Raw genomic sequence first — 144179 nt, 5'->3', positions numbered from 1 at the left:
TCTCATTTACAACAGCAATGTTCTGTTAATGTGTGTACTAACCCAAAGAAATACTATTATTAGAACATGTTACCATTTTGTCACAAGGAAGGAATTATTTTTGATCCAAGAGCTATAATGGTTATCCCTGAATTAATTAAAATTTTGGTGATTAACACAAACTGAATTCAGTATCATTCATCTGTGAAAGATAATTTTAATCCAGAAAGTTATGCAAATGCAGCGAAAGGTTTCATGTACTTTTTAGTTATTCTATCTAGCCTTCAGCAGTATAACACTATTTAAGCAAGGTTTCCTGTACTTGGAATGTGTTTATTGTTTATGGATTCATCGCCTCAACAAACTCATTGCACTAGTATGAAGACAACTCCATAATTTCATTTGTATAGGTATCTAGCCCCCATTTGTAATTTTAGTTTCCCTAAATTTGCCTGATGAACTTATAATTGACTTAACAGTAACTCTTACAGGCATATCTTGTATATGAAGAATAGAAATCTTTACAAAATCGTATTGAAGTTTTGGGCAACCTGTTTTTCTAGTTGGAAAAGAAGTTGCTCACAAAATGCTTTTTTTAATATGCACTCCTCTCATACTTAGTTGTATGGGTAGCCAGATTTTATGTTTAGTGCATAATTAGGAAGCTTTTCATCATTATTAGGGATTCTACAGTTGCCCAGTGAAAAGCTAACCACACTATGTAACATTACTGACCTGGTTATATTGCTGATATTCTTTCATAATGCTAAACTTTTGAAGTCTCATTCTCCGAAATTGGTTGAAGATGCAGTCTAGTTCAGTGATGGACATGACATCACTGATTTAAACTTGAGATTACTTCACATTTCTTAGTGCCAAAACACACAATGATGAAGATTAAGTTCTGCAATAACTATTTTTATAGTTCAAGTAGACCAAGTCAGCTACTACACTTGATGAACTCTTAAACAGTGGCAGGTTCTTTCCATGGCGAAATCATCATCCAAGTCTACAAAAAAGCAAATCTTCAGAAAATAGCATTTGAAAGAACTCAGTCACTGAAGCTTTACTAACACTTTAACACAGAGAAGTTATGTAGTTGACTACAGACACATTTTCCAAACAAGTTCATTAAATAATTACACTGAATGACTGTAATGGTAAGATCTGCTCATATTAGTGACTTTGACATTAAAATGTGGAATGGATGAGTGCACTCTATGGTTTTTTACATTGAGATATTAAGATGAAAATATCTAATCATGACTCTGCTGTGGAGAAGTTACTGTAACAATTACTGGGACCTAAATTCCTATTTGCTATATAAAGAGAACAATTTTGAAATTAGGGGCAATGACATTATGGGGAAGCAACTAATAACTTGGTTTATCTATGTGATAGATGATTAGGAAATAAAAAAGTTGGGTGGATTATTTTATTCATACCATGCACACTGCCGTGGGAATTTACCAAGCCTCTTGCAAATTTAACAGGATAGTAGTTGTCTCCATTTCTTAATTGTCAAATTACTCTGATAACCAAAGCTATTTTCTAGTTCAGAAAAACTACCGCAAGAAAATTATAACTCGTTTATGATTTTATAAACATACTTAAAGGTCCAAATAATAATATTACTTTCTGGACATGGAAACTTTAACAATGAATACCATTTTAGTTAATGACTTTTCATAAATAAAAAATGCTTACTGATAGAGTGAAATGAGGGCTTTCAAATAATTTATGTCATTCTGGAAATAAACAATTGCAAGCTCACAATATGTTCCTGAGCATATGGCTTCTGAATAAAGCAAATTACATATTTCTCTTAAAAGAACACATACAGTGTTGGCATTAGCAGAACTCAGTTGAACTGATAGATAATGCGTTTTACTGAAACATCACCTAACTAGGAATTTTGGTGCTTTATGTAAATGTGGTACATCTACCACCAGCAAAATATAAAAATGAAATAAGAAAGTTATCTAAGGAGTAGACCTATAGCAAATGGAGTTACTCCAACTTGCTAAGTTTCAAGTTCCTTATCTGTACAATAGAAGTATGTATTCTACAGTCCCCACCTTAAAAAAGTGAGTGTACACTTCTCAAATCCAAAATGGCGCATGTCAATCAGTGTTTATGAAGCTACTGTTGATTGCTTTAGCACTGCAGATAATGTAGCTGGATTACAAAAACCTATCAAATTTGGGATATCTTTAACCCAGCACACAGCTGCAAGTTTCTGAGGGGAACATGGTATTAAAAAAAAATAAAATGCTCTAAAGTAATAATAGAGCACTTGTGTACATAGTACACAGATCTACAAAAGCAAACTTAAGAGAGTGGCATACAACGGCAGTCAAATTAATATGAAAAAGGTGCAAAAAAGTAAGTAAACTATTCATTAATACTGAGGTACTTGTCATAGTTGTTAACACATTTATTCCACTGTAATTGCCTTAAAATGGTCAAGGCCTTTGTGGAAAAATGTTGCCAGGCACACACCTCTTTATCTGAAGGAAAGGGACAGCCACGAATGTCTTTCTTCAGTGCTTTAAAAATATGGAAATCACATGGGGAGAGATTGGGACTTTATCGAGAATATGTTTCCCAGCAACATACTCTATACAGCCTTGGCAGGCATTTTATTGGCAGGTTGCTTAAACTATGTTGCAGAGTTTTGTCTGGGAAGCCTCACACAACCTCCATACAGTCCCAATCTCTCCTCACGTGATTTCCATATTTCTAGAGCCCTAAAGAAACATTCTTGGCCATTCATTTGGTTCACACCAAGAGGCACACACATGGGTACAATCATGGTTTTGTAGAACACCGCAAACATTTTTCCATGAAGTGATTGACCATCTTGTCTCACAGGGGTATAAATGTATTCACAGCTACGGTGATTACTTTTGAAATACTAAACAGTTAACCATTAGTCTTGTTTTCATGGAGCTTTCATCTTGTGTACTCTTTCCGAAGTTTTGCATCAGTGTAACCAAATATATTACAACAAGGTTCAGATCCCATGCAGAGCTAATCACAAAATACTTTGATTTGATTCATCATTTTCAAATTATTTTTTAATTCTGCTATGTTGGCTCAATGATAAATCTACAATGGCAGATCCATGATTAGGTTGGGATTTCTTAATTAACACATACTAAGATAGATTTTTCCATGCGAGCAGTGCAAACCTTCCCCTCTGCCTCCCCCCCCTCCCCCCCCCCCCCCCCCCCCCCCCACACACACACACACAAATTCATAAGGCCAATTTTGTTTATCAGTTTCTTTGGGTGGCAATGGCAGTGTGCGTAAACACAACTCAAACACACATACCTCACCATAGGCCAAGGCCAGAATGTTAGCAGCGGTGCAAGATGCTTAAAGTCTTGCCTTGGCAGCCAGAGACTGTGGCCAAGTCTGCACATGTTGTGTTTGTGTGTTGTGTTGTGTGCTGTCTAAATCTGATGAAGACCTGTTTAGCCAAAAGCTGTGTTTGACAGTCTTTTTGTTGTGGCTATCTGCGAATTAGTGACTCCACTATATGGTGGGTAGCAACTATCCTTTTCATAATAATGCCAAACATAAATATTCCTTTTTCATTGCTGTGAGAAGACATGGCAATCCAGGTACAGTTACTGGCATCACTATTTTAAACCAAACAACTGCTTTTGTTGTTATAACCAGTGCTCACTTTGTGATGGTATGCCATACCGATACCTCTGACAAGTCACAGTACTGGTACCTCCTCCTTTTTATAAATCAACCACTGGTCATAACTGTTACTACTTCTACTTTTTTATTTCTTCAAGATCATGTCACATCCAAAAGGTCAAACCAAACTGAACATATCTAGAAGAAACTGTTGTAAATAAGTGTTCATTTTCATAGCCCATTATGTACTCTCACAGACTGATCAATCTGAAGTTACAAGCAGAGGAGAGGTGATGTGGGGAAATAATAATAATAATAATAATAATAATAATAATAATAATAAAGAACTGAACACATGCCAAATAAGAAGCTGTGTATCACTGGCTGAATGTGCTACAATTGGCTCATTATACCTTATTCTAAACATATACACAGTGAATCTTTGATGAGGCTCAAGTTGCAGTCTGGCAGAAATTTTCAGATGTCACTAATATACATAATACAGCTGATGTCTTAATAGTTCACAGTAAGTGAACAAATTTTGAATAATTGAATATATTATAACAAAACATTCAACATTCCATGCAGAACCAATCACAAAATATTTTAATTTCATACTTTTCACAGTTTTACTTTTGAAGAAATGTAAGCAACTCTGCCAAAAAATATTATCCTTGGGCCTACAATCATTAAAGGATGGACCATTGAACTCTTCTCAAAAGTGGATGCTTCCCCCCACCCCCCCTTTTCCAAGACACACACGCACACATTACGCAAACATTCTTGAGTCCGTAATTACTTTCTCTGGGTGGGGACTGGAGCAGGGATTGTAAACAACACATATATAAAATGGGAAAATACAACATATGTAAAAGACATAACTCCTTTCGCAATAAACAAATTTATTTTACTGCAGTTTTTAACATGTCATACCAAAAAATCACATTCATTGCAACAGAAACTCCAACACAAGAGATACAAGTGTCATCCACGTCAATAAACATTTTATGACAGTGGGTTTTCACAGTGGAATGTAAATCATTTCATTTTCTTAATGTGTATCTATGATACTACTACAGACAGTGACATAACATTAATATATTACCAGACACATTAATTTGGCACAGGTGGTAAAATAAAAATAATGATCTTGGGTACTGGCTGTTGCCTATCCCTAGTAACCATCTCAGAAAATATAGGGTGGTGGCAGAGAACGCAATCTTGTAGTCAATCTGTTGTGGTACTGGATTTGCAATGTGCTTCTGAAAATAAATCAAAGATATATTGAATGAATTATTGAATTTTTTTGATAGAACCTAGCAGTAATGGAAAGAACAAACATAAGTAGAATAACATCACTAGATGTCAAATTAGAATAACATCATTACATGTCAAATAAGAAAAGAATTAAGTATGTACTGATCAGTAACATGAATTTTGTATGTAGAATACACCACTCTGTCACCAATGAGGTGCAAATCAATCTCAAATGAAGTACCTAGGAGTAAAAACTCCTACATTTGAGCACATATTAAGTTGTTAAATGGTGGAACATATAATCAGCTAATCTAATTATGTATTGCATTCACACTGCAACTTGGCAGCTGAAGATAGTGATGCTATGGATTTACAGACAGTCATTATGTAGGTGTGTGTTCAGGGCATTAAGCAATCTAATACCACCTTCACATTATACACATTTACTAACGTGGCTTGACATAAATAAACCATCACAATTTCAAAAGAATAGAAATTTATTCTACTCATTCATCATATTCTGTACATCCCACCAAGAAGGTGAACAAGAATGGAAATTTCTTCTACTCTACTACCAAGAAGGTGAACCAATAGGGAGCAAGTGAAGGTAAACATTAACAAAAGACAACCAAACATTGCTTAAGCTGTACACTATATTAACAAGAAACTTACTGCTTAATGCTAGTTCTGTTTATGCCAGTTAAATGTTTATAGTGAATTAGAAAGAAAGCTGCTGCTGCTTCAATTATATTAGGTAGCTGTAGGATGTCTTATAAGAAAATTAATATTTACTTCATTAATCAAGTATTTTTTCAAAGAAAACAGTAACCTAAATATGTAATTACATAGGACAGTTTACAACACACTACCTCCCATCCATCTAAAGGAGGAGTCAAATCCTTGCACTAAGATAATCAGCGGAAGGAGTCACTAATGATATATGTTTTAAATTTTCCTTTGAATTTGCTGAGATAACTAATTACTTGTTGTATGTTAGATGGGAGCTTCTCAAATATCTTCATGCCATAGTACGTAACTTTGTTAAATCCTACGTAAGGATGCAAAGTTTACACTAAAGTTATATTTCTGCCTTGTATTGATAGTGCAGATCAAATTTCAGCTTGAACTGATTTTTTCACGATCACACTACACCTTGATTAAAATAACTGTGATTGTGGCAGTGACTAAGAGTCAGCCAATGGCCGTTCTTTCTTGACACCTATGTGCCCGCTATAATGACTGAATTTTTAGGCACCACACAGCTTATTCAGCTGCAGTACGATGCATAGGAAGCCGAGAGCCAACTGTCGCCCTATCTACCATCCCCACTGATGTACTTCCCACTGCTGCTGGCAACGACAACAATAAAAGTAATCTGAATGTATGTTTTGCTCTATTTGCATTGTATGTGCAGCTCTTGCTTGTTCTAAGTATGTGAAATGATGTATACAGGGTGTTACAAAAAGGTCCAGCCAAACTTTCAGGAAACATTCCTCACACGCAAAGAAAGAAAATATGTTATGTGGACATGTGTCCGGAAACGCAAACTTTCCATGTTAAGAGCTCATTTTATTACTTCTCTTCAAATCACATTAATCATGGAATGGAAACACACAGCAACGGAACATACCAGTGTGACTTCAAACACTTTGTTACAGGAAATGTTCAAAATGTCCTCCGTTAGCGAGGATACATGCATCCACCCTCCGTCGCATGGAATCCCTGATGCGGTGATGCAGCCCTGGAGAATGGCGTATTGTATCACAGCCGTCCACAATACGAGCACAAGAGTCTCTACATTTGGTACCGGGGTTGCGTAGACAAGAGCTTTCAAATGCCCCCATAAATGAAAGTCAAGAGGGTTGAGGTCAGGAGAGCGTGGAGGCCATGGAATTGGTCCGCCTCTACCAATCCATCGGTCACCGAATCTGTTGTTGAGAAGCGTACGAACACTTCGACTGAAATGTGCAGGAGCTCCATCGTGCATGAACCACATGTTGTGTCGTACTTGTAAAGGCACATGTTCTAGCAGCACAGGTAGAGTTTCCCATATGAAATCATGGCGGTGAATCGAGGAAGAACAGTACATACTGACGAAACTAAAATTAGCTCTAGCATGGAAATTAAGCGTTTCCGGACACGTGTACACATAATATCTTTTCTTTATTTGTGTGAGAGGAATGTTTCCTGAAAGTCTGGCCGTAACTTTTTGTAACACCCTGTATAATGAACGACCCTGCGCCACCATAGCTGTGTCAACCAAGAGGTTATTTTAATCAAAATTTAGAAGAAAACATAATAACTGTTTATCACTAAGTCTGCCAAAGGTTCACAAAAGCGTTCAACAATAGCTACAAAAGCTTTTTATTACTGTTCCACAAATATAATCTGAGAGGTGGGAGGAAGGAGAAAAAACTTTCCAGAAATTACTGTCAGTCACATTTTGTATTATTTTTGAATTACTATCATCAGATGGTACATATTTATTGCATGTTTGCACCTTTGTTGGAGTTGTGCAGCTGTGGCCGGGTGTGAACTGTACATACTTCTAACCACATTCGGTGCGTATACGTTTTGTTCTCTAGCCATAACTACATAAGCCACAAGAATGCAATAAATATGTACCATCTGATGATAAATCGTTTGTTAATTTGAAACCAGTCATGGTAAATAGAAACTGAAGAATAAAACCAAAGGCAACTGGCTACGGTAAACCTTTACAAAACTTTAAATCTGAACTGAAAATGCTGCTTCTGACAACTTCTGCTCTAAAGATGGATATTTAACAAAAACCTCATGGTATAAAAAGACTACAATGATTGCTTGCGCTAGTTAAAAGTAGATGTAAACATTCTGTAACAGCAACATGAGCAGTGACAGAGACCAATATGTTCATATCATTACTTTTCAGCCATTAAGCAAGCTGGTAATCTGTAAATAGCCAGTATGTAGCCATAAACAAAGACACAGAGTGTAAACCGAAACTATTTTACACCATTTTGATAGAAACAGAGCATTATTTTTAACTAATCAAAACACACACAAACTATATCTGAAGAACAAAATCAGTTTATATAAAGTGATCTACTTCTCAATTACAAAAGGTGATTGGTGTAACGTCATGACTCCACCTGCCTGTTTTGACCAGTAATGCAATCAACATGGGGTACATTATTTCAAACATAATGACATCACTGCAAAACAAATATTCACCCAAAAATCAAGCAAACAAAATACTCAAAACTTAACAAAAAAATTACAAAAATGAAAACTATTGGTGTTCTAAATTTCACATGATCTATATATGTCAAATGAAGACCTCGATACCAGTAACCCATACAGAACTCAGAAACTCAACACAATTTTCACTTGAGCTACAAAGCTCCAACAAAGCCCTCAATACCAGGAACCAACCACTCTAAAACATGGTGCTGCAAATTTCACATCATCCACAAAGCTCAAGCAAAGCCCTAGATACAACACTTTCACTTACTCTATCTAAACCAAAGTTCTCAGTACAACAAACCAAACCATGTTCACATGACTAATATCAGAAATGTATCCTAAACAACGATGGTACATCAGTACCCAAGATACCTACCAATAACACTCCAACAATTACCAAACACTAACAAGGAAATCCCGAAAATTCATGAAAACTTTCACCACCACCAATCTCAATATACACAAACAACTTCACTCATTGCAACAAGAAATGAGCTACTCATAAATATCTACATCTTCTTCACCACAGAAGAAAAGGAAAATATTAAATCTCCGACCACAAGAAACACACCACACTAATATTTCCAGACAAAAAAATTAATCCATCAGCCAAAATATGCAGACTCAAAGTAACTCACCAGAGGGCCAGCACTAATTCTTTCAATACCAACATGAAACATTCAATCCATGTCAAACTACTCACTAACAAACATACAGCACAACACAGAGCCACCAAATACTACAACACACAATCTACAAACACAAAGACTCAAAAACATCAAGGCTCACCATGACATTACGGGTCAAAGCAGATTGGTGTAGCATCAGCACCTGACCTTGTGCAAATAACATCAAGTTAGCCTTAGGTAGGAAATAGTGATGAGGCAATGACTGCCAGTTGGCAAGAAAACAGGCCTAAATTATCAAGAATGAAACTTAATTACTGTTGGAACATTTGTTCAGAGTTTGCACGTTTTTGCTTCTATCCACGAACACCAGTACTGCCTACTTTGCACTTAAGTTATCACTGTACCGGCCCACAAACAGAATTCTTTTATTTAATCTGTTCTACAGCATTTTCTTTCTAAGCAGCGCAGGTAGATCTAAAAACTGTCCACTCTAACATTGAAATTCTAATACTTACATCCTAAACCATTTACTCCCTAGTGGTACTTATGATTAGTAATGAAGAGTGAATTTAATAGACACTGATTAGATTTGCGAATTTTCTGGATGTTAGACGAGACATTCATATGAATCCTTACCGGTTATTTCAGCATCTTGTTTTGCAAATGCGAATTTCCCACAGTATCTCCAGTTTTGCTGCATTTCTCTTCCTGTTTTAAGCGAGCCTCATCGCTGTATACTTCCATGACTAAAAATAAAGTTCAACAACTCCATTGCTTAATATCTCAACGTGTTTAAACGAGAGTTACCTTTGAAGAAGTCTTCCAACAGCCACTACAAAAGTACTAAGTTGCATACCACACAGCTATAGAGCTAAATCTGCCGTTTATAACGTTCATAAGCGCAACACTACACGTGCAGCTTGAGTACATACGTCTCTGCAATAAATAACTTCTACACATTTATATTCTATGGGAAAATACGATATTCTAAACACAATCATTTTAACCGATCAGCCTGTTTGCCTCCCAGAATGCGAATGTATATTACGTTTCCTGTCCAACAATTTTGTGATCTGCTTTTCGTCTCTTAGAAATCACAGTACCACAAAGCCTATTACCTTAGTTACTACAAAAGTTCCACACGGCATCTACCACCTCGACGAAAACAATAACAAGCAGTCAAACACAGATCTTTCTGCCAGCCAAAAATTTTGTCTTCAAAGATAATAATTGCAACTCTTTCAACTGGATATGGTAACTTCTGTGAACTACGTCACTTCCCATGTTTCGCTGTCGCTAGAGTCTAGTCTCTGTTACCACCACAGTCTAACATAACTGTGGTTACCACAAATGTCGCGGCGAGTTGTCTATTGCAGTGCGCGCTACCGTGCGTTTCACAAGTTCGTTTATTCATTAACAGCTGGGCTACGTGCAAGGCGAAGCGTTGTGTTCAAAGTATCGTCATCTCTAGATACGTAAAGTAAAATTCTTCCTTGTTAGATCCACTCACCTTATAGTTTACACATTTGACATACAGGGAAAAAATAAAATAAAAATGTTCCTTACCAGCTAACAACATAAATTCTGGAATGTGATTTTCCAGCATCCTAAATCTAATATTATTATACATATGTACAACTTATGGGGTATACATACCTTGATCTTATCTAATAAAGCATGTTTCGATCTAGCTCATGCCCCCACTCGCCTCCAAGGTCACAGGATGGGGGCCTACCATGGGGCCTACCGTGACTGGTTCAAGTGTTCTGGCATCTCGGTGGGATCGATCTCTGGGTTAGGCGTAACTTTCACTATGTTGACCATTAGTGGTTGGTTACGTCAATTAATTTCACAGGAGGCTCTCGACTGAAATTCTCTTTGCCTCTGCGCGTTATTCGGCATATATGTGTTACTTTTCTGGCCGAATTCCGCTGTCTGTGGATTATCCTGTTGTCTGTTACTGATTGGCGTTTGCCAAACGATCAGCTGATTATTACCGGTAGCTTGTGTCTGCACATATTGTACAGGCTGGCCATATCCTACTCATCCATTGTAATTGTTTTTGCTAAATCTTTGCCCATTTCTTTTATATCCATCTTTGTATTTACGGCTTTCTCCATTGCTGTTGTGATTACCATTTCCATAGGTCTGTGTGGGGTAAGGTGTGTATTAAGAAAGTGTTGTTTACTTATTGGTCCGCAAATCTATGTGTCGCTATCGGCATATTAACGGGCTTTGGTTGTACTGGTCTCTCTTTGTATATTAAATCTCCTGAGTCCAGTATAGATAGAAAGTATTCGGTGTCCTGTTCCAGGGAGGTAACGAGTTTTTCCCTAATGTGATCAGGAAGACGGCTCTTTAAAATTTTCAGCATGTCTACTTGAGATACTGGGTTCGTCCAGTATCTGGTTTTATTCAAATATTTTTCAAGATAGCCCTTAAGCTTCCCTACTTGCTATTAAACGGAGCTGGGTTGAATACTTCACGTCTGAGCCTCTGTTGTACGGCCTCAGACCAATACCTATCCAGAAACGCTCTCTCAAACTGTTCATAATAGTGGCAGCGTTCTGCCAAGTCTGTAGCCCTTAGCAGAACGTCGCCCTGTGTGTATTTAACAACAAACATAATTTTCTGGGCTTCACTTCAGGTACGAGGTAAAACATTTCGAAATTCTCTGGTAAAGACCACAGGGTGTGTTCTTTTCCTTGAGAAGTAAATATCGGAAATTGTTGATGCCTTAGTAATTCTTCATCTGCAAGTAATGTTGAGAAACACATCGAGCTGTCAGTGTTAGGCGTGTTTATGTTCGCTCTAGGGGTAGCACATGGCAACTGCACTTGATCGACAGGTGCAACTGTGGGCAAGTGTTGGTGCATTGTGCGACGTTCGCTATTTTCCTTCGACGGGCTAACCCCGTATTGTGGGTAACCTGTGAAGGCATCTAACTTCTCTAAAAGTGTACATTTGTTTTCTGTCACATGTTGCTTTGGAATGTCAGCAGTTTTGGCAACACTGAATCATAACCTTTCCTCTGCTTCCTCTAAAGCCGAGTCTATTTTAGCTAGAAGTTGACTTTCCTTCTCTTTAAGAGATGCGTCTACCGTATCTACATAAATTCTGCATTCTGACACTACCTTTTCAGCAAGGGTGCTGCCCTTATCCAGCATCCCAGCTTCAGCTTTTTCAGTTATTTCCTTTACATCTGTACATAACTTATTTTTCTGTCTTTTTGCAAATTCTGACTCTCAGTTTAACTGGTCTACTCTTAGACTCAACTTGTGAGTTTCTGTAGGTAGGTTTTTACATACGTCTTTCAGCTTGCTGACTGCGTTCGTGACTTTTTGCTGACACATCCACTTGAGATTGTGTCTCCTGAATTTCAGAATGTGCTTCACAAAGATTTTATAGCTCACCTGCAAGTTGTTCCTGTTTATAGTCTACGGATGTTACTTTTTCCGTTAATGTATTTATACTGTGAGACATGTCGGTAATTATTTCTTGTTGTAGTTTTTTACCGAGCTCTGTGAACTTACCGGATAATTCGTCATATAATTCAGTGTGTATAGTTTTGCTCACCTCAATGAACTGCTGACTAATACTATTCTTGAAATCGTTAAATGCCCGATTTTGCTGTGCAAACAGTTGTCCTATATTTTCCTGAAATTCCTGTTGTTTTGTAAGCTGTTGTGTTATTAGTTTCGTGGGTTGTGTCAAATTGTGAGTGTCACTAGTACTTACACTGCTTTTTTGAACCGTTTCCAGCTCTTGCATTCGCGACGTAGTGAGCAAATAGACTGAGGAAGTTTCGTTGTTGCACGCTTCAGTTTCACTATTTGGAAAAACGTTTCCCGGTGAGAACTGGGAAATTGTCTCATCGAGTGTCATGAAACTGACATCATGTTTAGTTATATCACCAGTGTCATAAATTCTTCATTGTGTGACGCCAACCTGGTTATTTTGGAAGCCATAGGACAGTTCACGATTTGGCATCTTACTTTCAACTCTTGCCAAGCTCGGATATCCGTCATCTTGGCATACTGCAATTTTTAATGAATTTTCAACAATGGCCATTTCCTTTGACTGCATTGTGAACAGTGTTCAACCCAATGTTACTCGCACGAAAAATTTGTGACAGTCACTCGCGTGGATGACAGGTGTCATCCACAAAGAAAGTGGTCTATTTGTATACTTTAAACGGTCTTTATGAGTGATTTTATAATTTTTTTAATTAAATCTAATACATTTAATATTCGTACACAGTATAGTACACCCTAACGTTTGAAACAGTTTGTGCAATAATTTAATAAGGTTACATTTCATAATAACCGATTTACATCTGTTTTCCATGTAAGCATTGAGAAGTGTGTAACAATGCAATTACTTACCAAAAGAACATGGAAATGTTTATTTTAAAACACCGACCAAACTAATAAGCGTATACAAACAGTAATTTAGTGACAAAGTGCAAACAAAATTGAAATACAGAATATGTTATTTGAAAACACAGTTTACATATATATCTTTCAGACGATCTACACATGTCCAATTGTTGCATGTACTGCACCGAGTATGAGTTGTTTTATTTCGTGCTCTTCCATATACATAACACCTTCCACATGATCCCGTTGATTTTACTGGTCGTTCTACAATTTCTTGAGTGCCTAACAATAATTTAGCCCTCCTCCGAATTTCACATGGAAGGCTTTCAATAAGGGAACGTCGCTCTATTTGAGGCTTTATTAGTTCCCAGCTGATTTTTTTCTATAAAATCAACCCTTTTACAACTTGATTTGAAGCCATGCGGTGGTATTTATATACGCATAAAGCTTTTATGGCTGCAATGTTTAAAATATTGTAAAACAGTACCATAGGCCACCTTCCTGTATTACGTACGTGACACATTGTTCTTCTGACAAAACTGATCTAAAAGACCTACCCCCACTTTTGACATGTTATAGAAAGTAATCATTACAGATTTATTTTGTTCCCCTGTTGAACGATCTATAGTGTCAACGAAATGCATGCTTGACAACACCAATACTGTTCTATTTTTCTTTGGACAGTATGACACCAATGTACAATCCTGCTGAAATTCAAACATAGATGATTTTGGCTCCCTTTCTCTTTTTGGTAGAAATTCTTTTGGCACTTCTCTCTTGTTTTTTTGTACTGTTCTGACGTATGTCAGTTTCTTCGCTTGAAGATTCTTGACTAAAGACAAACTGGTAAACCAGTTGTCACCAGTAGTATTTCTGCTTGTGCCTTGTACCAGTTCGACCATTCAGAGAACGATATCTTCAGCTGAATTACTGGCATCATATAGTCCCTCTGGTTGATTACCGATGTACGGTTCTAAATTCAAAGTGTAAGCTGTTTTTACATCAATCAAAGCAAACACTTTGAACCCATACTTTGCAGGTTTTCTATGAATATAATGCCTGAATGAACAGTTTCCTCTAAATTTCAAAAGCTGTTCATCAACAGTAAGATATTCACTAGGTGAAAAATATTTTTGGCAATTGTTTGTGAATAGTTCAAGTACCTCTCTGACAGCAACCAACTTGTCAATCTCTCTGCGAACACCTCTATCACAGATATCATCAAACCTCAGACGTCTCATCAGAAACCTGAATCGGTTTTCACTCATGCATAAATAACATGACTCAAGTCCGTTTCCCTTCGAGTTATCCCACAATTTCGATGTACTCTTTCCTAGAATATCTCAAAGATCCACACAGATATAACAGACCAATGGAAGCTCTGATCTCTATCGCATCTGTTTCTTTAGCATCCCTTTCCCTAGAGAAGTTACCATGAACTTCATTGATGTATATATTAGTGCATATTGCGATAATGCTTACTATGTTTTGCATATTTTCATCCAAGAACAAAATCAGAATTTCTATTTCTGTCTTTTTTATACGAGCTTGAGTTAATGGTCCAGGCAAATGCGTAATAATATTACAAGATCCGCTTCTAACATTGGTAGGCAATTTATTTTTCCTCCACTTAGTTATTCCATCTTTCCCTAAAAAAATACATCCTCTTGAGTTACGTCTTGTTCTGACTCATATTCATTATTTTCTGACACTTCCTGTTCTATTCCTGTATCATGACCGCTTTCATGAAGAGAATCCTCAGTCTCTGAGTCAGCGCTATTACTGTGAGCATCTTCATCACTCAGCTCATTGAACCATTCCAGCCATGCATTAGGATCTCTACAAAACTCTGCCCGAGGTTTTTTTGCCTTTGACATTTCTTCCACAATCTAAAAATAAAGAGAATACTAGGTAACACAGATGGCAACTGCAATCAGTTTCAGTACCGCTACATTTATGCACATAAGAGATGGAATGAATCTAGGAAAGCAATAAAGTAACATTAGACTTACTTTGTTTCAGATTGTGCCGCAGAGTTTGCGCAGATGACCAGTGTCCTCCAGACTATAATAATGTTTCATAAGCAATGTATATTTCCTAACTGAAAGCCAACAATGACTGTAGCAAACAGCCTGAGAGTTAACAGAAACTGAAAATGGCGCGAACTCAGTCCTGCCCTGCCAGACAAAACTGAGCGGGAAAGTCATGTGGATGACGAATGTCATCCGCGAGAGCAACGGAGGGTTAAGAAAATTATAAGAAAATGATTTTCAAAAACGAAATTTCGTTTGTATCGTTATTTTTCAATTAAAACAGATTTAGATGCATAGTCATTAATGATCCATTATCTGACAGTCTTATAGGATCTGAATGACTTATCTTGCACTTTAATGATGACTGTACAAATCTTCGTCTTTTCTGTAGAAATGCAATTTTCCATAAAGGATACTAATTGGAAGGAAAATAGATTATTTACTGTGAGGGAGACGGTGCGAAGCACATCATATAAGCATACAGCGTAGGAGCTTCCTACCTTAACCGCTGAAATCCGTATTCCCGAATTTAATTTTATATATCGTGGACATGTAACAATGCAACAAACGCATCATTAGTTTCTTGTAACGATAAAATAGATCATTTATCTAAAAAAAAAGTTTTATCTCAACAATTGAAAACTCTGTTCATATTCCGCTCGCCACAGTCCTTTGAATGGTCGCCATTGAACAGTGTTGGGGGGAATAAAAATGTATTATATAATGGAAACTGATTAAAATTACTCTTAAATAATTAAAAGCGAAATATTGAAAGAATAATTGAAAGAAATTGGAAGGTACACGTATCCTGAGTGAACTTGAACTGCCATTAATATCAACAGATCCTCAATATTCAATACATATATTCGGCATTTAACTTCACATACTTCTTTCTCTAGTTACCGCCATTATGCATAGAGCTTGGAATGACTGGTTCCGGATCGCCTCTCATCTGCTAACACATATTATTCTTATCTGGTTCGATCCTCTTCATGCAGGATTCTCGGTGCATCACGGAGAGATGAACAGACGGGTATGGCCATTGTGAATGTACAAATAAACTTTGCTATCTTGATAACTTTCTGTAAGATCTTTTAATGTACACTTGGAACAAACATTTTTTAACAATATTAACTCGATTTAACTCGTCATGTATCGACCCGCTACCACTTATAAGAGACAGACAACTTTTTTTTTTTAACAATATTAGCCTAGCGGAATTCGAAGTACGTTCGTCCGCTTTCACTTATAGAGAGGAACAACTTTTTTAACAATATTAACTCAGTGGAGCCCACAGTACGTCCGCCTGCTTTCACTTATAGAGACGAAAAGCTGAATGTATATCTTATACGTATAAAAAGAAAAGAACGAGAGGAAGAAAGAATAATAATAATAATATGATTCTTCACAATGTTTAGCTACGACTTCGTCCGGGAAAATCGGCCACCAGTTGTGTTAGTCTGTTGGTCATTGTTTTGGAATGACTATGCTGGGAGCCACCAGTTGTGTTAGTCTGTTGGTCATTGTTTTGGAATGACTATGCTGGGAGGAAGCCCAGCAGTTAACACAAAGAGTATGAATCTGTGTGAAATTTATGTAATGAGAGATAATTACTACTTGCAGTACTGGAATTAAAGCATGAATTCTTGTTGAAACAAAATTGGTGCCATGAATAGTCTTCCTCACAGAGTAAGAAAAATTACAATGCAACATACAAATACTGAAGTCACAAAAATGAATAATGTATTAAGAATACTGAAGTCACAAAAATGAATAATGTATTAAGAATAATTTTTCTTACCATGTCCATGGAGATTTTTAGGATGTCTGATTTTTCAGCAGACTTGGTGCTTAACAAAAAGTCAACTGTTCGATTATTACACATATATATTTAAAAGAAATCACTATTAGGTTGCACTGATATTAATTTACCTCTAATTTTCTGTGGTTGCCGGTCATACAGTCCATCCACTAAATCTTGATGATTAGCAAGTATATATAATAAGATGTCTCGCACGATGGAAGAAATTACTGCCTCTTCTTATGATTACAGGCAAAATTCATAATTATGAACGAATAATTATGTGTATTTTTCTTGCATTTTTATACGCACATAGCATTTACTACACACTTTGTTGATGCATGATTAAAAATTACACGTTTTTTATGTGAGCTCTTGAACATAAGTACTCCCAAGCGAGACTGAAACAAAAGTTGCAAAAAAATTGAATATTCTCTGGACGTTGCTCTTATGCTACAAAGATAATTTAAAAAGCCTATCTTTGCCGTCTCCTGCGGCAATGTACAGATTTCTTATTACTAATGAGGAAAAGAAAACATTCATAAAATTAATAACCAAAAAATAAAACTGTATGGCATTGGGAGCTAGTTGTTTAAGTAGTATGCAAACCCCAAAAGAATCTTGAGAGTGCCCAGAAAAGTAAGTTTAGCCTACTTCATCAGAATAACAGAGAATTGAGTAATAAGGTAGAAGAGCTTGTTGCTGTTGTAAAATTTCGAAATCTCTGGAAAGATAGACATCCTGTGTCTATTTGAGCACCTCATAACCACAGCAGTAGAGAAGTTACACATAAATGATATCTCCCTAGTGTTTTGCTCATGTAGAATTAATACGGGAAAAGGAGGATTTGTTACATATATTGAGACAGAACACCACTATAAAAACATTTAGACACAGCATTTTGTAGTGAACATGATGAGTTTCACTTCAGTAACTGCTTCACAGCCTGTGCCATCTCGACTGTTCCTACCAAAAGTAGCTTTTCTGAATCATGTGGGTGGGAACTACATAGCCTTCATTCTCGGAACCCCCCAGGGCTCAGCCTTCACCAGTCCCTGTCTGCCACCCTCTTGCCTGCTTCTACTCTAGCGTGACACATGTCTTCTATTCCATGAATGCGCCTACTAGTATTTTCCTCTTCTCTGCATCTCTCCTCTCTCATCTCCCTTTCCCTCTCTTCCAGCACAGCCTCCTGACTTTGCCTCAGCAGCCCTACCCTGTCCCCACCATGTCCTCGCTCACTTCCACGGCACCATAGCACCTTCTGCTACCCCTCCTGTGGTATCCCTCCCCCTCCCATCCTCTTGGCTCCTCCTTGTTGTTAATTGAGGCTCCACATTTTGTCATGATGATGTTTGCTGTTTCAGCTGTAGCTGCTTTATGTATAGGTTTGTTTCTACACTGTGTATCTTTGTCTCTGTCTTTTCCTATGGTTCATTCAACCAATCTAGGCCTGATCCCTTCAAAGCCAGTGTGCATACATATGTTTGCAGACAGCCACGAGAGAAATATTTCATGAGTGATGAGAGAAGAGCGTCTCCAAGACTTTACTTGTCCAATTTTGCCAAATGCTTGTTCCCATGATGTGTCAGCGAACTCTGAGATGGATGATCTTGGTCTTGACTATGTTACAGTGTTCTTGGCCAGTGCAAAAAAGTGTGGCTAGAAATAAAATGAGAAAACTTGCAATCTCTTAGTGCCTCTCCAGCATGACCAATGTAGTACTGTATCTATAAAGAAGTAAGGAAAGCAAATGAAGCTATGTTTAATACTTGTAAGAAATACAAATGAATTATTTTTGGACGTAATTAGATTAGACAGTAGATTCCACTCAGCACATGGACTTCATCTGAATATTTACACCTATGCAAGCCACTATTTAGTGCACAGTGCAGCGTACAGTGTACCACTAATAGGCGTTTCCATTCCTGTTTCCACTCATAAACAGAGTGAGGGAAAAGCGACTGACTGTCCATATGCCTCTGCACAAGCCCTAATTTCTCTTATCTTATTTTTGTGGTCCTGACATGAAATATACATTGGTGACAGTCCAGTCAATCTGCAGTTAGCTTTAAATGCTAGTGTTTCTCAATAGTGTTTTACGAAAAGAATTTTTTTTCCTTCCTGGAATTCCCATTGGAGGTCATCAAATATCTCTGTAATACTCACATGTTGATTGCACCTACTGGTAACAAATTTAACACTTTACCCTGAATTTCTTTGATGTCTTTCCTTCATCTGACCTGGTGAGGATCCAAAACACTCAATTAGTACTCAAGAATAGGTTACACTAGTGTTCTATGAGCAGTCTACTATATAGATGGGCTACACTTTTCTAAAAGTCTCCCAATAAACCAAAGTTGAGCGTTCACCTACCCAACTACGAATCTTATGTCATCATTGTGTTTCAAATCGTTTTGCAATTTTATGCCTAAATATTTAATAGATTGAGTCTGTCAGGCAACAAACTACCAATGCTGAATTCGAACATTTGGGATTGTTTTTCCTATGAATCTGCATTAACTTACATTTTTCTACATTTAGAGCAAGCTGCCATTCATAAATACCAACTAAAAATGTTGTTTACGGCATCTTGTATGCACCTACAATCACTCACTGACAATATCTGATCATAAACCAAAGCGTCATCAGCAGTCACATATTACTTCTTACCCTGTCCTTTAGCAGGTAATAAATCTGAGCTTAGTAACATTATGCATAATAATTTTGCAAAGATCATGTCACTTAACATTCAGGGCTTATTAGATGAATTGGTCACATCACACAGAAATGGGTAATGGTACTTGCGTCATCATCTGACGTCATGGTGGCCATCTTGGATTACATCACTGATGAGAGTGCCCTCTGGTGGTGGTTCTGTGTACTAGGCCAGTTGGAGTCCAGACCCCATGGTGACAACACTGTTACCCGTCATTTCCCCACACCACCTTGGATTATGTCACAGGAGGGATGACAGCACCCTCTGGCAGCAGTACTGTGTACTAGGCCAGTTAGAGTCCAGACCTTCTGGCGAATTCACTGGATGGTGGTACTGCCTGTAATTGTTTAAATAAAGACTGGTGTATGCAAAATAATAAAGACTTATGTAAAGCACAGGTTGAGTCCTATGCCCACCAATCCATAGGAGCAGGTGGCGGTCAGTTGACTTAGGTTAGTGGAATTGCCCTTTCTTCCCCATCATTTTCTTAGCTTAGTAGAAATAACAGTCGTGTATTGCATTATCCTGATGGAATTTGAACTTCCTGCCACTCCCTAGGATGAGGTGATGGTCGGAAGACTTAGGTTAGTGGAGCTAGTCCAAGTGGCCTATCTTTTGACCATTTTCATAGGTTAGTAGAGGTAACTGTGGTGTATTGCATTATCCTGATGGAATTTGAACTTCCCGCCATTTTCTGGGGGAGGGGGTTAGGTTAGTGGAGGTAGCCCAATCGACTGAGCTTCCCACCAAAATTCAAATGTCCCGCCAAAATCCGCTATCTCGAATGACGTCATAGCCGCCATCCTTGATGACATCATGCGCTGTTGCCAAGTCTACAAGTCACCATCTTCGATAACGTCATTGCTGCCAGCTTGGATACATCTGGCAACAATGGAATGTGGGGTGGTACCATCGTTGCCCCAATACTCATGGCTACTTTCCAAATTTTAGACGACGAGTACTTCAAATGCTACGAAAGTGTATAGTGTGACAGAAGGCAAAACATTCTAATTCTTATAAACATATTGTGCTTCACCTGATTTTATCTAAGTAACCTCTAGATTTAGTGTCTCTGGATGTGGCTAGCCACTATCCAAGAGTCAAGGCTGGAGTAAGATACATAGTAGCACTATATGATGTTTTTAGAAAGCATATTAAGATGTACGCTATACATAGCGCAACAGTGACTTCCATCAGGAAAAAGATCGAGGAAGGTTACTTGAGGAGGATATGAAAGCCATGATTAATACTTACTGATAATGACTCATATTTTATAGGTCAGAAATGGAAGCAATTTATGACATCACACGGTATAAAACACATCTTAGTATCAAGATTCCACACCATTACATCACCCATAGAAAGAATATTCAAGAGATTTAATCGGTTCATAAAAACACACATACCACAGAGACACACAAATGGGTAGAATATGTCACAACTTTCATGCTTGTCATTAACAATCTGACAAATTCTTCCACTGGTTTCACACCATTGAATTAATGCTTTACACCAGATAAAAGGACACCCCTAAACCTAGTGTCAACCCTACCAAAAACACCAGCATTGGAAATGATATATAGAGGAGAAAATTAAACATACAGCAATCACACTGGAAGACAGGACTGAATATAGGAAGGAAATCTATGATCAGAAACTGACATGTTTTACACAGTTCAGTGAATGCCGATGAGTTCTGTTACAAACCCATACTAAGTCAACAAAAATAGGAAAGTTAAACAAGATGTGGCAATTACTTTATACAGGACCGTATGTAATTTCCAAAATCCCATATGCTGGAGCTTATAGATTGATTTATGAGACGACTGGCCGAGACAAAGGTCTCTACTCCCACAAGGACTCTAAGGCAATTGTGGAATAAACATTTTTGACACAAAAATTACTGTACATATTGTACATAATAGTAATTTAATTTCAGTTTTCTTTTGAATTATAGTGTTAAGAAAACATGTTTCGAAATAAGAGATTTTACCTGTATTTTGGTATATAAAGTAGCAGGTAAGTGAAACAGAGAGATATTAAATGATACAATGGTTTTGCTTGACGTGAGAAGCAGTGAAGTAGATCAGAACTTACGACACACACTGTGGTGTAATCGCAAAGGTCAGCTACGTCAGCAGACGAGGAGAAACCGATGACTCATGACCATGCACATGTAAACATGGCCGCAGTAGGTTTAATTATTAGCTAGCTGATATGATCAACAACCACCAGCTAACGCAACTAAATGCAACTTGCCCACACACATATTTATAAGGGTTATATACACATAGGAAGAAAGAAGGAATAACTATATTATAACTATAAACTTAAGGTGGACTACATTATATATATATATAAACAAAGATGATGTGACTTACCATACGAAAGCGCTGGCAGGTCGATAGAAACACAAACAGACACATACAGACACACAAAATTCAAGCTTACGCAACAAACTGTTGCCTCATCAGGAAAGAGGGAAGGAGAGGGAAAGACGAAAGGAAGTGGGTTCACCTGGTCCTACTCCAAATCCCATGCCACTTTCCTTGACGTTGACCTCCACCTGTCCAATGGCCAGCTTCACACGTCCGTCCACATCAAATCCACCAACAAGCAACAGTACCTCCATTATGACAGCTGCCACCCATTCCATGTCAAACGGTCCCTTCCCTACAGCCTAGGTCTTCGTGGCAAACGAATCTGCTCCAGTCCGGAATCCCTGAACCATTACACCAACAACCTGACAACAGCTTTCGCATCCCGCAACTACCCTCCCGACCTGGTACAGAAGCAAATAACCAGAGCCACTTCCCCATCCCCTCAAACCCAAAATCCCCCACAGAAGAACCACAAAAGTGCCCCACTTGTGACAGGATACTTTCCGGGACTGGACCAGACTCTGAATGTGACTCTCCAGCAGGGATACGACTTCCTCAAATCCTGCCCTGAAATGAGATCCATCCTTCATGAAATCCTCCCCACTCCACCAAGAGTGTCTTTCCGCCGTCCACCTAACCTTCGTAACCTGTTAGTTCATCCCTATGAAATCCCCAAACCACCTTCCCTACCCTCTGGCTCCTATCCTTGTAACTGCCCCCGGTGTAAAACCTGTCCCATGCATCCTCCCACCACCACCTTGTCCAGTCCTGTAACCCGGAAGGTGTACACGATCAAAGGCAGAGCCACATGTGAAAGCACCCACGTGATTTACCAACTGACCTGCCTACACTGTGATGCATTCTATGTGGGAATGACCAGCAACAAACTGTCCATTCGCATGAATGGACACAGGCAGACAGTGTTTGTTGGTAATGAGGATCACCCTGTGGCTAAACATGCCTTGGTGCACGGCCAGCACATCTTGGCACAGTGTTACACCGTCAGAGTTATCTGGATACTTCCCACCAACACCAACCTATCCGAACTCCGGAGATGGGAACTTGCTCTTCAATATATCCTCTCTTCCTGTTACCCACCAGGCCTCAATCTCCGCTAATTTCAAGTTGCCGCCACTCATACCCCACCTGTCATTCAACATCATCTTTGCCTCTGCACTTCCGCCTCGACTGACATCTCTGCCCAAACTCTTCGTCTTTACAAATGTCTGCTTGTGTCTGTGTATGTGCGCATGGATATGTGTGTGTGTGCGAGTGTATACCTGTCCTTTTTCCCCCCCTAAGGTAAGTCTTTCCGCTCCCGGGATTGGAATGACTCCTTACTCTCTCCCTTAAAACCCACATCCTTTCGTCTTTCCCTCTCCTTCCCTCTTTCATGATGAAGCAACCATTTGTTGTGAAAACTTGAATTTTGTGTGTATGTTTGTGTTTGTTTGTGTGTCTATCGACCTGCCAGCACTTTTGTTTGGTAAGTCTCATCATCTTTGTTTATATAGAGTGTAACTACTCTGTAAGTGCCTCTCCGCTACTTTCCACCCTGCAGTCACGCCATATTGTCATGACGCACATCTGCAGGACACAGCTTACCCGCTGCAGACTGTATAATATTCTGACTGCTTGCACTGGAGCCCACATATATTCATACAAGAAAGCTTATATAGACAAATTGGCGATTGCACCCTAGCTGTGACACCTCAACTGTCCTCACCCATCTAGCCCCTTCTCTGCTCTCATTCCAGCACTTCACAGCCCTTTATTCCTCCAATGTACCCAAAGTCTTTTTACTTCTCTCCCTTTCTAGTAACAACCCTACCCCCCTTCACTCCGTCTAATCTCACGATTGCACCTATCTGTCCTATGCTCTCTCAACCTCATCCTTGTACGCTGCCGCAAGCAGCACTTAACCGTCCCCCACACCTACCCTGCTATCCCTCCCCTTCCCCCCACAGCCTCCACCTTACCCCCACCACATGGTTGCCTCTCCCATCATGCATTGCTGCTCACAGTCTGGCTTTAGCTACCAGAGACTGGGATTTTGTGTGTGTGTGTGTGTGTGTGTGTGTGTGTGTGTGTGTGTGTGTGTGTGTGTGTGTGTGTGTGTGTGTGAGAGAGAGAGAGAGAGAGAGAGAGAGAGAGAGAGAGAGAGAGAGAGAGAGAGAGAGAGAGAGAGAGAGAGAGTTGTGTTTATGTGAGTGTGTGTGTCTGCATGTTGTCTATTTTCGATGAAGGCCTTGTTGGCCGAAAGCTCACTTTCTGACAGTAATTTTGTTGTGCCTATCTGTGACTACAGGATGTGAAGGTACATTTAAGGATATGAACAATGACAGCTAAGATGAAAGCAAGATACAGTGATGAGGAGCATAAGTATCTCACACTTGATGGAATTTTGTAGATACTTCTCTTTAGAGGGTAAAAGTAAGTGAAGCTGGTGATGTACTGGACAGAACAGGTGAAAAAAAAACAAAAACGGCTGCATACTGATGTAAAGGAATGACTGAATCAGTGGCCACTGAGCCACTAAACATTTAGTTGTAAGTCAGTTTTAAGTTTTTTCTTTTCAGCGACCAGTGTGTCGAAACGGTGTGAAGAAGAAATGATAAGCATTGTACTATATAAGTTTAGTGGACCACACTTCAGGCAAATAGAATTTAGTTGTAAGAAACATTATATATATAAGTGATATGAATGAACGATTCGAAGTATACACAGTAGCAGTCTGCTAACTGACATTGTAATGATATAGATTTGAAGCTACCGAACACGTAAAGGACCGACTTAAACACAGGGTTCAGTCACTGCTTCAGAAACTCGCAACACCCATTTCTCTCTTTACAATGTGTATATGTATGTGAAAAGAAATAACTCCCACAATTTTTACATGTCAGATGACAATAACATTTATGGCAATTAAAACACATGTCATGAATACTTACACATTGTCTGGAGTAAATAATATCTACACTCCTGGAAATTGAAATAAGAACACCGTGAATTCATTGTCCCAGGAAGGGGAAACTTTATTGACACATTCCTGGGGTCAGATACATCACATGATCACACTGACAGAACCACAGGCACATAGACACAGGCAACAGAGCATGCACAATGTCGGCACTAGTACAGTGTATATCCACCTTTCGCAGCAATGCAGGCTGCTATTCTCCCATGGAGACGATCGTAGAGATGCTGGATGTAGTCCTGTGGAACGGCTTGCCATGCCATTTCCACCTGGCGCCTCAGTTGGACCAGCGTTCGTGCTGGACGTGCAGACTGCGTGAGACGACGCTTCATCCAGTCCCAAACATGCTCAATGGAGGACAGATCCGGAGATCTTGCTGGCCAGGGTAGTTGACTTACACCTTCTAGAGCACGTTGGGTGGCACAGGATACATGCGGACGTGCATTGTCCTGTTGGAACAGCAAGTTCCCTTGCCGGTCTAGGAATGGTAGAACGATGGGTTCGATGACGGTTTGGATGTACCGTGCACTATTCAGTGTCCCCTCGACAATCACCAGTGGTGTACGGCCAGTGTAGGAGATCGCTCCCCACACCATGATGCCGGGTGTTGGCCCTGTGTGCCTCGGTCGTATGCAGTCCTGATTGTGGCGTTCACCTGCACGGCGCCAAACACGCATAAGACCATCATTGGCACCAAGGCAGAAGCGACTCTCATCACTGAAGACGACACGTCTCCATTCGTCCCTCCATTCACGCCTGTCGCGACACCACTGGAGGCGGGCTGCACAATGTTGGGGCGTGAGCGGAAGACGGCCTAACGGTGTGTGGGACCGTAGCCCAGCTTCATGGAGACGGTTGCGAATGGTCCTCGCCGATACCCCAGGAGCAACAGCGTCCCTAATTTGCTGGGAAGTGGCGGTGCGGTCCCCTACGGCACTGCTAGGATCCTACGGTCTTGGCGTGCATCCGTGCGTCGCTGCGGTCCGGTCCCAGGTCGACGGGCACGTGCACCTTCCGCCGACCACTGGCGACAACATCGATGTACTGTGGAGACCTCACGCCCCACGTGTTGAGCAATTCGGCGGTACGTCCACCCGGCCTCCCGCATGCCCACTATATGCCCTTGCTCAAAGTCCGTCAACTGCACATACGGTTCACGTCCACGCTATCGCGGCATGCTACCAGTGTTAAAGACTGCGATGGAGCTCCGTATGCCATGGCAAACTGGCTGACACTGACGGCGGCGGTGCACAAATGCTGCGCAGCTAGCGCCATTCGACGGCCAACACCGCGGTTCCTGGTGTGTCCGCTGTGCCGTGCGTGTGATCATTGCTTGTACAGCCCTCTCGCAGTGTCCGGAGCAAGTATGGTGGGTCTGACACACCGGTGTCAATGTGTTCTTTTTTCCATTTCCAGGAGTGTATTTCATGTTATAGGAACATAACAAGAATCTACCTCAAACAATGCTAATTGAGAGTCTTCTTGTAACACAATATATGAGTTATATGACCTTTCCTTAACCATTAATAATAGTCAAATAGATTCATTTGTTCATTCCTAGAGGAGATGCTTAGCGTCGCTAGGCAAGTAGCACATATTGTATTTGAAGTGGATGCTGATGTTTCCCACCTGCTCAATGAATAAATAACAAGCTCCCATGAATAATATGAAAGGAATTATGTATAATGTTTCTTACATAAAGATTTTTGATACCCAAATATACAGATTGTATATCTACATAAGGATTATAACTTGCATTACGCATGTTTGTTCTATAATACAAGTGGAAACGAATCTATTATTTACAAACCAAACTGATATGATATGACTACTAACCACCAATAATACCAACACTTTGACAGCTGCCACACATTCCATACCAAGAAGTCCCTTCCATACAGCCTAGACAACTGTGGGCGCTGCATCTGCAGTGGTGAGTGGTCCCTCTTGAAATATACTGAGAGTCTCAATGAAACCTTCACAGAGCGTAATTATACTCACAACCTTGTACAAAAACAAATTTCCAGTCTCCCATCACCTCACAAAGTCCCTCTGTCCATCCACAGAGGACTATTCCCCTCATAACTCAGTACCATCCAGAACTGGAGCAACTGAATTACATTCTCCGCCAGAGTTTTGATTACCTCTTATCATGCCATGAAATGAGAAATGTCCTGATAACTATCTTTCCCACCACTCCCACAGTGGTATTCCACCGCCCACCGAACCTACACAATATATTTGTCCATCCCTACACAACCCCTGCTCCAACCCCTTATCCCATGGCTCATACTCCTGTAACAGACAAAGATGCAAGACCTGTCCTATACATCCTCCCTCCACCACCTACTCCAGTCGTCACAAACATCACCTATCCCAAAGGCAGGGCTACCTGTGAAACCAGTCGTATTATCTACAGGCTAAGCTGCAACCACTGTGCTGTATTCTATGTGGGCATGACAACCAATAAGCTGTCTGTCTGCATGAGTGTCCACCGACAAACTGTGGCCAAGAAACAAGTGGACCACCCTGTTGCTGAGCATGCTGCCAAATGTGACATCCTTCATTTCAATGACTGCTTCACAGCCTGCGCCATATGGATCCTTCCCACCAACACCAGCTTTTATTAAATGTCCAGGTGGGAACTTTCCCTGCAATATATACTACATTCCCGAACCCTCCTGACCTCAACCCTCGTTAGTCATTGCCGTCGCCCATCCAGCTACTTCTCTGTTCCCATTCCAGAACTACACAGCCCTCATTCCCCCATCGCATCCAGTCTTTTTAGTTCTCTCCTTTCCCGCTGCCCCCCCCCCCACCTCCCCTCCTCACCGCTCCCTCTTTCTAACTTCTCGACTGCACATAGTTGCCATACCCATATTCCACTTCCTCCCTTCACGCTCCCCAATGGTACGTCATGGTCCGGTATGCTTACCCTAATATCCCTCCCCCTCCCCACCCCAGCCTCCTCCTTACACCCACCCAGTCGCCACTCCCATCATGCACTGGTACTGCTACTCGCAAAGTGGCCTTATTTGCCTGAGACTGCAGTCATGTGACTGAGTTACATTTGCGTGAGTGTGTATGAGTGTGTTTGCCATCTAATTCTGATGATGGCCTTACTGGAACAAAGCTATTTTTTGTGGCAGTCTTTTTGTTGTGCCTACCTGCAAATCAGCATCTCCGCTATATGGTGAGTAATCACTTTCCTCTTCACGATATTGTTACATTTCATCCTGGATATCCCATTGCTTGATTTTTGCCAGACAGCTTTTCTTCGATCCTAGTCCAGTGCTGTTTTCCTTTGTTTCTATTTGCTAATGCATTACTATACTCAGTGTCTATTCCTCTTTCACTACTTTCCTGTGTTTCCTCCGCTGCACACTCTACTTATGAGCCACACTGTATCAACCATCTCGGCTGCTGTGAAAAAATCGATACCTCTCTCTCGCTCCACAGTTCTTACAACACTTCTGCCTATTGCATTCCGTTTCAAACAATACATTTAATAAAACTATTCGAAATATCATCAGAAAAAATCTAAGTCTTGACATGAGGAAAACAGCAAAGTAAACTTAGTCACACTTCATGTTCTACACTATATAACCAAATGAAAAATACTGTACACCATCAGCAATATATCTGTAAAAGAAAGGAAAAAAATCTATATATCGTTATTAGTCATGGCATCACACCATGTACTACAGACGGCTACGAGACCACGCTGATTGTTAGTGCTGCTTCTTATGACCCACATCACTTCCACTGATATCATTTATCCATACTGTATAGTTTATCACTCTCCCAGGTTCACCCTCCTGCATTTTTGCTTGTCATTTCCCACTCCTTTTCGGTGCCACACGATCGTGTATATCATCCTATGAACCCCTCCTTACCCTCCCTCTCTTCTATCCTTGTTCGTACCCACTAATTTGACCTCATCCAGTCACATCTGCCATCCCCCTTCTTCATACGTATCCATCCTGCTACCCACAGTAGCATAGATCTGTGTATTATTTATACTTTTCTTTGATCTCTTGTGACTTCTCGCCAATTCTAGTGATTTTTCACATTTCGCTATCGACGACTCCCACTGATTTCATCTTGTTTCTCCCTTTTGCCTCCGTTTTATCCTCCTCGTGAGTTTTCACACGTAATTGGGCGATTTTTGTGAATTTTTCGGACGTAATTCTACGTTATTCATGCAATTTTTCGCATTTTTTCCACCGTCATGGACCCTTGCCCCTTCCACCTGTGTCAGTTCAGAAAAGTTACCTTATCCCTAGCCAGAAGCCAATGCCACATACTGTTCCTGCGTCGTTACTTGGCTCATGCAACCCCCCAAAAGGCCATTCCATCAAATTACCCCTCTTCGGATGCCATTCATTCTTCTACAATGACCTACACCAGTTCAGATTTCGCTAATCCTTAGCCCTCACCAACGTATCCCTGAAAACCATATCAACCAGCCCAAACCTGCTTATGGTAACTTGTCTCCATCCGCAAAATTCTCTTGCTATGCAATCCCAAATTCCTGGAACTCATACCACACATCGTAACACTTGCCCTCCAGGAACAAGAGCATCAAGCACAGTGCCACCTCATAAAGCTCTCCACCCTGCTCACTTCCTACTCCCATCTTGGAGTACCACTGACCACCCCCTCTACAACAACCTCCAAACCTCCTCCACTTCCTCACCTGTATCAGTAGTGAAGAGTAGGGCCACCCTCCGAAACTCCCTCTGACCACCACACAGAACACAGAACCCAAACAGACCCGAAACAGTCATGAAACTTTCTTCCAGAAGCCTTAGCTGCACAGAAATATCAGTCTTTTCCAAAGGCCTAACTTTTTTCCCCACTCCCAAATTCAATCAAGCAGGACTTGTCAAAGACCTTTTCTCCTTCTCCCAGTCCCCACAGTGGAAACATTTTTTCGCCACCAATCCTTCCAATCAGACTCAACCAAAGACCAATTTTGAACCCTGCCTAACTCAGTTCACTTCTCCGTCCAACTGTGATCTAGCTCCACTGCCCCCAAGTCACCCCCTGTTAAGTTTCCAGAAATTTCTTAACCTCAAAGCTTGCCTCGCCAACATTCCCCAAATCCCTCACTATGCAAACTAACCTTACATCTGCATAAAGAAGTGCAGTCCACCATCTTAAAACTGATCCTGATCTGCTAATCCTACCTGTGGATTTATGTTCCACCACTGTTGCTTTGAACTGCAAGGATTACCTGACGGACTCCGTCAGCTGTCAGATACATCCACCTACAAACCTCGCCATAGTGACCCTATTCCAGAAATCCAGCAGGATCTCCAGTCACTCTTCAAATTGTTACGCCCTTCCCAGAACCTCTCCTCAGAGACCATCTCTCTACTCACCCCTACCACTCCCCGCACTCCGACCTTCTACATGCTTCCTAAAATCCATAAACCCAACCACCCAGGATGCCCCACTGTAGCCGGTTACCATGCTACCACTGAGAGAATCTCTGCTCTTGTAGACCAACACCTTCAACCTATTACCTGGAACCTAACCTCCTATACAAAAGATACCAACCATTTCCTCCACTGACTCACCACAGTTCCTGTCCCATTACCACAGGGTGCCCTAGTCTTCACTACTGATACAGCCTCCCTTTGTAATGCCGGAAATGCATACCCGTCTATTTCTATCTTTTGTACTATAGATTTTTCCTTATTTTGTTACCTGAAGATATGACATTTCTGTGTCTTTATATATTGTAATTGTTTTACTATATATATATATATATATATATATATATATATATATATATATCGATGTATAATTGGTTTGTTTTGTAAATACTATTTGTACTTTTACGCTGGGTCTTGCCTAGGGAAAATTATGCTATCGAACGAATACATCGGTAGGTCGTGTGGAGAACCAAAGTGTTTAGGATCTTTGGTAGTGTTAACTCTGCCGTGTGGAGCGCGGGCAGAGCAGAGAGAGTCTGGCTGGAGTAGGGTGGTGGAGCAGGTGTGTTGTGTGACGCTCCTGCGAGTTGCTGCACTTTTGGGGTTTGGCAGCATGTAATTGCGCTCGAGTTGCTATGATAGTTTCTGACACGGTGTCGCGGACGGGAAGCATTAGCTGGCGCACATCAAGAGCCCATTTTGCCTGGTGACCGTTTTGAGAAGAAGGCGCGCCAACATCCAGCTTCTGCAACAGCGATGGCCCACAATGAGTGACTGTCGCCATCTCCTCGATAGACGACTTCAAACCTTCAATCAACCAACAAGGAAGACTGGTAGCACGTAAAGTTTTAGAACTGTATGGCAGACCTCAGCTTTTCAAAGTGTTAAATTTTTCTCTTTAAATTACAGCAACGTAGCATGAACCTTTGTTGCTCATTGTCACAATTGCATTACCAAGCAGTGTCCCTTCCTTTTCCAGAATGAACCCGAGTGTCCTTGAAATTCAAACGCCAGCATTAAAGAAATATCATTCGATTTCACTGCTTTAATTTCAAAGTTCAATTAAGGTATTCATAGCTGGCTACAATATTTAGATTACACAAGGACAAATTAAGTGTGCAAGTTTTGTTACCATATTTTAGCTTACCTGTGACTGCAGCTCAGCTTGGTACGTACTAAATTTTACTATTGTTATTTGTTCAGAGTCATTTAAATCAGGTTCAAAGTTAAATCTCTTATTTCTAAATTGCGTAGATTCAAGTAGTTTTGAAATGATTGTTGAGGTAGCCCAAGACTAACTTTATTTTACTGAATTTCGTAGTGCTTCAGAAACAAAGCTTACTATTAATTCCAGTCACTAAATTAACTTTCAATTTTCTGGTTTTATTAATTCTTTTGCTAAATTAAGTCAGAGTGTAGTGAAATTTATTACTTCTGACAAACATTCAGTTTTCACACAGCACTTGTCAACCTTCAGTTGCCACGCTTTTAGTGCTAATTATATGTGCATTAATCTTTCATTTTCAGTTATTATAGTAGTTGTCCATAGGACTGGCGACCATAATTTTCCCCAAATCTCAAATATCTAATTAATGCCAATTAATTGTTAACGTAACGACCGCACATTTACTTTCTTTATTAATTTTACCCTTTTCTCAAAATTAATTTTCACCAATTTCATTTGCATTTTTCCTTTCATTTAGATGTAACCCTTTCCTCCCTCTTTACCGACAAATTAACTTCGGTGACGATTGCTTTTCCCAAATTTCCATTAGGTACACGCGGTTTAATTTTTCACTGTCATTGAGGTCGATAAGTGAGGGGGAGGTTACACCTTTACACTAACATCCCTAGAGCCCATGACCTTACCATTGTTGAACACTACCTTTCCCAATGCCTAACAGATTCCAAACCAACTACCTCCTTCCTAGTCACTGTGACCAACTATAGCCTCACCCACAATTACTTCGACTTTGAAGACATTACCTATAAACAAACTGCAGTACTTTGATGGGCACCCACAGGACACCATCCTATGGCAACCCATTCATGGGTCATTTAAAGGAATCCTTCCTAAACACCCAGAATCCTAAACCTCTCACCTGGTTCAGATTAATTGATGACATCTAAGTGATTTGGATCGAGAGTGAGGACCCCCTATCACATTCCTCCAGAACCTCAACAACTTCTCTTCCATGTGCTTCAACTGGTCCTACTCAACCAAACAAGGTACCTTCCTAGATGTGGACCTCCACCTCAAAGAATGCTCCATCAGTACCTCCATCCATACCAAGAAGTCCCTTCACACAGCCTAGCCACCTATGGGCTCTGCATCTGCAGTAATGAGCAGTCCCTCTCGAAATATACTGTCTCACTGAAGCCTTCACAAACTTTCCAACTTTGTACAAAAACAAATCTCCCATGCTTTATCTTTCCAGTCTCCCACCACCTCACAAAGTCCCTCTGTCCAGCCACAGAGGAGTATTCCCTTCATAACTTAGTACCACCCAGAACTGAGAAACTGAATTAAATTCTCTGTCAGGGTTTTGACTACCTCTCATCATGCCCTGAAATGAGAAATGTCCTGATAACTAGCCTTCCCACCACTCCCACAATGGTACTCCACTATCCACAGAACCTACACAATATACTAGTCCATCCCTACACAACCCCTGCTCCCATCCCTTACCCCATGGCTCATGGACTTGTAATAGACTTAGGTGAAAGACCTGTCCTATACATCCTCCCACCATCACCTACTCCAATCCAGTCACAAACATCACCTATCCCATCAAAGGCAGGGCTACCTGTGAAACCAGTCATGTGATCTACAAGCTAAGCTGTAACCACTGTGCTGTATTCTATGTGGGCTTGACAACCAACAAGCTATCTGTCTGCATGAATGTCACCAACAAACTGTGGCCAAGAAACAAGTGGACCATCCTGTTGCTTAGCATGCTGCCAAACGTGGCATCTTTCATTTCAGTGAATGCTTCACATCCTGTGCCATATGGATTATTTCCACCAACATTAATTTTTATGAACTGCACAGGTGGGAATTTTCCCTGCAATATATCCTAAGTACCCATAACCCTCCTGTCCTCAACCCTCATTAGTCATTGTCGTCTCCCATCCAGCTCCTTCTCTGTTCCCATTCCAGCACTACACAACCCTCATTCCCCCATTGCACCCAGTCTTTTTACTTTCCTCCTCTTCCACTATCCCCTCCCTCCCTACCATTATGCTCCCTCTTTTGAACTTCCCGACTGCACATAGCTGCCCTACCCTCTTTCCACCTTGTTCCTCCACGCTCCCCAACGGGACATCACTGTCTGCCACACCTATACTACTACTGCTCCCTCCCCCAACCCAGATTCTTTCTTACCCCCAAACAGTCGCCACCCCCTCATGCAATGGTGCTGCTGCTCACAGGGTGACCTCATTTGCCTGAGACTGCAGTCATGTGTGTGTGAGTTGCATTTGCGTGAGTGCGTATGAGTGTGTTTGCCATCTAATTCTGATGAAGGTCTTACTGGCCGAAAGCTATTATTTGTGACATTCTTTTTGTTGTGCCTATCTGCGTCTCACCATCTCTGCTATATGGTAAGTAGCAACTTTCCTTTTAAAATATTGTTTATGAAAATAATCATAGGTAATGTGGTGTTTTGAATATTCCCAAAATGAAACTCAATATGAAGTAAGTGTGAGTGGAATGTCAGCAATAATATGTGATACATGAATGTATTGAAATTGTAACTGTGCGGATAACGATTTTTTTTAAAGAATAATAGCATACAAAAGCAAACACTTTATGCAAAATTGATAGAATTGTATGGCAACAGGCAAGGAAATTGTGTAAAAGTGAGTTTTTTTTCGAAAGTGAAGTGTGTTGACATTTGGTATATGTGTACAAATCTACAAAATTTTCACTGAACCACACTCAACTCTTAATAAATGGAGAAGAGTTTCAAAAGGAACTTGATGTATCGGCGGTTGCTGATCGACAGATTTTCTCTCCACTGAATAACCACATTAAAATGGGTAAACAATGGCTCTGGGACCATAAAATTGGAGGTCTTCTGTCACAGCATCGAAATTACCACAAGCACCCACACCGTTGCTCAGAAATGAGCAAATATTTGAGGAGGAATCCACAGTGCAACACCAGACAAATTTGCTGTTTCACTCTGCGTGAAATGGACACGCATGAGTTAGAAGTATTCAATGAGGAAGCAACCTCTCAAATCCCATTGCCAGGCCAACTACCTGCCACATGCGTGGGCGCAGTAATGAAAGAGACTGAACTAAACCAAGTATTGTTGAATATGCACAGTATTTGATCCCTTTTTTTATAACTTGTTTTCGTTTTAATTATTTGCAGTGGTATATGTAGATATAATAAGGTAAAACTGATATCTCCACTTAGCATGATGTAAGATGGAGAAATAAAGGGCTTTGACTTTCCCCCACATCGGTAATAGATAGAAACCAATTAATCATATGATACTGCCTAACACTATACACCTCCATATGATGTAAGTGTACAGTGGGGGGGGGCAACTGTGTAATACCTACACAACTAGCTCCCAATATCATACCTTTTTATTTTTTTCATTATTAATTTGTATGAATGTTTTCTTTTCCTCATTAGTAATAAGAAATTTGTACATTGCCACTGAAGACAGCAAGGATAGGCTTTTAAAATTATCTTGGTAGCAGAAGAGCAATGTCTGGAGAATATTCAATTAAAAAAAAAAATAAGACTTTAATTTCAGTCTCGCTTGAGAGTACTATGTGTAAGAGCTCACATATAAAGGACATGTAATTTTTGCTACTGTATCAACAATGTGTAGTAAATGCTATGTGTGTATAAAATGCAAGAAAAAATATACATTAATTAGTTCATAAGCATGACTTCTGCCTGTAATCATAAGAAGAGGCAGTAATTTGTTCCATCCTGCAAGACATCTTATAATATATACTTGCTAATCATCAAGATTTAGTGGATGGACCGTATGACTGGCAACCTCAGAAAATTAGAGGTAAATTAATGATATCAGTGCAACCTAATAGTGATTATATATATGTATAATAATCAAACAATTGACTTTTTGTTAAGCACCAAGTCTGCTGCAAAATCAGAGATTCTAAAAATCTCCATGGACAGAGTAAGAAAAATTATCCTTTATACATTTTTTTTTGTGACTTCAGTATTTGTTCTTTGTAATTTTTCCTACACTATGGGGAAGACTGTTCATGGCACCAATTTAGTTTCAATAAGAGCCCATGTTTTAATTCCTGTACTGCAAGTTGTAATTATCTCTCATTACGTAAATTTCATGCCAATTCATAGGCCTACTCTTTGTGTTAGCTATTGGGCTGCCTCCTAGCACGGTTATTCCAAAAAATGATCAACAAACTAACATAGGTTCTTCTTTTATTATAATTTATTTCATAAGAGGTTTTCTGAATTCTGATCCCAGCCTAAAAAATGGTACCCCTCTAACACTGGTAACTACAGAGATTTTGCTTTGTGTAATGGTGGCCTTCAGTACAGTTCTTGCAGGAAGCTCAACCAAGCTATCTTCCCTCTGTTATTTGGGTGTAGGCTGTGTCTAGTATATTCCTATCTCCCAATTACAGCAACAGGCATTGCACTTATATGAGAATTTATTTCAGTAAGCAGCAGCCTGTGCAAGACAGAGTTCACATGGGTCACAGCACTTTTAACTAGGAGCTGCTAATTGTGCTGTAGGACCTACACAAAACTCAAACTTGTGTGTGTAGTTGCTACTGCTGTTTCATATGAGGTCACCACTACCACTGTACTTCCTGTCTTTAACCATGTTGCTCACTGCTCCACCTGCTATTAAAACCTGAGCCTATTTGTCAAAACCTTTACACAAATTCTCTGTCACCTGGCTAAGGATAGCACTTATATGACCTACAACTGGATGAGGTTCTTCCCCTTCTACTTCAGGTAACATGGAAAACTTAACAGATACTGTAAGCTCAAATGAAGATGAAGAAATTGAGGAGCTGCTCCCATTTCACCCCATCGCATTTTACCTTCAGCCAGTTCCCGTGATCTACCCCCCCCCCCCCCAACACCCCCTTCAATATATCTATTTCAAACTTCATGAAATTTAATTCAGCCTGAAGGGCACAAATCTTTGTCTCCTGTTCAGCGATTCTCTTGCCTTTCTTGCAGAGTCTACAGTTCCATTGAGTTCTCCAGTCAAATCCCCATTGCAGTTGCCCCTGTGGAATTCCAACCCACAATCTACGCATACCACTCTTTGTCTGACTAGGCTACAGCAAATGGTTCAAATGGCTCTGAGCACTATGCGACTTAACTTCTGAGGTCATCAGTCGCCTATAACTTAGAACTAATTAAACCTAACTAACCTAAGGACATCACACACATCCATGCCCGAGGCAGGATTCGAACCTGCGACCGTAGCGGTCGCTCGGTTCCAGACTGCAGCGCCTAGGCTACAGCAACATCTACATTTATCATGCATATAAACACAGATTATACACTTCAAAATAGAATTAAATCACTTAACAGCAATGCAGAAAAGCTGGTGATGGTAGGAAGAATCCAAATTGTGCAGGCTGTGAAGCTGTTGCTGAAGTGAAGCACACTGTGTTGGACAGCATGCTCGGCAACTGGGTGGTTCAGCTGTTTCTTGGGTACAGTTTCCTGGTGGTCATTCATATGGACAGACATCTTGTTAGTCTTCATGCCCATGTAGAAAGCAGCACAGTGGTTGCAGCTTAGTTTGTAGCTCACATGACTGTGTTCACAATTGCTTGACATTTTATGGTATATGAGATGTCTGTGACTGGACTGGAGAAGGTGGTGGTGGGATGTTGTGTGGTACAGGTCTTGCATTTAGGTCTATTATAGAGATATGAACACTGAGACAAGGGGTTTCAATCAGGCACGGAGCAGGGATAAACAAGGATATTATGTATATTTGGTGGGTGGCAGAATATCACTGTGGGAGGGATGGGAAGGATAGTGGGTAAGATATTCCTATTTAAGGGCATGATAAGTGGTAATTGAAATCCTTGCAGAGAAGGTGATTCAGTTGCATGGCTTCAACTACATGCCGTAATGCCCTAAAGTGAGGAATATCCTACCTACTATCCTCTCACCACTCCCACAGTGGTAAACTGTTGCCCACCAAACCTACATAATATCCTTGCTCATCTCTACTCCACACCCACTCCCAGCTCCCTGCCTCAAGGCTCATATTCCTGCAATAGACCAAAATATGAGACCTGTTCCTTACATCCACCTACTATCACCTACTCTTGTACCGAGCAAGGTGGCGCAGTGGTTAGACACTGGACTCGCATTCGGGAGGATGACGGCTCAATCCCGCGTCCGGCCATCCTGATTTGGGTTTTCCACGATTTCCCTAAATCGCTCCAGGCAAATGCCGGGATGGTTCCTTTCAAAGGACACAGCCGACTTCCTTCCCTAATCCGATGAGACCGATGACCTCGCTGTCTGGTCTCCTTCCCCAAAACAACCAACCAACCAACCTACTCTTGTCCTGTCACAGGCAACTCCTATTCTGTCAAAGGCTGGGCTACCTATGAAAGTAGCCAGGTGATTTACAACCAGGCTGCAACCACTATGCTGCTTTCTACATGGACATGACTACAAAACTAGAAGACTGTCCGCATGAATGGCCACTGTCAAACTGTGGCCAAGAGATAGATGGTGTGCTTCACTTTAGTGACTGCTTCACAGTCTGCACCATCTGGGTGTTTCCTACCAACACCAGCTTTTCTGAATTGTGCAGGTCGGAACTCTCTCTACAACACATCCTTTGGTCTTGTAATCCCCGGCCTCAGCCTTTGCTATTCCCTCTCCTCTACCCCTTTCCCCATTCTAACTCCAACACTATGCATGTGTCTATACCATCAATGCATCTACTAGTCTTTAGTCTTTTCCCCTTCTCAACATCTCTTCTCTTCTTCTGTCCACCCCCCCCCCCCCCACTGCCCAGTACTGCCTCCTCCGACTCTGCTCCTCTCAACCCAGTCCTGTCCCCTGTCCCCCGCCATGTCCCTGCTCAGTCTCGTGGGAATACAATGCCTTCCCACACCCTTGCCTTGATATGCCTCTCCCCCCGTTGCTCCATGTCTCCCCTTTACCCCATTAGCCACCAAATGTGTTTGTGTTTTCTGCTTCTGAACAAGGACTTTTTTACCCAAAAGATAAAAGCTTACCAGTGTTTTTGTTATATCTGTCTGTGACTCAACACCTCCTCCATGTGGTTAGTACAATCTATCATTTTATATTGTTGTTATTCAACCCTGGACTTTCCATTAGTTGAATAAACCTAGATTAAGGCAAAAATAAGCACAGAGCACAAACTGTAGCAAACCACATCAGTAGCAATTGTCACAAAAGCGAACGGATAGCACCAGATATTAAGAAGTCCTCCCAGACCCCCAAGTAGGGCAGTTCCATGTGAAATAATCATAATGTGACAGAATTCTTGCATTTTTAGCATAGGTGCAAAAAGATTTATAGGAAGGTGCCGATTTCTTAAAAAAAAGTCATTTTATGAGATAATATACAATGCACAGAATACATACAAAGTAGTTTGGGATGTCATCAACACAGAAACCAGGATATACAAACAAAGGCATAATAATATACTGATAAGGGAGGGAAGATAAAGTAATGAATGATTCATACTACTTAGCAAACAATCTGATGGAGCATTTTTCAAGTACGGTGGAGAAGTTACAACAAAAATTCCCAAAACAAATAAAACACCTGTAAATAATTATGCACTAAATACAATGATGTTACTACCAGCCACAGAGCATAAAGTAAGTAAAGCTGTAAAAAACCAAAAATTTCAAAATTAGTATGCCTAGATGAAGTATCAATGTGTCTACTGAAACAATACCTGGAAAATATGCAAGCTTCCTTAAGAAACATATAAATGGATCCTTTACAAAAGGAAAATTCCAGTGTATTTAAAAGAGGCAAGAGCAGTAGGCCTACCTGTGCTAAAGAAATTTAAAGCAGAATATATAGAAAATTACTGGCCCATTTCCCTAGTGTCACAATTCTAAGATGATAGTAACATCAATTATGAAAGTTACATTTACAAATTACTTGAATAAATACTACCATTTAAGGGAACCACATGTACAGGATGGCGGGTATGGGCAGGCGGTGGGCGTTGTGGAATAATAGGCTAATTTTTAGAGAAAGACTATTTATTGGCTAAAGCATGTTGAAAGGGGCTACATAGGCCTAGGGAGGTGAGGGTGAGCCAGAGCTTGCAATTTGGCGAACATTGTTCGCGAAGCTACCGAAAGTGGTTGTCTGCCAAAACTAAGTCCACAGTGCCGCAGCACCGGGAGAAGCGGGAGATGTTCAATGCTACAGGGCGCGCATCCGACTCGCGGGTGAGCAAGAATACAAGAGAGCGGGCCCGGCGACGGGCGGCCGGGTATATTCGACGCACCACGCGGCTTCCTCCACCCTGATTGGTCAGGACCGAGCAAACCGTGCGGGCGGCATGGAACTTTCCAGAGCGTTGCCTGCTAAGCGACGCCTGGGACGGCGTTACCTCGTCAGCACACGAGAGAGGCGCGTGAACAAGGTGCCCTTTCTCGGTGCTGACTTCCTGTTACTAGACCGTGGGACGAAAGAATTTACAGGCAGCTAACACTGCCGGCTGTGGCTTGGCCGTAATGGAAAAATGAAGTTACCGGTTGGAGGCTCATATAATAAAGTAAAATCCCTTATTGTCTGGCTCATCCTTTACACACAATTTGGTTTCTGAAGTTGTAGAAGTATGGAACCAACCATAGTAGAATTCCCAAAAGTTTTACTTGATGCTCTTGACAAAGATGAATGTGTCAGAGGCAGTTTTATCCATCTTTCTAAGGCTTTTAATACTATTGACCATGAGAGTCTACTAAATAAGCTTTAAGTATTAGGAACAGCTTGTGGTGCCGATGAGATCGACACCAGTATCGATCTGAGCATCATCTTTGAACCTAGCAAAACATTATCTTTGTGTTGTTCCGCCATCTAGTTCTCTGTAAGCCTTACTTGAAGAGGTAAATAAATGAACTCCTGATTATAAGGTGTTGTTTGGTGTATCTCACCTGAGCATTCACCTCACTGGTGACCCTGAGTTGTAACGTATTCCGTTTTCGCCATTTTGCTGTGTCCGCAGCTTCCGCGTTGGTTATTTTCACGTGTATTACATCAACACTACATTCGAACAATGGCTTCAGCCCAATGCCTGATGCCGGATTTTGTGATTGACATACATTGTGTTACAGTCAATGTACACCCACCAGGACTGCAACACAATGCCTCTCACTCTTCGATTAGGCCGATTTCGCCAGACGTTTTTGTGCCTGCAACAATAAGTGAGGTTAGGAGTGTGCATGACTCCGGCTATCAGACGCCTTTGTTCCCGCCACATGTGCCCTCCCTCATCGATGGTGCAGCTACCTCTTACTGCAAACTCTCCATTGGATAACCTACCACCCACCAGGACAACGGTTTGCCATGCTGCAATCCGTGCAGTACCATGCGGATTCCTGCCACATGGCCGGAACTGCTTTTTTTACAGATGAACCTCCTCAGCATCCCACCACTCCCGCGCCTGCCTCGGTTCAGCAACAGCACATGCCTTCCTGCTTCATTACCTTGGCTTGCAACAGGAACAATGGCTTGTTATCTGTGCCTGACCTCCATCTCCGTCCTACTGCTATGCCTAAGTGTTTTGTGCTATGACATTCACCTTTTCCGCACACCGTTTTTGAGTGAAGTGACTATGAACAGTGAACATTCACACATTTCACCCACCGTTCAACATCATTTTCCTCACTGTGCTTTTGGACAGCCCGCACCTCTGCAGCCTCCCTACAACACAAGTGGCTCTGACTCTGATCGCACATCACGTTTTCCACGGACTGGCACACGTTTTCAAACTTTGAAGTTTTTATCACCTGTCGCTCCCGCACCGGCTCCAGTCGAACTTCCGCAACTTCAGTTGACACATTACGGTGTCCCACCTACGTCTGCCTTTCGCGTAGCGATGGATCTACATCTACATCTACATCTACATTTACACTCCGTGTTCAACCACAATGTGTCACCTTCATGGTGCCACCCGACCAGCGATCGTTGCCACATACCCTGGAGACACACTCTCCAGGAATACTGCAGCAACAACAGCTCGTTTCAGGCAGTGCCCTGACGAATTCAACTCACCCTCTTCTTCCGAACGTTCTACAATGCTTACCGATGCTGCCGCCATTCAATCCCGACAGGGCAACAACCTGGTTCAAAATTGTGGACGAAGTGTTCGACCATTTCAAATGCGATGAATCAACCAGATTTCTGTGCCTTATCACCCAGCTGCATGACCAGGAGGACTTGATTGCTGACCTGGTCAACGCCCTGGACTCAGCTACCCGGTACACTCTAGCCAAAAAGACAGTTCTACGTCGGCTTGCGTGCTCAACTGAGACAGCAATACGGCAAGTGTTCCACATTGAGCAACAAGGCAACAACAACCCTTCACAACTTTGGAGATGGCTACAGGCCCTGGTCAGCGACGGTCTACACTCTGACACAGCTCTCCTCACCATCTGGACAGATAAACTACCTCCGCACATCCGCTTTGCTCTGGCTCAGACAATTGCTGACAAACTACATGAGGCATCACTGCTCTATTTCGCCAGCCACTGCCTACCTGGCAAGTCTCAGGTTCAGGCTCCTCGTCCTGCAGCCGGACGCAGCCGGGGCCACACTGTACCGACCGTTCTGCTCTTGCTACAGGACGCAGCATACAAGCAGCTGGGACGCCACCAGCTCTGCCCTCGGTCACGCCCCCTCCTGGAACCGAACTGGCTGTGGCCTCTGAACCTTGGCCACCGCCTCTGGCAACAAAATTTCTGCAGGAAATGCAGTTGCACTCCCCATACTGTTACCTCCACACATGGTTTGGTGAGGCGGCACGGAACTGCAGACCACCCTGCTGCTTCCCAAATGCAAATCGCAGGTAGGTCTGGGTGCCGCCTCCTGTGCACGACATGACAGGCACCTCCCAGTGCTCCATTCTCTCTGGGAACAATTGGGTAATTACGGACGACTTTATATTAAAGACATTTCGTCAGGATACTTTTTCCTAGTGGACACAGGCACCGATGTTTCGCTGCTGCTTACGTCCTCAGTGTTGTCGAACATCCGCCCTCATCATACTTCACTGCAAGCTATTAATTCTACTAAACTACAATACTCGAGTTCAATCTCCCACGTCATCTCACTCTCCGAAAACTGCAAACTCGAGTGGACTTGATTAGTGTGCAATATTGAAGAACGTATACTAGGCATTGACTTCTTGCAACACCACAAACTTTCACCAGACCCAGTGCGAAACACTGTGTTTCATCACCCCTCCAAAACTCAATTCTCCTGTGCTCCGTTGAACAAACGTCCCCGTGACACATCAGTCTGGGCTCATCTCATCTGTACATGCTCAGCTCTGTTGATGATGTTACAAGAAACAATGCACAAGTGCCTTGTCGAGCTTGAAAACATTGCTCACCTATGCAAGGAAAACTTCGAGCTCTCCCTCCAGCTCCACGAAACTCAGCTCCAGCTATCTGACGCAGCAAAGGAATTACAGACACTGCAGCAAGGACAAAGTAAGGTCAGTAAATGTGCCGAAGCTGCTTGTATTCCCAGCAATCGAGCATCCATGTGCTTACCTCCCACTACCCCTCGCAACTGTCCTAACAAGTCTACCATAACGTGTACTGAAGTTCCATAGGAACACGGGGCTAACACAGTGGCATTTGACACTCGGGTGGACACGAGTACGCATGCACGAAGGGCGTCACGTGTTCCCGTACTGACAGCTCCTACCCCTCCTCTCGTGGACAGCAACTTATACTATGCAACTTTGGCTCCTATGTGTCGCCGTACAACCACCACTGACAACACAAACAGTGCACTCGCACCTAGTGCTTTTTCGCGACCGTGCTGGCACAGGCCACACCCTCGAACAATGGACTCACTAACGCTTCTCGAGCTCTACCGAGCTCACCCGACCACGGTGCCACTGCATCGGGCCGGCGGCCATCTTGTCACGTTGACTCCTGGGACACTTCGCCGCCTCGGCTCCCGTCGGATCCAGTTAGTGGCTCCGAACACCACGACCTCGCCTCGCCTGCCCTGCCCGCCTCACATTGTAAACAAACTGCCTCCTGTGCCGCCGGCAACATTTCCGTCATCACCAAAGGCATGGTTCACAAGCTTCGCCTCACGCCAGGCCCCTGATCTCCAGTAAACCACATCGACTTTGTCCTGAGTGCCTCTCCAACCTTGAAAAGCAGATTTCTGAACTTCTAAGCTCTGGCATCATCGAACCCTCTGCCAGCAGCTGGTCTACACCCATTCATATGACTCCCAAGAAAGACGGGTCCTGGCGTATGTGTGGAGACTACCATCGATTAAACGCACGAACAATTATGGACACCTACCCCATTCCCAACATTGCTGACTTTACCAGTTCCCTCGCAGGTGTGACTACGTTCTCTGTCATTGATTGCAAATGGGCCTACCACCAGATCACCATGGCTCCTGTAGACATCGAGAAGACAGCAGTCACCACCCCAATTGGGTTATTTCAGTTTCGATTCATGCCCTTTGGGCTAAAAAACGCAACCCAGACCTGGCAACGCTTCATCAATGAAGTGCTATACGGCTTAAAATTCTGCTTTGCATATCTTGATGACTTTCTTGTGCTCAGCTCCTCCGTCGAGGACAACATTCGACATGTGCAAACTGTTATGGACACACTTGCGGCAGCTGGCATCGAGACCAACCAGAACAAATTGCAGCTACATCAACTCACTGTCACTTTTCTTGGTTTTCAGGTCTCTGCCGACGGCATTTCACTGCCCTCTGACAAAGTACAAACAATACTAAACCTACCCAGACCTTCGTCATTCAAAGAGCTCTGGCGCTTTCTGGGGACGGTTAATTATTATCGGCGTCATCTACCTCGGGCTGCGGAGATTCAGCCTCTACTGACGGACGCCTTGGCAGGCACCAAGACTACTGGATCTCAGCCCGTTCCATGGACCCCTGCTATGACTGACTCTTTCACTGCCCTCAAAAATCTTCTTGCCAAGGCCTGCACCATCACGCATCCTCATCCCAATGCGCAGCTTTTCATCACCACAGACGAGAGCGATACTGCCATTGGCGCTGTCCTTAGCCAGACAGTAGATGGCCAAACTTCGCCTCTGCTGTTCTTCTCGCGCAAGCTCACCAATGCACAACGGAAATTTCCGTGTTTGACAGGGAGTTGCTTGTGGTTTACGAAGCAATCAAGCGTTGAGAGACACCCTTTCTATGTTTTAACAGACCACAAACCCCTGGCTGCGGCAATTTCAAACCTGCCAACTGTCCCGCCTCCTCTTCAGATACATGGACTTCATATCTCAGTTCACCACCGATGTCAGATACATAAAGGGTGCTGACAACATAGTTGCTGATTTCCTTTCACGAATCGACACCGTTCATTTGCTGTTAGATCTCTCTGACCCGCCTAACCTCCAACCCGCTGACGAGGACACACAAAACCTGATTTCAGACTCTACCTCTTCACTACACTTCGTCTGCACCACCTTCCCTGGCATTTCTGGTGAAATCTGGTGCGACAACAGTATAGGCATGTTACAACTCATCCCAACCATGCTCTGTCGAGCTGTCTTCAACACACTGCATGATTTAGCCTACCCCGGTGTTTGTGCATGTGCCCGCCTTGTAGCGGAGCACTTTTGTGGAGAAATGTCAACAAGGACTGCCAGCAATGGGCACGCTGCTGCGTCGTGTGCCAACACTGCAAAGTACACAAGCACATTTCACCCCCCCTCGGCGCCTTTTTGATCCCTCCTGGGCGTTTCCAGCACATTCACATTGACATTGTCGGCCCTCCCCCCCCCCCCCCCCCCCCTTCTAATGGCTTTCGTTATGTTCTCTTGTCTATCGACCGAACAACTTGGTGGGTCAAGGCTGTCCCCCTCCCCAATATCAGGACAGAAACTGTTGCTCGAGCTTTCGACGAGTCATGGGTATCGCACTTCGGATGTCGAGCTATCATCATGACTGACCAGGGCAGACAATTTGAGTCGGCCCTGTTCAATGAGATTTGTAACATTTACGGCATCTGGCGCTTCCATACCACAGCATATCACCCACAAAGTAACGGGCTAGTTGAGTGCTGGCACCGCACTTTCAAGGCGGCTCTTCGATGCCACAACTCTCTTTGGACGGAGGCCCTTCCCCTTGTGCTACTCGGCATTCGTACAATCTATAGGGAAAACCTCAAAGGCACAATAGCCAAGTTCATGTACGGCCAGAACATTGTTCTCCCTGGCGAACATGTGAGCCCTTCCGCTTCTCTCCCTCAGTCTGACTTGCCTTCCTTCGTGGACCGCATCAGACGCCACTTCATCAACCTCCACATCCCTCCGCCCGCCAGCCATTCCCACCCTATGGTTCACATCCCGAAAACTCTGAACAATTACAAGTACGTCATGCTCCTAGATGACACTATCTGTGCTCCCCTCCAACCCCCATATACTGGCCCGTACCGAGTTCTCCTGTGCTCAGCCAACACCTGTGACATCCAAATAAGATTCAGCTGTTACAGTCTCTCCCAATAGACTTAAGCCTGCTCATGTAGAGCCCGCTTCTACCCCCATTCAGGCCACGACCACACCACTCACTGTTGTGTATCACAACGCTCTGACCACTCAATCCACGTCGGACTTACTCACTCAGTCGACGTCGGACTTACTCACTCAGTCGAGTGACTTCCAGCTCCAATCGTTGAGCTCTTCTCCGACCTCGCCCTCTACTCCGGTCTCACGTCCTCTGTCAAGGGATCACATGCTCCTCATGTCGAGCTTACCTACAATCACGTTCTCACCTCTGGGCCCTTCTCCGGTCCCTTCGACCAATTCCCCTTCTCCTGCCTCGCCCTGTCGAGGTTTCTCACACACCCCCATCTTGAATGTGCCCTCGCTCGAGGTGTTTGTGCCTGTCCCCCTGGACATAATCCACGACATCTCTATAATACTACGGGATGACACACTGTTCCTCATATGTTTCTCTTCATCCGGAGCTCATGACACAACCTCCACCATTCCCTGCCACCTGGTGAAATGTGTTCCCCTCTCGCCCAACGTCAACCTGGACATGTTTCGTGTGTTCGTCACACCCACCGGAGATATCGTCGTCATTGCTCCGTTCCTCCTGCAAACCGCTGGCCTACTTGTCGCCGCACAGCCAGCACGCCCAATACGACACCTGGCGCGCTGCAACGACTTCCAGGTTCGGTGGCCGGACCTTCCTTCATGTCATCTACCAACACAGCTCTCCGATGATGCTGTCGAGCTGACCGTGGTTTGGTTCCTGCGGACCACCCCTGCCGACGCCATAGTCACCCTCCTCTCCCGGCCTCTCTGTACTGCGGAGGGCGGAGGGGGGGGGGGGGGGGGCTAAGTGGCGCCAATGAGATCGACACCAGTATCCATCTGAGCATCGTCTTTGAACCTAGCAAAACATTATCTTTGTGTTGTTCTGCCATCCAGTTCTCTGTAAGCCTTATTTGTGTGAAGAGGTAAATAAATGAACTCCTGATTATAAGGTGTTGTTTGGTGTACCTCACCCGAGCATTCACCTCAAGCTAATGCCTGGTTTCAAGGATAATACATAATTCAAATAAATCTAAACTTTTAGTAAAACACTTATCAGATCAAAAATACATTAATATATTTGTTCATCTTGGTAACATTTCAAGACCAGTACTGTTCCTGACATATATCAATGACTTTCCCAATATTGTTAGCCATGGGGAAAAATTCCCTTTTTCTGATGACAGTAATTTATAGTCACTGGGAAAACAAGAGGACTCCTTGCAGAGAAAAGAAAATGAAGTCGTCAAGGGGGTTTGCAACTGATAAGTAAGTAATTAAAGTGACACTGAACATAGGGAAAACCAATGCCATAAATTTCAGTTTGAAGAGGGAAAATGACATTGTTGAATTAATTGTAGGTGGCGGCACCTCTATATATTGTGTAACAAATACAAAATTTCCAGAATGAATATTGGTTTTCAACTGAAGTGGTGTGAAAACACAAAGATACCCGCAAACAGAATGTCATTAGCATGTTACACCCTTAGAGTCCTGCCATCACTGTGTAAAGCTAGTGTCATTTAGTTTTATGCAACTCATATGTACGAGTACACTCAATTCTTAGCTATGGCATTCTTGTCTGACGACTTAATGTACAAAATATGAACCCAATTCTCAAATGGCAGTAAAGGGCAATAACAATAGCAACCAAAAAGAGTTTTTGAGTTGGTTGTGCATATCTGTTCAGAACACTGGTGATTTTAAGTGTACCATGTGGATGCATTTACCAATCTGTTGAATGTACCAATCTGTTGAGTTAATCAAAAATAACTGTTGCTAATTACTGCACAAACAGCTCTGTCCGTGACCACAGAACAAAACCTACACTGAAATTACATTTACCAAGAATGGCTAAACATAAAAATTAAAATACCAATTTCTACCAAGGAATAAACTCACAATATATTTCATACGAGATTAAAGAAATTGCTAAAATAGACTTATTTACAAAGTGAGTTAAGAAACATCTGGTAAACAATACATTTTGTACACCAAAGGATTACTCACATAACTCAGTCTGGGGGTCTGGTAAAAAGAAATGCAACACAAACAAATAACAATGATACTGTATGAGATAGCATTGTTGTAAAAACAATGGCCTTGTATTCGTGGGAGCGGAGACTCCAGTCTTCATCCAGCCATCCTGATTTAGTTTTTCTGTCGTTTCCATACATTACTTCCAGCAAATGCCAGGATGGTTCCCATTATAAGACCACGGCCTGTTCCTTCCTCTTTCATGACCTGTAAGTATGTAAATGTCTGTATATGTGAAATAAATCATTTTTGTTGTTTTTTAGTTGTAATACCAAGACATGACGAATATGCTTGTAAAAGAGATTACAGATGAACATAAACTACTACCACTAATGCCACTACTACTGTGCAGTGTAGAGGAAATCACAATGAACTATGTGTAATGTCACATGGAACTGAAACAAAGTAGCAGTCATTAAGGAAATGAGTTCATGTAAAAAAGTAAAATAGAAATTATTTGTAACAGTAAAATTGTGGAGGATAAAGGAATAAATATGAAAACTAAACTGACAGGAAGATGACTTACTAAAGGAGATGTATTTAAAACAACTTATTTATGGGTTAAAAAATGTATTATGCTTTCAGTGGTGAACAGCTGCATATATCAGATCATACTGTCATCAACTGGTGCAGCTTTTGTCTTATGAACTGTGTAAAAAATGGTGATAGATTGTGAAGTGTTGGTTTGATTGTCGAGACTGATGAATCTGTGTATGCCAAGAGAAAGTATGGATGAAGTAATAATCAGGTTTCTGGCAGATGGGTGTTTGACAGCATGGAGAGAGCCGCAGAAAGTGCTTGTCTGAAGCTGTTGAGAAAAGAGCAAAACTGTTCTTCTTGGTGTGATAAAAAAGTATTTATTTCCTGACATCTCGTAGAAATCGGGTTTTCTGCCGGATATCAGCGTCTTCCAAACACGATATTTCGACGTCATTACTTGACGTCTTCATCAGGTGTTCCCTGAGACTAAACACCTGATGAAGACGTCAAGTAATGACGTCGAAATATCGTGTTTGGAAGATGCTGATATCCGGCAGAAAACCCGATTTCCACATGTCATCAAATCGCAGGGAAAGTCTAGAAAATATTTTTTTCCTGGCACTACAATAATTTCCATTTTTACAAATGCATTTCTGGTGAAGGTTTCGTGTACTCAAGTGTGAACCATACAACTACTTTCAAAGATCCAGGCATAGGTGCACACAGGAATATGATAGAAGGGACATGGTTGGCAATTAAATGGTCTCTTCATGGAATAAAGCAATGCAGAAACATTTTCAAATCTTATTCATTTGAATATATGTGGAGGAGGAAGTGGAGTCATGTGACAGGTTTATTAATGATGTATCTGGAAGTTCTTTCCAGTTTCCCGGGTTTATTAATGATGTATGTGGAAGTTCTTTCCAGTTTATTTATCTGTTTACAGTCCTGCTTGTCAAAGCTACTTTCCCGTTTTTTATGAATATGTTTGACTTTCGAGTATGAGGCTAGTCAGGAACCCAAGAGTACGGCTTACATTGCTGCCGGTGAAACAAACAGCACCCATATTTACAGTCTTGCTTGTCAATACTACTTTCCTTTTTTTTTTACGTGTGCACTTTGATTTTTGAGGTTGTGGTTACATAGGAACCAAAGAGTACAGCTTAAACTGATGAAGCGGACAGCAATCATATTTACAGTCCTGTACGTCAAAATCCTTTCATGTTTTTTACAAGTGGGTCATGATTTTCGAGGAAGTGGGTACCGTATGCAGGAACCTAAGAATTCAGCTCCAGCTTGTCAAAATTATTTTCCTACAGGCTTTTTTACGAACATGTCTCGATTTTCAAGCATGTGATCGGGTAGTAACGTAAGAGTGTACATCAATATATATGTAAAAGTTCACTTGCAGTGTGGCGCATTATGATGACGCGAAAATGCTGTTCACAATGCAGTTGAATTTTTCAGCTACTCGTGTTTAGTCGGCTTCGTTTCTCGTATTCATCGCGTCGTTGCCAACAGCCCTATACCCGCTAGGTATCTTTCTCGACACAAATATTTCGGTACTTCCGATATTTTTATATACGTAACATACGACATTACGAACAATCAATTATTGGCTACCGACATCCGACTCATAATTGGTCGTATTCATTTCCCATCATTCACCATGCAGTTACTATAGTACACAATGGGTCCGTTTGAGCAGTTACCAGAATGCGCCAGACAACAGGCTGTAATGCGCATGCGCAGCTACGATGACGTAGGCAGCCCGTGCTTGGTGCTTGCTCTGCTCATACGCTTTTCGTCGTATTTCTGGTGGGGCATCACGTGACCATGTGTAGCCGTGCCGCCCGTGCGGCATGTTGTTGAGAGAATATACTGAATTGTTTTATCATATCCCACATAGATAAAGGATGCAAATAAGGAAGTAGTTCTTGGCTTTTGAGTCATTTCAAAATTAGACTCCACAGCTCGAAGTACCATAAAATTTTTCACAGATTTTTTCTTTTAATTCGTGCTCTGCAATTTTGTTATGTAGCATTTCCAACACGTTTACATCTACACATCACTGCAAAAAGCTACTAGGATGGAATACAAATTACTTGCAACAAAAAAAGAGAGAGTTTCTTGTGTAGCTTACACCGGAATAAAGGACAATAACTTTCATAACTATTTCAAAATGTGAAAAAATTAACATGGTTGTCTATGAGGCAAAGAAACGGTACAACTGACAGTTTATATTCTACTCTAGGAATAAATATGAAGCCATGTGGGGAGTTAAAACGATAAAACATGGTATGCTGCCAGTCTAAAATTTAGCATAGAATGGCATTCTATAAATTTAAGACGTAAACACAAATAAAGAAATAACTTCAGGCCCAGAGGAAGTACGAGACAAGTGCCTTGTGATCGAAAAACACTTTCACAGAAGGCAGATCTATAAAATTCTGCTACAGCTGTCATTATATTTGAAACAAAATATTTAGTTCAAAACCACTGACCAAATTTGCCCACTTAGCTTCAAGTCAATGATTACGTGTGTTCGTACGTATATAGCATTAAGAGATCTTACAGTGTCATGCAAGGAACAGGACATCAGAGACTACTCCAGCAGCATCGGAATTCCATAAACCATACTAAATGCTTCATTCCGCTCTAATTGCACATTTCTATGTCCAGATGGACTCTGAAGTTCCTGATATTCAGCTTTTCATGTGGTTCTCGTGATACAAATTTTCTTGGAGGTCCAGTACTGTATTCTCATATTTGGTTCTTTATTATGGTACAACGTCATTCGTCCCAGAAAATGAAAATTTGCACTTTAAATTGAACGAGGTTGAAAGTAGCCAATAGCGCGGAATGAAACACTTCGTTTCGTTTCAAATAAACTAACTGCCTCAGAGCAAAAAAAACATTAACTCAAGCAAATTTCTCTATAAAACACAGAAATAGCTTCATTAAGACATTAATGGTTGATTACTAATAACCTGGAAATAATATAAAATCAGAAAATTGAAACTACTAACTTATTTTGGTCTTTCATGGTTATGAGAATGTATATTAATTCACTTGATGGCTCCCGGCCACAGAAATCTGTTTTGTTTTCATTTGACATGGGAGCTGTAAACGAAGACACGGCCACGGGTCACGTGAGGAAGGACCCCCCACTATAACTCAGCTTGCTCTGCGCATGCGCGAATCTGGCAGCTTGGGCGCGCCAGGAAAATTTTTCCGGGTAGCTTCTGGCTACTTGCTGCTACTGCTCGTACACCAAACAGCCACGCTCCAAGTAGCCAGAAGCGGGAGGAAGGCACTGCTCATACGCGAATTCAGCTCTGCGCATGCGCACGAGCCCGCTGGCAACTGCTCATACGAACCTAATGATACAGCTAGGTACGCCGTAACTGCGGTTTTACCGAAATAGCTGACTAGAGCAATAGGATGTACTCATACAGCCAAACATTTCCTCCTCACGGAAAGAGAATGGATTAAAGAAGGTAGGATACCTCTGTTTCCTTCCACCGCATTACCTGTGTTTCTCCCGTGCTTGCCAGGGAACCTTCATCCAGTTTCCCAATGCTGGTATCACACACCAGGAACACAGTGTAACGGATCTTCAAGGTAGCGTCGTATCAAGAATTATTTTTAGAAGAGTATATTGACCCTGACGAAATGGTACGTCACTTGACTGGAAAAATAAAAACCCGAAAAAACGGCACTCCTATTTTCATCACTGCTGTTCATACGATAAAATAATCGAGGAAAACGTTACCAGAATCCTAAAACGATTTTGAATTAGTACCCATAGTACAAACAAACACTCCATCTATATGCACGGAATTAAACGATAATGTGAAATTAAACCGCAGCCTATCATATTTATTTACTCCCGCTCGCAAACTGAAATCTGTCGAATGAAGCAGTCTGAGAGAAAAAGATATTGCACAGTTTATCGACTGAGCATTGTGAACTCATTGATCGCCTGTCACAGGGTAGCATGTTGACTTCGTTTATCGTATCATAATTGTTATTAAGATTCATGTTACTTCTGAGTTCCGTACATGAGAAGCTTACCCTATGATCTATTAGGTAAAAGATATCTTAATTTTACTGCACGAATATGGATAGTAAAAATGCGGAAAATGTACAGAAATCAAGTAATGGAGAGCAATCAGACCGTACATCGGAAAGCGAAGAATCTTATTACAACCCATACAGAGGGGGAGTAATTCTAGAGACTTTCGTGTTTTTATCAGCAGAAAATGTTGTCTGGAAGCTGGTAATCTGTGCAAGCTGCATTATAATACATATCGTACAGCTATATGATATGTTTTTCTGGAACTATCTTAAATTAGAAATAAGTTGGAAAGCCATAAGATGGCTGTGCGATTTCGTATATTTAGTCGATGTTGCATCCGCCATATTACATAGAAAGTTAAAGAATATAAGCATGAGAAGCGACCAGAAACCCAGGAAAATTGGCTGTTTTGTGTTGGATTTTGTGAGTCTGATACCGATTGACTTTATATGTGGTATATCAGAGAGAGCGTATACTGATGATTTATACAAAGTCACTTTTCTTCAAAGAAGCCTACGTATCTACAGGATTGTCATTTATTTACGTAAGTACAGAACTAGGTTTAGCCAACTAAGTTCAAAGCATTCCAGTATATCTGTTACAGTCACAACAACGTTAAAATGATCGGAGAAAGGCCGTCTAGATCTGCTTTGTAGACATAGATTTTGTTGAGCTGTGTTATGAACATCTGTTGATATTAATAATAAAGACGTTAGAGGCTGCGCAATCGTCTTGCAAATAGCTGAAATAAATAGATGTTTAGTTGGGTTTAAATCTTGGAAAAGTGAACGCTAGGAGGGCACTTTGAAGTGTAGATCGCGATCTTCCTGTTTGTGGATACCGGTACCGTTTATTTAAACCATATCAAAAGAGGACAGCGCCGATTAGAATTTTCAAAAATTTTATTTGTAACTGAATTGGTCGAGATTATTTTTAATATGGTTTATCCGGTCAAACGAAGTGCTGGCATTGTTTTCGGTTTAGAGCTGCAGTTAACAGCGTGTTTCTGCGTCAAGTTGGGGGAGCCAATTGGAGGGTAGACCATGCTAGCCAATGAACAGCTGTTAAATTTCTTTACACCGGCAGCAAACGAATTAATCATATTTCATGGACAGTTCTTGTTTATTATTCATTTGGAGTCGTAGACAAAATATATTATATGGATGAGGTAAAATTTTATTGCATTGAAAAGCATGCGTTGTGTACTAGCAAATTATGGTTGCGTAGATCAATACTGTTGACGTGTTTATTTATTTATTCGGATACGATCAATAACCTTAGATTTTGATTCTTTGTGTTTTAATTTTCGGTGCCCCCCCAGCGTAACTTCATCCTTTCATTTCTTTTCTTCATGGGCCCACTTCTTTTCTTTTGCAGATCCCTTTCTCTCCTGAAAACCTGCCCTTTGTGTTGCTTCTCTAAAAATTATCGTGTAAGGCCTACCTATTATGTCCATCCTGACTCCACTGTTTTTCATATATTTGGCAATTTCAGTGAACCATGTGGGTTTGGGTTTGTAGCTGTTTACTGTGTTGAAGATTTATTTCTGTTTGATTAGTCTGTTATTACCCATTCAGTATAGGGCCTATGTGTCTAAAAAACTGTAGCCATCTGTCAACAGAGAATTAGAGACAACCTACAGCTCCAAAATACCGCGGTGTCATACTGGATCTGTCTTTAACATATAAAAGACACCTTGAAAACACTAGCCAAAACCTAAAAACACCATAAAGAAACTGACTGGCTAAATCTGGACTGGTGAAACATTGCAGCTTATACACTAGAATAGCCCGTAGTTAAATACTGTTCCCTAGTATGGCAGCGCAGTGCTACACTCACGTCTAGGAATGAATCTATGAGAATTATTACAGGTACACTAAAGTCCACATTGATCGCTTAGCTGTACACCATCTGCAACATTCCACTGCTCGAATTGTAATGGAAAGAAGCAACCAATTTAGAATGGAGGAAGATGCATCACCCTGACTATTTCAAAAACTTGCCAATTCTTACAGATTTAAATGTCCCTCCTCTACATCGCTTGATATTACGCACCCCACTGTGGTGTGATGGAAGAACAACTAGAAGTCTGACATTAAATAAAAGTGGCACAAGAGTTGTAATGTTGCAACATTGTGTTCCAGGACAAAGATTTTTTGTTATAGGCCGTCTATGTTTCTTGTCATATAGGACGCCCTTTCCACTTCATGCACTCTGTTTTCTATGGCTGGGTCATCCCATGTCAAATCAACCAGTTGTACCACATGATTTGAACCATGACCTCTCAGATTTAGATGAATTTTTTTTGCAGGTAATGTGCCCACTAACACTAGTTTAAATTTGAGATTTCAAATTTTTCTGATCTTTGGTTTTTGAGTTTCAAGGGTTTAAAAATCGAAAAAACCTCTGTTTTTGATCAATCAATGATTGTTTTAAAATGGTGTAGCTAAAAAACTATACAACCTAGAGAGCTCAGACTTGCACCGTTGTTTTCCTCTAAAAATTCCCTTCAATTTAATATGTAACATGACTATGCTACCTAAATCTGAAAATTTTAAACTATTCCAAAAAAACATTTTTTGAAATTTCCAAAATACATACCCTCTGATTTCTTTATGAAAATTATATGTGTTGTCCAGTCTAACTGACTACATGCATGCAAAATTTCAAGATGGGATCTCAATGGGTTCTTGCATAAAATAATATTTTACTACCGCAATACACACTAGTGAGGTGAGAGGTAGACTATTTCTAGGATATGAATACTAAGGTAGGCCTATGTAATTCTAACAAACTTAAATTATTATGTTAGCCTTTTTATGCAGCATTACCTTCTTATTATTTGTTAATTCATTAAATGATATAGTGTTATTTTAATTTTATGTTCATGATTCTTTTAATTATGCATCAGAAGGAAGTGAACACATTTTAATTGGTAATATACGTGCTACAAGTTAAAATTTTGGGTGTTTTCTCTGATATCTGGGACAACATGAGTGAAGGTTTTCTACTAACAATTCTGAAAATTTCTGTATTGAATCATTGGAAGACATATCATTATTGAGTACTCTATCCCAGTTTGTGTAATTAAGATTGGTTAACTGATTCAGTTTATGTACATTATAGCCTGGAAAATGTAGTCACATGGGACAGTCAGAATTTCTGGCTTTTGGATTAAATCAGTACAATAGACGCAATTGCTATGAGATGCTGCTACAACAAAAAACAAAAAGTGAACTTAACACACCGTGTCCGAAAAGTCTTTCCCTGGTTACATAAATTGATAACTCAGACTAGAAGTAAGATACAAATATGAAACTGGTGTCTAATTGTTTACAAACTATCAAAGTTTTTTTCACACATCAGTAAACTTCCACATGAGCACCCTTGGTAGCACGTAGCACATCTACGCAATATTCAATTTCCGTCCACACATTAGCCAACATCACTGGAGGGATCGATTCAATGACTGGTTATCCGTTGCCGCAGGGTTTCAAGATCTGGTAAATGTGTTCGGTAGACCTCATCCTTGACGTAACCCCATAAAAAGAAGTCTAATGGGGTTATGTCAAGAGAGCGTGGAGGCCAAACCGTTGACCCATCACGACCAATCCATCAACCAGGAAAGGTCATACTGAGATAGGCATGGACGTCCAAACCCCAATGAGGCGGTGCACCGTCTTGCTGAAACAAGACGTCAGGGTGATACTGAAGCAGCTGAGGAACAGCATACAGTTGCAACATGTCCAGATACACTGCAGATGTGATGGTAGCCTCAGCAAAGAAGAATGGCCCGATAATTCAATCATGCAATAGTGTGCACCAAACATTCACCTATGGACTGCCTCTGATGCACACCATGAGCTCGCCAGGCGGTTGTGAACCCCAAATGTGCACATTATGGCGATTCACTACTCCACTGACAAAAAAGGTCGCTTCGTCAAAAAAAGGCAATTCATCTGAGGTAATCGTCATCGTCCTCAATACGCGATAGCATTTCGACCGCAAAGTCATATCGACGTGTACTGTCATTGAGCAACAATGAAAGTGGAAGTTTACTGATGTGTGAAAAAAACTTTGATAGTTTGTAAACAATAAGACACCAGTTTCATATTTGTATCTTACTTCTAGCCTGAGTTATCAGTTTATGTAATTAGGGAAAGACTTTTCGGACACCCTGTATGTTAAGTAAGTGTGTGAAACAGAGCAGAGACAGCAGTATGCACTGCAGGAAAAAATTGTTGTAACCTTTTAGGGATTTTCAATTCACTCAAGATTTTTTATTGCAACAGTGTATATGTAGTACGTAAAGTGATTACATTTACAGGTGAATAGCACAAGGGGTTCTGAGGTACCACGTATCGACCCATGCTGAAACACACATGTTAGCAGTGCGGTGTAGCCTCCTTGGGCGTCAATTCAACCGCTGACTCTGGTATCCAGTTGCCCATACGGATGGTGAATAGTGTCATCAGGTATATTATTTCATGCCTGCTTGACCTGTTCATGTAGTTCTGCAAGAGTTGTTGGTTGACAACTCATAAGACTCACTCCTTGCCCAGCCATATCCCTCATGTGCTCTATTGGAGGCTAGTCCAGAGATCATACTGGCCAGGAAAGTTGCTGCATGTTTTGTGGAGCACACTGAGTTTCACAGGCAGTGTTTGGGTGAGCCTTATACTGTTGGAACAACACATCACCTTCCTGTCGTATGAATGGCAAAAGAATGGGTCTAACAACATTCTGAATGAACTGGGTGCTGTTTGGCATCCCCTCCAGTAACTCCAAACGTGAACAAAACTTGTAGCTTATAACACTCCAGACCATAAGGCCTGGAGTGGGATGAGTGTGTCTAGGATGAATGCACTCTATGAGACAGCACTCACCAGGTCTATGCTGTACACATAAACAACCATCACTTGCATGCAGTCAGAATCTGCTTTCATTGCTGAAGACCATGACAGGCTATTCCATCTTCAAAATGACCCTCTGATAGCAACAGTTGAGCTGTGCATGTTGATGCTGAGATGTGAGTGGAATACGGGCTAGAGGTGTGCATGCCCATAGTCTCACTGCTAATAAGCAGTTTCTAACAGTTCATGTTGACATGTCTTAGCTCACAAGTCCTCATGTCGTAGTTGAGCAATATGCCACTACTGCTCTTACTGTACGACAATCGTGGAGGGCATCTGTGCCATGTGGACATCCAAAACCTCATCTACAGATGTGAGAATGTTCATGAGACCAATGACATGAGCATCATTGCATAACTGACAGAACGCATCCAACTTGTGTGGCAGTTCTCTGAAAGGACCGTCCTGCCACTTGGAAGGCCACACTTCAACCCATTTCAAACTCATTTAGTTGGTTGGAAGAAGTATGATTGTGTCTCTGTGGTACGGTTGCCTGCTTGCTTCACAAGTTTGAACCACCAATACTGAACACCACTGGTTGTGAGTATTCCCAATTAAAGGATAGACACATATGGCACTCTGGTAGCTATGCCAGTATGCTGTCTGTTAGTGGACAATGTTGAAACCATCATCAGTACATCTGCTATCCCTCAGGTGGCATGTACCATCATAGGATCAAAATTGATATCGTCTTTCTAAGTTTACTAATTTTTTTCTGGCTGTGTAGTACCCCACTATACTTTGCACAAGCACTGCTGTTGGGACTAAACTATGTAATAAATCTTCCAAAACAGTGAAAACCAGATTCATATGTAAACAGTGCCACAAAACATTTCATTTTTGTTGTGGCAAAGTAGATCCTCTGTGGAGGGGCTAAAAAGTACACAGTACTGTGGAAATGTGTTGAGTGTAGTTGCAAAACTTCAAAACAATTTGAATGCACACAAAAATGGTATTCGTCAAACACAGTTTTAATCTTAATGCTCCATACAATCAGAGAAACATAGATCTTAAAAACAGATGGACTAACAATTGTGAGGAGAGGAGAAAATTAAAAGGGACTTGTGAAAATGCTGTGCCAATAGTTGTCGAAATAGTACAATCACAAATTACTGCACTTCTCTTGCAGAAATCTGTGTGCACAAATACAAGTAATGAAGGCAAAACAGATCATTCATACATCAGTAACAAAGGTCACATGGTAGAAATGAAGTTCTTTAATATTTCTACAAGGTCACATCTCACATACACAAGGTGCAGTGTTAACAGAAGAGTATAAATATTCTATGGCCTCCCAGGTAAAGTTGTCTCAAACATGCTGCACAACAGCATGGACATCAAGTTTAATGCCACTATACAAGACGGGGCCAAATGCTTTAAAATGTGTAAATAAGTGTAACAGTGAACTCTGATAAAATTTAATGTTGTTATTACTGCTAGTTCAAATGATATTTACTGCAATGAATCATGTCACATGCTCACTCAGCTGGTTGTAAATCTGCAGCAGTTAAGAAACTCAAAAGTAATAGTCACAAACTTTACAAAAAGATATGATCTCCCGTACTTGATATGTGTAAACATGAAGACTAGAAAAGCTAATTCGAGGTTGTATAATCTTCGCAGGAAGTACAATAATGTCCATGTGTTAGATATTAGCTGTGATAGTAAGGCTTCTTCACTACACATGATTTGCATATAAACAGATGGAGTACCCAGAAATTTACCAACAATCTTACAAACTTCCTAAGTTTTACATCAGGAACAAACACTTTAGGCATTATAGCACTTCCATGGTCAGATCAGGGAAACATGTGAAGGGTCCAGAATTGCCCACATAATTTGTATATAGGTAGCCAGCTAATTTACAAAATACTGAATCTACTGTGAGATGTGAAATAAAGTATCTTATAGCTGGTCTAGACAATTTTGACAGTGAACCTCTTGAGCCATTACTATGTAATGCAAAATTTTAATTAGGTTTGCCAGAGATGAATACTGAATTTCTTTCTTTCTTCCACACAAATATACAGTCAGTACAAAACAAACTGCCTGAATTATAATTTTTTTTCAAGAGTTGCATTGTGATGTGCTGTGTCTAAATGAGCTGTGGTTCACAATAAATGTAAGCCAGTTGTATATTGCTGATGCCTACAAAGTATAGTGTAAGAAAAGGAGATGTAGTATAAGAAAAGGAGATGTAGTATAAGAAAAGGAGATATAGTATAAGAAAAGGAGATATAGGTATACTTGTCAAAGCTTGTATAAAACTTAAGATTAGTGTAACAGATATTAAACATTTAATTAAAAAAAATATTCGTAGCTGCTGCTGTTCAGTTCCCCGAATGCTTGGTTAATGTGGTTTTCAGATACTGCACTCCCAATACTGACCCAAAGGTTACAGTGGACCATGTAGAGAAATTGTTATTTAGAAGTAAGACATATAAAACACTTATTCTTGATTATATTAATATAGACATGAACATGCTTAGTTCCAAACCTGACCTTCTATTAGATGCTTTGAGATCAAATAATTTCTTCTATCTCAACAGTAAACCCACAAGACACCAAGCAGGCCTAGATAAAGTTAACTCAAATCTCTACAGAACGAATGTTGTCTTGGATGTTGTGAAACCCATGCTGTCTGACCATGATGGCAAATTTCTAAAATAAACTAGACTCAGTAAAATTCTTGAGCAAACAAAAGTAACCAGGACAGTGAGACACCTAAGTGATACAAGCATAATAAGTATGACACAGGTTAGAATTTCACTGTGATGCAAACTGACTCACGTACTGTAGCAGTTGAGTGCTTTTTACATACTATTGTAAATATCTTTAATGAGCTTTACCCACTCAAACAAAATCGATTGGTTACATACCAAGAGTCAGAACTAAAATGCCGTGGTATACACCATATCTCCATAGATTGAGGATGCTACTAAGAGTATATTATGAAAATTCCTGCATACACATTCTCTCTAAACCTGATTATGACAAACTGAAAAAGATATATAGAAAAGAGCTAATTGTTGCCAAGAAAAAGGCCAATGGTGATTACATTCTTAGCCAGCATCAAATGCAAAGCATATTGAAATGTTGTTAAAACAGAAACTAGGGCACTACAGAGAAATTACCCATTCCCTTGAGTGCAGAAGAGCGTAATTCTTCCTTCATAAATGCTGGAAAGTTTTCTATGACATGTAGTCAAGACAAGTAGTAATCATGGAAATACAGACAGACTACTTGTTTCTTGCAAACATCAAGTTAATGTCATTTAGAAAGTTTTTGATGGATCCGAACCATATAATAGATGTAGTCTCAAAGGTGAGTAACTCTAGAATTGAGGATAACCATGGTTTGTCTAACATTACCCTTAAAAAATAGTGAATGCAATCAGTTAGCCCCTGAGTTTGCTTATAAATATGATATTCAAAAAGGTATATTTCGAGGCAGCTTGAAGTTAATCACCATCTTGCCTATGTATAAAAAAAGTAGACAGAAACTTGAAAACTTTAGGACTAATACAACAGTGCCAATAGTATTAAAAATGATTGAAGCCATCATAAAAACAAATAATTTGTGTGAAAGTAAAAACCTCTTAAACAAGATCCAATACAAGTTTCTAAATAGACTATCTACAATAATGGCAGTTCAGGATGTTGAGTTATGTGCATTATATGGCTTTGAAAATAGGTTATACTGTCATGCCACACTAGCCTCCAACACTGTTTCACATAATATCTTAATAAACAAAATAGTACATATGGATTAAAAGGCAATGAACTAGAACTTTGGTGGACTTTGGTGATCATAAATCCAGGCACTGGGACTGTTCCTGTTTTTTATATTTATAAACAGCTTGCCAAGTCTTGTTCCATGAAAAACAGAGATGTATGCAGATGACACCACTTTCATCACATTCATACAGATGAAAAGGTTATCGTACAAATGAATGTCCTCTTGATGATAGACACTACTCAGTACTTCAAGGATAATAGATTAAAGCTAAATGATAACAAAACAGAACTTACACCTGTGTCCTTCAAGAATCTTGATACTGAGCTGCAAAATCTCAAGGAAAAGTCAGTGAAATTGTTAAGCATCCATCAAGGCGATAAGTTGTGTTGGAATACCCAGAGAGAAAAGTTTTGCAATAAATTATATAGAGTAGTGTACCTGATAAGAAAATTAAAAAGCTGTGTCAATAAAGACCCCCTCTTGATGCCCTATTATGCATTTTTCTGTACGCACTTGAACTATGGGACAGTCTACAAAATACCACCTTGTGCAAAAAATGTGTATACAACTATGGCCATAATTATTAAATCAGGAACAAAAATCTAATAAATGACCCCTGGACTAGACTATCTATGATTGGAAATAATTTTGCAGACATTGGCATAGTCTTTCAAAAAAGATACCAAAAAGTATTAAGGAACTGCCACACAATAAATTTGGAATGCTGATCGCTATGTTTCTACACTAGCAAACATTATTTTTGCTGCACATCTGACACACTGTGGAAAATTATTAATATACATAAGAAAAAGGAGTAGGTCTAATAAACTGCCCTGTGGGACACCTATATAATACATTTTGGATGTATTACTAGAAATCCTGCTGAAGTATGTGAGACCTCAACTCATTACATGTGGTTTTCTAGGTATGACTTCTTAGACACACCTCTTATTCCGAGTAACTCTAATTTCTGCAATAATTTTCCATGGTCACCTGCATGAAATGCCTTTAACAAGTTGAGAAAAATTCCATACACACATTGTCTTTGTCCAGTGGCTCAAGAATGACTTTTTTAAGTTTCGCAATAACAGATTTTGTTTTTCTCTGGGCCTGAAATCATGTTGTTCATTGCAAAGAAGGCAACATTTGCTTAGGCACTCCATTAATGTATTTTTCATTACTTTTCAAAAATTTGGGAAGTGATGGACAGTAAACAGATTGATCTGTAGTTTTTTACATTTTCTCATCACCATTTTTATGTAACGTATTACTTTTTCTTGCTTTAGGTACTCTGGAAGACAGTCAGATTTGACTGATTCATTGATTTTTCTTTGTCAGTGGAGCTTTTATGGTATTTACACATTCTTTAAGGATACAAGCTGGGATTCCACTTACACCAGTTTATTTTTTGTTTTTAGTTGGTTTATAATTTATGTCACCCTACTGCCCACCCATCCCACTCGCTCTTTCTGTCTTTTGTTGCTGGATAGTGTGCCGTTGAGCTTGGTGTCTGGTGCTGGGAAGGTGGGTGTGTGGGAAAGACAAATGTGTCTGGAAATTTTGTGTTTTCATTTTTTTTAACAAAGTTAGTGAAGTACAGATTCACGAAGTTTTCTATTTCTTTTGGGTGGCTTATTTGACTATTTCTGTTTCTAATTTGTGAGTTCAAGGGTTTTGGCCACTGTTCACTGTCTAATGTTTGATAATATTCCAGGCTGCTTTCATTTTGTTCCCTACCTGAAATAGTATTTTAGGGATTGTAAGCAGCTAGCAGTGCCACACTTCTGTAAATTCTCCTATAGCTTTCATAAAATTGGAAAAAAGGATGGCTCAGTCTCACTATTTTTGATGGAAGCAAGACAGCTAATTTTTGTGATGATCAAAGTTGTGTATTTCTTTGAAGTAGTCTGCAGGTATCCTGCAGTTCTCAATGTTGTTTTATGCATTCATCTGTGTTTTGGATATATAAACTGTAAACTTGGTGTGCTTTTTTAAACTACTTTAATAGAAACCAAGGAACATTCTTCACAATTTTCTTTCCTAAGTTTTTGCTTAAGTATCCAGAATCATTCTGAATTGAAGGGATGTTCATCATTAAATCTTGTTTTTGGGAGTGCCATTATCATTATATTTTTTCTTTAGAAAGTTTATTTAAGTTTCATGTTTTTTCTGTTTTTAAAAAGGAATTTAACATTAAAAGTGACTAGGGTAGTTAAGATTCTACGTCTGTTTTCTTTTTAGGCATATTCTGTATTGTGTTACAATTTTACTTAATCTCCATGCTATATGTAATCTTTTTTTATGCTGTTTGGTAGTTTTTCTCCTCTCATAGAAAAATACGTTTCATCATTTATATAATGTGCATCCCTTTTTGTATGTAGTTTTGCACTGTGACATGTCTTAAACTGTAATGCAAATAAAACAAAATACTTTATCAGCAGTTTTCTAAAAATTGATGTGAGGCATTACTTTGAAATATTTTATTGTTTATCTGTTTCAAGTTTGAAAGGATGTTTCTAGGGCTTTTGGTTCTGCATATGATAGCACTGATTTGAATTTCATGATGTTGTGCATGGGTTCATGGAAGAAGTTCCATTTTTTTGTGTCATGGTATTGTATCTTGAACTCTCAAATTGGTCTTTTTTATCATCAGCCTTCTGCCTGATTTGGTGGGATGGAACCCAGCACAGATTCCTCTCCTGTGACAACGTCATCATTTCAGTTTAGCTCTTGCATCTCACATCCTCAATTATTTTATGGGTGTCTCCAATCTCTGTCTTCCCTTGCAGTTTTTACCCTCTTCAGTTCCCCAAAGTACCATTGAGGTTATTTCCCAATGCCTTAACTCAGTTCTATCTTACTGTTCCTACTTCTCATCAGTGTTTTCCATATTTTCCTTTCTTTGCTGATTCTGTGGAGAACCTTCTCATTCCTTGTCTTTATTTATCAGGCCATCTGATTTTCAACATTCTTCTATAGCATAACACCTCAAATGCTTCAGTTCCCTTCTGTTCCAGTTTTCCAACTGTCCATGATTCACTAGCATAAAATACTGTGCTCCAAATATATATTATGAGAAATTTGTTCCTCAAATTAAGGCATGTGTTTGGCACAAGTAGACTTGTTTTGGCCAGGAATGCCCTCTTTGCCTGTGCTAGTATGCTTTTTATGCTCTCGTTACTTCATCCTCATGGGTTATATTGCTTCCATTGTAACAGATAACTTTCTCTTTGACTAATTCATGACCACAGTTTTGATATTAAGTTCGTATGTATTCTCATTTCTGCTACTTCTCATTACTTTTGCCTTTTTCTAGTTTACTCTCAATTCATATTCTGTGCTGAGTAGATTGTTCATTCCATTCAACAAATCCTGCACTTCTTTACTTTCACCAGAATAGCAATCTCATCAGCAAATATTATTGATATCCTTTCACACTGAATTTTAATGCCACACTTCAACCTTTCTCTTATTTCCATCATTCCTTCTTCAGTGTACAACTTGAACAGTAGGACCAGACAACTGTATCCTTGACTTACCCACTTTTTAATCTAAGCACTTTGTTCTTGGTCTTCCATTCTCATTGTTTCATCTGTTTCATCTTGGTTCTTGTACATATTGTTTATCATCTGTTTTCCCCTTTAGCTTACACATATTTTTATCAGAATTTTAAACATCTTGCTTCATTTTACATTGTCAAACGCTGTCTGTAGGTTGACAAACGTTACGAGCATGCCTTGAATTTTCTTCAGCCATGCTCCCATTACCAAGTGTAACGGCAGAACTGCTTCTTTGGTGTCTTTATCTTTCTTAAGGCCAAAGTTATCCTCATCTAACAGATCCTCAATTTTCTTTTCTGTTGTTCTGTATATTATTCTTGTCAGCAACTTGAATACATGAGCTGTTCATTAACTTGGATACATGAGCTCTTCAATAAATTGGATGCACAAGCTGTTAAGCTGATCGTGCAGTAATTCTTGCAATTGTCAGTTGTTGCTATCTTTGGAGTTGTATGGATGATGTTTTTTTCTAAAGTCTGCTAAAGTCTGATGGTATGTCGCCAGTCTCATACTTTCTAAACACCAACTTGAATGCTCATTTTGTTTCTATTTACCCCAATGAATTTAGAAATTCCAGTGGAAAGTAACATGTTCCTTCTACCTTATCTGATCTCAAGTCTGCCAGAGCTCTTTCAAATTCTGACTCTGATACTAGGCCCCCTATGTCTTCCTAATTGATTCCAGGTTCTCCTTCTGTTAAGTAATCAGAAAAATCTTCTCCCCTCATTCTGGCCTTCATCACACTCCTTTTGCATTTACCAGTGGAATTTCAATTACACTCTTAATGTGGCCTGCCCTTCTTTTAATTTCACCAAAGGTTGTTTTGGCTTTCCTATATGCTGGGTTAGTTTTTTTTCTGACAATCGTTTCTTTTTTGATTTCTTCACATTTTTTCTGTAGTCATTTTCATCTTGGCTGCCCTGTACTTCCTCTGTAATAAGAGATTTGTGTTACTGTTTTCCTGTCTTTCCCTGAACATTTTTGTACTTCCTCCATTTACTGGATCACCAGAATTTCACTTATTTTTTTGCTGTTTCTCCAGAGTACTAACCAATACCTTAAAGCGGATTGAAAAAAAAGGAAAGTACCATACATTGTCTTTACATGTTCAAATGTCACACAGACGATCAATCTCTTTAGCAGATATTTAACTCTGATAGTCTAACCACTATGTGTTCAACATGAGATTTCCATCTTAGTTTATTGTCAAGTATGATACCTAAAAATATTGCATTTTGTTTTTCTATTATTACAGTCTTTGATGGACTGAGGCACATATTCTGTGTCTTTTTCTTATTTAACAGTGGACCACTTGCATCAGACCATGATAGTGTTTTTTATTTTCCTAAATTCGTACTACTAACAAGATTATCAAACACGTTTCACAGACAGAAAGGTTGTATCAACTGCATACATATACGTCTTTATGTTTGTTTCCCAGTAAGTCATTTATGTGTAAAGGAATAGTTGTTGTTGTTGTTGTTGTTGTGGTCTTCAGTCCTGAGACTGGTTTGATGCGGCTCTCCATGCTACTCTATCCTGTGCAAGCTTCTTCATCTCCCAGTACTTACTGCAAACCACATTCTCCTGAATCTGTTTAGTGTATTCATCTCTTGGTCTCCCTCTACGATTTTTACCCTCCACACTGCCCTGTAATGCTAAATTTGTGATCCCCTGATGCCTCAGAACATGTCCTACCAATCGGTCTCTTCTTCTTGTCAAGTTGTGCCACAAACTCCTCTTCTCCCCAATTCTATTCAATACCTCCTCATTAGTTATGTGATCTACCCATCTAATCTTCAGCATTCTTCTGTAGCACCACATTTCGAAAGCTTCTATTCTCTTCTTGTCTAAACTATTTATCGTCCATGTTTCACTTCCATACGTGGCTACACTCCATACGTATACTTTCAGAAATGACTTCCTGACACTTACATCTATACTTGATTTTAACAAATTTCTCTTCTTCGGAAACGCTTTCCTTGCCATTACCAGTCAACATTTTATATCCTCTCTACTTCGACTATCATCAGTCATTTTACTCCCTAAATAGCAAAACTCCTTTACTACTTTAAGTGTCTCATTTCCTAATCTAATTCCCTCAGCATCACCTGACTTAATTCGACTACATTCCATTATCCTCGTTTTGCTTTTGTTGATGTTCATCTTATACCCTCCTTTCAAGACACTGTCCATTCCGTTCAACTGCTCTTCCAAGTCCTTTGCTGTCTGTGACAAAATTACAATGTCATCGGTGAACCTCAAAGTTTTTATTTCTTCTCCATGGATTTTAATACCTACTCCGAACTTTTCTTTTGTATCCTTTACTGCTTCCTCAATATACAGAATGAATAGCGTCGGGGAGAGGCTACAACCCTGTCTCACTCCCTTCCCAACCACTGCTTCCCTTTCATGCCCCTCGACTCTTATAACTGCCATCTGGTTTCTGTACAAATTGTAAATAGCCTTTCGCTCCCTGTATTTTACCCCTGCCACCTTCTGAATTTGAAAGAGAGTATTCCAGTCAACATTGACAAAAGCTTTCTCTAAGTCTACAAATGCTAGAAACGTAGGTTTGCCTTTCCTTAATCTTTCTTCTAAAATAACTTGTAGGGTCAGTTTTCCCTCACGTGTTCCAACATTTCTACGGAATCCAAACCGATCTTCCCCGAGGTCGGCTCCTACCAGTTTTTCCATTCGTCTGTAAAGAATTCATGTTAGTATTTTGCAGCTGTGACTTATTAAACTGATAGTTTTGTTGCCTACTCCTGGGGCCTTGTTTCGACTTACGTCTTTCATTGCTCTGTCAAACTCTTCATGCAGTATCATATTGCCCATTTCATCTTCATCTACCTCCTCTTCCATTTCCATAATATTGTCCTCAAGAACATCGCCCCTGTATAGACCCGCTATATACTCCTTCCACCTTTCTGCTTTCCCTTCTTTGCTTAGAACTGGGTGTCCATCAGAGATCTAGATATTCATGCAAGTGGTCCTCTTTCCTCCAAAGGTCTCCTTAATTTTCCCGTAGGCAGTATATATCTTACCCCCCATGAGATAAGCCTCTACATCCTTACATATGTCCTCTAGCCATCCCTCTTAGCCATTTTGCACTTCCTGTTGATCTCATTTTTGAGACGTTTGTATTCCTTTTTGCCTGCTTCACTTACTACATTTTTGTATTTTCTCCTTTCATCAATTAAATTCAGTATCTCTTCTGTTACCCAAGGATTTCTACTAGCCCTCGTCTGTTTACCTACTTGATCCTCTGCTGCCTTCACTATTTCATTCCTCAAAGCTACCCATTCTTCTTCTACTGTATTTTTTTCCCCCATTCCTGCCAATTGTTCCCTTATGCTCTCCCTGAAACTCTGTTCAACCTCTGGTTCTTTCAGTTTATCGAGGTCCCATCTCCTTAAATTCCCACCTTTTTGCAGTTTTTTCATTTTTAATCTACAGGTCATAACCAATAGATTGTGGTCAGAGTCCACATCTGCCCCTGGAAATGTCTTACAATTTAAAATCTGGTTCCTAAATCTCTGTCTCACCATTCTATAATCTATCTGAAACCTTCTAGTATCTCCAGGGTTCTTCCATGTACACAGCCTTCTTTCATGATTCTTGAACCAAGTGTTAGCTATGATTAACTTCTACTCTGTGCAAAATTCTACCAGGCGGCTTCCTCTTTCATTTCTTAGCCCCAATCCATATTCACCTACTATGTTTCCTTCTCTTACTTTTCCTACTGTCGAATTCCAGTCACCCACGACTATTAAATTTTCGTCTCCCTTCACTACCTGATTAATTTCTTTTATCTCATCATACATTTCATCAATTTCTTCATCATCTGCAGAGCTAGTTGGCATATAAACTTGTACTACTGTAGTAGGCGTGGGCTTTGTGTCTATCATGGCCACAATAAGGTGTTCACTATGCTGTTTGTAGTAGCTTACCTGCGCTCCTATTTTTTATTTATTTATTATTAAACCTACTCCTGCATTACCCCTATTTGATTTTGTATTTATAACCCTGTATTCACCTGACCAAAAGTCTTGTTCCTCTTGCCACCGAACTTCACTAATTCCCACTATATCTAACTTTAACCTATCCATTTCTCTTTTTAAACTTTCTAACCTACCTGCCCAGTTAAGGGATCTGACATTCCACGCTCCGATCCGTAGAACGCCAGTTTTCTTTCTCCTGATAACGACGTCCTCTTGAGTGGTCCTTGCCAGGAGATCCGAATGGGGGACTATTTTACATCCGGAATATTTTACCCAAGAGGACACCGTCATCATTTAATCATACAGTAAAGCTGCATGCCCTCGGGAAAAATCACGGCTGTAGTTTCCCCTTGCTTTCAGCCGTTTGCAGAACAACAGCAAGGCCGCTTTGGTTAGTGTTACAGGGGCAGATCAGTCAATCATCCAGACTGTTGCTCCTATAACTACTGAAAAGGCTGCTGCCCCTCTTCAGGAACAACACGTTTGTCTGGCCTCTCATCAGTGGTCCTAATTAACATCCCTGTGGCACTCCATGTTGAACCTCAATTGTGTTAGTCAGATGACTTCCTGAACTCACCACTTGCTTACTTTTATCAAGGTATCATTTGACAAGCTTTAAACTTATGTCACATATTCCATAGTACTCAAATTTAGCGAGCAAAACAGAGTGGTCAACACAGTCAAAGACCTAGCTCAGTTCACATAACATTACCTGTATGTGAGCAAGGTCCTCAAATGCCACTAAAATGTCTTTCACTAAGAGTTCTATGGCTTATATAGTTGACTTCTCTTTTCTGTAACCAAACTGTGATTTAGTTCTAAGTACTCATACATCTGCTGATACATCATGCCTTCAAAGACTTTGGCTAGTACTGGAATAAGAGAAATTGGCCTGTACTTTGCTGGATCAGATTTGCTACCCTCCTGTAAGACTGGAGTCACTTTGGATAGTTTGAGAGGATCAGGAAAAACCCCTCCTATGAAACACAAGTTTATAGAATATGTTAATGGTGCTGCAATGTAATGTATTATTTCTTTCATTGGATTGTTTGAAATACTAAAAATACCTGTACTATGTGATTTTTTCATTTATTTGACTATTTTAAGAACTTCATGTTGTCATACCTCTTTGAAGTGTTTCAGTGAATGTTTGGCCTGATTATGATGTTGGTTTGTGCCCTTAAGATAATCTATATATGTTACATTTGGTTTACTGATCAGCTTTTTGATTTAATCATTACAGCTTACAAAATATTTGTTGACTGTACCTGCTGGTATTGGGACTGTCTTATCAAAGTTTCTGATTTCACCTTTAGCTGTATTAATTACTAACCAGGCTGTTTTTCACTGATTTTTACTATTTCTTATGAGATTAGTGTTGTATCTCTGTTTAGTCAGTTGTAGCTCTTTCTTATACAGTATCTTAGTGGTTCTATCAAACACCTTCATTTTATTAGAATTATTTACTTTGGCCAGGTGCTTTAACAGCAAGAGCTTTTCTCCAAATCCTTGGTGTTCCAAAATTTACCCTTTTGTTGTTTTATTATATTTCTTTGGAACAAGATGAGTTTTTAACATAGGTATTAAGTAGTTGCAGAATTTTCATAAACTGTTTCAGCATTTGAATTGCTTCTTTGAAATAATTTTTCCCAGTCAATTATGCTCAGTTGGTGTGTTAGTTTTCTGAGACTGGTGTTTGTTAGTATTAAGGTATTAGATGTTGATAACTTTTATACAGCCTTGTCTCTATCCCCTTTTGTAAAATGTCTTAACTCTACTGTTAACATGGAGTTGTCTGAGAAATCAAATTCCTGTACACTGGTCGAATATTTACCACGAGCACAGCTGACAAAAGAATTATCTAAGGATGCTTTTAGTCATGTCAGTTCTGAATTCACCTGATGGAAGTTGTGCTGCTCTAGCATATTCAGTAACTTATTTACACTGTGTTTGTTACATGTTACATCAAAGCTTCAATTAATGTCTCCCCAATTATACTTACATATTGTTTCCTCTTTGTTATGTGGCAGTGTACACTGTCTAAATTATCTAAATAAGTTTTTTCATTGGAGTCAGGGGAATGGTAAATACATGCTGAGATAAGTTTCATTACATCACATTTGATTGTAGTAATTTCAAAGTGTTTCTCTACACATGCCCAACTAAGATATAGTGCTCTAAACTCTATTTCATTTGAAATGTAGACAACAGTATCACCATTAGGGTGCTGTGATCTGCAAAAACTGTTTCCATGTTTTTAACATTCTGGTACATAGTATTCTATTTGTCCTGGTTTAAGCTAATGTTCAGAAACACATAGGAAAGAATAGGTACTTACTTTTGTGGCAGTGACTCCTCCAGTATTTCAAGACCGTGAATGTTTAGAAATAAGATGTTACTGTCACTTATCTGTGAGTTAGCAGGCTGATTTGTCGCATTTTTATTTTCTTCCTGGCTTGAAACCATAAAAAATTGTCACTGAGTGACTCAGATGTGTTTTGCCTTTGGCTCCTCCTTAAGCTGTACTGTACTGCTGCTTCAGTTGTTGTTGGTTCTGTTACAGCTACTGTTGTTGTTGCTACTACTGTTGCCACTACTGCTTATGATGATGGTGGTGTTGCTGTTTCACTTATTTCTGATGTTTGCTCTTCCGCAACTACTGTGCTGTTCTCTGAGCTGTTTGCATAGGGGCGTTCACTTGCATTAGCAAAATCTCACATTTGTCTTAGAGGGTCATAGCATCACTGGCAGCAGATTTCCCGTTTCAGTATCCAGGTAACACAGAGTTCTTGTCCATGAAAGGTATGACTCCTATATCATCATACTACTCATTTGAGATTCTGTTTACTACACTTAAAGTTTTTTTTACTATAATACGTTTTTTCCAAGCTTATTTAGATGAAAACCGTGTGTCGTGTGGAATCTTTTTCCCAAATTGCTTATGTTCACAAATGGTTCATCAACAGATGTCAGAAGCATGAGGACATGCTACAGTCTTACAGCTGATGATCATATGCCTTATGGTTCTCAACGCCTTAAAGGGATTAGGTCTACTGTATTACAAAATCCAAAACTTAATATACTGTATCTTATTCACAATCAGAGTAAATTTTTTTATCTGTATGACTATACATATAATAATGCGTGATGTAATTGTACTATATAGTGAGTGAATCGGCATGTCTGAGGAACTTGCTACCGTCGACGTAAACTTGCAGTTGAGTAGTAGGTGCTAGCTCTGCACGCGGTGAACCGTGCATGTTGATGAAATGCATATGTCTTTGGCCCATAAGTCAATTACGTCACGCAAGTGGTGCATGCGCAAAAGCTCCTTAAAAGATTGCGGCTAGAGTAAAAGTTAAGCAATGTCCTTCCAGTAAAATGTAAATTTTGGCTTAAAAAAGAAATCATGTGAACATTGTAAGGACGAAATCACGAAACTGAATGAACGCATAACGAGCTTACAGTTCATAATTGGCAGTTTGTAAACGGATATTTAGAAAATACGACAAGAAAATAGTGAGTTGAACACGCTAAAACTTGCGCGAGATAGCTTGTCCGTTACGGAAAAGTGGTCAGATGTAAAGTGCAATAACAGGAAGACCAAAGTGCAAATTCGGAAAATCTGCGAAAGTTACGCAAGCTTTGTGGACGAAAACTCATTTCAAGTACTTTTAACCTCCGATTGTGAAAATGCAACTTACAGTTCGCATGAACGATGGGAAAAGCAAAAAGGTACTGTGAACAAGGTAAGAGAAGAAAATTTATTGACGCAAACAAGCGTGAATGAGGTCAATGTTAATGTGCCGACCAAAAATCGTGCCGAAGTGTTTAGTAAAACAATACAAAACGATTCGCACATTATGAACTTCAATAACAGCAAACTGTTCATGTTTTCAGACAGCCATGCTCGTGGACTTGCGGGTAAACTAAAAGAAACAACTAAAACATATTCGTGTGGTATAGTGAAACCGGGAGCCCCACTTCGTGAAGTTAAAAAAAATGACTGCATCCGCAGAGGCAAAAAATCTGCACGATAAAGACTTTGTTGTCTTCTGGGAGGTGCAAACGACATCTACAAAAATGAAACAGCGAGTGCAACACGAGTGCTTAAACAGTGTCTGAGAAACCTTTCCCACTAATGTAATAATGGTCAATATTCTGCATCGCTATGATCTTGTAAGATGGTCATGTGTTAACAGGAAAATAAAAATTGCCAATAATCAGCTTGCAAAAATCTGCTGACATTTTAAAAGCGTGAAATGTGTTGATGTAAGCAGTATTGGACGTAGATTCCACACGAAACACAGACTTCACCTGAATGGCTTTGGGAAAGAATATCTGGCAAACCTGATAACCAAGGTAATAAAAAAGACCACCAAAATAAATTCAAAACCAAAAACGATAGTTGCATCGCCATCACCTGACTTCATAACGAAAACACTTCAAAAAAAAAAAAAGTAAAAGCATTAGAACCATCATCAGTGCCAGCAAAGCATGTAAAAAAAAGACGAAATGTTAACAGAAAGAACAGTGGACAGCGATTCCAATGACAAAAGAACTACAGTTCCTCATCATCCAAATAATATTAAAGAGGAAAACAAGAAAAATGAGAGGACTCCTAGTTCACAAGAAAACAAAGCAGTAGTGGCAGAACCAACATTTGAAGTGTCAGAAAGCATCACCATCAACAACAACAAGTAGAAGTCTGTTGGGCAGAAGAAATACTGAGCCTCCTTCTCATATCAACGATTTTTTATGTGTGGGCCTGAAGAAAAAGAAGGGACAACAGTAGGTTGTGTCAAGTGTCTCTTCCCTCCTGTCTCAAGACAGACTCCAGTGGATTCTGTCAGGTAGCAACAGCACTAATAGAATGAAAAAGCAAGAGGAAGGCACCTCTTTCATTTATCAAACTATAAGGGGCCTCTTAAACAAAACAGATCAACTTATTATTAACATTAATGAAAAGGACGGTATAAATAATGCTCAGATTTTGTGTTTAACTGAGCACCATGTTAATGATAAATGTGCCTTGCCATGGAGTAGCGATTTATGTTAAGGATAGTGTAGCATTCATAGCTATAGATATTAAGAAATATTGTGTGGAACAGCAATTTGAGGTGTGTGCAACAGAAATAATAAGTAAATTCTACACAATAATAGTGTTGGCTGCCTACAGGGCTCCTTCAGGTGATATAAAAACTTTTCTACATTTAATGGACATATTCTCATTCTTTATGATGTTAATCTGTTCAAAAAACAATTTCCTCAATGGAAATTCATAAGAGTAATGAATGAAGAGGCAAAAGAAACTTTCAGCCATAGGTTGCAGCAAATGGATTGGTCTTTGGTATATAGCCATCATACTGTTGATACTAAATTTAACTGTTTTAAGAATGAATTCTGTGCTCTTTTTGAAGAAATATTTCCCAAGAAATGGGTCAGAAACAGTGCTTCAAATTATGATAGGCAGCCTTGGATTACAAAAAGTATAAAACAGTTATGTAAAACCAAAAGGGAAACTTATGCTGCAATCAGATTATGTAAAGATGTAGAAAAATGAGAACACTATAGATTATACTGTAAAATTTTAAAGAAACTAATACAGAAATCAAAAGCCCTTTATTATGAGAAGAAAATAGATAATTCTAATAATAAAATGAAAACAATTTGGAGCATTGTAAAAAAGAAACAGGAAGAGATACAACAAACAAAGAAGATGTAAATAAAATCAGATATGAAGGTACCCTAGTAGATAACCTCAAAAGTGTGGCTGAGATTTTTAATCAACACTTCCTGTCAGTAACTCAACAGATTGGTTGCAAGCCCAATTCAGAAATGCACCTTAATCTTGTTACTGTAGAAGAAATTCACAAAATCATGTCTCTAAAAAGTAAGAATTCTGCATCGGTTGATAATATATCTAGTAATTTATTGAAATATTCTTATGTGTGGATAAGGTACATGCTCTGTCATATTTTCAATGCTTCCCTTCAGAAAGGTGTTGTTCCCAGTAGACCTAAGTATGCCATTGTGAAGCCCCTGTACAAAAAGGGTAATAAAGATGAACTAACTAACTATCGACCTATCACTTTGCTGAGAGCTTCCTCCAAAATTCTAGAAAAGCTAATACATGTAAGAATTACTGATAATGTCATGAATAATGGAGTTCTCAGCCCAATTTGGCTTTCAAAAGGGCTGTTCAATAGAAGACGCAGTCTATGCACTTGCAAATGAAGTCCTAAAAACCCTTAATGAAAAAAAAATATGCTAGCACTTCGTGTCTTCTGTTATTTATCCAAAGTGTTTGACTGTAATTATCACCAGATTCTCTTGCAAAAAGCAAAATTAGTAGGAATAAGTGGTGTTGCAGGCAATTGGCTACAGTTGTACTTCCACGACAGAAAACAAAAAGTTGTCTTGAATAGCTCAGGTGGAGTATGTGACGTTTCCTCACATTCTGAATGGAGTTACATTACATGTGGAGTGCCTCAGTGCTCAATTCTTGGGCCACTGTTATTCTTGATTTTTATAAATGATCTACCATCATGTACAAGCCTGCCGTGTAAATTTACATTATTTGCTGATGATACCACAATTTTTATGAGCAGTAGAACAGATAGTATTCTTGAGGAACTCATTAGTCACGCACTCTCAGATGTGGTTAATTGGTTCAAGGTGAATGGTCTCTCACTAAATTCCAGTAAGACCAGCTGTATTCAGTTCTGTACAAAAACAGGAACAGTGAGAGGGATAAGTGTGACATGTGTTTATCAGCCAACAGAAAGAATGGAAACAACAAAATTTCTTGGAGAACATATTGACAAGAAAATGGACTGGTCTTCACATATTCTAGATCTCTGTAAGAGACTTAGCTCTGCTACATATGCTATACGGATTGTCACTACATGTGTTGAATCTAACACTGCAAAAGTGGCATACTATGGCTGTTTTCACTCACTCATTGAATATGGCATTATTTGTTGAGGCAACCAGCCATTAGCAAGGAAAGTGTTCATTGCAGAGAAGTGAGCTTTAAGAATTATACGTGGATTGCACCCAAGAGACTCATGTAGAAATAGCTTTCGAAAACTTAAAATGTACACAACCACATGCCAATATATTTTTCTCTCGTGTTTTGTTTGTAAAAATATAGAGATATTCCAACCAAATGGTAATTATCATGAGCATAACACACAGAGGAAAAATGACGTACACAGTGAGCTTAGAAATTTGAGCTTGGCACAAAAGGGTGTCCACTACAATGGAACAAAACTCTTCAATGCTCTTCCTCCTGAAATAAAGACAGAGATTCATAACAAGAGTAAGTTTAGGAAAGCACTAAAAATATTTCTGCTAGAAAAAGCTTTTTACAGTCTAGATGAATTTTTAACTAAATAAATTGCAAAATTTTAATATTATATAATAAAAGTTGACATAATGCCACTAAGAATGTTATTTAACTTGAGCTCTGTATCTATGTGTGCTCTGTATCTGTTTTCTGTAGTGCTTTAATGATTCTAAGAAAATACGTATTTTTTTTCTGTATTGCTGCTCAAAGAACTGTATATATTTTTATATAATTATGTATTCAAATGTTTGTATGTGCTATAAGATTATCATGTTGTATTTGTAAAAAACTGACTCGTTCCATGTCCTCGTGTACCCAACACAGTTGGACCTATGGAACACGAAATCAAATTAAATCAAATCACATGCACAAGTGAAAGTGTGCTCGCGACCCTGATGTCATTGCCATGTTTCACCGAGTCTAGAAGAGCAATGTAGCATAGTGCGGTACATTTAGTGCTCTGTATTTGAGATTACCGCATTTATGTTACGTTTAACAGCATTCAAAGAAAAATAACCAAGAAATTCGTTAGGTGTCAAAAGTTATGGTGTTCACATGCTCACTGCAGCCGCCACTCTCTGTAACGTAAATACATTGTAAAAAAGAATGTCTGGTAGACTGCTGTGAACATCATCAAAATTTGTGTAAGTGACAGTGATGTAAAACATGGAATCAGTTATACAAAGTGTGTTGCAGTTGTTATGCAACAGTTTTACTACTATGATATATAGGTGCCTTATTGTTAGCTACAACGGGCAAAAGATGCGCTTTGTTAGTGTCGCACATTTTAGCGATTTTGACAGAGATAAACACACGCAGCAGTGTGTTTCTATGCTGTTTTAAAATTTTTGGGAACACTAGGTATATCCTTGTTCAAAACAGTCGTTTTCTGATTTCGTTGTACAATAGCGTTAGAAACAGGTCATTTTTGAGAATTTTCGGACGCTTAGAAAACTATACTTTCGTAAGTTTCCAGTACGAGTGTTTTAGATATGTAATTAATTTTGTAGCAAATCAGCGTTTGTTGTTCACAGTTAGTTCCAAAGACTACATCATTGCTAAATTTTATTATATATCAACAAAAATAGATGGGCATTTTCGAGAATTTTCGGAAGCTAACATTATCCTTTGCATAATCTACGAGTAATTTGCAGTAAATCAGCGTTTGTGATTTAGTTACTGTAGCAGATATTCTAACTAACATACTGTGTTACATATAATTTTCCCTTTATTTACATTAATCGTAAATTACTCTGTTTTCGTGTTTGCTAACAACTATAATTAACGTCAAAAAGTTTTTGGAAACTAGTAATGTTTACCACAGATTTTTATGTTGCCTTTATACAAATCTTGTTTTGACTGTTTGCTTCGATTCTTTTAGGGGATTAGCAACTTCTTAGCTCAACAGATTAAAAGATAATCAGCGGGCTTAATTTAAAGTTATTTGTTCACTGCCCTGTAATACGTTGCTCCACCCAAAATTCAGCCCCACTGTGAATACTGTTCTCAAACAAGAGTTGCGTTGGTTGACGTTTGTAAGCAGTTGGAAATCGTCCTGACTGCTGTAAAACGATTGGCAACTGCTGCAAATCGGTGAGCTGGGAGAGCTCCCTAGAGTCATGTACCTGTGATCCAGTACCAGAAGTAGCACAAGTAAAATCCTCTTCTGTGGAATCTGTATCCCTTGCGGAAAGTACAGGATCTGTCATTACTCGTCCATCTAACTGCAAGTGACATGTTAGTAGTAGAGCTAGTCATCCTGTATAGGATGGATGGGGACCAGGGAAGAGTGTTGTAACAGTCCCCCTAATCAACAAGTCTGAGGTGCTGTCTTTCACTGAAAATGTTAGTGTGCCATTAATCACCTGTTGAGGGAAACCTGTTTTGTCTGGTGTCTTGAGGAGGTAAACGCAAAAGAGTAGGGTTTATTAGTCGTAAGCAGTTAAATTGTATGGTGAACGATGGTACCCCTTAGGAAAATGGCAGCAGGGGACAGGAAAGGTCATCAGATGCACTCAATGTGTAAGCCTGGGGGCCCATTCACCTTGTGGGCTGCAGATTCCTCAACTTGCGCCATAGGGTGGTGGGGTTTCGGGTTCTGCTGGATAGGTCAGGAGTCCACTACACACAGCCTCGGGCAACTACAGAAAGGGCAACAGCCTCAAAGAGCGCAGGGCAAAGTCAGTACATGCGGGGACCAAACAGCAATTGGTGTTGTAATTGTAAACTGTCGAAGCTGCATTGGTAAAATACCGGAACTTCAAGTGCTGATAGAAAGCACCGAAGCTGAAATCGTTATACGTATGGAAAGCTGGCTGAAGCATGAGATAAATTCTGCCGAAATTTTTACAAAGGCACAGATGGTGTATGGAAAGGATCGATTGCATACAATCAGTGGTGGCGTGTTTGTCGCTGTTAGTGGTAGTTTATCCTGTAGTGAAATAGATGTTGATTATTATGGGTGGAGGTTATACCCAACAACCGAGGTAGGTTAATAATTGGCTCCTTTTACCGACCTCCCAACTCAGCAGCATTAGTGGCAGAACAACTGAGAGAAAATCTGGAATACATTTCACATAAATTTCCTCAGCATGTTAGAGTCTTAGGTGGAGATTTCAATTTACCAGATATAGACTGGGACACTCAGATGTTTAGGACGGGTGGTAGGGACAGAGCATCGAGTGACATTATACTGAGTGCACTATCTGAAAATTACCTCGAGCAATTAAATAGAGAACCGACACATGGAGATAAGATCTTGGACCTACTGAAAACAAACAGAATCGAACTTTTCGACTCTGTAAGCACAGAACAGGGAATCAGTGATCATGAGGCTGTTGCAGCCACCCTGAATATGGAAGTAAATAGGAATATAAGAAAAGGGAGGAAGGTTTATCTGTTTAGCAAGAGTAGTAGGAGGAAGATTTCAGACTACCTAACAGATCAAAACAAAATTTCTGTTCCAACACTAACAATGTCGAGTGTTTATGAAAAAAGTTCAAGGCAATCATAAAATGCTTTTAGACAGGTACATGCCAAGTAAAACTGTGAGGGATGGGAAAAACCCACCGTGGTTCAACAACGAAGTTAGGAAACTACTGCGAAAGCAAAGAGAGGTTCACTGCAAATTTAAATGCAGCCAGAACCTCTCAGACTAACAGAAGGTAAACGATGTCAAAGTTAGCATAAGGAGGGCTATGCGTGAAGCGTTCAGTGAATTTGAAAGTAAAATTCTATGTACCGATTTGACAGAAAATCCTAGGAAGTTCTGGTCTTACGTTAAATCAGTAAGTGTTTCAAACCAGCATATCCAGACACTCTGGGATGATAATGGCATTGAAACAGAGGATAACATGCATAAAGGTGAAATACTAAACACCTTTTTTCCAAGGCTGTTTCACAGAGGAAGACCGCACTGCAGTTCCTTCTCTAAATCCTCGCATGAACGAAAAAAATGGCTGACATCGAAATAACGTGTCCAAGGAATAGAAAAGCAACTGAAATCATTCAACAGAGGAAAATGCACTGGACCTGATGGGATACCAATTTGATTCTACACAGAGTATGGGAAAGAACTTGCCCCGTTCTAACAGCTGTGTACTGCAAGTCTCTAGAGGAACGGAAGGTTCCGCATGATTGAAAAAGAGCACAGGTAGTTCCAGTGTCCAAGAAGGGTAGTAGAGCAGATGTGCAAAACTGCGGGCCTATATCTCTGACATCGATCTGTTGTAGAATTTTAGAACATGTTTTTTGCTCATGTATCATGTCATTTCTGGAAACCCAGAATCTACTCTGTAGGAATCAACATGGATTCTGGAAACAGCGATCGTGTGAGACCCCCGTCACGTTATTTGTTCATGAGACCCAGAAAATATTAGATACAGGCTCCCAGGTAGATGCCATATTCCTTGACTTTTGGAAGGCGTTCGATACAGTTCTGCACTGTCACCTGATAAACAAAGCCTACAGAATATCAGACCAGCTGTGTGGCTGGATTGAAGAGTTTTTAGCAAACAGAACACAGCACGTTGTTCTCAATGGAGAGACGTCTACAGACGTTAAAGTAACCTCTGGCGTGCCACAGGGGAGTGTTATGGGACCATTGCTTTTCACAATATATATATTAATGACGTAGTAGATAGTGTCGTAAGTTCCATGCGGCTTTTTGCAGATTATGATGTAGTATATGGAGAAGTTGCAGCATTAGAAAATTGCAGCGAAATGCAGGAAGATCTGCAGTGGATAGGCACTTGGTGCAGGGAGTGGCAACTGACCCTTAACATAGACAAATGTAATGTATTGCGAATACATAGAAAGAAGGATCCTTTATTGTATGATTATATGATAGCGGAACAAACACTGGTAGCAGTTACTTCTGTAAAATATCTGGGAGTATACGTACGGAACGATTTGAAGTGGAATGATCATATAAAATTAATTGTTGGTAAGGCGGGTGCCAGGTTGAGATTCATTGGGAGAGTCCTTAGAAAATGTAGTCCATCAACGAAGGAGGTGGCTTACAAAACACTCGTTCGGCCTATACTTGAGTATTGCTCATCAGAGTGGGATCCACACCAGGTCGGGTTGACAGAGGAGATAGAGAAGATCCAAAGAAGAGTGGTGCATTTCTTCACAGGGATATTTGGTAAGCGTGATAGCATTACGGAGATGTTTAGCAAACTCAAGTGGCAGACTCTGCAAGAGAGGCACTCTGCATCGCGGTGTAGCTTGCTGTCCAGGTTTCGAGAGGGTGCGTTTCTGGATGAGGTATCAAATATATTGCTTCCCCCTACTTATACCTCCTGAGGAGATCACAAATGTAAAGTTAGAGAGATTCGAACATGCACGGAGGCTTTTCAGCAGTCGTTCTTCCCGTGAACCATACGCGACTGGAACAGGAATGGGAGGTAATGACAATAGCACGTAAAGTGCCCTCCGCCACACACCGTTGGGTGGCTTGCGGAGCATAGATGTAGATGTAGATGTAGATTTAGATTTAGAAGAGGCTATCCAATCAGTCAATGAGGGATCAGGCTGCAATCAAATGAAGGTTGTGGCACATGATGGAACAAATGATGCCTGTCATCTGGCCCCCTAGGTCATACTTGCATCATTCCAGTGACTGGCAGAGAAGGTTGAGAAGATTAGCTTTGTGCACAGAGTTTCAGTGAAGCTCATGATTTGTAGTTATCTAAAAACGATTATTGTTTTTGCTGATTTTAATATAGACACCAGAAAAAGTGACAAATTTGCTTTTAAGATGAAGGAGCAGATGTCCACACTTGGCTGTATTTTAATGTTGTAGAAATGACTAGGGTAGCTGCATCGTCTGCATCTTACATAGATAACATTGCTAATAGCTTAAATTACATATTAACAGAAAAAATGTATAGTAAACCTAGGGACCTCAGACCACAGTGATCTATTAGTGCACCTTGTGTTAGCCCAAAGCACACAAATAGGAAAGTCAGGAATTTCAGGCAAGAAAATATATAAATTTTGTTTTAAAATCAGCCTTATCTCGTGGCAGTTTACTTCTTAGTCCTCAGTAAATGAAAATTTCAATAACGTTCCTGATGTCTTGTTGATGGTGTTCAGTAAATGCTTTCCTTTTATAGCTACACAAACTGAAACTCCTAAGAAGGGATCATGGATAACAAGGGGTATTCAGATTTCGAGCATGAGGAGCAAAGAACTTCATATGGAGCCAAAAGTCAATCCAGACCCAGAATTCTTAAATTATCTAAGGCAATATAAGAAATCATTGATAAAGGAGTCAGGCAAGCCAAAAAATTGGTGAATAATAATTACATTTAAAATGCTAAAAATAAGTCTAAGGTAATATGGCCCATTGTAAAGAATGAAATAGGTAAAAAAATAGACAGACAACCAAAACTTGAACTAGTACTTGCAGCTGAGATTGTTTTAGACCCTACAGAGTTTTAACAGTCACTTCACAAATCCATGTAAAACTGATGAACTTTCACCTCCAATTTGTATCCTGCTTCCACTTTATGTAATTCCACTGATTTCAAATTCATCTGTATATACTATTCAGAAGAAGCTGATGTCATAAAGTCCTTGAGGAATTTAAATTCTATAGGTTGGGGTAAAATTCCCGCAAAAATATAAAGGTAGTCACTCACAGTATTGCATATCCTCTGTCCCTTATACTCAATCAGTCTTTTGAGGACAGATGCTTTTCAAATAGAGTGAAGTATGCTGAAATACAACCCATTTATAAAAAAGGCAGAGTGATGAAGGGGGTAATTGTCAACCAATCTCATTGTTATAAATATTTTCCAAAATCTTTGAGTAGCATGTAACAAGATAGTTGACTATAATAATCTGCCTAATATTATCCAGAACAATCAGCATGGTTTCCAAAGAGCTAACTGCACTGTACAAGCCATCAACATACTTATTACAAAAATTAATAGTAGTTTAGATAATAAAATGAATGTATGCAGTAGACCACAAGCTACTACTTTGTAAGCTACAAGCATGTGGTTTTAGTGAAAATTCACTACTTGTGTTGGATGTCATCTTACCTACTAAACAGGAAACAAATAGTAGCAACAGAAGAACATGGTAAGAGATTCTTCCCAAGTTGGAAGAAAGACAGACCAAAGTGTGCCACAAGGATCTAGCCTGGCGCCAATACTGTCCTTATGTTATCTAAATGACATGCTGACTAACATAAATTCAGAGACGATTCTTTAGCATGTGACTCCACAGTGGTGGTCTGTTGCAAGAAAAGTGAAAATTTAATTAGCCATCTTCAGCGGACCCCTGCTGAAATCAAGAAATGGGTGAGAAATAATGGTCTGAAACGAAATCTAACACAGACACAAATCATTCACTTTACTGCAAAACAAGCTGTATAGGATATACTTGAAATATCATATGAGAACAATCATCTTGCCTCCACAAACTGTACCTAATTTTGAGGTATAATGCTAAACAAGAATTTATCATGGTCAGACCATATAGATGCCACGTGTTGCTGTCTAAATAGCCTGATACTTGCAATGAATGTCATAAGTAGTATAATAGAAACACCAATCAAACAAGTTGTATATCAAGCATATTTAGTGTCTGTTATTAGGTATGTACCCTGAAGCGCCAAAGAAACTGGTATAGGAATGCATATGCAAATACAGAGATATGTAAACAGGTAGAATAAAGTGCTGCAGTCAGCAACACCTATGTAAGTCAAGTGTCTAATGCAGTTGTTAGATCGGTTACTGCTGCTACAATGACAGGTTATCAAGATTTAAGTGATTTTGAATGTGGTGTTATAGTTGGTGCATGAGTGATGGGACACGGTAGCTCCGAGGTAGCGATGAAGTTTGAATTTTCCATTATGACCATTTCATGAGTGTACTGCGAATATCAGGAATCTGGTAAAATATCAAATCTCTGACACCACCGCAGCTAGATAAAGATCCTGCAAGAATGGGACCAATGGCAACCGAAGAGAATCGTTAAACATGACAGAAGTGCAACCCTTCGACAAATTGCTGCAGATTTCAATGCCGGGCCATCATCAAATGTCAGCTTGTGAACTATTCAACAAAACATTGTCGATATGGGATTTCAAATCAGAAGGCCCACTCGTGAATTCATAATGACTGCACAACACAAAGCCTTACACCATGCCTGGGCCTGTCAGCACTGACATTAGACCGTTGATGACCAGAAATATGTTGCTTGGTCCGACGAGTCTTGTTTCAAATTATATTGAGCAAATGGACGTGTATGGGTATGGAGACAACCTCACGAATCCATGGACCCTGCTTGTCAGCAGGGGACTATTCAAGCTGGTGGAGGCTTTGTAATAGTGTGGGGCATGTGCAGTTGGAGTGATATGGGACCCCTGATATATTTAGATATGACTCTGACAGGTGACATGTATGTGTGCATCGTGTCCATTGACCTGCATCCATTCATGTCCATTGTGCGTTCCAACAGACTTGGGCTATCCCCGCAGAACAATGCGACACCCCAAACGTCCAGAATTGCTACACAGCAGCTCCAGGAACACTATTATGAGCTTAAACACTTCCTCTGGCCACCAAACTCTCCAGACATGGACATGATTGAGCGTATCTGGGTTGCCTTGCAGTGTGCTGTTCAGAAGAAATCTCCACCTCCTCATACTCTTATGAATTTATGGACTGTCCTGCAGGATTCATGGTCTCAGTTCCCTCAGCACTACTTCAGCCACTAATTGAGTCCATGCCACATCATGTTGCTGTACTTCTGCATGCTCGCGGGCCCCTATGTGATATTAGGCAGGTAACATTAGAGTCATGGCACACAGAAAAAAGACAGTCATGCAGACCTCTATTAGGCCCTAGATCGTATGACTGTTCCTGGCCTCTACATCCATAAGACAATTAAGTTTTGTAAACAAAACCCGCAACTTTTTGGGAATAGCCTGTTTAAGCATGATTATGAAACAAGAAAGAAATCACAGTGTAAGTTACCAACCGAAAGGCTGTAACTGCTGGAGAAGACGCCTCATTATATGGGTATGAGACTGGGAAATAATATCTGTGAAAAATTTCAAAATTTGAACCAGAAGAATTTGGTCTTCATTTAAAAAAATTTCTCTTAAGTAAATATTATAACAGTGTAGAAGAATTTATGACTGATTATGACAAATAACTATGCCTGATATTTAATGTTATTCTATTTCATGCTAAAAAAGTACTTTAAGTAAATATTTTATCTTAATTTTACTTCATTTTCAACATGATTATATCAAACTTACAACTAGATAATAGCTTTAAACTGATGACTTGGCTATGTCTCAATAATGTGATTGTATATGAGATGCTATGTGCCAATAAAATTTCTATTCTGTTCTGCAGCATGGTCCCCAGAACTGATCTTGGTCCTTTGGTCCTGAGTTGAGTGGAAGGATTGAATCAGAGACTTCAAAGGTTCTATGACAAGCTAGGCTGCAACTTCCTGGACTTTTGCCATAAGGTTGAGAACTGTAGGATCCACCTAAATGGGTCAAATGTGCACTACATGTTAGAGGCACTCAGGTGTCTGACAGTATGGGTTGCACACAAGGGCTTGTAGATTAGGAGACTCTCCAGCCAATCCAGATAACAATAGCTGTTGGAAGCCCAAAGGCATCATTTTAAGATCAAAAGAAATGTCTTCCATGGGTGAAAGTATTAAAATCCTAAAGCATTCACAGCAAAGTGTGTGATGACACTTGGCTGTTTTCTTTATTTCTCGTTTGTTGTCCTTGGTGTCAACGTGGTGTGTCATTACACTGGCTGAAAAATGGGTTGTGGAAGTGCGACTACTGTCTACTGTAAATGATGTAGCCGACAGATGCACATTTGCGTCCCACAGTCCTTTGATTTCACTGTTCACCTCAACCCCCCCCCCCCCCCCTGCCCCCCACCGAATAATACACAGTTATATGGCCAGTGCACTGTCGTTTAACTTTCAATAAGCCTCATTAATAGGTTGCAGGCGAACATCCGCGTAATGCTACAGTAGTTTTCTGTTGAACCTCCACGACTAGCAAAAGTCTAACCACAAAGTTCACAGTTCTTGAAGAATAGAAAGGTACATATGGAACAGACACATCATTGTTTTAACACATGGCCTAATTGTGTAATGCTTATTTCACAGTTAATATGAAACATTGTTGTTGTTCTAACCAACACAGGTTTCTTGTCTGAAACTTGGCCGCGGACTGACTGTCTTGTGACCAAAAATCGGGCCCTTATATATCATCACAATAATAGGTACTGAAAGTACACATTATTTGAAGTTAAATTTACAGAAATTACAATTAAAACATAACTCATTAAATTAACTGAATACATCAAAAACTTCCTTCTTTTTAAGTTTCTCCTACTGCAAGAGTTAAGCCAAATTATTTGTTTAAATGATGAAAATAACATGTATACTTTTGACAAAACTGTTAATTACATTGGAATTAATGAAGGGTTGGCTTTGGTAACATGTTTTCAAATAGAGCAAAATAGATACTTTAAGATTACTAATATTTCGTCTTCCAATTGTTTATAATTAGTATAGAATTTATATTTGTTTATAAATCAAAAGCATAATTTAAGTTACGAAACAATTATTGATTTCACCCTATAACGAAAGATACTAACTAGGAATAGTCAAAATAAATTAGAAAATCAATTACATCCATAAAACTAAGCACAAAATTAAATCTGGTGTTATACTCTTTAAAACTAACAGCCAACCTTTTCTCTTTTATGAAAATGCAGATTAAATTCACGTATGTTAATGGTAATTAATTAAAAGTGAAAATTGAATTTAAGGAGGCAGTTGGCTAAACAAGAGGGGAATTAAAATTATCCCAGCTTGCTTTATCACAAGTGCCAGAGTTTAATGCATTCCTGAAAAACATTGAAACTCACATAATATTAGTTACAGAAATCTGGTTGCACCTGAAATTGGTAGCAGTGAGATTTTTTGGGAAAAATCTGAGTGTATATTGAAAGGATAGGCAAACGGGAGAGGGTGTATTTGTTGCAGTAGACAAGAAACTTAAGTTCACCAAGCTAGCAATTGAAGCTGCATGTGAGACTGATTGGGCTAAACTCAGTGTCAGGGTGGGGTGTAAAATGATAATTGGATGCTTCTGGTGTCCACTAGACTTATCTCCTGATGTAATCAAAAACTTCAGAGAACTCTCAGTGCGCTTGTATGCAATCTCCCCAGTCTGCAATCATTGGTGGACACTTTAATTGTCCAACAGTTAATTGGGAAAATTACTGTTTTGTTAATGGTGGTATGATGCAACTTCCTGTGAAACATTACTAAATGCCATCTCTGAAAACTACCTAGAACACACAATTAGGAACCCCAGTCAATGAAAATATGTTGTATCTTATGGCAGCCAATCTGACCTATTTGAGGATATACACATTGAAATTGGTATCACTGACCATGACATGATTGTGAGAACAGTGATTACCAGTATGTACAAAGGAGAACTAAAACAAGCAGAAAGATACATTTGTTCAGTAAACTAGATAAAAAATGAGTAGTGTCATAGCTCAGTGAGGAACTTCGAACTTTCAGCACAGGGCTCAAGTTTAACAGAGAAGTTGACCATGCACTGGGTGGATATGTACCCAGTAGAACAGTTCGTAATCAGAGGGAATGTGTATGGTATGAGGTCTGTTCAAAAAATTCCAGAACATTGTCCAAAATATTTTTCTATACTTACCTTTTACTTGTTGCGCATGGTATCCTTCAAAATATTCTCATTGGCAATTGATACACAGCTCCCAATGCCCGGGAAGCAGTCTTGGTGTGCATCTGTGCTGTGAAATTTGTTTTGAGGTTAAAAATTGCTGTACTGACAGAGCAGTATGGGATGGCGCATTATTGTGATGCAGAATCCAATTATCAGCAATGTTGGCACGGACACAAAAAACTCTTTTACAAAGTCTTTCTAAAATTTCTTTATAGTAATATTGGTTAACTGTTTGTCCAGGAGGCACCCACTCTTGGATTCAAAGAAGCGCATAAGCATGCATTTCACGTTTGACTTTGACATGTGGGCTTTTTTTGGTCTGGGTGATCCCTTAGAGCACCATTGCGAACTTTGGCGTTTTGTCTCTGGATTGTACTGAAAAAACCAACTTTCATCACCAGTGATAACATGGCTCAACAATTCTGGTTTGATTTCTGTTTGCTCTAACAGATCGGCTGCCACATTTTTCTGTGTTTCTTGCTGTTGTGTTGTGAGATTTTTGGGGACCATTTTTGCACAAATATTTCTCATACCAAGATCTTCAGTTATTATTAGACGAACCATTTCTCAATTGATGTTCAGTTCTTCTGCAATAATTTTCATGGATAATCTTCAATCAGATCGTACGAGTTCACGCACCCTGGCCAAGTTGACATCTGTCCATGAGGTTGATGGTTGTCCTCAGCGATCTTCATCTTCAACATTCGTTCTGCCTTCACTAAGCATTTTATGTCAATGAAAAACTTGAGCTCTTGACATAACCTCCTCTCCAAAAGTCTTCTGAAGCTTACCGTAAGTTGTCGTTGCATTTTCACCCAATTTAACGCAAAAAGAAATGGCATGCCATTGTGCAATATTATGCGGTTTCATTTCCGTGACAAGAGACACAAACACGTGTTAACTTATTACAGCACAACTCACGACTCAGCAGTTGCATCGATGTGCCGCTTGGACTAGAAGCAGCTTATAGACCAAGGTCAAAGATATTGTGTCTACGCAAGCCTGCAGGGTTGCCACATCTGGCAAAGAAAATCAGTCTCATTACTTTATTGTCGCACCTCATTCAACAATGAAACGTCCAGCAGTTACATATTATACACAGGAATGTGCAGGAATGCTAACCATATTTTGAGATTATGAAGTTCTGGAATTTTTTGGAAAGACCTTTCCATATATAATCACTGTAAAGAAACTTCTAAAGAAACAGAGATTATTGCATAAGAGATGCAAAACAAAGTGTAGGACAATAAATAGAGAATGATGAGCAAAACATGTTCGGCTATTAGGAGAGCAATGCATGTTGCCTTCAATGACTACTGTAGCAGTATATTGTTAGATGATATTTCACAAAATCCAAAGAAATTCTGGTCATATGTACGGGTTTTTAGTGGCACCAAAGTTAGTGTCCAGTCACTAGCAAGTGAGATAGGAAGTGAAATTGTTGGAAACAAAGCAAAAGCTGAGATGCTTAACTCTGTTTTCAAATCTTAAAAAGGAAAACCCAGGAGAATTGCCCCAATATAATCCTTGTACCACTGAAAAGATAAACAAAATAAGCTTTAGGTGTCAGTGGCGGGTTGAGAAACAGCCAAAATTGTTAAAACTGAATAAATCTCCAGGGCCTGATGGAGTCCCTGTTAGATTCTATACTAAATTTGTAACTGAGTTAGGCTCTCTTCTAACTACAATCTATGATAGATCCCTCAAACAAAAAACTGTGCCCAGTTCTTGAAAAAAAAACGCCCATGTCACACCCATCTATGAGAAGGGGAGTAGGAGAGATCCACAAAACTACCATCCAATATCTTGACATCAATTTGTTGTAGAATCTTATAACATATTCTAAGCTCAAACTAATGAGGTACTTTGAACAGAATGACCTATTCAATGCCATTGAGCATTGATTATGTGAAACCCAACTCTCACTTTTATCATATGACATACTGAAAACTTTGGATTAAGGCAGTCGGGTAGATGCAGTATTTCTTGATTTATGAAAAGCATTTGACTCAGTACCATACCTATGCTTATTGTCAAAAGTATGATCAAATGGGGTCTCAAGTGAAATTTGTGACTGGGTTGAGGACTTTTTGGTAGGGAGGATGCAGGATGTTATCATGGATGGAGAGTCATTGTCAAGTGTCGAACTTCAGGTGTACCCCAGGGAAGTGCTCTAGGACCCTGCTGTTCGTGGTCTATATTAATGGTCTTGCAGAAAATATTAGTAGTAACCTTAGGCTATTTTCAGATGATGCAGTTATCTGTGATGAAGTACTGTCTGAAAAAAGCTGCATAAATCTTGATAAGATTTCAAAGTTGTGCAAAGATTTGCAATTTGCTTTGAATGTTTGAAAATGTAAAATTATGAACTTCAGAAAACGAAAAACCATAGTATCCTATGACTATAATATCAGTGTGTCACTATTGGAATCAGTCAACTCACATGAATACCTGGTGGTAACACTTTGTGGGGCTATGAAATGAAATGATCACATAGGCTCAGTTGTAGTTAAAGCAGATGGTACTCTTTGGTTTATTGGTAGAATACTGAGGAAGCGCAATCAGTCCATAAAGGAGATTTCTTACAAACCACTCATGTGACTGGTTTTAGAATGTTGCTCAGGTGTGTGGGACCCTTTCCAGATACGGCTAACAGGGGATAGTGGAAGTGTACAGAGAAGGGCAGCACAAGTTTGTTTAATCTGTGTGAGAGAGTCACAGATATACTGAAGCAACTGAACTGGCATACTCTTGAAGACAGATGTAAACTGTCCCAAGAAAGCTTATGAACAAAGTTTCAAGAACCAACTTTAAATGATTACTCCAGGGTATACTTCAATGTGCTCCGTATTGCTCACATAGAGATCATGATGATGAGATTAGAATAATAACTGCACACACAGAGGTATTCAAACAATCATTCTTCCCACACTGCATACACAAGTGGAACAGGAAGAGGCTCTAATAACTGGTAGAATGGGAAGTACCATTTGCCAGCCACCTCACAGTGGTTTGCAGTGTATAGATGTAGAAATGCAGTTAAATTTTGAGGTTTATAACCAGTTTCATTCTATAGTTATTATAGTAGAAAAACAGTCTGAAATATGCCTTTATGAGTTGAGATGTCCAATTTTTGAAGTTTTTTGAACAGGATTTTTGATATTACCGTCTCCAGAGATATTGTGCAGAACATAACAAAAAATGTCAGATTTAATTTGAGACCCAGCAGAATACGGGCACCTTTTCGGTGTTTTTTAGAGCCTTATATGCTTGGATTGTAAAACTAAATCTTGTTTTTTAGGTAGTTTAGAGCGTAGTCTTTCTAATGACAACCATTGAAAAGAGTTTACAGAATGTTCCTTTTCCTAAAGTGGGCCAAAAATACCCGTTTCTGGTGTTTTTTAATTTTTTTAAAATTATCAACTTTGTCCTCATTTTTTAAATTATTGTAAAGCAGTACAGGAATGAAGTTTTGTTTTCTAAGACCTTCTATAAGTAAGTTATTATGTCCAAAGTTGCTCATGGCATCTTTGTTTATTATTTTGCTTGAGAGAGCATAAAATGTGCACAAGATGGCCTAGTTCTGTTTATTTCGACAAAATATTGCCAGAGACTTTGTGTCTTGAAATTTGTCAAAAGTTTTGAAAGCTGTGCTGTGGAGCCAAACAAATGACTATATTTCCACACATATTACATTTGAGATCATGAAACTTTACCATTGTTGATTGGGTACATGTGTGAATGTTCACACAAAATTTGGTGTTCATTCAGGACACTCTCGACCACTTGGCATGGAATGACCCATTCACAGGATATGTTACTTTATGATTCAGTCAAGAGTCTTTTCCCTCTTTCTTAAGCTTATTCCTAAGGGCTCTTAAGTATTGTTCATTTAGGCTGTGTTTTGTCCATTTTTTGTATCTTTTCTTTTGTGGTTGAATGATCTGAATGATCTGAAAAAGCTGTTTCTGTAATGCCATTTTTGTACTGAAATTCACATAGAGATATGTGTGTGAGATCTACAAGGGTAATTTTTAAAGTAAGAACTGATTTGTAATGGAGTAAGAGAAACTTTATTTACAAATGTACATTGTGTCACAAACTATGATATACAACATTTTTTTCACTTTTCAACATAGTCACCATGAATATTTAAGATCTGTCAAGTCATGGCACCAGCTTGTGGATTCCAGCATCAAAGGACTATGCTGCCTGACTGTTAACCAGTTAATAACAGTTTCTTCCAACATGTCATCATTTTCTGACCTCTTTCCACCAAGAAGTTCCTTCAGTTTTGGAAACAGATGAAAGTCTGATGGCGCTAAGTCAGGGCTGTAGGATGTGTGATCCAACAGCTCCAAGTGCAAATTGTCAGGCAGCTTCTTTGTTCTTACTGCAATGTGAGGCCTAGCATTGCCATGAAGTGGAATGACGCTGCGAGAGAGCAGTCTCCACCATGATTTTGAATAGTCGTGCTAAGCTTTAATAATGTATCTCATTATGTTTCAGCATTTATTGTTATTCATCTTGGCAAAAAGTCAAACTGAAGAATACCTTTATGACCTCGAAAAACCATCTCCGTGATTTTCCGTGTTGCAGGTTCTTGTTTGAATTTTTGTGATTTCATCAGGGAGTTTGAATGATGGCACTCACTGGATTGACATTTATTCTCTGAAGTGTAGTGCACAATCCACTTTTTGTCACTGGTGACAATATGACTCAAGAACTCATCACCATACTTGTGATAGTGCTCCAAAATGGACAGAGAATGTGCCACTCACTTCTGATTGTATTTTCAACACCCATCTTGCACACATTTTTTTCTAGTGTCTTTTGTCTGTAACAATGTGAGAAGCTACAAATCTTGAAATGTGTGGAAATTTCTGATGCAGCTCATCAATAGTTAAGTGCCTGTTTTGAACTGCCTCATCAACTTTTTGTGTCAAGTCTTCATTGATGACAGTAGGTCATCCAGATCATTCTTCATCATGAACATTTGTCCTTCCTTCATTAAAAGCCTACACCATTTACGCACATTTATATAATTCATTACATCTGCACCATAAACTTCAACAAACTGCTGATGAATTTCAGCAGGATGAACTGGTTTTGCATTTAAGAACCAAATAACAGGGCACACTTCACAGTTGGTGAGATTACTGATTGATATGGTGACAAACAAAGCATTGTAACCATACAGGAAACACCATCAGAGACATGAAATAGTAATGGTGGCATAGTGAGAGACTGGCCACGAGTGGCCAGCCACGAATGGATGTCACATGGTAGGATGCATGGACACAATGCGCTGTCAGTTCTTACTTTACAAATGACCCACACACTTGATTACAAGAGTTTGCTATCATATATGTTGTACTTGATAATGCCTTGTTTAAGCTACAAAAAGATTTCAATGTGTTAAGAATTTTCCTAGTATCATTGGAATCTTGTAATTTTATTTATATCCAGGTTTCCTAGTACTATAAGTGTGCAGATTTTGCTTAGAATTGTATGTAGGAGTTCTCCGATATTTTCAATGAAAATGTCTATGCAATGATTTGGAATTCTTTAGATATTTAGGATGTATAGTGAGCTACTACTTAAATTTATTTTCTTCCTTGTATTATACTTTCAGTATTAGGTTTTTACATAAATCAGGACTGTTTATATAGTGTCTGTTAAGCTTATTGTGTGTTGATTGTGCAGTTACTCCACTTTTACTATTTATTTTGCCTGAGCTAGCCATTCACAGTTTAATTTCCTGCAATAAGATATAAAATTTCATTTTCATTTAACCCATATTCTGCCAGAGCTGTAATATCAGGAGTTTCTTGATTTAGTATTGTTTCTGACTGTTATTGTTACCTTATTTTTGATGTATTGTATGTTGTGCTGGATTAATTTTATATTTGAATTCCCTGTTTGTGGATAGTGTCCTTTCATTTGTGATTCTCTTATTCTGAATGTGAACTAAACAAGTTTCTCCTGTCACCTTCTAAGGTAACTTTTTCTTTGTTTTGCACTACTTTCATGTGAAGGTTCTTATTCAGATTTTTTCTTTTCGCAGAGATAAGGTGTTGTATTCTGCTTTTGCTGCATTTGCTGTTATTGATGTATATGAAGAGTGTGACAAAACATCCTCTCTAGTTTGAAGTTCAAATAATAAACAGGTGGATCAAAATAAAGAAATTATATTAATGTAAATACACTGAAGTGCCAAAGAAACTAGTATAGGCATGTGTATTCACATACACAGATATGTAAACAGGCAGAATACAGCATTGCGGTTGGCAGTGCCTATGTAACACAACAAGTGTCTGGCACAGTTGTTAGATCAGAGATATGGGACCCCAGATACATCCAAGTATGACTCAGACAGGTGATATGTATGTAAGCGTCGTGTCTGCTCACCTGCATCTCCATTGTGCATTCTGATTGGCTTGGGCAATGCCGGCTGTCCAGTGCAACACACCAGACATCCAGAATTGCTACAGAGTGGCTCCAGGAACACTCTTCTGAGTTTAAACACTTTCACTGGCCATCAAACTCCCCAGACATCAACATTATTGAGCATATCTGGGATGCCTTGCAATGTGCTGTTCAGAAGTGATCTCCACCACCTCATATTCTTATGGACTTATGAATAGCCCTGCATTATTCGTGGTGTCAATTCCCTCCAGCACCACTTCAGCCATTATTCAAGTCCACGTCATGTCATGTAGCAGCACTTCTGGATGCTCGTGGGAGCCTTCACGATATTAGGCAGGTGTACCAGTTTCTTTGGCTCATCAGTGTAATAGCTATACAGAGGGTGTTTTATATTTTTTAAACAATGTGACACTCTGTTGGCGTCCTCCACTATAAATGCCTTGTTGAATGTGATTTCTGAAATTCTGCATCACTGTAACTATTATTTCTTGAGGAACATTCCTTTGTTAATAGCCAGGAGTCATTTCCATGTGAAGCAATGAAGTGTATGGGATACATCTACACTTGGAGAGAAAACTGAGCCGTGTGAGTGTTGGCTCAATCCTGCTGAAAACATACTGGTCAATCTGTAGCTCCAGCCTTGATGCAAAAACCTGTTTATCGTGTCACAGTAGCATCACCTCTTCTTAAAAATGAGGACCAATTATCTTGGCTCTTCCAACATTGCACCATACAGTAATGCAATTATTGTGTAGTGATTTTTCATGAAGTTTGAGAAGGTTTTGTCCTCTTCAACATCATAAATTGTAATGATCTATGCATCCCAATAAGTGAAAATGTGTTTCATCACTGTAAAGGAACACAGCACCTTCAGGCACATTTTCAAGGGTGTTTGCACATGACCTCACACAAATGTGATGATCATGTTCAAACAATTGTTGAACAAAGACCATCTTGTATGGATGAAATTGCAAGTCCTGTTGCAAAATTCCATGCACATTCACAACTGAAGAGCTCTAGCATGATTTTGAATATATGTCTCTTTGGAGGCTGCTGAAATGAATGCCTTACTGCATAAATGTTTCCTGGAGTTCAAAAACCATATTGACTTCCTCCTCTGATATCAAGCTTTCTGGGAAGCATGTTGGACAGTGAAAACAGAATAAATGTTTACCATAAATTATTCCACAGCATCAGCACATTTTTCACCCATCCACGGCATGGTTAGAATTTGTTACAGATTACAATTTGTACTAACTGAATGTAAATTCCATGTATTCAAAGACTTATTCAGTCCTTATTGTTGATCCATCTTCTCTCTCTCTCTCTCTTTTTTTTTAAAAAAACCTTGGAATTACGGAAGATGTTTCACCACACTCTTTATAAATATATAGCACATTTACACATTTTATCCTGAGTGTTACTAAAGATTTCATCTGAAATATGAATTTTGGCTGTGGTGACAAGATAAAAACAATTTACTCATATTGTGATATTGTGTGGATGTCCCTTACTTCATTTTCTGCTTTTACCTTTTACAGCTGTTTATTTTGTTGACATACAGTGATTTTACGTTATCTGTGTTAAAATATAAAATCTAGGTTTTGGTGATGGATTTCATCTCAAAGGCAATATTAACACTGATTGACTGACTTATATTTGTCCCCATTTTATTACATTATGTCTAGATTGTGCATTTGCAATATAGAGCAAGTCATCTTACTGAAATATTTTGCAATATGTAGCCTATACATTATGAAACATCAAAGTGGCAAACATAATAGTAATGTTGTATACTTTTTTCCCTCGATTTTTATTTAAGTCTTAGTTATTTACACATCTTTTTAACTGAGTCAAGAGTACAGTCATACAAAAATGTAAGATGCCTACATTGTTTTCAGTTCTGATTATTTTTTTCGTTATTATTTTTCAGATAGGTGTTTACATACTTACTGGTAATAAAAGGTATCCTTTTATTTATGCATATACTCTTCTATGCTATAAAACTGTCTTTACATAAAACAATCCTTAAGAAATTTCTGGAATATCTTTTCACTCATACAAGCGTGCAGAGTCTTAGGAAGTCACTTCACTGATTGTACATCTGAGGCTAGAGGACTGTTTTCATGAAGCAAGGTGGTGAAGTGGTTAGCACACAAGTCTCGCATTTGGGAGGATGACAGTTCAAACCCACATCCGGGCATTCCAATTTAGGTTTTCCTTGATTTCCCTAAATTGCTTCAGGCAAATGCTGGGATGGTTTCTTTGAAAGGGCGTGGCCGACTTCCTTCCTACACTGACTGTATACCTGAGGATAGAAGACATTTTCATCGAGCAAGGTAGCACAGTGGTTAGCACATAGGATTCACATTTGGGAGGATGACAGTTCAAACCCATGTCCAGCCACCCCAATTTAGGTTTTCCTTGATTTTCCTAAATCGCTTCCAGCAAATGCTGGAATGGTTTCTTTGAAAGGGCATGCCAAACTTCCTTCTCCATCCTTCTCTAATGTGATGGGATTGATGACCTCACTATTTCTTCCCCCCCCCCCCCCCCCTTTCCAAATCAACTGATCAACCAACTGTTTTCAACATCTCTCAGCCTGTATGGGCCCATATTTCTTATATCATGTATGTGAAATCTAGGTTGTGGTGATGGAATGACCTGTAGTATAGCTCAAGTTGTAGGTTAGATTGGAAGGTGACAATTAGACTGTAAGTTGATGAAGCCAACAAATGTGGAAGAGAAATCTTGGTTATGATGATAAACTGATGTGTAGTGTGGCTGCATTTCTGTGTTGAAGTGTAATCTGATATTTTAATTTCTCATTATTTTCTGTTACCTGTGTCTAGAGTCCTGCATTATACATACCGGTAATGGAAGCACCAAGATGCGACAAAAGCAGAAAATGAAAACGCGGTATTAAATTATTTATTATGTATTTGTGTGTATTTTTCCCAGCAGATAATGCATTTCCAGAATGAGATTTTCACTCTGCAGCGGAGTGTGCGCTGATATGAAACTTCCTCCAGATTAAAACTATATGCTGGACCGAGACTCGAACTCGGGACCTTTGCCTTTCGCAGGCAAGTGCTCCACCAACTGAGCTACCCAAGCACGACTCACGCCCCGTCCCCACAGCTTTACTTCTGCCAGTACCTTGTCTCCTACCTTCCAAACTTTACAGAAGCTCTCCTGCGATAATGCATTTGTTTATGAAATCTCAGTTTGACTACACTATAGCAGGTTAGTGTTGTTGTCACATGAAGTATTCCATATTTCTACCACAATTGAAATGAAAACATTGTTACATCATTGGCAGTATAAATCAGCTATTCTTCCATCATAACTTCACATGATACTCATGACAGACATTATCAACTCCCTCTTCAAGGTTAGAGTATTTAACACACTACTCAGTGTCCCTCTAACAGTGATGGTAGTGTATTTGTCCTGTATGTTTGTTGGCCAACATGCTGACATTCTTTTGCCTTCTGAAGCAGAATTGATACTTGTCTGAGAAGGCATCCGATCAGATGTTGATTTTTGATACTGTTGACCAAAAAAGTCTGTCCTCTTGGTGCACTGCCAGGAACTGTCAGTCTATTTGGAAACTCAGCATGTAACAGAATTTCCTAAGCTTTTGTGATAAATACAAGCATGGTTACCCTATGTGTCATTTAGGTATTTAATCTGTTCCACTGTAAAGTGGCCTGGAGGCTTCAATTTTGGTCAGTATTACGTTGAGTGGTAGGGACATTTGGATCTTCCAAACTGCATGATAGTCCCAGATTGATTTTTCACTCTGCAGTGAAGTGTGCACTGACATGAAACATTGTAGCAGATGAAAACTGTGTACAGAACCAGACTCGAACCCAGGATCTTTACCTTTCATGGGCAAGTGCTCTACCAATGAGGCACCCAAGCATGATTCATGACTTGTTCTCACAGATTTGGAAAGTGAGAGATTAAATACTGGTGGAAGTAAAGCTATGAGAAGGTTGGGTGGTGAATCATGCTCTCATAGCTTAGATTGTAGAGCACTTGCTTGTGAAAGGCAAAGGCCTTGGGTTTGAGATCCTATCTGGCACACAGTTTTAAGTTTCTTTGCATCACAGATAAGTACAGTAATGCCATTAATTTCATTTTAACAGATTATTTTTGTAGAAAAAAACCATGTTTCACATGCTCAGTGACCTGTAACACTGATGTCAATCCTTTTCTACTACTGGTTTATATTGTGTCCTCCATCTATGAGAACAGTCAACTTGTAAACCTTCAAATGTCTGTGCATATCCACTTTGCCAATATACAGGTATACATCATTAGTACTAATAAACATTATGTACTTTCCATCTAGAATGTCTACATGTACATACATAATCACAAACCACTGTTAAGTGCATAAATAAGGGAACTTCCCATTATAACATGCATTAGGGTTCCGTCCCCTTCCATTTGCCTATGAAGTATGGGAAGAACAACTGTCAGAATGCCTTGATGTGAGCTGTAATTACTGTAATTTTGTCTTGGTGGTGCTTATGGGAGCAAAATGAAACAAGGTGTAATATGTTCCTAGATACCTCACTTTTTTGATTCTTGAACTGTTGTAAGTAGGCTTTTGTGAAATAGTTGCGGTATTTGTCAAATCATTCTCTTGTGACTAAAACATGTTCCAGCGAAAACAGTTTTCTCCATTTGCAACCACAAATGAGATTGATATTGCAGTGATCTATGTCTTGAAGCCAGTACATGACAGGCAGTATTGCATGGGGGCTTGGAACCAAAGATTCACAGCAGCTTGTGTGCACATGAAGTGTATCAGAAATTAAAAAAAAGAAAAGAGAGGCGCATGGCAAGCAAGAAGAAAGAAGCAGGCAGCACCGCAGTTCTGATACACAAGAGTCAACAGCAGCTAGCAGTGAGTATGTTGACAGCATTGCAGACATCACCATCATCTACAGCATCCAATGTGAAGGTAGCAACTTTGGTGCATCTCCCTACGATTACAGCAGCATCACAACAACAGGCAGAATGACAGACAAGTTAATCACTGATACCAAGAATCTAATTGTGTGATTTCGCAGGGCTGACATCAGAACTGGAGAGTGTAGTGATTAAGAAATCACCGAGCACGTGTGGGTCACAGAACACAAGTGTGCCAGAAAGTCCGAAATCTGATAGGGAAAGTGCAATTGGGGAAAATACGATGTCATGGATAAAGCAAGCATTCATAGATTTAAACTCTAGTCTTTCATATTGTGAGGGTTCTCTCATTGAAGCAATCTTGTTACTCATTTAGGAGGGACCCTGCCTTCCACGAAATTTTTCCTGTGAAATGAATAGTGTTGCTGCAAGTAAGAGGCACTGATAGGTTCACAAATAGGGTTTATTGTCCCAGTTACAAATTGGTTCAACTTCTCATCAATAATAACTTCATACGATCAAGTAATAACAAGAACAAACTTTCCTTATGGTTCTGAGTCAATTTTACTTCTGTTTTGTTAGTAGACCCAAGTTACTGAAACCCATGATTATGGAACTTCACCATAGATGGAGTTCCATTGCATGTGGCACTACTCCACAGACTCTGAGGCCCTGCCTGCTCTGAGATTATGTGCTACTGTCTGGTGCCCTGGAATATCTCCAACATAAATCACCACACCAATCCAAGCAGAACATTATCCCCTTTTGCCTATAACTATTATTACTTAAACCTAGTCTTTTACAGTTCAATTCTCAATGTTATATATATTTCTATGAACACTAACACACATGATCTCACAATCTCAATTCAGCAGTAAGGGTGCATATCACCTGCTCCAATTTACTACCATGTGTGTTTGCACCCATTACATCTGCCACCCATCAAGGTTTCATGATTGTGCCTGCTTGCATACATGTTGAAATAACTGAGAGTATCCCATAACTTACTTAATTACTACTCAACATATGCTTATTCCCCTACATTGTCTTACCCCAATTACATCTTATGTTACTACTGAGAGCAACTGTCTGTTCATAAACCCTCTATTCATGTAGAATAGCTGCTAAAGTTCATTGCTCCTCAACAAAGTCCCTGGTTCTTAGATACACAGTTATTTTATAGGATTCTCACTGTTTTAGTACATGTCCACATACTGTCATACCTATCACACATCCAGTGGGTCTGTTATGTTACTGAGTGAGGTGGTGCAATGAACTCACATTTGGGAGGATGATGGTTCAAACTCACATCTGGCCATCCTGATGTAGGTTTTCATGATTTCTCTAAATCACTTCCGGAAAATGCTAGGATGGTTCCTTTGAAAGGGCATGGCCGATTTCCTTGCCCATCCTTCCCTAATCTGATCTTGTTCTCCATCTCTAATGGCCTTCTTATGTTAACCCTATTTATCATTGTTGTTATTCTAAGCAAAAAGATTCTATCCATGAAGTTTTAACTATGCCATAAATACCTACATTCTCTTCCTTTTAGAAACCCAGATATATCATTCCAAAAGATCTGACTTAGATTACCCCTTCTTATCTACTAAGGGTTCCTTCATGTGTACTATTTAATACCACTGCCTGGTATTCTTAATCTAAATTGGTTGAACAGACAATGCAATTTTAGGTAATTGAACAGACAATGAAATCTTAGGTGTTCCAGGATGATGAAAATGGACATCATATCTCCCTGTCCCCAAGGCAATGGGCTGTAGAAGTCTGCTGCTACTAAATCCTACTAACTCATTAGGTATTATGGGATGAAATAAGGTGTGCAGTTTTATCATCTGTATTTTTCACCGTCTGACGTGTCTCACACTGTTGTAAATTTTTTTAACTTGTTGGTGCATGTTTTTAAACTAATAATACATTTTAATGTGCAAGGTACATTTTTAGGGCCAAAGTGACCATACCCTGTGTGTACGTACCTTGTTATTAATTCAGTATGGTTGAACGGTAAACACAGCAACAAGTTACTCAAAGAGAAACTTTTGTGGAACATTATCCCTCTGTGAATCTTCCATCTGGTATTTAACTCATTGCTCCCATTTTCTAACTGTTGAATGTGTTTAAGTACTTGGTCTTTGCTTTGCCCTGTTTGCAAGTTATGACACAAATAAATAACATTCTTATTTAAACTATATGTTTTCAAAAGATATATTGTGAAAGTGTCATGTTCTTTGACATCTTCTTGTGGTTGTAAACCTATTGGAAGCTGGAATAATGCATCCCGTACTTTATTTTCATTGCCTTTGATGTAACTCATCGAACAATTGAATTCCTGCAAGAATGTTGCCCATGCCGTGAGCCATCTGTGTAGCAACATACTTTTTAAGAGAAATATTAATGATGTGTGATCACCATGGATAATGATCTCCTGCCCTGCCAATAGCTGTTTAAACATTTTAAAATCCCATACTATGGCTAATGTCCTGTTTTGGTTATGCCATAATTTTTTCTGTATGTGTGAGCATACTATGGCTTGTAGATGCTATAGGTGTTTGTTGAACTGTAACAAATGGTTCAAATGGCTCTAAGCACTATGGGACTTAACATCTGAGGTCATCAGTCCCCTAGACATTAGAACTATTTATTATTTTATTCATTTATTTATTTTATTTATCCATCCGTTGACAATAAATATTGTATGGATGTTGTCAAGGGTAAATGTAAGCCATTTCAAAGAAATGGGACACAAACAATATATATGTAAAAAAGTACAAAACAAAATAATACAATGAAGTTAATAATAATAAAATGAAATTAATATAGCCTATATACATCCCTGCTTTTTATTTTAGATGCATAGTCTGTTTTTCATAAGGCTTTAGTTTTGTCCTCCCTAAACGGCAAGTCCTTGTATACACACCACTGCTTAAGTATATATTCACATCACACAACAGCTGTCCTTTAAGTATGTAAATGTAATGAATGATTAGGTACAGATAGAGTATTCTTTTTGTTCGCTGAGTATGGAGTGCTGCGCTATTATGGGTATTGAAGTTATGAAAGTCGGCATTTGTCTGAAAATCTGCAATGTGTGTCCTGACATACAATACACATTTGTATATCTATAATGATGGTATAATAAGTATTCTAAGCTTTTTGAATATGGGTTTGCATTGTGTCTGTGGATGACTGTGAGTTATTATTCGGACGGCCCTCTTCTGCAACAAAAAAATTTGTTTTAGGCGCCCTGTTGTGGAACCCCAAAATATTATTCTGTATGTGACAAGAGACTGAAAATAGCCGAAATATGCCATTCTGGCACCCTCTGAGGTACAAACATTTGCAATAATTCTGAGAGCAAAACAGGCTGAATTAAGTTTCTGTGCAAGTTTTATTACGTGGTCATTAAAATTTAAGTTTTCATCCACATGAATCCCCAGCAATTTTGTGGATGTCACTCTGTCTAAGGCTTTGTCACCCCACACCAGATCGAGATTTATATTTTGACATCTTTTCCCAAACTGCATATAATTTGTTTTATTTACATTCAATGTCAACCTGTTTGCATTGAGCCAAGAGTGGATGTAATTTAGTACTTTATCAGCAGTTGTTGGTAGCAATTGCTTTGGTGCACTTATTATCACACTAGTATCATCTGCAAATATTATTGCTTTGGTTGCATCATCTGAGGTGTGAAAATCATTTATATAGACAAGAAACAGTATGGGCCCTAGGATGCTGCCTTGTGGTACTCCTATTTCTACATTTTTTGCCTCTGATACTGAATTTATTTTGTGGTTGGAGTAAGTTGATCTCAGTCCTACAACCTGTGTTCTGTTTTTTAGGTATGATTCAAACCATTTTTTTCCTATCCCATGTATACCCAATGCTTCCAATTTTTCTAAAAGAATGTCCTGGTTCACAGTGTCAAAAGCTTTGGAGAGGTCTAAATTTACTCCTACTACACTATAATCTTTTTCTAGATTTTTGATTATTTGTTCAGTGTAGCACACTACTGCTGTTTCGGTATTTTTACTTGCTTGGAAGCCATGCTGATTTCTGTTAAGTAAATTATGGTCATTTAGATATTTGTTGATTTGGTGCTCATCAGTTTTTATAATATTTTTAAAAATGCTGGGAGGAGAGATATTGGGGGATAGTTTTCTACCTTATACTTGTCGCTGATTTTAAGTAATGGCTTCACTTTTGAAATTTTCAGCCTCTCTGGAAAAGCTCCTTCACTGAATGATAAATTGGCTATGTGTGCAAAGGGCTTTGCGATTTGTGGTATTGTCCTTATTATGATTGACTCAGGCACCTCATCTATGCCAGCCAACATTTTGGGTTTCAAGCTTTGTATCACTTTCAACACTTCACCCTCATTTGTTGGCTCTACCCTCATCCTACAAGCTGTTTTTGGATATTCAGGTTTTTCTTCGTTCGTAAATTTTAAGCTTAATGAAGTTGATGCATTTATGAAATAATTGTTAATATAATTTGGTAAATCTTGTTTATTAATACAGACATTTTTAAAATTTTTGAGGCTAATGTCCTGGTTTTCACAACTCTTCCCCATTTCAGTCTTCACAATACCCCATATGGCTTTTGATTTGTTTTCAGACTGTCTTATAAAACTATCATTACTCATGAATTTTGCTTTAGCAATTACTTTTCTGTATACCCTCTTGTAATTCCTGACATATTCTATGAATTGTGGGTCTGTGGATGTTTTCATTTTAGAAATTAGTCTCTTTAGAGTTCCACAGGAAGTTTTGATGCCAACTGTGATCCAAGAACTTGGCTTTGTATTGCCATGTGACCTGATTTTTGACAGCTTTTTTGAAAAACACATTTCAAAATATCCCATGAAAATGGAAGAAAATGTGTTATATGCATCATTTGTATTTGTTAGGGATATTACTTCTGCCCAAGCCTCATTAGTTAGCATATTTATGAATTCCACACAGTTCTCTGTAGAAAAATTTCTTTTATACATGAAGTGTGTTTTTTTCTCTTTCAGTGGCATTGAAGGAATTTTGAGGACGAGCATTGTGGTCTGATAATCCCAAATCATTATTTGTTACTTCAACTTCTGTGCGTCCTACATTTGAAAATATATTATCAATAAGACTGACTGTATTATTTGTTATTCTTGTGGGTGTGTGTGTGTGGAAGCAGGTTGAAACTACATAACAGGTTTAGGAACTTGTCTTTTAGCCTACTTTCACTCATAAGATTAATATTGAAGTCCCCACACACAACTACAGTGGCTCTATCGGTGAACAGAGTGTTAAGCAGTATTTCTAATTGGTTAAAGAATATGTCTGCATCACCAGTAGGTGGTCTGTATATTGCTATGACTATGACTTTTCCCTGTATTTCATGCAGCTGCACGGCTGCTGCTTCAAAATGATTTTCCACACTACTTAAACCTAACTAACCTAATGACATCACACACACCCATGCCCAAGGCAGGATTCGAACCTGCGACCGTAGCAGCAGTGCGGCTCTGGACTGAAGCGCCTAGAACAGTTTGGCCACACCGGCCGGCGAACTGTAACACCCAATCATATTCCCTGGCACAGTTGGACCCTCATGCTGTAACCTGAGGTATTAGTTGTGAGATAAAATTGTTGACTGAAATTGGGATGCACCAATATTGGTGCTGACACTAAACCATCCCTGGTAGCTAAGAATTGGAAATGGCTGTGCATTCTTGTGTCTTTTGCCACAATAACTTGTTTCAATAACTTTGTCTTGTGCCATGCATTTAGGGTTAATTTGTTCAAAAACTTTCTGTAAAACCCTGCCATATCTAAATATCCCCATAGTTGTTTTTTATTTGATGGTTGCAGATTTTTACTAATCACAAATGAGTTACGTGGATCTTGTCTTATTCCTTCCCTATTTATCACGTGTGCTGAAAATTTAACTTGACTTCTACCAACTTGAGATTAAGTTAATTTCAGGGTAATTCCCAGTGAATATAATCAAGTATTAGTGTATCCAATGTGTATGTGTGAACCTACCATGTTTACAATATTATTACTATGTCATCTATATAGGGTGGTCCATTGTTAGTGACCGAGCCAAATATCTCACGGAATAAGCATCAAACGATAAAACTACAAAGAACGAAACTCGTCTACTTTGAAGGGTGAAACCAGATGGTTTTAGTGTTGGCCCACTAGACGGCACTGCCACAGGTTGAATGGATATCAACTACATTTAAAAAAAAAATAGGAAACCCTATTTTTTATTACATATTCATGTAGTATGTAAAGAAATATGAATGTTTTAGTTGGACCACTTTTTTTGCTTTGTGATAGATGGCGCTGTAATAGTCACAAACGTATAAGTACGTGCTATCACGTAACATTCTGCCAGTGTGGACGGTATTTACTTCATGATACATTACCCATGTTAAAATGGACCATTTACCAACTGCGGAAAAGATCGATATCATGTTGATGTATGGCTATTGTGATCAAAATGCCCAACGGGCATGTGCTATGTATGCTGCTCGGTATCCTGAACGATTTCATCCAAGTGTCCAGACCATTCACCGGATAGTAACGTTATCTAAGGAAACAGGAAGTGTTCAGCCACATGTGAAACATCAGCCGTGACCTGCAACAAATGATGATGTTGAAGTAGGTATTTTAGCTGCTGTTGCGGCTAATCTTCACATCAGTAGCAGACAAAATGAGCGAGAATCAGGAATCTCAAAAACGTCGGTGTTGAGAATGCTACATCAACATCGATTACACCCGTACCATATTTCTATGCACCAGGAATTGCATGGTGAGGACTTTGAATATTGTGTACAGCTCTGCCACTGGGCACAAGAGAAATTACTGGACGATGACAGATTTTTTGCACACATTCTATTTAGCAACAAAGTGTCATTCACCAACAGTGGTAACATAAACCGGCATAATATGCACTACTGGCCAACGGAAAATCCACGATGGCTGTGACAAGTGGAACATCAGCGACCTTGGTGGGTTAATGAATGGTGCGGCATTATGGGAGGAAGGATAATTGGCCCCCATTTTATCGATGGCAATCTGAATGGTGCAGTATATGCTGATTTCCTACGTAATGTTCTACCGATGTTACTACAAGATGTTTCACTGCATGACAGAATGGCGATGTACTTATGACATGATGGATGTCTGGCACATAGCTCACATGCAGTTGAAGTGCCATTGAATAGCATTTCATTTTCATTTCATGACAGGTGGCTTGGTCATTGAAGCACCATACCATGGCCTGTATGTTCACCGGATGTGACGTCCCCGGATTTCTTTCTGTGTGGAAAGTTGAAGGATATTTGCTACCGTGATCCACTGACAACGCTTGACAACATGCGTCAGCGCATTGTCAATGCATGTGCGAACATTACGGAAGGCGAACTACTCACTGTTGAGAGGAATGTCATTACACATATTGCCAAATGCATTGAGGATGACAGACATAATTTTGAGCATTTATTGTATTAATGTGGTATTTACAGGTAACCACGCTGTAACAGCATGAGTTCTCAGAAATGATAAGTTCACAAAGGTACATGTATCACATTGGAACAACCGAAATAAAATGTTCAAACGTACCTACATTCTGTATTTTAATTTAAAAAATCTACCTGTTACCAACTGTTTGTCTAAAATTGTGAGCCATATGTTTGTGGCTATTACAGTGCCATGTATCACAAAGTGAAAAAAGTGGTCCAACCAAAACATTCATATTTCTTTACATACTACGCGAACATATAATAAAAAATGGGGGTTCCTGTTTAAAAAAATGCAGTTGTGTCCATTTGACCTATGGCAGCACCATCTAGTGGGCCAACCATAGCACCATCTGGTTTCCCCCTTCAACCTAGACAAGTTTCATTCTTAGTTTTTTTGTTTGACGCTTATTTTGTGAGATATTTGGCCCGGTCACTATCAATGGACCACCCTATATATACCAGGATTTTGTGTTTTAGATAATCTCTTACTGGCTTATCAAGAGCTATACTGATACTTTCAATCCAAACAGTAGAACCTTGAATTGATAAGCTGTACACTCAAATAGAAATGCTGTATGTTAGTGTGGTATCTTATGTATTTTAATTTGCCAATGTCCAAATGTTAGATCCATAGGACTGTAGTGCAGCCCAGCAAATCTTGTCAGCGGCTCACCTATTATGGGTGGTCTGTCTCTTTTTGGTTCTAATGTCCTATTCAGTGTTGTTGCATCGAACACTAGCCTGACTGTTCCATCTGGTTCTAATGTCCTATTCAGTGTTGTTGCAGCGAACACTAGCCTGGCTGTTCCATCTGGTTTCTTAATGACAACCAGTATGTTATTATAAGAACTGTTAGATATTTCTATTATATCCCAATCTGTCATCCTATTTATTTAATGTCTTACCATGTCCTTCAATGCTATTGGTAAATTGTATGGTCTCACATAGAATGGATCATGAGGTTTTATTTTTAGTGCATATAAAATCATTAATCATTACTGGTTTCAGTGAAAATATCTCTTTATGACTGGCAAGCAACTGAATAGTATTTACTTTCTCCTTTGCATTAAGTTATAATCATTTATCAATATTAGCTACTATATCTTCCACTGACATCAGTTCCAAATATGTGGGGCCCTTATGTATCTCTGATGTATCACAGTTTTCATTGTGAGTATTACATTTGTGTGACTAGTTTCTGGGGATCAGTTGGTAATGATATAAGTTGGTGGTGGTCAACATATGGAAAAATTAATATATCCCATACAAAAGTCTAAAATAACTTTAGAATCTAGAAATAAACAAAGCTAACAAGTATTTTGAAAGAATTTGCAAACAGTTTAAAAATGTAATGCTTTTAGATACTAAGGAATGTATCAATTGTAGCCATCAACCCTCTGACAATTGTAATTGCTGAAGAACTAGTGATACGAGACATGGTCAAGGCCTAAGTGGAATAGGAAAGACAGTGATGGCCCAAAAGTACATAGTATGGTAAACAACAAATTATCTTGTATCAGCAATCCAGGACATATGTCTCAAAACTCAGAATGGGATCAGGGAAACATATAAGGCTGACCAAGCCTGAAATGTGTCAGACTGGGTCAAAACAAAGAGCCTCAGAGTACAATACAAAATATACACTTAAAGTAAATAATCAAACTAAGCCCAATGTAAGCAATGTACCACCTTGCAGCAAAGATGAATTACTTTTATTACATATAAATGTACAGTCCCTAAGAAACAAAGTCAGTGAACTACAGTACTTGTTGGAGGAAATTAAATATGGCATTCTCTGTGTGAATTAACATTGGATTAAAAGGGCAGAAATAAGCTTATTTGTACCATTTGGCTACTCACTGACAATGAGCCACTGTAGATCAAACAATGCCCATGGCGGAGTTTCCATTTATATTAACAAAAATTTGAATCTAAAATATTGTCATAGACCTCACAAGCCTGTCTGTTGAAGGACTTTTTGAAGCATCTGCCTTGGTTACACACACTAAGAAAGTCATTATTGCAACAGTTTACCAACCACCAGCTTCTGATGGGGAGAAGTTCACAGAAAAACTCTCTGAATTAATCTTACTGACTGCCAAATATAAGCAATATAAAACATTTATTACAGGAGACATTAATATAGATGTAAGAGGAAAGAGAAAAACTGGGGTACACATACTAAATATCTTAAGATCAATGAATTATTACTGCTTAAATGAAAAACTGACCAGAATGGAGGAATGCCTTGACAATATAACTAGCAATGTGTGTAGGAATCAAGTCGAGTGGGAAACCATCAAATTAGGACTACCTGAACATGATGGCATATGGCTCAAAATTGGAAATCTGACACTTCATGGTAACAGGATGCTAACTACATACAGAGCTCTCAAGGAAGAGAATATTGAAGTAATGAGAAATGAACTGAGTAGAATAGAATGGGCTAGAATACTAACCATTGACAAAGATATAAATGAAAGCTTTTCTGTATTCGTATCCAATATAAAAAATAAATTACAGTAACTGCCCTCTTATTACTGAGAGATATAACCCCAGCAATATGCATAAACCACAACACACAAAAAAGTAGTACACCTCGCACCTCAATAAAATCAGAATCCTTCTACTCATGCTGAAGGACAAAATTGAAGGCAGTAAAGAAAACAAGAATAGTTATATAAACTTAAGAAAAATATCCATATCCAAATCTGAAATTAAAGCAGCAAGAATGAAAGCAAATGAAGAGTATATTTTAAATTCTAAAACCAAATGTAAAGCTGCCTGGAATGTAGTTAAAAGTGAGATAAACATGGGAAGGAAGAAATCAGTAACCATATCAATTGCAACACTCTCAACGAACATTTCATAAATTCAGTGAATGCCCATGCACCAAAAAGTGATGTTTAACTTTTCTTTTGCAATCACAGAATAAATATAAAAGACTTAACTGGAGTAGAATAACTGCTGCAGATATAAATATCTCTGTAAACAAGCTGAACAACTCTAGAACAGAAGACCTATGGATTAAGTAACTTTGTAAGAAAGGGTATAATTAAGGAAATTGAACTCCTCTACTCTACCTTGCAATTTCCCTGACTGCATTAAAATTATGGTTCCATTCCCCATATACAAAAAGGGTAACAGAGAGATACCAGATAACTATAGACCAATATTAATTGTCCCTATACTCGCCAAAATCATAGAGAGCTGTTCACACACACAGATTTACATGTATTTTGAGAGCAATAAATTACTTAATGACAGCCAGTTTGGATTTAGAATAATCAATCAACCATAAATGTTATTGAAACCCTGACTACTGAAATTCCCAGTGCTTTTCAAAGGAAACTGACTGCCTGTGCAACTCTCACTCATAGACTTAAGCAAAGCATTTGATTCAGTATCACATGAGATGATTGTTAAAAAATTAGAATATTATGGTATTGCAGACAAACCACTTAATTTGATTAAATCATTACTAAATAACAGGCAACAGCTAGTGTATGTGAACAGTGAAAGATCACAAGTAATGAAAATTAAGAGAGGTATTCCACAGGGCTCCATTCTTGGACCCTTCCTCTTTATTATCTACGTTAATGACTTCTCAAACTATATAGTGTGCAAAAATGTTTTATATGCTGATGATATGACCATGGTCTCCACAGTGGAGAGTATGCAAGAGGTGGTAGGCAAAAATAATGAACTTTTTGAAACATATAGTGTGTGGTGTATTGCTAACGTGTTACGTATAAGCAACACAAAATGGAGGAAATTTATTTTAATCTGAAGGTACGGAAAGAAGAGAATCACAGCGTCAAACTATTGGGACTTAAAATAGACCAAAGGTTGTTGACCATATAAGCTACCTGACAGGCAAATTTTCACATGTGATATTCCTTCTATATAAACTAAGATATTCTGTTAGTAAAAGTTTATTGATGCTTTGCTACTATGGATTCTTTCAGTCAAAGCTACAATATGGGATTCTGTTGTGGGGTAATTCAACAGGCACAAACTGTTATTCAAATGGCAAAATGCAATGAAATGTATACAAAGGCTGGGTCCAAGAGAAACCTTTAAGGAGCACTTCAGCCAATTAAATGTAATGACCCTACAAAGTCTCTCTCTCTCTCTCTCTCTCTATATATATATATATATATATATCAGTATAATAGAAGGAAACATTCCACGTGGGAAAAATTAAATATAAAAACAAAGATGAGGTGACTTACCGAACGAAAGCGCTGGCAGGTCAATAGACACACAAACATACACACAAAATTCAAGCTTTCGCAACAAACTGTTGCCTCATCAGGAAAGAGGGAAGGAGAGGGAAAGACGAAAGGATGTGGGTTTTAAGGGAGAGGGTAAGGAGTCATTCAAATCCCGGGAGCGGAAAGACTTACCTTAGGGGGAAAAAGGGACGGGTATACACTCGCACACACACACACATATCCATCCACACATATACAGACACAAGCAGACATATTTCCACTCCCGGGATTGGAATGACTCCTTACCCTCTCCCTTAAAACCCACATCCTTTCGTCTTTCCCTCTCCTTCCCTCTTTCCTGATGAGGCAACACTTTGTTGCGAAAGCTTGAATTTTGTGTGTATGTTTGTGTTTGTTTGTGTGTCTGTCGACCTGCCAGCACTTTCATTTGGTAAGTCACATCATCTTTGTTAATATACAACAATTTACATAGAGAATGAATTTATATTTGCACAGCACAAGGAACAACTACATGCTTGATGTACTGTATTCTAGGTTGTCACTGACACACAACAGTCACAAACGCCTAAATATAAGTTATATAACAAACTGCCACAATTAGTCAAAACCCTCACCCTCTTTAAATTTAAGGCGGTATTAGACATGTGTTTTAAAAATAAAGCATACCATTCAATTGAAGAATATCTTCGAAGTAATTTGGAAGGAATGTACAAACAATGAAATAATGTAACTATGATTTATTAAATGTTTAAAACTGTTCAATTAATTCTAGAACGAAATAAACTGTGAAATACGAAATATCATTAACTAAATGTGTAAAGCTGTATAATTAGTTCTTGAATGTAAACTGTATACTGATTATTACTGAAATCTTCTGATTAGTAAGAAGTTTATGTATTTATATGTATTTATGTATATGTAAAATGATGACAAGTGTAAAATGTAAAAATTACTAAGTACTAAAAAGATGTATGTATGTATGTATATGAATAGTGTATAATGTAAAACTAGTAACAACTATACTTTTAAAAATATGTAAAATGTATTTTGATGAAGTCAGTTGCATGGTAAACGTACTGAATGGCTAATAAATGAACATATAATAACCAGCCCATTCCCAAAGGATAGGGATGTTTAAAACAGATACAAGGAATATCATGTAAATAGACTTAAATGAACCAACAGAAAAATTAAGATTTCTGCCTGTCATTCCCATCAACTTCACTCTAGTGACCAGCAATGCTGGGAATACATTCATCAAATTATAGAGCATTAGAAAATTCTTTGAATCCATAATTATATCAACTGGTACCTCACCTGTTGTGTTTCATAGCTTTGGTCGGATGTAATTTCTAGTTGTATGTTGATTCCCATCTGATAAAGCATTCAGTAACATGTTACATTTATCATGTCAAATCGTACGAGATTCCGATGATCGAGCATCTCTTATGAAGCTTATCACTTTTCCTTCTGCATGTTATTAAGAAAGTCTTGAGAGTCAGGATTACTTCAATTAGCATCTCCATCTGCATCTTGATCTATTGTTATGTAGGTTATTATATGCGTTTCTCTTTGTCCTGTGAATTGTCTGTTAGCTTGGGCTTGTCTGCTGTCCTTGATCTTGTGTTTGTGATTATTGTTCCAAAGTTCTTAGTGGCTTCCTATTGTACACAGCTGTTTCAAATATTCTAAAAGGCTGTTAACTTTTCCCCAGTCTTTCCTTAATAACTTATACTCTACAAGGTAGGCAGCTGATAAGAACTTTAATACATATTCCTTGCTTAGTTGACATTCAACAAAATCTCTGAATCCTACCGTTCATTACTCTTATATGGTTTTGACCACAGTAATTTCAAGTGAAGTTTCTTTTGTGCTCCCTCAATCTACTAGTTAGCTTTGAATTCTCTTTCAAAATCAGTTGAAGATTTGAAATCATCTTCCTTCTGCATACCCCAGTGTGCTGCGTTTCATGATAAATAACTGACCACAGATCTAATTTTATTGTGGTCTCACAACATACCATGTAACATGCCTTGAAATGCCTTGAGGAATAACACAGGATATATATCTCTGCCTGGAGCAAATTTAGAAAATTTATGGTTGAGTCCTTTACTAAATGTTGACATAAAATCATCACACATTACTGGGATGTGTCTCCTCTTTCCTACTCTTTCTTTCTTGTTGTGGGCAGTATTGAGTGGGTGTATCATCACTCTTGGACAATAAATGTGGGAATCTGTTGATATTGTTACAAGTCATCAACCTAATTATTGCTGGTCTGACTACTAAGTCTCAAGGTGGGATGTCTTGTGTTTGTGAGGTATTATTTGGCTGTAAATGTAATTTAGTCTGTCTGTGCTTGTTGCATCATTCCTGTGTTTGTAAGTGAACAACAGTTTCATTAATTAAGAATGATATTGTTTCTATATATCTGTTTATCAGTTTTTGCCCATTTGTTTTAGTCTTCAGTAACCCATTTTCCACTGTTTGGAGTTGTGTCTTGGGTTGTCATAATGAAATTTATGTGCTGTAACTGACCCTACCTTGTCTAATAATTCCAACTGCATGTCTGTTTCTTTTATGTGTTTGAACCTTAGATTGAGTCTGGTTTCCAGTCTACCCAAAAAGATTCTGGTAGTATGTAAAGTACACCAGCAGCAAGAAGCAATCAATACCTTCACTGCTCAATAACAATGATCATGTCACTGATGACAGCATCACTAAAGTGGAGTAACTAAACACTGTTTTCTGAAACTCATTCACCAAAGAAGACAGGTAAATATTCCAGAATTCAATCTGTAACAACTGCCAACATGAGTAACTTAGAAGTAGATATCCTTGGTGTATTGAAGCAGCTTAAATCACTTAAAAAGGCAAGGCTTCCAACCCAAGTTGCGTACCAGGCAGGTTCCTTTCAGAGTATGCTGGTACAATAGCTCCATATCTAATAATGATATTAAACCACTCATCAAAAGATATGTGCCTAAAGACTGGAAAGTTGCACAAGTCACACCAATACTCAAGAAAGGAAATATGAGTAATCCATTGAATTACAGACCCATATCCCTAACATCAATTTATAGGAGGATTTTGAGATATATTCTGTGTTCAAACATAATGAATTATCTTGAAGAAAACAATGACTTGTACCACAGACTCAGGGTAAATAATTCTTGTGAAACAAAATAAGCTCTCACAAAGTAATGAGTGCTATCAGCATGAGTGGTTAGATTGATTCCTTAGTTTTAGATTTCCAGAAGGCTTTCAACCCTTTCCTCAAAAACGCCTTCTAATCAAATTGCATGCCTATGATGTATCAAGTCAGTTGTGCAACTGGATTTGTGAGTCACGGTCAGGTAGGTCACAGTTCATAATAACTGACAGAAGGTCATTGAATAAAACAGAAATAATATCTGGCGTTCCCCAAGGAAGTGTTATGGGCCCCCTGCTGTGTCTGCTGTACATAAATGACATATGAGACAATCTGAGTACCTCTCTTTGATTGTTTGCAGATGATGCTGTCATTCACCATCTTGTAAAGTCACCAGATGATCAAAACCAGCTGCAAAAAGATTTAGACAAAGATCTGTATGGTGCAGAAAGTGACAGTTAACTCTAAACAATGGAAAATGTGATGATATCCACATGATTATGAAAAGAAATCCAATAAATTTTGGTTACACGATAAATCACCACAAATCTAAAGGCTGCAAATTCGACTAAATACTTAGAGGTTACAGTTATGAATAACTTAAATTGGAACAAAGACACAGATAATGTGGGTAAAGCAAACCACAGACTGTGATTTATCAGTAGAACACTTCAAAAATACAACATACAGACTAAACAGACTGTGTACACGTTGGTGTGTGATGTGGGATTCGCATCAGTTGGGACTGATGGAGGACACTGAAAAAGTTCAAAGAAGGAAAGCTCATTTTGTATTATCACAAAATAGGAGAGAGAATGCAATGAACATGATGCATGAATCGAGGTGGCATTTATTAAAACAAAGGTGTTTTTCATTGTGGTAGAATCTTCTCGTGACATTTCAATCATCAACTTTCTCCTCCGAATGTGAAAATACTCTGTTGGCTCTGATCTACATAGCAAGAAATGATCATTGTGATAACATAAAAGAAATCAGAGCTTGCGCAGAAAGATTTTAAGTGCTTGTTTTTCCTGCCTGCTGTTACAGAGTGTTACAGAGTGGAACTGTAGAGAAATAACATGAAGATTGTTCGATGAACCTTCTACCACACACTTAATTGTGAATTGCATAGTATTCATAGATGTAAATGTCTCCCATTGACCTGTGCCCTAAGATTATTGGTATTTAATTCTATCTGTTGTAATCTGGTTATTCAACCTTGAATCTAATTGGGTAAAACTGTTATTCATCTGATTTGTCATTGTCTCTGTAACCCGATGGCAATTTGATTCCATCTGTCAAAATCATGATTTGTCTGTGAAAATTTTCCTTTGATATGTTGCATGAATGCAATTGCCTCGGCTGTTTGGTGAGCTCCTGTGAGGCCCATTGTTGTAAACTCACATACTATATATTTAATATATTGATATAAATTTATTGCTATACTTTTGAATTAAACAGGTATATCCTTGACTTTAAAACAATTTTGGAGATTGGAGATTGTCTATTAGTCACTGATTTCCAGTTATGCACTGATTCCTTTTAGCACAACATATTTATCACTATACAAACAAAGAAACATATTTCAATTTTGACGCACCAAGTATTTATAATTGGAAAGGTAGATGCTGATGTACACCCGCAAACAAAGCATCACACTGCTGTGAGGTGTTGACATAGATGGTTGGGTTGTGTGCCCACTACTGCTACGATGTGGCCATGATGCTGTGTGCTGAAGCAGACAACTAATGTACATGTATTCAGCATCTCTTTGTAGGCTTTAATTTTGCATGCTGAAAATGTACTGAAGTATTTAGCAATCTGTAGAAACAAATGTCACAACTATTTGGCATGCTGAAAATGTACTGAAGTATTGCTTAATTCATATTTAGCAATCTGTAGAAACAAATGTCACAACTTGTGATATTATCAGTGAATAAATGCATTGCTGGTTGTTTATGTGCATGGCAAGCATGTTGTTGGTTCTTGTTACTATGGTTAATTTGTTCTTGAATTATGAAAAATATGGTTTGCACTGGTAAATATTAATATTGTATTGTATAACAGAGTGGAAAAGATTCAGTAGTAACTTTAGTGTGATTCTTAATGTTTCTTGGGTCATAATTAACACAATATATAATTCTATCAATGTCTGTTTTATTATTGCAATAATAACTGAACTTTGTAGATTTGTAACACATTTTTATACCTAGGTTTATTTTGTGAATTTTTGCATTACATGTCAACAGATATTGTTTGCCTGGTTAATTCATCTTCTTTACTTCTGTGAAGCATTGTACATGTGTTTGTATTTTTTCATGCATCATATTTTGTCTCTATTAATGTTCATAGTTACACAAATACACTGTCACCATGTATGAGGGTTCTCTCTTTCTTGAGGCAGTCTTCTTACTTGTTTCAGAGGGACCCTGTCTTCCACCACACTTTTCCTGTGAAATGTCTACAGTTATGAAGTAATAGGAGCTGATAGGCTCACAAATTATCTCAATTACCCTTCAGTTTAACGTCCAATTGGCAGTATCTTCATACAACCAGCTAGTAACAAGAACAGAGTCTCCTTATGGTCTTGAGTCAAATTTGGTTGTTATATATAGATCTCCCTGGTTGCTGAGACCCACGATGAAGGAACTTCACCATGGACTGCTGTACTGCTCTGTGGGCTCTGACACCCTGCCTACTCTGATGTCACGTCCAGCTATCCCGGGTCCCTGGAATATCTCCAACATAAATATTTCCAACATATTTCACTGCACGTGTCCAAACAGAACCTAAATTCCTTTTACCTATAACTATCATTATTTAAACACAGTCTTCCACAGTTCAACTCTCAAGTCTTATATATATTTCTATGAACACCAACACACGTAATCTCACAGTATCAATTTACCTGTAAGGGTCAATATCACTAATTCCCATTTACCACCATGTGCATTTTCACCCTAACAAAATGTAAAAGTAGAAATGAATAATATGAACATCAGTGTTATAATTTAAGAATGGATATGAAATGCTTGCATCAACAGTGAGAAGGCAGAGGTAGGGAAGGTATAGTCTGAATTAAAAGACAATCTAGGGAACCTTAAATGAGAAATGGAGGTCATGATGGAGAAAAAAACTAACTAGTGTACAAACAGAAATGCAAAAACTTTCAGATGAAATGGGTGCCATACTGACTGAAGTGGAATCAATAGATAGTCTAGTAGATACACAAATAGGGTAATTGCACAATGAATTGTGTGCGGGAGTGTGTACGAAGGTATAATGAGCTCCAGGTCATGGCAGGCAAGTCTTTCACAATTATTCTGGAGAGTTATCAAATGTAAAAACATAATTGCTCAGTGTGTTAAAGCAGGAGTACAGCAGTATGAACAATAGCTTGAAGAGATGGGTGTGGAATTGGATGCAGTGGCAACAAGTCAAGTTGCAAATACAACAAATGTACCACAGGGTGGAGTAGGTAATGTCAAGCAGTGTTGCTAATGAAGATAAATATCATACAATGAAGTTAATTATTGCTGTGTGTGTAGGTATTAATTTGTGACAGGTAAATCAGATATTGCAAAGATCGAAGTTGTGTAAAGGTTCTTAGAAGGAGAAGTACAGTCCTGGACAAATTGTATGAGTAGTAGTTTTACTACTTATGAGGTGTCTGTAAATGAATTCTTGAATAAAATTTGGAGTGTGGCCAAACAAACTGGACTACAGATTGAATTCTTGGATGACCTTGAGGTTTGTCTGTGGGAATTTGGCATGTGGAACTGACATACATAAGCAGGCCTTTAGATACTTTAACAGAGGTAACTACTCTTAAGAGAAGGTTTTCAGAATACTTGCAAAGGGATGTGGTTCATAGTCTGACACAATCAACTGACGAGTTTTTAGGTATTGTTCAAGAATTTTCATGGACACAACCAGAATAATAATAATAATTATTATTATGACATGCAGAATGGGAATAATTTTCAAAGTAGAAACTACATAGATGGGAAGATGGTGAAATCATGAAAGAGATCAGAGATTTGAGGGGGTGAATTAGCATTGACCACAATTTCATGAGATAAATTCAAAACACTAGATACCACCACATCTCAGGCTCAGGGAGATGGCAATCTGTTTGAGTTCAGAGAAAGACACGAGGCTACAGAAATCAATGGAGGTATGAGAGAATGGGAAACAGGGCTCAATTCATGCAGAAGGAAAGGAGGAAGGTTTGGAAGCAATAAGGTGATTGACATAGGCAATATGGACTAAATAATCTGTTTCATATGCAAGAGGAAGATGATTTCAAGGGAAATAATATTTAAAAAAATGGAAGAGCCAAAATCAGAGTCAGCAGTAGACCCAACATGTACAATTTGTTGGGAAGTCCAAGAAAGAATCAGTTTGTGCCAATGATTCAATGAAACCAGAGGATATTAATGTAAATGTTTGTATTTGTGAATGTGACATTGTAATTGATCCATCAGCTGAAGATTGATGTATTAATGTACCAGTGGAAGCAGATGACTCAGTTGTAAATGGAGCTATTGGTACTGACTTTTATTGTGAAAATAATGTGACAGCTCAAACTGATGCTTCAGAGAAAGGCATATATAGATTTGTTTCCTTAAGGGGACTTGAACCAATGATAATTCATAGGGATGAGGATTTAATGAATATGTTGGATGTAAATGATGAAAATAGAATAGCTTGTATTGAAGAGCCATCAATTTCACTTAAGGATATGGGTACAGAATGGTACATTAGAGATGAAGGTGATTATTTAGAAGAATTAGGAGTGGAGGAGCTATATTATGAATTATTCAATGATGACTATGATTTTGAAGAATTATTGAGACTAAATAGGTGTAGTATTGATGCTGTGGAGAAGGTTATTAGTGTTGTTTCTACCCTTGATGAGAGTGATATATGATGATTTAAGTGTTGACTGGAGGAAGAAAAATTTGAATAATTATGTGATAGATGATTGGCGATTCTATATCCAGGCTTGTAGAGAATGTAGATTTATGTGGTAAACTGAAAGAGGTGAAATTATTAAGAAACTGGAGAGGAGGGAAGGTAAACCAAGGACTAATGATTTAATCCAGGAATTAACAGTAGAAAATCATGATAATGATGACTGGGTTGAAGGTGAAGTGTGTGTGTTATACTTGGGAGAGAAGGGAAGAGATGTTCAAAATGAGTTATTGTGGGAAAAGTGCTTGAAGAGCGGATGTATTGAAAATGTATAGCCTATTATAGAAACAGAATTGGGTAAAGAAAAAGTATGTACTTTTTTAGACTAAGGGAGTAATGTGTCAGCTTAGCAGAAAGTTTTGTAAGGAAATCAGGAGAAAGACATCGACAATTTTTTCAGTGATGGGATTGAAAATCAGAGTTCCACAAATTGGCTACACAAGCCAGTGAAACACAATATACTTATAGAATTTATTTGTGGCAATTATAAGTTTAACATGACATGCTTCATTGTAAATGGATTGACTAAAGATGTAATTTTAGGCACTGATTTTCTGTGTAAATATAACTTGTCGCTAAATGACGAGGAAAAGTGTTTCAAGTTTGTTTTGAAGGGTAAAAGACATAGAGTGATGCTCAAAGATACGCGCAACAAGTGGCACATATGGAAGGAATGGACAGCTGGAGTGAAGTAGGACCTACGACTGAACAAATTAGAGATATGGTGGAACTGATAGAAGGTATTAATAGTGAGCAGAAAGACGATGTTTGCAAGTTACAGGGGCATTACGTGGATATCTTCTCCAACAAACCTGGCAAAGCTGCTGATTTTGAATACATTATCAAATAAAACAGCAAGGGTCCATACAAGTAAAACTACACTATATCACAACTTCTGATAGGGAAGCAGTAAGTGTGAGGTGAATCAGATTCTGGAATGGGATGTCATAGGCCAGTGTAGGAATGTCTATTATAATATGATTGTCATTGTAAAGAAAAAGGACAATTTGATGATGGTAACACTTGGGCATGGAAGTTAAACAAAGTAATAGTCAGAGAACATGATCAGCCAGATAACATGGCCAAATTGCTACCTTTGAGAATGTTAAGTTGATGTCAAGCATAATTTAGCCTCAGAGTTCTGCAGGTCACAGTGCTGAAAGAAAGCAGGTGATGTGCAGCACTCCTATTTGAAGGATGAAGTTGCAGGTTTAAGGTGGCACCATTCAGACTCACCATATATGTAGCAGTATTTTTGATGGATTTAAGCTATGTGTTGGTTGCAGATTTGACCAGCAAACTGGTAGTGTACATCGATGACATACTGATGCTACAAATTCTTGGCACTGCCACTGTGAGCTAATGGTAAGAGTACTGTTATCTTTAAGATGAGGTGGAATGACTTTTAAACAAGGGAAATGGAAGTTTGTCAAGGCTGAGATACAATTCTTGGGGCAAAAATTGACATAAGAAATAATCCTACAAAGTAGTGAGAAATTTGGGCATCTGCTGAGTGCAAGAGTCCAGCCTCAAAAAAGCAGCTTAATTCACATCTGGGGCTACACAGATTATATAGGAAGTTCCTTGGGAATGGGAGATTGAACACATCAGACCTATGCACGCTGTTGAAATGGATCTCACTATGGAAGTGGAATGACGAGTGAGAGAGAGAATTTATGAGAATAAAAGATAGTCTGAGCAACGGTAAAGTGTCATATTACTCTGACATGATGTTACAATTTTGTTTGTTAACAGGTAACTCAGACTACGGAATCAGATGTGAGGTCTTCCAAGAGAAAATGGTGAATGGCATACTAGAGCATCGAAGTGTGGGCTTTGCCAGTCATATGCTAAACAAGCATGAGAGAGGCTACAGTGTTTCAGAGTAGGAGTTGCTTGCTGTAACATATGGCTTCTGGAATTTTCTCCTTTTATCTGGAGGGTCATTAGGCTTTGAGCTATCTGCAGGACTGCTGATTGTTGAGTGGGAGACTGATGCATTGAGTGATATTGAAGATGATGATGAGGGAGAAGAGTAGGAGAAATGTCATTTGCTAAATATGAGGGGGGACTGGAAGGAGAAAAGCATGTACAAGCCGTATGCAAAGATATAAGGCACTTGTGTGAAGTGAGATATAAAGTGTATCATGTGTTCAAATGGTAAATAGATGTAAGTGTATATGTGGGTAGGTAATAAGATTTTAGGGGATAATATGAACATTCTGTTTTAGTAAAATTTGTATTAAAGATAGAATTTAGAAAGGGTAGAAATGCACATTTATTGGTGCACTGTGATCAGATTATGTGTAAATAATTTAAGTTGCAGTGTATTATGAGATAAATATGCCATACCCAATTATATAAATAATTACTTTTTAAATATACCCCAGACATTAAGCAGGAATTTTGGGGAGCAGATTAAGGTGGCAGCACCCAATTCAGCCATCAGTATGATGGTAGTCCCAACAAACGAAAAGAAAGTTTTAAAAGTGATCAAAAGTCTGAAGTCCAAGACTTCAGCTGGAGTCGATGAGGTGCCAATAATGCTAGCAAAGAAAACAGCTACTCAGATAGCGAAACCATTGGTGCACATAGCAAACTTGTCAATGGCTGAGGGCATGCTTCCACAGAAACTGAAAATTTCTGAAGTCATTCCCCTGTTGAAAAAGGGTGATAAGCTTAAAATAGAAAACTACAGACCTGTCTCTTCTCCCAACTTTCTCTAACGTTTTAGAGATACTAATGAAATATAGAGTCACACATTATCTTAATATCCACAATCTGATAAAAAGTATGCAGCATGGATTTCAAGCCAGGAGAAGTAGCGAAACAGCTGTACTGGAATATACAAAAGAAATAATCAGTAAATTGGAAGAGGGAAAAAGTGTAGTCAGGATAAATCTAGATTTGTCAAAAGCCTTTGACACTGTTGACCACAGCATACTTTTGTAAAAGCTTGTAGCTATAGGTATCAGAGGACTGGTAAAAAAGTGGTTTGAGTCATATCTGGAAAAGAGGAGGCAGGTGGTTGAAATTACAGCACCAAATATTAACCAAAAAATTAAACTAAGATCATATCCAAGGGAGGTCACAGTAAGAGTACCCAAAGGAAGTGTATTAGGCCCCTTGCTGTTCCTCATTTACATTCATGATATTCAGGTGTCAGAGAGAAAAGCTAGAATCATGTTATTTGCTGATGATACTAGTTTAATTTTTAGTGATATGAATCAATCATTGCACAGTACTGTGGACCATGTCCTACAAGATATGCAAAAATGGTTTGGTGCAAACAAGCTAACACTGAACGCAAAAAAAAAAAAAAACTAATTATGTGCAATATGGAAAAATAAGTGAACATGATGACCTAAATCCCACCATGGAATGCAAACAACTTGAAAGAGTACAGTGTGCAAAATTCCTTGGTATGCACATTGATGAGAAGATGAAGTGAAAGTAACATGTGGTGAGCTTAGCACTAAAAATAAATTCAGCATGTTTTATACTTAGAATAATTTCAAGAGTTTGTAGTAATGACTGTACCAGATTAGTATATTTTGGCTATTTTCAGTCCACTGAATCCTATGGGATAGTATTCTGGGGAAAAACAAATTGTTGTCTAAATGAGATTTTCAAATTACAAAAACGTGCTATTCGGATAATGACCCAGAGCCCAACTCAAATACATTGTAGGCCCCTTTTTAAAGCATTGAAAATTTTAACAATTCCATCATTATACATTCTGAAATGTCTGTTGGTGCTCAAAAGAAATCAGGACATAATGAAAACCAATACAGACTACCATAATTAAGATACACGGCAATGTAAAGATCTCCACTTACAAGCTGTAACAAGGACCCGAAGTCAGAAACATGTATGTAATCAAGGCATCAAACTTTTTAATGCGCTACCAAAACATATCAAAGAGCTTGAAAATGAGGATAAATTTAGAACTGTTATAAAGAATCACGTGCTTGGCAAATGTTATTACAGTGTAAGTGAATTTCTATGCTCAACTGTATTAGAGTATAAAGAACAACATGCTTGACAAATGTTATTACAGCATAAGTGAACAACTCTGCACATCTGTATAAGAATATATGTTTAAGTTAATGTTACAAATGAAATTACATCAATGAATATGTCTGTCAAGCACATAAGAAGATTAAGAACCACATGCTTAACAAATGTCACTACAGTATAAGTGAATAGCTCTGCTCAACTGTATAAGAATATATATCATAAATGTGACAAATGAAATCACAACATCAAAGAATAGGTCTGTAGGCACATATGAAGTTATGTTATAAAAACACTTACTAGTTGTATATTATATTAAACATAAGACAGATTTGAGGGAGAGGTTCGGGTCAGTTACACCAAACAACACTCCCATTTTGCAATAGTTGATTTATTCACCTCTTTACACAAGCAAGGCTTAAAAAGAACTAACATGGCGGTTTCGCCCAAAGATAGTTTAGTTCAAAGATGATACTCAGGTCGATGCTGGTGTCGACCTTGTCGGCGCCATATAGGCCCCCCCCCGAGTACAGAGTACTCTTCAGAGGCCGAGATTGGAGGGTGACTATGGCGTCAGCAGGGGTGGCTGGACCACCACAGTCAGCTTGACAGTGTCGTCGGGGAGCTGTGAGCTGTGTCAGTAGATGTCGTGAAGGAAGGTTTGGCCACCGAACCTGGAAGTCATTGAAGTGCCCCAGGCGTCGTACTGGGCATGCTGGACATGTGGTGACAGGGAGGCCTGCGGTTTGCGGGTGGAACGGAGTGACGACGATGATGTCTGCAGGGGCGTGACGAACACGCGAAGCATGTCCAGGTCGAAGTTGGGCGAGAGGGGAACACATTTCACCAGGTGGCAGGGAATGATGGAGGTTGTGTCATGAGCACCGAATGAAGGGAAACACACGACGAACAGTGTGTCATCTCGTAGTATTATAGAGATGTCATGGATTATGTCTGGGGGGACAGGCACAAACACCTTGAGCAAGGGCACATTCAAGATGGGGGGCCGAGAGAAACCTCGACAGGGCGAGGAAGGCAATGGGGGAGAGGTCAAAGGGACTGGTGAAGGGCCCGGCGCCGAGGGCGTGATTGTAGGTAAGCTCGACGAGGGGAGCATGTGATTACTCAACGGAGTGCGTGAGACCAGAGTAGAGGGCGAGGTTGGAGAAGAGCTCAACGATTGGAACTGGAAGTCATTCAACCGAGTGTGTAAGTCCGACGTGGAGAGAGTGGTCAGAGCGTTGTGAGCCACGACAGTGAGTGGCGTGGTTGTGGTCTGAAGGGGGGTAGAATTGGGCTCGACATGAGCAGGCTTAAGTCTGTTGAGACAGACTGTAACAGCTGAATCTTTTATCTGGATGTCGTAGGTGTTGGCTGAGCGCCGGAGAACTCGGTACGGGCGGGTATATGGAGGTTGGAGGGGAGCGCGGACAGTGTCATCTCGGAGCATGACATATTTGCAAATGTGTGGAGATTTCAGGACATGAACCTTAGGGTGGGAGTGGCTTTAGGCAAAGGGATATGGAGGTTGGTGAATTGGCGTCTGACGTGGTCCATGAAGGAAGGCAAGTCAGACTGAGGGAGAGAAATGGAAGGGCTCACAAGTTCGCGAGGGAGAACAATGTTCTGGCCGTACACGAACTTGGCTATTGTGCCTTTGAGGTCTTCCTTATAGATCGCACAAGTGCCGAGTAGCACAAGGGGAATGGCCTCCGTCCATAGAGAGTTGTGGCATCGAAGAGCCACCTTGAAAGTGCGGTGCCAGCGCTCAACTAGCCCGTTACTTTGTGGGTGATATACTGGGGTATGGATGCTGCAAATGTTACAAATCTTGTTGAACAGTCCGACTCAAATTGTCTGCCCTGGCCAGTCATGATGATAGCTGGACATCCGAAATGCGATACCAATGACTCGACGAAAGCTTGAGCAACAGTTTCTGCTGTAATATTGGGGAGGGGGACATTCTCGACCCAGCGAGTTGTTCGGCTGATAGATGAGAGAACATAACGAAAGCATTTAGAGGGGGAAGAGGGCCGACAATGCCAATATGAATATGCTGGAAACACCCAGGAGGGATCGAAAAGGTGCTGAGGGGGGGTGAAGTGTGCTTGTGTACTTTGCTGTGTTGGCACGCAATGCAGGAGTGTGCCCATTGCTGGCAGTCCTTGATGACATTTCTCCGCACAAAGCACTTTGCTAGGAGGCGGGCGGACGCACGAACACCGGGGTGGGCTAAATTATGCAGTACGTTGAAGACAGCTTGACAGAGCGTGGTTGGGACGAGGTGGCGTAACGTGCCTGTACTGTTGTCGCACCAGATCTCACCAGAAATGCCAGGGAAGGTGGTGCGGACGAAGTGTAGTGAAGAGGTAGAGTTTGAGATCGGGTTTTATGTGTCCTTGTTGGTGGGTTGTTGGTTAGGCAGTTCAGAGAGGTCTAACAGCGAATGAACGGCATCAACTCATGAAAGGAAATCACGAACTATATTGTCAGCACCCTTTGTGTCTGACATCGGTAGTGAACTGAGATATGAAGTCCATGTATCTGAAGTGGCAAGGAGGCGGGTCAGCTGGTGGGTTTGTACTGGCCGCAGCCAGGGGTTTTTGGTCTGTTAAAACATAGAAAGGGCATCCCTTAACGTCAGTCTTAAAATGCTTGATCGCTACGTAGATCGCGAGCAACTCCCTGTCAAACGCAGAATATTTCCCTTGTGCATTGGTAAGCTTGCGCGAGAAGAACTACAGAGGCGAAGTTTGGCCGTCTGGCTAAGGACAGTGCCGATGGCAGTATCACTCGCATCTGTGGTGATGAAAAGCTGAACATTGGGATGAGGATGCGCGATAGTGCAGGCCTCGGCAAGAAGATTTTTGAGGGCAGTGCAAGAGGCAGTTATAGCAGGGGTCCATGGAATGGGCCGAGATCTAGAAGTGTCGGTGCCTGCCAAGGTGTCCGTCAGTGGAGCCGGAATCTCCACAGCCCGAGGTAGATGTCGGTGATAATAGTTAACCATCCCCAGAAAGTGCTGGAGTTCTTTGAATGTCAAAGGTCTGGGTAGGTTTAGTATTGTTTGTACTTTCTCAGGGGGTCGTGAAATGCCATCGGCAGAGACCCGAAAACCTAGAAAAGTGACAGCGAGTTGATGTAGATGCAATTTGTCCTGGTTGGTCTCAATGCCTGCTGCTGCGACAGTGTTCATAACAGTTTGCACATGTCGAATATTGTCCTTGACAGAGGAGCTGAACACAAGGATGTCATCAAGATACGCAAAGCAGAATTTTAGTTCGAATAGCACATCATTGATGAAGCATTGCCAGGTCTGGGTTGCATTTTTCAGATTGAAGGTCATGAATCAAAACTGAAATAACCCAATCGGGATGGTGATTGCTGTCTTCTCGATGTCTTCAGGTGCCATGGGGATCTGGTGGTAGGCTTGGTGAAGTCGGCAATGTTGGGTATGGGGTAGGTGTCCATAATTGTTCGTGCATTTAGTTGACGGTAGTCTCCGCACATGCGCCCTCAAGAAGCGGGGTAGGAGTTGTTAGTTCGGGAACACGTGATGCTCGTTGCGCATGCACACTTGTGTCTGGCCAAGTGTCAAATGCTGCCATGTTAGGAGGGTGTGGCCCTGTGGAACTGTCAGTACATGTTAAGGCAGTCTTGACAGCACAGTTGCGAGGGGTAGCAGGAGGTAAACACACAGAAGCTCGATTGCTGGGATTGCAAGCAGATTCGGCGCACTTACTGACCTTGCTTTGTTCTTGCTGTAGTGTCTGTAATTCCTTTGCTGCATCGGAGAGCTGGAGCTGTGTTTCATGGAGCTGGAGGGAGAGCTCGAAGTTTTCCTTGCGCAGGCGAGCGACGTGTTTAAGCTCGACAAGGCACTTATGCGTGGTTTCTTGTAACGTCGTCGTCAGAGACAAGCATGTACGGATGAGATGAGCCTGGACCATTGTGTCACGGAGGCAGGGGGTTGCTCGATGGAGCACAGGGGAAGTGAGTCTTGGACGGATGGTGAAACACGGTGTTTCACACTAGATCTGGTGAAAGTTTGAGATGTAGCAAGAAGTCAATGCCTAGTATAGGTTCATCAGTTTTGCACACTAAAAAAGTCCACTCGAGTTTGCAGAGAGTGAGTCGACGTGTGAGGTTGAACCTGAGCATTGTAGTTTAGTTGAATTCATGGCTTGCAGTGAAGTACGATGAGGGCGGATGTTCAACGATGCTAAGGACATGGGCAGCAGTGACACATTGGCGCCTGTGTCCACTAGGATAAGGTATCCCGACAAAATTTCTTTAATGTGAAGTCGTCCCTAATTATCTGGTTGTTCCTGGACAGAATGGAGCACTGGGGGGTGCCTGTCATGTTGTGTGCAGGAGGCAATACCCGAACCTACCTATGATTGGTGTTTGGGAAGTAGCAGGGTGGTCTGCAGTTCTGTGCCGCCTCACCAAACTGTGTGTGGAAGTAACAGTACTAGTAGTGTGGTTGCATTTTCTGCGGAAAGTTCATTGACAGTGGCGGAGGCCGAGGTTCGGTGGCCGCAGCAGGTTTGGTTGCAGGAAGGGGCATGACCACAGGAAGAGCCGGTGACGTTCCAGTTGCTTGTTTACTGCTTCCTGGGGCGAGCAGAACGGTCGGCACAGTACAGCCCCGGCCGCGTCTGGCCGCAGAGCGATAAGCCTGAACCTGAGACTTGTCAGATAGGCAGTGGCTGGTGAAATGAAGCAGTGATGCATCGTGTAGCTTGTCAGCAAAGCGATTGTGAGGGCGTAGTTTATCTGACCAGATGGTGTGGAGAGCTGTGTCAGAGAATAGATTGGCACTGACCAGGGCACGTAGCCGACTCCAGTGCTGGGAAGGTTAGTCGTTGCCTAGTTGCTCGATGTGGAGCACTTGTCATATTGCTGCCTCAGTTGAGCATGCAAACTGACCAGGTCTGCAATCAAGTCCTCCTGGTCATGCAGGTGGGTAATGAGGCACAGAAACCTGGTTGACGCATCGAGTTTGTAATGGTCGAACACTTCGTCCACAATTTTGAACCAGGTTGTTGCTCTGTCGGGATTAAACTGCGGCAGTGTCGGTAAGCATTGTAGAATGTTTGGAAGAACAGGATGAGTTGAATTCGTCAGTGCACTGCCTGAAACAAGCTGTTGTTGCTGTAGTATTCCAGGAGAGTGTGCCTCCCGGGGATGTGGCGACGACGGCTGGTCGGGTGGCAGTGTGAAGGTGACACGTTGTGGTTGAGCGCGATCCATTGCGACACGGAAGGTCGATGCAAGTGAGACACCGTAATGTGTCAATTGCGGTTGCAGAATCTCAACGCGTTGTGGGTGTGTTCAGATCGACGTGTCGTGGAAGACTGACATGAATGAGGCACCGCGATGTGCCGAGGACGGTAGCGGAAGCTCAACTGGAGCCGGTGCGGGGGCAACAGGTGAGAAAAAGTTCAAAGTTTGAAAAGGCCTGTTAGATCACGGAAAGATCAACATATGGTCAGAGCCGGGGCCATCTGTGTTGGAGGGAGGCTGTGGGAGTGCAGGCTGTCCAGAAGCACAGTGTGGAAAATGATGTCGAATATCGGATGGAATGTGTGAATGTTCACTGTTCATAGTCACTCCACTCAAAACAGTGTGCGGGTAAGGTGAATGTCGTGGCACAAAACACTGAGGCGTAGCAGTGGGACGGAGATGGAGCTCAGGCCCAGATAACAAGTTATTGTTCTTGTTGCAGGCCGAGGTATTGAAGGAGGAAGGCATGTGCTGATGCTGAACCAAGGCAGGTGCGGGCATGCTCGGATGCTGAGGGGGTTGACCTGTGAATAAAGTAGTTCTGGCCACGTGGCAGGAATCTGCGTGGTACTGCACGGATTGTGGTGTGGCAAATCGTTGTTCTGGCGGTGGTAGGTTGTCCATTGAAGCATTTGCAGAAATCGGCATTGGTCCCGCACTGAACGGAGATCCGTAAGAGGTAACTGCACTGTCAATGAGGGAGGGCACATGTGGTGGGAACAAATGTGTCTGATAGCCAGAGTCATGCACACTCCTAACCTCACTTACTGTTGCAGGATCGAAAACGTCTGGTGAAATCAGCGTAGTCGTTGAGTGACAGGCATTGTGTTGCAGTCCTGGCGGGTGTACTTCGCCTGCAACACGATGCACATTGATCACAAAATCCGGCGTTAGCCATTGGGCTGAAGTCATTGTTCGAATGTTGTGTCGAAGTAATACACACGAAAATAACCTATGCGGAGGCCGCAGACACAGTAAAATATCGAAAACGGAAGACGTTACAACTCGGGGTCACCAGTGAGGGAGAGGTTCGGGTTGGTTACACCAAACAACATTCCCATTTTGCAATAGTTTATTTATTCACCTCTTTACACAAGCAAGGCTTACAAAGAACTAACATGGCAGTTTTGCCCAAAGATAATCTTAGTTTAGTTCAAAGACGATACTCAGATCGATGCTGGTGTCGACCTCATTGGTGCCACAGATTCATATGAATTCAGCATAGAAAAATATTTTGTAAAGATATTATACAGTTGCTAAAATGTATCCTGACAAATCCTATATCACAAATGTGATCATTGGGATGATCATAAATAAATAAATAGAAATGTGGGGCACTCTGATTAAGATACTAAAGGCTGATACTTTCCTTTGTTTGAATATTATATCTGTCTTGTACTGTTATTCAGTTCCCATGGTGAGGGCATCCAGGGTCAAACCCATGTGGATTTATTGTGTTCTGTCAAAATGGTTAACTATACCAAAGTCATGTTTTGACAGCAAATTCACTCACTGATTCTGATGGCTTCAGATTATACAGAGATGAGCGTAGTACATGGATGATGGAACCAGAATGACCAACAATAGCTTGAGATGATAGATGATGCAGTAAACTGACACTAATAATTCACTAAAATGTGGCAAATGCAAGTAAAACTACTTTGCTTGCAAAGGTTAAAATGTGGAAGTTTAAGAGTGAAAATTGCATGCAGTGAACACAGTCAATCATATTGTTGAAATAAGTTTTGCTAAAAATAGTTGCCATAGCATCAGCGACTTGAAAGATAAGTGATTTGAAAGGTATTTTAAGTTCTTTCATTTAATTAATATGTTGAAGTTTTTATTTCTTCTGTGTTAGCATAAGAATTGTATCATAGATTAAGTTCACTTCATTGTATCAAATTTCATGCTGATCACACACCATTACAGAAGTAGCCTATTACACTGTTGATCTGATGTTAATACATACTTTCTTTCATTGTAAGCTATTTATTTATTGGTACTACTTAATGTGACTGATAGCTTGCTGAAAGCCACATTAAATGGAGGCAATGCAATGTAACACATATACTGGAAAAGGGCTAGCCAACTAAGGTAAGATCTTAATATCTTGAGAGCATGGAAGTATTGTTGGGCCATGGCAGTGATGGCCTGGACACCAGCTTGTGTGACACAAGGAGTTCCTAACCCAGTGACCATTAGCGATTTGATACAATGGACTGGCCAGTGCAGGTATAGAGCAGGCAATTCCATGCTGATAAAGGAAAGAGTGGCAGACAAGGTGCTTGGCCAGTGCTAAGAACTATGACTTCTGTTGCTTTTAAAAGTAAAAGAATACCCAAATATTAAAGACTCAATAGTAATTCAACCATTCATCAAGGAACAAATCTGAGTACATGAAAATCACCAAGCAATTATAACACTCATGTCGAAATACTGATACCTGTGATACCTTGAATAATACAGAAATTAGCTTTTGAACACAAACAAATCAATTGAGAATTACATTAAGTTAAATTGTAAGTAAGCACTACATCCAGTCTTGATTGACATTGTGTCAGGTGGTTACAACACACTCTAGCTATTGCTTGTCAATGGTATACACAGCCAGAATCAGTCTAATATTCAGTTGTAACAAATATTTAGTGCATACCAGGGTCAGATCATTGTGTCCTCCTTATAAACACAGTCAGGGGATGTGGCATGATACTTTATCACTCATTCATGCATTCTAGTTGTTAATTATTTCTTTAATACCATGCTGTATGGAAGTACATTACTAATTACCAGTATGAAATTATTGACTGTAATACATGGTTTCCAGTACTTTTCGAACGAGAAGGATCTGAACTTTTGTATAATGTTAATAGTTTTATTGTAATAGTATATAAGGCAAAAGGGTGGTGGGCCAATTTATTAAGCATTCCATTTTATTAAGCATTAGCTTTAAGAAAGACTGTAAATTGAAAAGGAGGTAGTCAGTATTTTATTGATATGTACCTATATGTGGTTGCATGTCTTGGTACTGAGCAGCACTGGTGGAGTGTCCAGATGCCAGCTGGTGGCCAGTGGACAGAGTGAAAAGGGAAGTCCCCATCACACAAGTGAAGAGGTCGTTACATTTGGAGTGTCATAAGAACAGTTTTCAAGAGATGGTTTAATTTGGGCAGCATGCAGATTCACTAGACTGTTTACAATTGTTGGGACTCGGACAAAATCCTGTAGTTGAGATGTGTTGTGGAGTTGAGCTTCATGAACAGTTACTACTGTTGAATCTGATATAGCTGGCTAGGGTGGCTGAGCAGTTCTAGGCACTACAGTCTGGAACCGCGCGACCGCTACGGTCGCAGGTTCGAATCCTGCCTTGGGCATGGATGTGTGTGATGTCCTTAGGTTTAAGTAGTTCTAAGTTCTAGGGGACTGATGACCTCAGAAGTTAAGTCCGATAGTGCTCAGAACAATTGGAACCATTTGAATCTGATATATTTTCATATTAATACAATATAGCAAGTTTCAGTAAGCAATTTCTTTCATTATTAATTATTTAAATAATTTACGTAGGATCACTGCCTTTAATTATTTCAAAGAGGTACTGAATGAAAAATCAGATCATTTCAGGTAAAATGTTTTTGGTCAACTACATCATGTAATCATGAGATCAGCTAATACAATTTATTTTATTTAATTCAACCAGGTGAATTTCATGTTACACATGTTTATTATCTGCAGTGAATAGCCAATGTCAGGTAAATTATGTTTTAAGATCACTGGAAATTGATGTATACTGCACAGTCAACCTACAGCAGATGTTAAAGTTGACTTGTGGGACTCAACCTCTGCAACAGTAGTGAGCCAGATCTCTAATCTGAACTACACACTGTCCAATATTAAACTTCATCTTAATCTTTCCCAGTAAATCACAAATGGTGTATCTCATGTGGGATAATCAAACATAACCTTAACTTTCCCCAATCATTCTACTCTTTTCATCAGTATGTTGCATGACCTTGAACTTATACTCAGCTTTATCAGGATAAAAGGGAGATACTTGTTCTGTATTGCAGAGCTTAACACCGTACATTGTAAGGAAACATTATGTATATACTTGTAAATATTCTAATGTAGCTAAGTAACTGTCTGCAAGAAAATGGATCAACATTACTGGGTACATGATAGCAGTTAGAACTGCAGTTTTTCATTTTCTTGTTATCTTCATTCATTGTGTGTTCTCTATCGAAGGTCCTTACTATATTGTCAATCTCCTATAAAAATAAGTTGTCAAATGTAAGTGCTCTGACAGAAAAGTGATCTGATTTATATGTGATTATTCCAGGACTAAATGCCATCTGATATTGATAACATATATTGTGGATGGTGGATAGGAAAACATTTTTAAGCCTTAAATATTTAAAACACAGTTTTCTTTGCAGCTTTCATATAATACTAAGAAGTTCATTACCTCATAACTGTGCTATACTTGTTACAGAATTTCTTTCGTTACACATATGGTTACAGATTTTTTTGTCTAACTTAAAATTAGTATTCATTACCAGCTTTGTATTACATGGATTTCCTGGAAGAATCTTGAACATTCTGTTGATGTGTAGTACTCTTTGGGGGGGTGGGGGGTGGTTACTGAAACTTTATAGACCAGAATGGAAAACAAACTGAACAGATCATTGCCACAACTTATAACGTTTTTGACAACAAGAATGTCTGAAGTTGGATTGCAACCTTCCCACTTCTTTTACACAAGTCGACTTACTTTGTACGCATAGCTGATCTTCTTCTCTGGATAGTGGGCTATGTCAGTCTCTAAAAACTTTTTCTCTGAAGAATGATGCTAGTTAAAGAAACATATAAGACTCTCTCTCTACTCGTGAAATAAGTAGGTACTCGAAGAATACTTTTAGTTCACTCTCAGTATATTTCAGCTTCCACAAAGAACAAAATGATCATTTCTCACATAAGTATTTGACTTCTTGTAAGTGACCCGTGTCATCTCTCATTAGACACAATTAAGATACATTTACAACCGAGTTGGTTTAACAACCCTCTAGCAAGTCTGTGTTAGGAGTTACTTAAATGTCTTCGTCAACTCACTGTTCTTTTGTCACTAACAATGGTCACAATTACAAAACAGCACAGAATAACCCAGAAGTTCCATAGTTCTTCCTTGCTCTTTCACTATGGCTTCCACGGATCGACTGACAAGTACTTGTCGGTGTCATTTGACCACCATGTCTATAGTCTTCTCACTACAAACTTCAGACCTGCACACACAGACAGGTGACGTACAGTAGATAGGGCTCCTTTTTCCCAATCACATCTAAAATATTGTGTGTTTGAGATGGTGGAAGGGCAATGGTTCTATAATTTATGCAGAAATTCTCGAATCACTACATATCCCCCCCCCCCCCCCCCCCCCCTTCAGATCGAACATGCAATATTTTATACAAAATCATTATGTACATTAATATCACACATAATAACAATTAACATTTTAACAGTATACATTTCTTTTCTTTTAATAACTGTGAATAACCTTTTGCTTACCATTTAGCTAGTCTTCTCATTTTACGTTGATAATAAAGCATGAGCATTTCTCTCAAGGTTTTAGTCAGCTCTTTTATTATATAAGAATTGTGAGGGCTATATTGTCCTTTTCTTTTTTTTTTTCTCCTATCTTTCCAATTGTAAACTCTGTTCTCACTTTTTGTACTGCCTTTCCTAAGTATGTACCCATTCATTATCTGTTGTAGTTTGGAGGAACTCTGGGCAACATGAAAGTGTTCCTTTCGACACTCGTAAACTCACATAAAATGTAATAATTCTCGTTGTGCATAGAATTCATACTTTCCAGAATAATTCTTGTAAAATGTGTGACTTCTGTCATGATACTGCCCCCTTCTGCTAGGATCAGTACCTATACCTTGCCTGTGGGTTGACTATATGAGTGCACTTCCTCTTTCCATTCTGTTAGGTACATCCCTTCCTATTTTTTAGGCCACAGGTTGTCCTACCTCCATGTAAGTACACCTGCCCTATGTACTTAGCAAATGCTGGGTACACCCCCCTTATCCCTTCTGAGAAGGCCTCATGGTTCATTACCCCAGTATATGTTCCTATGTATACTGTAATTAAGTATTTTCTGGTAAAGCTACAAATCTTCTTAATACTCCATTTAATCCCTAGATTCCGCCTCTACTTCTCAACTTCTGTACTCTTAGTAGATACTATGTCTACCTATAATTCAAGTCCTACTATCCTACAATTCATCAGAGTATTTATTAAACTGACATTCCTTAATCATTATCACAATTAATCCCTCTCTGACTTAAGTTCTCTTTCATTACTCATGCCTCCTCCTTATGTATACTCAAAGTGAAATCATCACAGTTTTTATGCAATGTACACATATTCTTTCCATTACAACACCTGGCAGTTCTCACATTGCAACTGGTTTTTAGTCAGTAATCTCATTGTTTGTGTATCCGTGCATCTTTCTGTGTATGCAGATGTGTGTTCGTGTTGTCTGATTCTTCGGCCTTCTTATCGAAAGATAAGATCTAGGCTTTAGAAACCATGGAAATTAGGAAGGACTTCTGCAATAGAAGTATGTGAATATGGAAAGGGGGAAAATAGATAGGTTCTCAAATGAGAAGTAAGAAAGGAAATAAATAGAAATGGTTGCTAAGATTGAAGAAGAGAAAGAAGATAGCCCCAAAGACAGGAAACCCTTCCCACTCTCCTTCCCCAGGATCCCTGCCTGCCAGGTACTTGGGTGAGATGCTAGAGGAGGTTTGGTGTTAAATTGTCTCCTACAAAATGGACATTCCCACCTTCACCCATGAGGTCACTGAAGGAAATCTTAGCAACCCTATGGAAACGGCAAATGATGAAGAATCAAGTACACTTGTTTGCAAGGGTTGTTTGAAAGGTGTGGTGTGTGTTTTGTGTTAGTCATGATTTATGTGTTCTCATTAACCATGCTTTTATCCATACCCACCCCTTTCAAAACTGAAACAAACCCTCCCATCTACATCACATCTCATAAAATTATAAAATATTCTGTACACTACAGTATAACGGTTGTTCAGTTTGTCACATTATATTATGTTTTTCACAAACATAATATTCTTATTCTGTTTATTTTGTCTAAATTGGTATTTATTTTATTGTCATATCCAGTTATCCAAGTAAAGATTACAGGATAGTTTAAGATTTTAGAAATAGATGACAGAACAGTTTAAGATTTTCAAGGAATTAAGCGCAGGAAAACTATTTCAGAAGAAACACTGAAAACAACTAGGGATCCGACGGTCATCACTTTGCCCGTTAACTCAGAATGTTAACATCCCTCGGGGCTAGATGACTCCGTCCAGATCCCATGGATCTGATATTAACTTCACTTGAGCAAGTACAGACCACTTCAGTAGGTAACACAACATTAGGTGATGATACATTTTTTTCTACTTTGTTTTGGATAAGCTTGAATTCTTAACACGTCATCTTTAACCTTTCGGGTATCTGAAAGTTCAGAAGAAACAGTAGGTGATATGTTCCCAGATGTTACTCTCGCAGCAACTTTTCATTTTTCATTTCCTCTACCTGTTCCTCCAAACTACTTGCATTTATGATGTCTGAGTTCGCTATTTTCTCTTTGAAGTTTCTTTCTACATTATCTACTCGTGTATTAATGCCTGTAATTTACGATTGGATTATTGGCATTAACTTATCTTGCTTTTCAACACTCTCTTTTAAAGTATGCAATCCCTGCACCATCAAACTTAACATTACATACATTTTCAAGTAATCCCATCTTTTCATTGATTCTACCGTATTATATTTTTCCTCAATATCAAATTTTAACTTTTTTGTCAAATCCTGAAAATTATCATTCTGTTTTTGGTTGAATTCAGTAAACATTTGATTTACATGAATGTTCAAAGAAGTAGTTAGTTCAGTCTTTAAATCTAATTTCAAATTTACAACTTTACTGTTTAGGGTGTCAAATTCAGTCATTAAAGCAACCATGCCTTCACATAGATTACTAAATTCTCTACTCTGTGTGTCAATCTTGGCATTTAATAAACCTAGATTTGTTACTTGACTATTCAAAGTTTCACTCTGGTTATTTAGAACTTCACTCTGAGCATTTAAACTAGAATGTATCAAACCTATTTCTTTCTTTAGAGTTTCATTTTGAGCATTTGACTGCTGACACTAGCCATTTAATTTATAATTTAATTGAATATTTACTGAGTCTAATTTAAGACTTCGATCTTCTAATAGAGAATTCATTAAGCCTAATTGTATACTCTGAGCTTTAGTTAGATTTACTAACTCAGACCAGTCAGGCCCTTCTTTGGTAATTTTCATAGCCACGGCTAGTCCTGAGGTTTCAGCCAACTTGCTGAATGTTATTCATGATTTTACAAGTTTTAGACCTTGAGAGCATTTAAAAATTATTTTTAAGTATAATAACTACACTAATAAAGTTCACTCAATAGTTTGCATCACTTCTTGCTAAGGTATTAAAGTTTTGTTTTGTGCTCATCCGGCATAGACTTCTTGCAGTGTAGATGAGCATATGTGATGGCAGGTCAGCACCAGTGAGCAGCAGCTGGTGCTAGCGGCGTCAGATGTAGACTGGTTTTCACGTCTGTGTCCCCACGATGCATGTGAGAGCTGTATACTCCCCACACCAGATCTTCTTAGTCGTCTCGTTCTAGGCCTATCTCTTCTGAGTCTAATATGTTGAAATCTTCTCTCTGGTTTTTCACAATGTGACTTTCTCACGTCTTCTCCCTTATTTACATTTACAAATTTTCTCCATCAGATAGTTCAGCAGAATCCAATTCTGTGCAATGGTTCTCTTGTCTCAGTATGCTCGGTTGCTTTGGCAACACTTGATAGGTTTTTCTCTCATTTTCGTCTCAAAATTCCTTTTTTCCTTCGGTCCTTTCACACTGGTCGCCATGTTCTAACATTTGTGATGACAAGAATGTGTGAAGTTGGATTGCAACCTTCCCATTTCTTTAACATGAGTCAACTTACTTGGTATGCACAGCCAACCTTCCTCTCTGGATAGCCGGCTATAACAATCTCTAAAAACTTGTTCTCCAAAGAATGATGCTAGTTAAAGGAACATATAAGACTTTCTCTCTACTCATGTAATAAGTAGGTACTCGAAGAATACTTTTAGTTCACTCTCAGTATATTTCAATATCCACAAAGAACAAAATTATTGTTTCTCACATAAATATATGACTTCTTGTAAGTGACCCATGTCAACTCACATTAGACGCAATGAAGATACAACAGAGTTGGTTTAACAACCCCAGAAATCATAAACATGTCTTGCCTCTAGCAAATCTGTATTAAGAGTTACTTAAGAGTCTTCCTCAGCTCAGTGTTCTTTTGTAACTAACAATAGTCACAATTACAAAACAGTACAGAGTAACCCAGAAGTTCCATAGTTCTTCCTTGCTTTTTCACTATGGCTTCTATGGATAAACTGACAAGTATTTCTCGGTGCCGTTCGACTGCTGTGTTTACGGTCTCCTCACGACAAGCTTCAGACCTGCACACACAAGACAGGTGACACACAATAGATAGGGTTCCTTTTTCCCACTCACATCTAAAATATTGTGTGTTCGAGATGGTGGAAGGCCGAGTGGGTCTAGAGTTTATGTAGAAATTCTTGAATCACTACAAACTCTTAGTTCATTGAGGACTAACCACAACCCAGATTAGAATACTGTTGTAAGAATGTAATGGATCTCTTTTGTATATTACCTTTGCACATTAATATATCATTTGCAACCACTCCAAATTATGCAGAAAACAAGATAAACATAATGTCAGGAATGTAAACAAAGTAGTAATGTCCACCTAGTGGATAATGTAATATGTAAATGATTATGGAATACTAACATATCATTGATAGAAATATCTGAAATTAATTATCTGTAATGATTAACATATAATGAAAATGTTTTACCAAGTTGCTCACTTTCATTTGGTAACCAATATACATAAATCAGTGTTCAGAGCAATATAAAACTTATGTTATCTATCTTTGTAAAGGATGCATGTATCAAAGTTTACTGATATTTGAAGTAATTATTTGAGTATAACAAAATCCAACATGTGTAAAAAAATCATCGAAAGATAATTTTTCTGTAAAATACAAAATTACTGTAAATGTTAAGTGTAAGCCATGTTGAAATATATGACTAAACATCATAGTTAATTTTGCTATTAATAGTATTGGAAATGCCAAAGTCGTTGCTTATTCCACAGTTCTGATATAAATTCAGATGACAGCCTTAGGTTCAGTTATTTTTTGTTATGTTCTCATCTTCCAACAAGTCCCAAGTATTGCATCTTATATGACTTAGTTTTGGCGGCAGATTCTGTGATTAGTTATGAGTTTTATCTTATTTTTGTTTATTTTGTGAGTTGCCTCAAAATTAACTTATTATTCTTGGAATAATTTGTGAATTAAGGTTGGTATTTGTTTTTGACAGAACGAAAAATTCTAATTTTGTTTTACAAGAATTCATAATTCCAGACATAATCTATTTGTTGAATCTTTAGAGCTTTCAGAAGTTATTTTTTGATTTTGGATTGCTGTTTCAAAACTATGCTTATAGATGGTCACGGAATTATGTAGGCATTCGTTGGTGTTGCAACTGTTATGCTTTTCGCCTCATGAGGGTTTTTCAGTAGATGTTCAAAATACCTCTTTTATAGATATATTCTCTTTTTAGAGGGTTTTTCAGTAGATGTTCAAAATACTTCTTTTTAATATTCTCTTTGTAGATGATATATTACTTTCACAACTAGTCAGTTACTGTGATAGATGGTCACTGTAGCCATTACCAGGGTTAAGAGATGTTTCTATGTTCACACAGATGTGACTGAGAAAAGTTGTATTAGTTTTTGCTTTATGTGTAAGGAACTTAATTTATAGCTTTACTGATTTTGAAGAATTCATTTCTTTGTGGGCTGTACATAACGATTTTGTTATTAAAATCACCATAAGGAAAAACTATTGTGTCAATATTTTTAAGTTTTCCTATAGTAGGGTATAGATATTTAATTATAAAAGTCTTATTACAGTCACTGGATCTGTAAGCAATTAAGATAACACTTTTTCTGTTGTTATTTTAACAGCTAATGCTTCAAAGCTTCCTTCACTGCCTAACTGTCATACATAATCTAATATCTTACATTGTGTCTTCTTTAACACAAATTAAACATCTAGTGTTCTTAAGCACTGAAAGAATTCATAGCTTGAGCAGTGCTCATCAGAATATAAAACTGATTCCTCCTTCCATTTACTGTGAAGAAGCACTATAATCTTTGTTGGTTAAGGATTGTACATTTTAGGAGGTCTTTAACACATATATCAGTGACACAACTTTATTCTCTTAGAAACAATATTCTGGGAGTGAACTACTTATCAGGCATTTATCCAGTGTATTATGGATCTTTTTGTGTTACACCATTTGAATTTCAGGCCTCTTAAAAGTTTTACCTCCTTTGATGGACCAAGTGTAACAAAATATTGTTCTTTCATACCACAAATTATTTGCCAGTTTGATTTAAAGGAAGACCATTACTGATATAAATGTATCTACCTAAAATGCTTATATCTATCACTTTCGCATACCCATATTTTCTACACACAGTAACGTTAATTTTTATTCTGTTTGTTCATTTAAGAAGGTAGACCAAATCTGTATGACTGGTTGTAATATTATATTTGTGAGAGCTAGTTGCTGTAACATGCATACAAGAGCTGTAATGATTTTGTTGACCTGAACTCTTGCAGTGTATAATAGTAATAGCATGAGAAATACACATTTTTGGGAGATTTTTCTTCATATCAAGTTTTGAGCTGCTTCTTGATTTACATTGCTGTTCACATATTCAATGTTTACACCCCAGTTGGTGGCTTACCTGGTTAGCAGTCATCACAAGACTCACCAGAGCTATTTTCTACTTTGTGTTTCTAACTACAAGTTTTTGTAACTGATTCCTAATTAGTTGACTGGTCTTTTTAAGCTTATCGTTTCCTTTGAATTTCATAATTCACATCCACACCCACCCACCCACCCACCCACACACACACACACACACACACACACACACACACACACACACACAGAGTGACTCAAGAAATTGTGTTTGTCACTATTTCAGTTCTTGCTTTTGATCTTGCCACAACATTCTTTGTGTTTCTGGATTTAACATAACAGCAGTTGCATCTGTCAGTTTATTCCATTATAACTACTCTACACAGGCTGCATTTAAACATTTCACTTTCTGCATGTTGTTTTGAACTCAACCTTTATTTACTACAATTTTCACACAAGACAAATGCATCAGTGGCTTTGTGGTCCATGATTGTAATGTGATCCACGAATTCCTGGCAACTTCCTGGTGTTAAATCACAGCGTAAAGGTCTTACAACATACAGTTCATTTTCCTGAACATCAGTTTGGCAGCTTCCTTTCGTGTAGTGCTTGTAATTTGGCATAGTTGTTCAGGACCAATAGGATCTTTATAAATTCTGAAAAAATTATAATAGTTAACTTTCACACTACAAGAAACGTCCAACCTCCAAATCCTGTTTTCACCTTTGAGGGAAAAATGTGTCAAATGTGACTCATATAAAATTTTTAGGCATTCAGCATTCAGGAGGATTTGAAAGTGGGAGATGCATCTTAACAATCTAAATAATACATGGCATACTATTTGGTATGGTATTAGTTAAGCCGTCGGCACACGGTCCGTGCATCCGAACGTTGAGCGTTGAGCGTGCCGAGTTTCTGACATCACAGCGTGGAACAGCACGTTCGGGAGTCTTTCCGAACGTGCAGAGCAATATCTGGCATGTCAGATATCCTGAGCATGCGTCTGAGCGTTGACCAATGAGAGGGCACAACGCCACCTACGTCACACGCACGCCGTCCCCCTTCGGTACAGAGTTGTGAGGCACCATATTGGCATTCATTTTAAACCTACAAGTATATATGCCATTTCTGAGCTCAGCAAATTGAGAATCCTTGGAAAACCCGTTGTTAACTCTGTGATTCGTTGCAATAAAATAATGAGAAACATCATATTCGTGGCAAAAGAATTATTGTAACTTGCGTATTATGAGAGTAGGCAATTTGAAGGCAGCGACGTACTGAAGATCCACCCAAAACGTATTGTTCTTGGTACAGTTTGTTATAATTAAATTTCAATTAGTAACATATCTATGATTAAGGTTTCCAGCAAAGGGTAACATAATATGATTACATATATGCTGCATGATGTCGGTTCAGCGCAATGAGTACCGTCAGTGCCCTGCAAAGAGTTGTTGGATAGGGGCGGTGGTTCGCGACTCGACACTTCCAAATTTTTTTTCCTAACATTCACGTTTTTATTAGGTTCTGATGCTTTATTATTACTTTAATGTAAATATATACTATAATATTTTATGTTACGTAAATATAAGTTCTCCTTTTTTTTGAGGGGTGACTTTGTTCGATTGGCTTAGTCTACAGGACGGCTTGCGCTACTTGTACAAAGATATTTTGCTCCTTTTTCTTTTACGCTTCGCAGTTCACATGTTGAAAAGATTCTGCTACTGGGTGGGAACAGTGATCAAGTAAGACTGACCTTGGGGTTTTACTAAAATGTCAAAATGATGAAATAATGTTAATCTTATGCGGAGAAGTATTCCAAATTTGTAATGCACTGTTTGTAATGGAACTTTTGTAAGCCTGTATCCTTATTGATTGGACATGGTACTTTCCTTTTCGTGGACAATGAAGCAAATATGCGTTTTAATAGAGCTAGCGTGAGAATTTTACGCGCGCCCGTTGAGTAAACATTGTGATTTACGAACTAGAAACATCCCTCGACTGCCGCTGGAGTGCGTTGCGATCGCGTATACCACGTTGGGGCCCACGTACCGTATGCACAAGTCGCATCGTTCCTGAGTGTTCAGCAGCACGTTGAACTTGGCATGCTCAACGTTAATGTCCAACAGCAAGGTCCGGGTGCCGACAGCTTTAGGATCTTTAAACACAACTATCATTTATATGTATTGAAACTAGGCAGAAGTTTACCTTAAATATAAGGTCAGTGAGTACAAATCTGTGCAAAAGATGATTGTATCATACTGGAGTTGTATTATATAACTATGTGTTTTTTCTTAAAAGGCATGCCAACATTAAATTCTTTTAAGGTAAAGTTGAAAATCTTCTTGCTTGATCACTAGTTCAACTTTATCTGAAACTTCATAACAAGTTAACCTCATTTATCAAATATTGTGAACTATGTGTTATTTCTCTTTATACTCTAAATTAATTTTATTGTGTTCATCATATATTCTACTGCTATCATATACACAAGAAGTGTAATATATCAATTTATATTGTTATATCTAAAAGCAAAGATGATGTGACTTACCAAAAGAAAGCGCTGGCAGGTCAATAGACACACAAACAAACACAAACATACACACAAAATTCTAGCTTTCGCAACCAATGGCTGCTTCATCAAGAAAGAGGGAAGGAGAGGGAAAGACGAAAGGATGTGGTTTTTTTTGTTATGTATTTTGATTGTGTTTATCATATAGTCTGCAAGACTACTGTAATAATAAATTAATTATGTTTACCTCTTGCTCTATATCATATGTACAGTGTATTGAAACTATATCTGGGCAAATAAATAAATATCACTCAAAGAGTATGACCTGCTAGCTGTCTTGCTTATTACAATGAATGGCAACAATCTTCTGGCTCTTACAGGTCTTGCGATTCATAAAATCACTGGGAACATTGGAAACACTATTATTAATATCCTTACTTTCCTTAATTAGACAACATGATATGACTCAGTTATGTGTCATCTTTGCTACATTTTTATTCTATCTTTTTCTGGCACTTCCAGAACACTTCCACAGCATTTTATTGTCAATTATTATGTGAATTTCTTGCTATTTCTGTGTAGTCTAACTATTTGTCAAAAATGTGAAACAGCTCAGCATAATAGTATCCCAGGTTTTTATTGATTCTGCTGTATTCCGTTCATTTGTTTTATTGCATTTTAATAGGTGAAATGAACAATGCTGTGGCCATTGGTGATAGTGTGGTGCTATGTCACAAATATGTGATGTTGATGTTTCTTGCTATGCATACACTAGCATGCTTGTGGCATTATTTAGGTTCTCAGGTAAGTAATCTCCTGCAGTTCTAGACTTAATTATACACTTGTGTTTTCAGTGAATTATATTCAAGAAATTTTAGTATAGTGTTGAAAATATGACAGCTTTACAAAAATAATTTATTTTGTCAGTAAACATTCAGGTATATGCATTCTTATAAATATACTGAATGAAAGACACATCTCCCTCTCCCTTTCTCTAGTGTACCTCTGTGTGCAGTGTTGCCACTAAAGTCTATATTGATTCACATTTCATTGCAGTGGATAAGGCTCATTATACTGATTTCTTTTAAGTGAATGACCATGTTGCCAGTATCAGCACACATGAACAACATAAATATACCTTGTGTCTTTCTCTTGATAGTTAGTATAAATTCATCATTTATCTTTCCATTAACATTTATTCTGATGCAGCTTATTGTTCCAGTATGAAGAGAACAGCAGGATTTTTTGTAACTTGAAAATTTTATAACTTCAAATTCTTTTATTATTTAATGGAAAACTGAGAAAAAGTTACTTAAGTTACCATGTATTTCTGCCAAAGGTGCTTTTCCACTGAATATCAATTTCTTATTTCTTGAAATCTTAACTGAACTTCAATATATTAATTCTTTCTTTCTTCTCAATGTTAAAGTTAATGTAGTTGACAAGAAATTGTTGGTGAAATATTCCAACTTCAAATATTTCCATTAA

The 144179-nt window shown here is 39.1% G+C and overlaps 1 protein-coding gene across 3 annotated transcripts; it reads left to right on the top strand.

Annotated features, from left to right (window-relative positions):
• The first annotated feature begins 52783 nt into the window (after positions 1 to 52783).
• On the top strand, positions 52784 to 115931 carry LOC124796460. Of its 3 annotated transcripts, none has more exons than XR_007016769.1 (2): positions 52784 to 53400; positions 85302 to 85656. XR_007016769.1 is itself a non-coding variant. In XM_047260683.1 (2 exons), the coding sequence occupies exons 1-2, from the start codon at positions 52899 to 52901 to the stop codon at positions 114429 to 114431; spliced, it is 603 nt and encodes a 200-aa protein (XP_047116639.1). In that variant the 5' UTR covers positions 52784 to 52898; the 3' UTR covers positions 114432 to 115931. The 3 variants fall into 3 exon arrangements, 1 of the variants encoding a protein (XP_047116639.1); XM_047260683.1 differs by lacking the exon at positions 85302 to 85656 and adding an exon at positions 114331 to 115931; XR_007016770.1 differs by lacking the exon at positions 52784 to 53400 and adding an exon at positions 53949 to 54024.
• Positions 115932 to 144179: the final 28248 nt, after the last annotated feature.

This window comes from Schistocerca piceifrons, chromosome 4 (genome assembly GCF_021461385.2).
Source record: "Schistocerca piceifrons isolate TAMUIC-IGC-003096 chromosome 4, iqSchPice1.1, whole genome shotgun sequence".
NCBI lineage: Eukaryota > Metazoa > Arthropoda > Insecta > Orthoptera > Acrididae > Schistocerca > Schistocerca piceifrons.
Note: the sequence above shows the minus strand (reverse complement) of the source record. Positions and strands in the feature narration are given on the sequence as shown.

Excerpts from the sequence above, each read along its gene's own strand:
- LOC124796460 (XM_047260683.1), top strand. The coding sequence starts at position 52,899 with ATGGATAGTAAAAATGCGGAAAATGTACAGAAATCAAGTAATGGAGAG. Across the intron at positions 53,401-114,330 it reads CAGGATTGTCATTTATTTAC|ATGATGCTGTCATTCACCAT; the intron begins GTAAGTACAGAA and ends GATTGTTTGCAG.